The 144,179-nt window shown below is 46.3% G+C and overlaps 1 protein-coding gene across 1 annotated transcript; it reads right to left on the reverse strand.

Annotated features, from left to right (window-relative positions):
* Nucleotides 1-22,994: 22,994 nt before the first annotated feature.
* On the reverse strand, nt 22,995-100,945 carry LOC147707791 (uncharacterized). Its single transcript, XM_086925669.1, has 4 exons — nt 100,807-100,945; nt 26,196-26,294; nt 25,329-25,451; nt 22,995-23,542 (listed from the first exon to the last, which is right to left on the reverse strand). Exons 1-4 carry the CDS (start codon nt 100,943-100,945, stop codon nt 23,142-23,144), a joined length of 762 nt encoding a protein of 253 aa, XP_086781795.1. The 3' UTR covers nt 22,995-23,141.
* Nucleotides 100,946-144,179: the final 43,234 nt, after the last annotated feature.

The following is a 144,179-nucleotide window of genomic DNA, read 5'->3' on the forward strand; positions in this document are numbered from 1 at the left end:
CAAGTCCTGATGCTGCGATTGGTGCCCTTCCAGTCCTGGACCTTTGTAAGTGATACTAAAGCTGACCTGATAGCCCTAATCCAAAACTGAAGACAGACAACTTATGGCTCAAAAGTGCTCTGAGAACAAGGAGGTGACGGGGACCAGTGTGCTCGCCTGTCTGCCTGAGTTGCATCACAATTCAGGTTCGATTTGCAGTTTCTCCCACTATGTTCTTCTTTGCAGCAGCAAATCCTTTTCAGCGGTCCTACACTAAAGGGGTATTCGACCTTGTGGAACTGTCTTTGGCTATACCCGTCTGCCATGTCCCACTGGAGATTTTTTACTTCCATTTTAGAGACTAAGAGGCTGATTACGATGACGGGCGCAATCGTAGCGGGGACTGGCACTGCCCACTTTTAAGTCGGTGGTCCCGTAACCCCGATCACTATGCAACCGTGGCAGTCACATCGCATATACTTTGCATTGTGGGGGGATGCGTAAAGCAACCCCCGCCACAATGCAAATACGAGGCACTTGCGGTACCTGCCACATGGTGCATGGATATGTAGGGGGCCCCATAGGTGCCCCCAGTGCACTTATCTGAGGTCTAGGGACGAAGGTGGGCCCTCTACGGGCGCCTGAATCCGTTTTGGCCATTCTTTTCATGGCGGGTTGCCCTCTGCAAAAATAATGGCGACAACAGATATTGTAATCCGGTAAGCGGTGCCTGCAATGTTAGCCTGTAGTTTAATTCCGCAAGGCGGTTGGAAAAGGACCATCTTGCTGAACCGTGGTGGGCGGTCTTTGCGACAGCCATGCTGCTGCATCGTTTCCCCCTGCCATCGTAATGTGGCAGGGGCTAAATGGCCATTCGATGGTGGACGGACCGCCAGCGGACCCTCCATCATCCTAATGAACCCCTAAGTCCAAACGTAGAAATCTTCACCATGGCTTAGATCCAAGGCTATCCGACCACAATGCTCCCTCCTCTGACACCTCCTGCTGTTTGGCCCTGCTGAACTTTACCTTCTCTGACACCTTTTCTCAGAATTTCTTCTTAGTCAGAAGATAAGCGCTGTATGAATCCAATCAGCTTTCTGAATCCGAACTGCACTCCATCACGGTTGGCCATATTTATCAACTTTGGTCCAGTCTTGTGCGACATAGTTAGCGCTTTGATATTGCAGACTCTAGTTTTCCCTACAAACTTTTAAAATTATTAACTCCGGTTTTACTAACTGGAGTTTTGTCATTTTAGTGTCATATCATTTATTAAACTTTACAGTATTTTTCTAAGTTGGTTTTGGGATTTTTTGTGTTGTGTTTTCACTTTATTACAGTTTGTGTGCTTCATAAATAATTTACACATTGCCTCTAAGTTAAGGTATCAAGACAAGGAAGAGAACCTGCCCTGTAATTTTAAAGGTTGGCCTACGAGAGGTCCAAAGGATTACATACCACTCTGAACCCTAAAGGGATATCTCACAGATAAATCAACACGTATATATTATGAAAACTATTTATTATAGATTATTAAAGTTCATTTTTTTCTCATTTTCATTTTGTATTTCAGTGGTATAGACAAACATATTCAAAGAGGACAATTATAAATATACAATAATAAAAAATTTGATAAGATTAATTCCTATTCATAGCCCATATTCCCACGATACATACCACCAACACACATACACAGTCATTCACACTTCATACAACACTTCACACAATAGCCACAGATGTATACGATGAATATGGGACAGATGACATAGAGTCCCAGATGGTTATGTAGGTTCCAGGGGTGGAACAAACGCCGACGCGCGTTTCGGTGTATAGCCCGGCACGGACTACACCTTCATCAGGGCGGAGGTGAGGTGGAAGGAGAGAGGGCCACATATGGGGGAGGTTCTCTTGAAAATGACGAGGAGGGCAGGACGAGCTGTAATCCCCTGCTCGCTAGGTAATCAAATTCACCGGAGCATTTAGCATGACGAGCTTAGTAGGATTCAGGAAATACGGAGTCCACGAGGTGAGGGAATTCCGGTTCTGGTTCCAAGTTATGGGATGTCAAAGGATAGGTAGTGCGCGTTTTAAAAGACAACAATATGCTCTGCGCAGGCTTTCTTTTATAATAGTGTTCGGAGGGGTCGGCAACGAAGACACTGAAATATGCGGAAGCGAAGGGATAGGTGCAGGTTCCCCTAGATGCTCCCGGCGAGGGCGGCAGGTACAGAGGTTATGCCTCCTGTTCAGAATGCGAAATGCGCTTCTCCGGCTGGCCGTGCAGGGCGCACACTCGGGACTAGACTAAGTTAAGCCTGACTGCTTTTTGTGCCAAGCTACCCAAGTTTAAGGACTAATTAATTTAGTGACTTTTTCTGGTTCAAGCTGCAAGGGATTGTAGCTCTTGCTTGACCAGAGCTTACTTCCCACTCATAATCCTAGTGTGTTTATATTTTTGCTATCCTTTTCTGCCTTCTTTGCAAGCTTTAACATGAGTTGATGCTACAAAACGCAAAGAATATTTGGTGCAGTGTTAGTGTCAACTTCTGACGCGAAAACATATAAGAACAAGTAAATTGAACAATGTGACTATTTGTGTTGAGTCGTGTCAGAAAACAGCACTTAGTGTTATGTGAGTGCCTTCACAAAAGATTACCTAATATGGGCTTTGGTGAGTAGGTAAGACACTGTAGTGCTAGGTTCTCTTGACCAATTTACTTTGTATTTTAGATATCTTAGTGCATGCTAAGTCCAGCCTTGAAAAGTCTAAAAGCTGACCACTTTCAGGTTGCCTACCCTTACTATGCATGAAAAGAAACATGACTGGTCCAGTTGGTGCCACATGCCCCAATCATCAATCCACATTCAGCTAACTTAATTAGAGGAATACTAAAAGAAGTGGGCATGGGACAGAAACAAGTCATGGGCCCGCTATCAGCCAGAACCATCAGGCCAGGCCAAGCCCAGCTATGGATCAGGGCAAAACAAGGGTGTGCCATGGAGCTCCTTCCCAATTTTCCAACCACAGACTACTGCTTGGCTCGTGCTAAAGGAAAGAAAGTGTTGTAAATATTGCAAATAGGAATGACTCTTACCGAAACAGACTGAACAGCATTAAGAGAACAAAGAGACCTCTGGATAGAAGCAGACTAAAACAAGCATTTGCAATGCAATAGGTCTCGCATTATTAAAATTTGAGCTATTGGCATTGCTAATAATAATGGAACACCAATAGCTCAAACTTTAATAATGCAGGACCTATTGCATTGCAAATGCTTGTTACTTTAGAGCGTGTGCTGTTACGGCCAGAACTGCCGACTTTGGAACTAGAGTCAGAGTCCTTGTGTCGCCTCCACATCCTGTGATTTTTTGGCAAATCACTTACTCCCCTGTGCCTAAAAAAAAGAATCTAGCATTGTGTAATGTAACTCATGCTCGTGCGATGTGATCCAGTGCCCTTGAGCCGAGTGCATACTATGTAAGCATGGGCGAATTTTGCGAATCTGGCGTTCGCGAATTTAAGTATTTGCGAACTCGCAATCCGCAAAATCCGCGAATTCTCGCGAATTTGCGGATTTTTTTGTTTTTTTGTGTTCGCAAGGGTTTCTGCCAGTTTGCGAGGGTTTTTTACCAGTTCGCAATTGCGAACGTACTTGTCGGCACGCAACAGTCGCGACTATGTTGTTTCTACGTTTGGTTCATCATCACAGGTTCACAGCCCCCTCTGTTTCAACCCTGCCACCCTCTGTTTCTCACATGCCACCCTCTGGTACATCAATGCCACCCTCTGGTTCATCGGGAGAAAATTGCAAAAAACAATTTGATGGACAGAATGTAGATCAATGTCTTACATTCACCCCAGTACAAGGATCTGGGCCTAAATCCATCGATTTCTGCACTCCACACCACCCTGGGTCAGATAATGGCTTTATGCAAATCAGCTCTGACCCTGTGCCCCATGGGAACAGTCCAGTCCGAACTACAACAGCCATATCTTTCCCAGACCGGAATCAAGCATCCGAGGACCGGACCGGTTTCGAGGTAACACCTCTCATCAGCCCGGCTAGCTTGACTCCAGTGGTGTGGAGGCTCTGGGACCCACGTCTGAGCTACCCCAGTACACTCAGGGAGAAAATTACAAAAAACAATTTGATGGACAGAATGTAGATCAATGTCTTACATTCACCCCAGTACAAGGATCTGGGCCTAAATCCATCGTTTTCTGCACTCCACACCACCCTGGGTCAGATAATGGCTTTATGCAAATCAGCTCTGACCCTGTGCCTCATGGGAACAGTCCAGTCCAAACTACAACAGCCATATCTTTCCCAGACCGGAATCAAGCATCCGGGGACTGGACCGGTTTCGAGGTAACACCTCTCATCAGCCCGGCTAGCTTGACTCCAGTGGTGTGGAGGCTCTGGGACCCACGTCTGAGCTACCCCAGTACACTCAGGGAGAAAATTACAAAAAACAATTTGATGGACAGAATGTAGATCAATGTCTTACATTCACCCCAGTACAAGGATCTGGGCCCAAACCATCGTTTTCTGCACTCCACACCACCCTGGGTCAGATAATGGCTTTATGCAAATCAGCTCTGACCCTGTGCCCCATGGGAACAGTCCAGTCCGAACTACAACAGCCATATCTTTCCCAGACCGGAATCAAGCATCCGAGGACCGGACCGGTTTCGAGGTAACACCTCTCATCAGCCCGGCTAGCTTGACTCCAGTGGTGTGGAGGCTCTGGGACCCACGTCTGAGCTACCCCAGTACACTCAGGGAGAAAATTACAAAAAACAATTTGATGGACAGAATGTAGATCAATGTCTTACATTCACCCCAGTACAAGGATCTGGGCCTAAATCCATCGTTTTCTGCACTCCACACCACCCTGGGTCAGATAATGGCTTTATGCAAATCAGCTCTGACCCTGTGCCCCATGGGAACAGTCCAGTCCGAACTACAACAGCCATATCTTTCCCAGACCGGAATCAAGCATCCGAGGACCGGACCGGTTTCGAGGTAACACCTCTCATCAGCCCGGCTAGCTTGACTCCAGTGGTGTGGAGGCTCTGGGACCCACGTCTGAGCTACCCCAGTACACTCAGGGAGAAATTTACAAAAAACAATTTGGTGGACAGAATGTAGATCAATGTCTTACATTCACCCCAGTACAAGGATCTGGGCCTAAATCCATCGTTTTCTGCACTCCACACCACCCTGGGTCAGATAATGGCTTTATGCAAATCAGCTCTGACCCTGTGCCCCATGGGAACAGTCCAGTCCGAACTACAACAGCCATATCTTTCCCAGACCGGAATCAAGCATCCGAGGACCGGACCGGTTTCGAGGTAACACCTCTCATCAGCCCGGCTAGCTTGACTCCAGTGGTGTGGAGGCTCTGGGACCCACGTCTGAGCTACCCCAGTACACTCAGGGAGAAAATTACAAAAAACAATTTGATGGACAGAATGTAGATCAATGTCTTACATTCACCCCAGTACAAGGATCTGGGCCTAAATCCATTGTTTTCTGCACTCCACACCACCCTGGGTCAGATAATGGCTTTATGCAAATCAGCTCTGACCCTGTGCCCCATGGGAACAGTCCAGTCCGAACTACAACAGCCATATCTTTCCCAGACCGGAATCAAGCATCCGAGGACCGGACCGGTTTCGAGGTAACACCTCTCATAAGCCCGGCTAGCTTGACTCCAGTGGTGTGGAGGCTCTGGGACCCACGTCTGAGCTACCCCAGTACACTCAGGGAGAAAATTACAAAAAACAATTTGATGGACAGAATGTAGATCAATGTCTTACATTCACCCCAGTACAAGGATCTGGGCCTAAATCCACCGTTTTCTGCACTCCACACCACCCTGGGTCAGATAATGGCTTTATGCAAATCAGCTCTGACCCTGTGCCCCATGGGAACAGTCCAGTCCGAACTACAACAGCCATATCTTTCCCAGACCGGAATCAAGCATCCGAGGACCGGACCGGTTTCGAGGTAACACCTCTCATCAGCCCGGCTAGCTTGACTCCAGTGGTGTGGAGGCTCTGGGACCCACGTCTGAGCTACCCCAGTACACTCAGGGAGAAAATTACAAAAAACTATTTGATGGACAGAATGTAGATCAATGTCTTACATGCACCCCAGTACAAGGATCTGGGCCTAAATCCATCGTTTTCTGCACTCCACACCACCCTGGGTCAGATAATGGCTTTATGCAAATCAGCTCTGACCCTGTGCCCCATGGGAACAGTCCAGTCCGAACTACAACAGCCATATCTTTCCCAGACCGGAATCAAGCATCCGAGGACCGGACCGGTTTCGAGGTAACACCTCTCATCAGCCCGGCTAGCTTGACTCCAGTGGTGTGGAGGCTCTGGGACCCACGTCTGAGCTACCCCAGTACACTCAGGGAGAAAATTACAAAAAACAATTTGATGGACAGAATGTAGATCAATGTCTTACATTCACCCCAGTACAAGGATCTGGGCCTAAATCCATCGTTTTCTGCACTCCACACCACCCTGGGTCAGATAATGCTTTATGCAAATCAGCTCTGACCCTGTGCCCCATGGGAACAGTCCAGTCCGAACTACAACAGCCATATTTTTCCCAGACCGGAATCAAGCATCCGAGGACCGGACCGGTTTCGAGGTAACACCTCTCATCAGCCCGGCTAGCTTGACTCCAGTGGTGTGGAGGCTCTGGGACCCACGTCTGAGCTACCCCAGTACACTCAGGGAGAAAATTACAAAAAACAATTTGATGGACAGAATGTAGATCAATGTCTTACATTCACCCCAGTACAAGGATCTGGGCCTAAATCCATCGTTTTCTGCACTCCACACCACCCTGGGTCAGATAATGGCTTTATGCAAATCAGCTCTGACCCTGTGCCCCATGGGAACAGTCCAGTCCGAACTACAACAGCCATATCTTTCCCAGACCGGAATCAAGCATCCGAGGACCGGACCGGTTTCGAGGTAACACCTCTCATCAGCCCGGCTAGCTTGACTCCAGTGGTGTGGAGGCTCTGGGACCCACGTCTGAGCTACCCCAGTACACTCAGGGAGAAAATTACAAAAACAATTTGGTGGACAGAATGTAGATCAATTTCTTACATTCACCCCAGTACAAGGATCTGGGCCTAAATCCATCGTTTTCTGCACTCCACACCACCCTGGGTCAGATAATGGCTTTATGCAAATCAGCTCTGACCCTGTGCCCCATGGGAACAGTCCAGTCCGAACTACAACAGCCATATCTTTCCCAGACCGGAATCAAGCATCCGAGGACCGGACCGGTTTCGAGGTAACACCTCTCATCAGCCCGGCTAGCTTGACTCCAGTGGTGTGGAGGCTCTGGGACCCACGTCTGAGCTACCCCAGTACACTCAGGGAGAAAATTACAAAAAACAATTTGATGGACAGAATGTAGATCAATGTCTTACATTCACCCCAGTACAAGGATCTGGGCCTAAATCCATCATTTTCTGCACTCCACACCACCCTGGGTCAGATAATGGCTTTATGCAAATCAGCTCTGACCCTGTGCCCCATGGGAACAGTCCAGTCCGAACTACAACAGCCATATCTTTCCCATACCGGAATCAAGCACCCGAGGACCGGACCGGTTTCGAGGTAACACCTCTCATCAGCCCGGCTAGCTTGACTCCAGTGGTGTGGAGGCTCTGGGACCCACGTCTGAGCTACCCCAGTACACTCAGGGAGAAAATTACAAAAAACAATTTGATGGACAGAATGTAGATCAATGTCTTACATTCACCCCAGTACAAGGATCTGGGCCTAAATCCATCGTTTTCTGCACTCCACACCACCCTGGGTCAGATAATGGCTTTATGCAAATCAGCTCTGACCCTGTGCCCCATGGGAACAGTCCAGTCCGAACTACAACAGCCATATCTTTCCCAGACCGGAATCAAGCATCCGAGGACCGGACCGGTTTCGAGGTAACACCTCTCATCAGCCCGGCTAGCTTGACTCCAGTGGTGTGGAGGCTCTGGGACCCACGTCTGAGCTACCCCAGTACACTCAGGGAGAAAATTACAAAAAACAATTTGATGGACAGAATGTAGATCAATGTCTTACATTCACCCCAGTACAAGGATCTGGGCCTAAATCCATCGTTTTCTGCACTCCACACCACCCTGGGTCAGATAATGCTTTATGCAAATCAGCTCTGACCCTGTGCCCCATGGGAACAGTCCAGTCCGAACTACAACAGCCATATCTTTCCCAGACCGGAATCAAGCATCCGAGGACCGGACCGGTTTCGAGGTAACACCTCTCATCAGCCCGGATAGCTTGACTCCAGTGGTGTGGAGGCTCTGGGACCCACGTCTGAGCTACCCCAGTACACTCAGGGAGAAAATTACAAAAAACAATTTGATGGACAGAATGTAGATCAATGTCTTACATTCACCCCAGTACAAGGATCTGGGCCTAAATCCATCGTTTTCTGCACTCCACACCACCCTGGGTCAGATAATGGCTTTATGCAAATCAGCTCTGACCCTGTGCCCCATGGGAACAGTCCAGTCCGAACTACAACAGCCATATCTTTCCCAGACCGGAATCAAGCATCCGAGGACCGGACCGGTTTCGAGGTAACACCTCTCATCAGCCCGGCTAGCTTGACTCCAGTGGTGTGGAGGCTCTGGGACCCACGTCTGAGCTACCCCAATACACTCAGGGAGAAAATTACAAAAAACAATTTGATGGACAGAATGTAGATCAATGTCTTACATTCACCCCAGTACAAGGATCTGGGCCTAAATCCATCGTTTCCTGCACTCCACACCACCCTGGGTCAGATAATGGCTTTATGCAAATCAGCTCTGACCCTGTGCCCCATGGGAACAGTCCAGTCCGAACTACAACAGCCATATCTTTCCCAGACCGGAATCAAGCATCCAAGGACCGGACCGGTTTCGAGGTAACACCTCTCATCAGCCCGGCTAGCTTGACTCCAGTGGTGTGGAGGCTCTGGGACCCACGTCTGAGCTACCCCAGTACACTCAGGGAGAAAATTACAAAAAACAATTTGATGGACAGAATGTAGATCAATGTCTTACATTCACCCCAGTACAAGGATCTGGGCCTAAATCCATCGTTTTCTGCACTCCACACCACCCTGGGTCAGATAATGGCTTTATGCAAATCAGCTCTGACCCTGTGCCCCATGGGAACAGTCCAGTCCGAACTACAACAGCCATATCTTTCCCAGACCGGAATCAAGCATCCGAGGACCGGAACGGTTTCGAGGTAACACCTCTCATCAGCCCGGCTAGCTTGACTCCAGTGGTGTGGAGGCTCTGGGACCCACGTCTGAGCTACCCCAGTACACTCAGGGAGAAAATTACAAAAAACAATTTGATGGACAGAATGTAGATCAATGTCTTACATTCACCCCAGTACTAAGCATGGGCGGAAAATCCGTTACGCTCGCGGATTTTGCAGATTTTCGGGAAATCCGCAATCCGCGAGATTTGCGAATTTCCCGCAAAATCCGCAAATTCGCACGCAGCGGATTTTTTTGGCGGCGCGCGGCGTTGGTGATACAATTTTTGCGGCGCGCGGCGTTTATCATCGTTTGCCGAGTTGTTTTTTTCGATAGTTTGCGAGTGCTGCGCCATTTTGGATCTTGCTGTGTGATCCCGCGGGAATTGGCGAGCGCGATTACGTCATCGCGGCTTGCCAGCGATAGTTTGTCAACGCGAGTACGGCGAGATCACGTCTCGCGGTACTTCGCAATTGCGAGATTTGAGATGCAGCGAGCGAAAATATAAATTTGCAATTCTGCACAAGAAATCCACCAGCAAGCAGCATAAACCTTCTAGAAATGATGATTTTTATCTGAATAACTCCTTAGTTTGACATTTGCCTGCACTTTTTTAGCGAGGAGTCCATTTTGGGGAGGGGGTCAGGGGGGTGGGAGGAAGGAAGTGCCCCACAGTCTTCAACTTCCTGTTCCTGTTCAGTAGGCTCCTCCCAGTGCTTTGTCCATCTCCTGGTCACTTTTCATTTGGGTCTGGAGCTGGAAGGATTACTTTTTGTGGATGCTGCTGGATATTTGGATTTGAGGCCTTTTTGACTTTCTTTGGATCACTGTTGGATTAGAAATTTTACAAGTAAGTTTGTTTGGGGCATTACAGTTGCTGCAGTTAAAATTTTGGAATTTTCGATTTTTGGGCTGTTTTGGGGCCTTTTGCCCAGGGGTACTCAGTGGTGGGTGGACTGAGTCTTTCTGTGGGGTGTCTTGAATTTAAACATCATGGAGGGGCTGGATGGCTTGGGATTGTGCTTATTTTTCAGTGATTTTCGTTTTTTTTTGCTGTACTTGTGGCCTTTTCACCAGGGGTAGTGAGTGTTGCATGGGCCTAGTCTTTCTGTGGGGTGTCTTGAATTTAAACATCATGGAGGGCATGGATGGAATGGGATTGTGCTGATTTTTCTGTGTTTTTCGATTTTTGACCTGTTGTTGGGGCCTTGACCAGGGGTAGTGAGTGGTGCATGGGCCTAGTCTTTCTGTGGGCTGTCTTGAACTTTAACATCATGGAGGGCATGGATGGAATGGGATTGTGCTGATTTTGCAGTGTTTTTCGATTTTTGGGGGTGTTCATGGGGAGGGACATGCCATGTGGCTGGTGGCCATTTTGAGTGCAGCTACAGGCACTGGCCATGTGCTGGCAGGCAAGTGGCCATTTTGAATGCAGGCTTTGTTGTTAGGCCTCCAACCATTTTGCCTACTTTTCAACCTTTATTTATGCCCAGGGGTAGTGAGTCTTGCATGGGCCTAGTCTTTCTGTGGGTTGTCTTGAATTTAAACATCATGGAGGCCATGGATGGAATGGGATTGTGCTGATTTTGCAGTGTTTTTCGATTTTTGGGGGTGTTCATGGGGAGGGACATGCCATGTGGCTGGTGGCCATTTTGAGTGCAGCTACAGGCACTGGCCATGTGCTGGCAGGCAAGTGGCCATTTTGAATGCAGGCTTTGTTGTTAGGCCTCCAACCATTTTGCCTACTTTTCAACCTTTATTTATGCCCAGGGGTAGTGAGTCTTGCATGGGCCTAGTCTTTCTGTTGGTTGTCTTGAATTTAAACATCATGGAGGCCATGGATGGAATGGGATTGTGCTGATTTTGCAGTGTTTTTCGATTTTTGGGGGTGTTCATGGGGAGGGACATGCCATGTGGCTGGTGGCCATTTTGAGTGCAGCTACAGGCACTGGCCATGTGCTGGCAGGCAAGTGGCCATTTTGAATGCAGGCTTTGTTGTTAGGCCTCCAACCATTTTGCCTACTTTTCAACCTTTATTTATGCCCAGGGGTAGTGAGTCTTGCATGGGCCTAGTCTTTCTGTGGGTTGTCTTGAATTTAAACATCATGGAGGCCATGGATGGAATGGGATTGTGCAGATTTTTCAGTGATTTTCGTTTTTTGGGCCTGTACTTGTGGCCTTTTCACCAGGGGTATTTGAGTCTAGCATGGGCCTAGTCTTTCTGTGGGCTGTCTTGAACTTAAACATCATGGAGGGCATGGATGGAATGGGATTGTGCTGATTTTGCAGTGTTTTTCGATTTTTGGGGGTGTTCATGGGGACAGGCCATGTGGGTGGGGGCCATTTTGAGTGCTGGTACAGGCAGGCCCTGGCCATGTGCTAGGAGGCAAGTGGCCATTTTGAATGCAGGCTTTGTTGTTAGGCCTCCAACCATTTTGCCTACTTTTCAACCTTTATTTATGCCCAGGGGTAGTGAGTCTTGCATGGGCCTAGTCTTTCTGTGGGTTGTCTTGAATTTAAACATCATGGAGGGCATGGATGGAATGGGATTGTGCAGATTTTTCAGTGTTTTTCGATTTTTGGGGGTGTTCATGGGGAGGGACATGCCATGTGGCTGGTGGCCATTTTGAGTGTAGCTACAGGCACTGGCCATGTGCTGGCACTGGCAGGCAAGTGGCCATTTTGAATGCAGGCTTTGTTGTTAGGCCTCCAACCATTTTGCCTACTTTTCAACCTTTATTTATGCCCAGGGGTAGTGAGTCTTGCATGGGCCTAGTCTTTCTGTGGGTTGTCTTGAATTTAAACATCATGGAGGCCATGGATGGAATGGGATTGTGCAGATTTTTCGGTGATTTTCGTTTTTTGGGCCTGTACTTGTGGCCTTTTCACCAGGGGTATTTGAGTCTAGCATGGGCCTAGTCTTTCTGTGGGCTGTCTTGAACTTAAACATCATGGAGGCCATGGATGGAATGGGATTGTGCAGATTTTTCAGTGTTTTTCGATTTTTGGGGGTGTTCATGGGGAGGGACATGCCATGTGGCTGGTGGCCATTTTGAGTGCAGCTACAGGCACTGGCCATGTGCTGGCACTGGCAGGCAAGTGGCCATTTTGAATGCAGGCTTTGTTGTTAGGCCTCCAACCATTTTGCCTACTTTTCAACATTTATTTATGCCCAGGGGTAGTGAGTCTTGCATGGGCCTAGTCTTTCTGTGGGTTGTCTTGAATTTAAACATCATGGAGGCCATGGATGGAATGGGATTGTGCAGATTTTTCAGTGATTTTCGTTTTTTGGGCCTGTACTTGTGGCCTTTTCACCAGGGGTATTTGAGTCTAGCATGGGCCTAGTCTTTCTGTGGGCTGTCTTGAACTTAAACATCATGGAGGGCATGGATTGAATGGGATTGTGCTGATTTTTCTGTGTTTTTCGATTTTTGACCTGTTGTTGGGGCCTTGACCAGGGGTAGTGAGTGGTGCATGGGCCTAGTCTTTCTGTGGGGTGTCTTGAATTTAAACATCATGGAGGGCATGGATGGAATGGGATTGTGCTGATTTTGCAGTGTTTTTCGATTTTTGGGGGTGTTCATGGGGACAGGCCATGTGGGTGGGGGCCATTTTGAGTGCTGGTACAGGCAGGCCCTGGCCATGTGCTAGGAGGCAAGTGGCCATTTTGAATGCAGGCTTTGTTGTTAGGCCTCCAACCATTTTGCCTACTTTTCAACCTTTATTTATGCCCAGGGGTAGTGAGTCTTGCATGGGCCTAGTGTTTCTGTGGGTTGTCTTGCATTTAAACATTATGGAGGGCATGGATGGATTGGGATTGTGCTGATTTTGCAGTGTTTTTCGATTTTTTTTGTGCTCTATAACTGAACTGATGTTCCTCTGTCTTCCATTTTTTTTAGGTGCACAAGACTCAAGAGAACCACCAGTGCCAGGAAGAAGTCCTGCAGCGGTGTGTGTGTGCAGCATAACGTCACGCGACGTCACGTCTGGCCTCAGACAACTCTACAATTCGTGCAACTGCGGCCTGCTGTCTGACCTGCTCTGAAGAAGATGGCCCCGCCCCCAAAGAAAGTTCTCCGTAGCTCCTCTAGCAAGAAAGTTGCTAGTAAGGAGCAGAAGAAGCAAGTTACCAAGGAGGCTGGTGTGCCACCCGCCACGTTTTTTGGGAGCAAAAAAAAAAGTACGCCTGCAGCAGCAGGATCTGCTGGGGACCAAGCTGGGAGCAGCACCCCTGCTCCATTGGGTTCAGTGCCTCCACCACCACGCCAACTTAAGTCAAAGCCCTTGAGTGCTTCAGAGGCAGTCAGTGTACTTCTCCAATCACCATCGACCAGTGATGTTGGCTCATCGCAAGAAAGTAGCAGCAATGTCCCTGAATCAACACAGGTTGTTGTAACTCATCTGACAAGTGTTGAACAACCACAGCCGCAACAACAACACCATGTGCAAGTACACGCCCAAGTACATGTGGAAGGAGAGGCAGCAAAAGGAGATGCGCAAGCAAAGGTGCATGGAGGTTCACAAGTGCCCACAATAGTTGTTCCTCCCGAAGTAGGGGCACATCAGGAAATCGACAATGAACCCGAGGTATCATTGGAAGCCACTCCTCCTGATGATCATTCATTGTCTTCCACATCCCTAGCAAGGAAAAGATCAAGGGGGGTGTCTACATCTTCTTCAAGCCCACCTCGTTCTGATGCAAGTGATCTGTCTTGGGAACCACAACTGCGGTCTGACAGTGAGGCACACCATGATCTGACACCGGTACCTGAGCGTAAAAGGAAGGTCGTCCAAAAACTCAAACCTATGGAGTGTGATGAGGCTCAACAAGAAGTGACAGATACTGCTGGTGATGAAGCCTCTCACGATGACGACGAGCCAGTCATCACAAAGGTCACTGCAGCCCCACCGGGCATGCAGCAAAGAGACATTTTGACCCTATCCAGAGAAGCTGCTGAGCGTGATGATGATGTCGGCGAGGAGGCAATGGAAATGGAATCATTAGATTTGGAGTTAAGTAGTACACCAAAACCTACCGCTTCCATATTTCTTCCTCGCAAGAAGGTACCCACCTCGTCCTCGACCTCAATTCGTGGTGGTGAAAGTGCAAAACGTACTGAAGTTCGGCAATCCACATCCTCCACTTCATCTGACATTAGCAGCAGGACCACCACCACCACCAGTATCGCCGCCTCCTCCGGCCCCCGAAGACATTTCAAGTCTCCAGTTTGGGACTTCTTTAGTGTTTGCCCAAAAAATGAAAACGTAGCCATTTGTAGCATTTGTAAGCTTCGAGTTAGTCGTGGTAAGTTGGGTTCCAACTATGGTACCGGAGGCCAGAGAGGTCATCTTAGGAGAACGCACGATGTCCAATGGTTTGCGCACCTACACACGATCAAGGAAGCCGGAATTGCACGCAATGAAAACGTTGTTTTTTCATCTGATGATGACGAGGGGGAAGAAGGCGATTCAAACACTTCACTTACACCCAGTTCCCCTGTCAGCAGCACACCCCATGGGAGCCACGCTAAGAGTGTGGGAGAGAGTGAGACATCAATGCGGAAAAGTTCATCAGCGAGCGTAACTGGGTCGAAGAGATCATCATCATCCCGTAAATCCTTGGTCCAGGGCAACATTAAAAAGATGTTGTTTACAGAAGCGCAATATGAACGCAACCACCCAATGACCCGTCTGTATAACACTAAGCTGGCTAAAATGCTAGCTCTGGACCTTCTCCCTTTTTCTTTTGTAGAAGGGGTTGGTTTTCTAGAATTAGTGACAGCGCTCTGCCCTAAATGGAAGGTTCCTAGCCGGTTCTATTTTGCCCGAGTTGCGGTTCCAGCACTACATGAAGATGTTCTGAAGGTGATTGGGGCAGCTTTGCAGAAGAGTGCTGTTCACACTATACATCTGACAACAGACATGTGGACCAGTGGCGCAGGCGCTGATTACATGTGCATCACTGCACACTGGGTCTCTTTTTCAGGGGCTAAATCACAGCTAAACGCAGGTGTTGACACGAACATTGTTTTTAAAGGTGCTCGGAAACATGCAACACTAGCCATGTTTGGTTTGGAGAAACGTCACACAGCAGAAAACATTTTGGATGTCTTTAACACAAAGGTCCTTAACTGGCTGTCCCCACTAAAACGCAAGGTTGGTTATGTTTCCACGGACAATGGCGCCAATATAGTTAAGGCCATGAGGGACGGTTACTATTTCAGAGTGCCGTGTTTGGCGCACTGTATAAACCTGGTTGTCCAAAAATTCTTGGGTAATAAAGGCAGTGCAGCGTACAGTGTATTGGACACCTGCCGAAAAATGTGCAAGCATTTCAGCCATTCTTTTAAGGCCCGGAAGCAGCTGAGGAGCCTGCTATATCAACATCAAATGCCAGTGAAAGCACTCATCCAGGAGGTGGTAACACGTTGGAACTCAACCTTCTACATGCTTGAGCGTCTGTATGAGCAGTATACGGAACTCGATCAATATTTCCTTAAAGAGGGTGCAGAGGAGCTGAGGATGGGTGGGCCGCAATGGAACATAGTTGAAAGCCTGACACGCATGCTTCGTCCTTTTGAGTTCTTCACGCGTGCAGTCAGCAAGGAGGACTCTAATTTGGGAAAAGCTATCCCATTGTTGTACATGCTGGAGGACCAACTGAAGGAGGTGTGTTCTGTGTTTCGAAAAGATAAAAACCAAGACTCTTTGCTTCTGGCTGAGCAATTATTAGAGCTCCTACAAGGTGATGAACGTCTTAAAAAGATCCACTCAGAACAGCATTACATTTGTGCTACTATTCTGGATCCACGCTACAAAAAGGCGCTGGCAGGCCAAGCATTCTTTCCTTTTGATGATGAACATGTTCCAAAGTACAAACGTTGGCTAGCCTTGTCAGCCAAGAAGTTTGAAACAGAACGGCTGGAAATTGAAGGAAATGGCAGTACATCAGCAGGCCATCCCCAGTCAAAACAATCCACTTCTGCACCTGTGGCTGTGGCACAAGTGACCTCTCAGCCGTTAAAGACACCGGCAACCGGATCATCTGCACGAAAGACAACAGAAACATTGGAGGCTGAAGAGGATTGGCTAGCTCTGCGTGGGTTTGGTTCTCAAAAGGTCAGAGGCACAGCAAGAGCTAAGCAAAGTGGAGGAACCTTGGATGAGGACCTTGAGTCGATGGTGAAGGACTATCTGAATGACTCAACAGAGGTCTATGTTAATTCTGACCCATTGGCGTATTGGCATGGGAAAAAAGAATTGTGGCCACAGCTCACCAACCTGGCTTTAAACTACTTGTCTTGCCCACTCGCAAGTGTGTCTTCTGAACGGGTTTTCAGTGCGGCTGGTGGGATTGTAACTCCCAAACGGAGCCGCCTCTCGCCCAAAAATGTGGAGAGGTTAACAATGATCAAGATGAATCAGCACCTCATACCACCAGATTTCAGAGTACGAGAGAGCGTGCCGGATGAAGAGGAGGTGGGCAGCAACATAGATGAGGGAATTTCTACTCTGTCAGGTGACACTGAGCTCACCCTGCCTGAATTCGCAGAGTATGATGACGAAGCCTTATTCTTATTCCTGGACCGTGATACCGAGCCCTGAAAATGAGACAACGAATCAATAACTTTCTTTTTCATCCTTATTCACTTTTATTCCTTTGTGTCTGTCTTTCTTTGTTGTGCACAGTTAATATAATTCAAACTTTAATCAGATAATCACAAAAACAAGCCCATCAGCAGAACTGTCTTCACTTGTTTGCTAATTGATTTGAAGGTGCCGCAGTCTGCATTCCTCAGGTTCACAAGTTCAGAAGAACATGCTCCTCTATCCTCCTCCTCCAGACTCCTATTTCCATCAAAGCAGAGGGCTGGTTTACGCCCAATGAAGAAAGACTCAGCACTTGTGGGGGTGTTGTTCTACCTCTTTGCAGGTGAGTTGACGGGTCTGGGGCCATTGCTGGGAAGCACTAAAAGTGGTTTGGACCAAATCCGAGGCGGAAATTTTTTTGTGTTTTTGATGACTTGCTTGCCTTTGAGGTGCTCTTAGGGGGGGTTCCGTCTGTTTGTGGGTGAGTTTCGTGGTCTGGGAGCATTGCTGGGACACTCTAATCTTGATTGCATTTGCTTTTCAGGAAATCCGTCGTGGCAACCCCGACTTATGGCCTAGCTACGCAGCGCGTTTGGACCGAAGGCCCAGAAATATTGCAAGTATGAGATTTTGCTTTTGGCCTGTTTGGGGGTGTTATGCTTCTTGGCGGGTGGGTTGCCGGGTCTTGGGGCATTCCTGGGAAGGTCTAATACCGGGTAGAAGTGGTTGGGACAAAATCCAGGCCGATTTTTTTTTGGGCTATTTCTGACATTTTGCTCTATGTAGCGTTTTCGGGGGCCTGTTTGGGGGGCTTCCTGGTGTTTGTGGGTGAGTTTCGTGGTCTGGGAGCACTGCTGGGACACTCTAATCTTGATTGCATTTGCTTTTCAGGAAATCCGTCGTGCCAACCCCGACTTATGGCCTAGCTACGCAGCGCGTTTGGACCGAAGGCCCAGAAATATTGCAAGTATGAGATTTTGCTTTTGGCCTGTTTGGGGGTGTTATGCTTCTTGGCGGGTGGGTTGCCGGGTCTTGGGGCATTCCTGGGAAGGTCTAATACCGGGTAGAAGTGGTTGGGACAAAATCCAGGCCGATTTTTTTTTTGGCTATTTCTGAAATTTTGCTCTATGTAGCGTTTTCGGGGGCCTGTTTGGGGGGCTTCCTGGTGTTTGTGGGTGAGTTTCGTGGTCTGGGAGCACTGCTGGCTATATATACTTTACTTTGCAAGAGGTTTGAAGCAAATCCATGGTGGCAGAGGGGACTTAGGGCCTAGCTGCAGAGCGCGCGCGCAGTGATTTGGGAAATTTGTGAAAAATTGACTAAGTCCCCATTTTTGTACTTTTGCTCTTTGGCTGTTTGGGGGTCTTCTACTCGTTTTCTCCTGGGTTGACGGCTCTGGGGCCATTGCTGGGAAGCTCTAATACCGGATAAAAGTGTTTTGGACCAAATCCCAGGCGGAATTTTTTTTGTGTTTTTGATGACTTGCTTGCCTTTGAGGTGCTCTTAGGGGGGGTTCCGTCTGTTTGTGGGTGAGTTTCGTGGTCTGGGAGCATTGCTGGGACACTCTAATCTTGATTGCATTTGCTTTTCAGGAAATCCGTCGTGCCAACCCCGACTTATGGTCTAGCTACGCAGCGCGTTTGGACCGAAGGCCCAGAAATATTGCAAGTATGAGATTTTGCTTTTGGCCTGTTTGGGGGTGTTATGCTTCTTGGCGGGTGGGTTGCCGGGTCTTGGGGCATTCCTGGGAAGGTCTAATACCGGGTAGAAGTGGTTGGGACAAAATCCGCGCGGAAAAGCCTTTAGTTTTGGCACTTTTTGTAACTTAGGGTTCGTTAGGGTTAGCCCTAGCAGCAGGATTGCATGTGTTTCGGGGTGTTCTAGATTTTTCCAACTGAGTTCTGGGGTCTTAAAGCACTCGTGAGAATGTGTAATTTTGGTTGCAAGTCATTTGAAGAAAATCCATGGTGGGAAAGGGGGGATTTGGCATAGTTAAAGAAAGCCTTTGCCACTATTCTTAACTTAGGGTTCGTTAGGGTTAGCAGTATTTCTATTGCATGTGTTTGAGTGGGGGGGATTTCGAGTCTTGGAGCGATGCTGGCTATGGCTACTTTTGCTTGGTTGCTTGCAAGTAGTTTGAATGCAATCCACGGTGGGTAATGGGTAATTAGGAAGGGGGTACTTCGGCCTACTTTTACTTTCAAAGTAAGTTTTGTCACCAGTTTTCTGCTAGGCCTCGTTTTTTTAGATTTGATTGGGGGTCTTCTACATTTTTGCGACTGGCTTTAGTAAGGGTCTGGGTGGGAGCACTGCTAGGACGATCTAATTTTGTTCTAAAACACAGTTTACAGTACACCTAGCTTGAGGGGCAAGATCCGCTACATTAATTTGCCCATACTTATTTATCCTTCAAAAGGTGACTCAGAGTACGCACTTTCAAAAATATTGTACTGTCTACTAGGAAAATCAAATTGTGACTTTTTGCACTCCACAGCCTACATACCTTATATTTATTTATCAGTGGTGTTGTAATATTATATCACTTCCTGTTTTTCGTTGAATAATTACAGGCCGGGTTTCAGTCTCTGCAATGGGGAAAAAAGGATGGAGTCAGGCTTCACAGTAGCGAGCCACAATTCAGCATCAGGCAGGCAGTGGACAGGGTGTCTTCTGGTGACCAACATCGATGGACGAAGCGTCGGCTGCAATGGAGGAGTGCCGCTAATAGGAGGATTTTTTTTCTGCAGGCAACTTACTTACCACTTCCAACAGGACCACTACAACCACATAGATACAGTATCCCTTGCCTTTTTCTCTGACTGTGACTGCATTTCTTGGCTCTCTCTCGGCTTCTAAATTGATCCCTTAACACATCACTTAGTCCACTCCACTATCACATCTGCACCACACATAGTCATTTGTAAGTGCTCCTACGTAATTCGCAAGTCGCAGCACGCCCCAGGCCGTAGAGGACTGGGATGGCCCCAATGATGAAGCATGTCACCAAGGGGCAACCCTGGTGAGTGAGGGGACACCTAGAAAAAAAGCAATTTCTCCTTTTCTATCTACTATACCTTCCAGACCAACCCCACTGAGTGTTGTTGTGAATGGATTTATAGTGACCAGCAAGGCTCTCGGGTATCTGGCTACAGAGACCTTATGTTGAATATCGTTATCAATAATTTACACATAGGCCCTTTACTGTTGCATTCTTTCTTCCACAGTTGTCGAATGTACTACTTACTTTTCACTGACATGCATGCAGTAGTGCATGCACTTTCAAAGATTGATGGATAGGTTTGTACCCAAAGAATTGTTTATGTTCAATTGTTTGTCTATGCTGTGCTTTTTTTTACAGGGTGTCTTCTGGTGACCAACATCGATGGACGAAGCGTCGGCTGCAATGGAGGAGTGCCGCTAATAGGAGGATTTTTTTTCTGCAGGCAACTTACTTACCACTTCCAACAGGACCACTACAACCACATAGATACAGTATCCCTTGCCTTTTTCTCTGACTGTGACTGCATTTCTTGGCTCTCTCTCGGCTTCTAAATTGATCCCTTAACACATCACTTAGTCCACTCCACTATCACATCTGCACCACACATAGTCATTTGTAAGTGCTCCTACGTAATTCGCAAGTCGCAGCACGCCCCAGGCCGTAGAGGACTGGGATGGCCCCAATGATGAAGCATGTCACCAAGGGGCAACCCTGGTGAGTGAGGGGATACCTAGAAAAAAAGCAATTTCTCCTTTTCTATCTACTATACCTTCTGTCAGGTTACGCAGCCCCTAAGCGCCTACCGTACTATGAAACTACATTTCCCATGAGTAGGCGGGAGACTTGCAGGAAGTTTATCTGGGGAACAGACGCGCTTCCTGTTGCGCGTTATTCTGGTTTCTGTTCTGCACCGGCATGAGAGCGGACGCTCTGCATGCTTTTCTATTGTGTCTCCTGTGGACTATCACCTTCCCCCCCCCCCCCCCCCCCCCCCTGAGGCTCAGTGGGGAGCGCTTCCTTGTTCTGTCCTTGGCGGTAGACGGACTTCACGCGTCTTCAGGTAAAGCCGCTCTAAACTCTTCGGCCGCCCGTGCGGTCAGCTGATTACTGCCTGAACGGATTGTTAAGGGAGGTTCTGTGACTGTTTTCTAACAGAATTCTACCTTTGCTGAATTCCTGTTTGGTTGAATTGTGTGTGGCGGAGCACAGTGGCGGTCTATACCACGTGTTACCGTTCACATCGGGGATCGTTTTTGTACTATTAAAACGGAGCGCGGTAGTAAGGACAACTACGCGTCTCCGTTGTATAACTGTGTATTTCAAAGGACCTCCATAACTGGGCATGTAGTGAGGTAACTACAGGCTACCCCAGTTCTCTTTGTGTAGTGCACCGTGGGGTGTGTTGTTGGCAGAATTCAGTGGTGGTCGCAACTACGTTTTTCTGTTTGACCTTCACCAAAGATTCTCTACTGGTCATTACTTAGAGAGCGCAGTGTTGTAGTTCTTGCTTCCTACACACTACCGTTTCCCTCTTCCTTTTTGTTGGACCATACATCTTTGCTTTGACTATTTGGAACCCCCTTTGTACATTGAGTCCTCTACCATGTTTGTGGTATGTTGTGAGTAGTGGGTTTGATGTCTTAGTATAACGCGAGTGTGTTTGGTGCGACAGGAGTGTGTTCGTTAACTATATGTTTATGTGTTTCTTAGGCCTTCCTCACAGATTGTGGCAGAAGGGCTATAGTATTTTCTATCCAAGGTCATGTTTTCATGGTGCTCAGGTACTTGTCTACTTCCTTGGTTATTTAGTGAGACTATATGAGAGTAGCCTTGTATGTTAGGACAGCACTTCACTGATGCCTGTCTTGTCTTCTGTTACAGGTATCCTTTCCCTGCTGACCCTACCTTTACCCATCCCACATTTTTTATTTTAGTTTGTTATTTTTCTCCCCCGCCTAATGGCTCGAACACCCTGTGTTTACACTTCTGGGTGTTGGTGACATTTGGAGGTGGAACCATATTTGCATCGACTGGATCACGGGGAGTAAACCTGACACCTTCCAGACCAACCCCATTGAGTGTTGTTGTGAATGGATTTATAGTGACCAGCAAGGCTCTCGGGTATCTGGCTACAGAGACCTTATGTTGAATATCGTTATCAATAATTCCACACAGGCCCTGTACTGTCGCATTCTTTCTTTCCACAGTTGTCGAATGTACTACTTACTTTTCACTGACATGCATGCAGTAGTGCATGCACTTTCAAAGATTGATGGATAGGTTTGTACCCAAAGATTTGTTTATGTTCACAATTGTTTGTCTATGCTGTGCTATTTTTTCTTGTCTCCCAAAACCTTTCCCAAAAACCCCCGTACCCATCCATTTTTCAAACCCTAACCCTCTTCCCCCGGGCTGTGTGGTTTTGATTGATGTGTGACTAAATTATTATTACAGCAATAAATCCACACACTTGCTGGGGAGGATAAGGTGATAGCAACAGGCTGGTGAAGAAATCCGAGGATATATTCTTACTCTGCTTGACAAAGAACCATTGCTAATGTGAAAGAACTTCAACCGAATTAGTAGTTATACTTTACCATTTGTTAGGCTACAATGTGGCACTGTTCTACTGTACTTCTGTCACCTGCTATATTCTCAGTTGTACCGTTGAATTGCTCAGGAGGACAAACCAGATTTCATTTTCTTTTTTTTCATAGGCATGCAACTGCCACTGTGTCACACCACTAGTACCACCGCTATGAGGAAATTTTATCCGACCAAGATTGCCAACCTTATTCGGTGTTTCCCGTGGAGCCAGCCCTGGGTCTAGCCCTACTTTCAAACACAAATTACAGGTAAGATAAGCGTTTGGTGGTTTGGGGGTATAATGGAGTATTAGTACGAGAGACGAGAGACTGAAGGTAGTACTACTAAAGTCCTAGGACTCTTGGATTCACTTCACTTAGTCTGTGAGAGGCACTTAGTGTTGAAAACATTTGGGCATTTACACTTAAAGGAAGAAAATGGAACTAAACTTTCAGGAAAACAGTCAACGTTAAACCCCCACCCACCAGGCAAGCAGTAAAAAACAGGTATGCTCAGATAAAGTTTGAAAAAGTATATTTATATCCCTAACAAAATAATCTCCCGCAAGACCCTCCCTAACCCCAACGATTGTCCTTCAAAAGTCCCCAAAAACCCAACTCCCAATTCCCACCCCCCAAAAGTCTCTAAAAAAGGGGCAAGGGACACTATGGGTGGATGCTGTTAACTTTTTGGGCCAGGGCATCATGCTCCTCGCGGAGCAAGGCGAGCTCCTGCTGAAGGCGGGACACCATCAGGGTAGTGCGGCGCAGGCGTGCCTTCACTGCCTTGCAGGTGCAATGCCTGTGAGAGGCAGCTGTTGGCCTTGCTGCTCGGCGGTGGCGTTTGCCTTTGGCAGCCCGGCTCAGTCTGGGTGGACCACTGTGCTGGGTGGCAGCCCGTGGGGCCACGGAGGCCGATGCAGACGACGTTGTTGTTGTTGTCGACTGCACACTTTCCTCGTCCTCCAGGGCCACCAGCCGCCGATATTCCGCAACAGTGGCCTCGATCCTCCGTTGCCGGGCCGCTCTAGCCAGCTCCTTCCTCCTTGTTCGTTTGGAAGGAGCATCTATATGAAGAAAGAAAGACATAGTCTGTAACCAATGCTCTTTAAGATTAACTCAATCATTCAGCAGAAATGTGTGTTGCAGTACAACTAGCAACTTGCAAGCGCATTACATAACTATTGAGGCCAGTATCTATCTAACCTCACCCTTCTTCATCCTTGCTCTAACATTAGTGGGAGTTTAAGGAACAAATTCTACGAGCACTGTGGACTTCCATTGGAGTCGACTATGAAAGTACACCAGTCTTATTCTTCTTCTTATCTCTTGTTTTGGAAATTTGGTACGTTATTTTCTGCAAGCCGGCATAATGCCAGCGCAGTAAACTTGCACCCGCGAAAAAGAGACGCACGCCATGAGGAGTGACCTAGACTTGCGTTGCGTTACTGTACCCGTCCAGTACATGCAGGTGGTGAAGCTCTTACTTTTCTATTACGGGTGGCACTTAGAATACTCTGTTACAACTCAAGGGCTACTGCTTAATTAATTTAACTTTCACCCTACAGTGGAAATGAGTACTAGAAATGGAAAATTGAAGAAGATAAATAATCTGATTATCTATCACTTCACATGGGATGTTTTTGCTTATATATGGGATGACTTTAGGTGCTTTGCTTTTTATTGAGTGACCAGTGATACATCCACACATGAATGACTGAGTACTACTAAACTTATTAAGAGAGGTAGGGAGTGGCCACCGTAATAACCGGATCTATGCAGTGCTTGCAATACAAACTACTGCTACTATTTATGGTAGTATTTGGACAAAATTAAAAGTTCTTTTCCTTGCCTTTCCTACACTGGAACGGACGTGCGGGTGCAGTGTTACATGCTCTTCAAAGTTACACTTAGTTCATCCACTGACCGTCTACTCTCTCTAGATCATGGGTACTCACAAACTTTCTCTCAGGGGCTACATTTACAGTGTAGTTTGGGGCCGAGGGCCGCACTGGTGGGGGCGGAGTCAGAGGGGGCGGGGCTAAAGCAAAACGATAACTTGTGACCATGAGGTTGCACACAGGTCCCTGCAGCAGATGCCCTCATCCACTGAGCCACCAGACCCAGCATTTACATACATCTCTCTCCCTCCTGCTCTCCCTCCTGCCCTCCCTCCATCTCTCTCTCCCTCCTGCCCTCCCTCTCCCTCCCCCTCTGTCATCTCACTGTGTGTGTGTCTATCTGTGTCAGCCTTCAGCCCGGGTTGAGACCGCTTCCTCAACGCGCACACACAGACAACAACACCAAAGTACTTAACAGGTCTTTAAAAGACCATTAACATATTATTGAGGCTTTGTTTGTTGTAGCGCCCCTGCTTCTCCACCCTGACAATCACTGCTTGCCCGGCCCCACAGAGCAGAGGCTTTGTTCTATTTCACCTCTTTGTGGCCTTGCATCTCCACTCTGCTCTGTGGGGGCCGGGGGAGCAGTGATTGTCAGAGTGGAGATGCAGGGGCGCTAACAGGTGAAATACAAAAAAGCCTCTGCTCTGTGGGGGCCGGGGGAGCAGTGATTGTCTGCAAGGTCTGCGCACCGCCAAGGAAGGCTTGCCGGGCCACCACCGGCCCGCGGGCCGTACTATGAGTACCCCTGCTCTAGATACACATATGCTATCTAAGAGTCAGATAGTAGCATGATCCAGGTATATGGACACATACAGTTTCTGTGTCACCCACCCAGGCTGTTGTCCTTCCACCCATCATTGCTTCATCATTCACCCAGCCATGCATCTCATATTCTTGCCTTCCCAGCTAGTCTTCAATCTCAATAAGTAAGGAATATATAAGAGCTTACCTCTGGCCGCCACCACCACCGTCTCAACTCTCACAGCCGCCGCCTCCTCCCCTGAAGAATCGCCCTCCGCCTCCGTGTCGAGCACCACCACCTCCACACTGGCCCCGCCACCAGATGTTCCACCTACAAAGTACATTTAAGAATGTTAGAATAAAGCACTCACTAGTCTTTGGTCTAGGAATGAAGACATGTGAAAACAATGTAATTTGTGACTGTCTACGTTAAAGTTAAAAAAAATGTCCCTTTTTCCAGGGAAGGTTGTCTTGCTGCACTTTTTGGCACAACTGATGAAGGCTGTTTTTTTAACACGCACCATTTTTCTCCACACAGACAGAAGATGGACTTCTAACAACAAGATCAAGTTGAAACCAGGTGAGAGCTCGGCTCGACCACAAGAAATGTCTTCATTTAATCGTCAGCACTAACCACTTTTCCATTATCAGTTAAACGTTTAGTTTTATTATGACTTCATTTTAATAAATGTGTTTACTTTTAATAAAGCTTTTAAACTTAAATACAATCTGTGTTTTTTGGTCCAGACTAGAGTGACTGAGCGAAAGGTTTTGCAATTTTTGCAAGCATGAGTCCAGATAGAACACTTCAAAAGACATTATGGACAATCCCAGAGGACTGCACTAAGTTGATAGAGCTATTGCTGACTAGAATCATGGGAGTTTCGCCAACCGTGCAATCTTAGTTAGCTACACAGACAGACTAATAAGAATAATCTAGTAATACCACAGGGAGTCATAGTAGAGGCAGGATAAGAATTTAGATACAGTCTACAAGAAGAGCAAAGACAATTTTGAAAAAAGTCAAATGAGGAACGCTAGGAAAAATAGGTACTAGTCTAAAATGAAAACTTACTGGGGCCAGCAGAGGAGCCCTCGCCTGCCCGATCCTGGCCCTGTTGAACAGCATCCGCCGCCTGCTGCTCCTGTGTCCTCCTCTCGCCCCTGGGGGGAGCTGACGTACAACATGAAAGAAAGAACAGAAAACATGGATGATTGTTGCTTGTCAATGTCAACCAAATCAAACATTTCAAAAGAACAATAACAAAATATTTCCGCGAAATTATATTGATTATGGTTACTTTTCATTTATTTGCGGACCTGTGACTTCAAAAGTCACGTAACTCACTAAACAAAGTACTGAAACGTTCACCTAGGACTGGCAGGCAGCAGTCCGCAGGCAAGACGCAAAGTGACAGACAAACTCCATTGTGATTTCAGTCAGATCAGTGACAACACTAACAGTTGCCTGCTACATTACCAGTCATTTAAATAGTCAAACTATCAATCCACCGCCACTATTTTTCTTATTGTCAGGGGTACAAAGGAAGGGGCAGATTTAAGCCCTTGCGGCTCTTTTGCGCCGTTCTTGCGTGACTTTTGTGACGCAGCAGCTAAACAAAAAAGGGCGCCATGGTGCGGCGTATAATATTATAACAACGTGACGCATTTGGGAGATGCATCCCGTTATAAAGCCCTGCGCCATCAGGGGGCGTTCCGGCGCAAGGGAGGGCATTCCTGCGCTGGAACACATCCTAATAGTGGCTGAGGGAAATCTACAAAATATCAATCAGTCACCTTTAGGACAATGATGCGTCACACAAACCCTGCACCTGCTTGAAGCAGACGTACGGCTTGACCCAGCATTGGGGAGATAGGGTACCCCAGAGCATTGATGGAGCTGCGCCATCGTTGCGACGCAACTCCAGCAGTAAAGCTTCGGTGACGTTTTGGGCCCATGGTGCGCCGCATTGCAAATACGGCGCACCATGTTTGGTGGTGGTAGCGGGCCGCACAATTAATGGCGCATCCCTGCTACTTTGCAGGAATGCGACGGCAATTGCAATTCCGCCCCTTAGGGGCATACTTACTTACGCGTTCTGGCGCATCTCCAGAGATGCGCCAGATCAAATGCGTCACGCAAAACTACCCTTGCGACACGGCAGATGTGCCTCATTTACAATGCGGCGCGCCCTGGCGCAAGGGTAGGCACTTGCGTGACGCATCTCGTCACGTAAGAGCGGCGCATCGCTGGAGTCACGTCGCCAACGCAATGCAACTCCAGTAATGCTCAGGGCCACCCAATACTTAACATGCTGTGTCAGTCCTTTCGCCTGCTTCGAGCAGACATAAGGAATTGAATTGACGTAGCAGCGTCGCAGAAGTGCCTGCGTTAAATCTTGTAGATTTCACGCAGGCAATTTTGCGAGGCGCACAGCCGCTGGACCGCCCACCCTGCGTACTAGGAACGCACCCATTGTGGTGCAGGCCCATGGCTTTATAACGTGACGCATCTCCCTAGATGCGTCATGCTGTAAATGACTCGCAGGGATGCGGCACGTTTACGCCGCTGTTGCGTCACGCAAGGCAACGTAAACGTGGCGCAAGGGGCTTGTAAATGTAATCTGCCCCCTAGTGTCTAGCATTACGCAGTTCTGTAAAGTACACTCATACATAATAGTTACTCAGGCCAATGAGACCACGAAATAGAAAACAAATAAGCATAGTAGCAACGCCACTGAGAAGGAGAGCAGTGCACCTGAAATGCACAGAAGATTTTGAAATATAATTTAACTACAATGTAATCGTCATCAGCGGCATTATTGGCTTGCTCCATGTAAAAAACAAATATTTGCAATACAACAACACAGAGCAGGAGAAAACATCATAGTAGTGAGTGATTAAATGGCTACTACTACTCACCAAGCCCGGGGATCTCCAAGCCGAGCTGGTCCAGCAGGTCGCGCTCGCGGTCCAGGAGGTCCGTCCAGCGATGGGTGACCTGGCTGTAGGTGCGCTGGACCCCGTAGAGGTGGGATATGGCCCAGCACACCTTCTCCCACCGCTTCCGGCGCTCCCGCATGTTGTAGCCGCCGGCCGCGATCCTGCCGCCTCCCGCGATGGTCCTGGGCAGGCGGCGCTGGACGAAGTAGACCAGCGCGCCCACTTCCTCCGGGCTGAATATCTCCCGTCGCGTCACCTGCTCCCCCCTCAATCTCCCGCATGCTGTCCTGCCACTAGGTCCAGCACTACTCCCCGCCGCCGCTGCGGCCCTCAAGTGCCTGGGCAGCTTCACGGCGCCTGGCTTGACCATGGTCTGGGCAGGTAAGGTAGGAAGAAGTAGAAAATTAAGAAAGAATAGGATAGGGAAGAAGAAAAGAAAAGAGTTTAAAAAAGTAGTTTAAAAGTAAAGAAAAATAGCAGAAAAGACAAAAATATACAGCTAGGAAAAGAGAGGGACAGATAAGAAGCAAAATCGTAAAAAAAAAACTGAAAACAAGCAAAGGATGGCAAAGATACCAAGAGGATTAAACACCATGCCCAGACACAGGAAATGAATGAAAAACAAGATGGCCGGCGCCCGTTCACGAGCGCGAAAGTAAGTTCGCGCGAGATTTTCCTCGCGATCTCGTGCGAACCTCTAGATTTCCCGCGCGATCTCGTGCGAACCTCTACTCGCAATGCGCTTACTGCGCGAGATTATACATAGCGGGCGGAAACGGAAATACGTCACGCAAACAAAATGGCCGCGCCCGTACTCGACCTTGGGGTAAATTCGCGTGTTGCGCTGCAAGCGGCTCGCGAATACTGCAAAAAAACTCGCGAAACAACAAGCCGCAAAAAAATAAAATGCTCATTCGCACGAATTGGCGGCTTCCGCGGTCGGTTTCGCACGACGCCGCGCCCCGCGAATAGCGCAAAAAAAACCGAAAAACGATTTCAGCAAAAGCAAAAGCAATGAGCAGGTGCAAAAGGTCAACCTCATGATTTGTAACGATTCTTTGTAGTGCTTCCTGAGGGGGCCCTCCAGAATTCGGTTGCCTGCTTGCAACTATTGTGTGACCCTGCTCTGACCTTAACTGTATGCCACAAAGGTCCTGATTTACAGCTAAAGGAGCAGACAAGCAGGTGCCAGGCTGGAACTTTAAATTCTTTCAGTGACACATTAATTAGCCCCTAATTCATTATTGTCAGTTGGGGCAGGGCAGGTGTTGTTAATAAACTAACCCCAAATTAATTCATGTCAGTTCAAGCAGGGCAGGTGGGCTTGCTTTTCCCCCCCATCTTCTACAGTGATGATGAACCAGAGGGTGGCATTGATGTAACAGAGGGTGGCATGGGTCAAAGAGAGGGTGCCAGTGGTAAAACAGAGGGTGCTGGGAGGCTGTGATGATGAACCAGACGTAGAAACAACATAGTCGCGACCGTTGCGAGCCGACAAGTAAGTTCGCAATTGCGAACTAGTACCAAATCCTCGCGAACTGGCAGAAACAATTGCGAACACACAAAAAAAAAAAATCCGCAAATTCGCGGGAATTCGCGGATTTTGCGGATTGCGAGTTCGCAAATCCGCAAAATTCGCGAACGCGAGATCCGCAAAATTCGCCCATGCTTACCCAGTACAAGGATCTGGGCCTAAAACCGGTCCGTCCTCAGATGCTTGATTCCGTTCTGGGAAGGACATGGCTTTTGTAGTTCGGACTGGACTGTTCCCATGGGGCACAAGGTCAGAGCAGATTTGCATATCGCCATTGTCTAACCCAGGGTGGTGTGGAGTGCAAAAAAACGATGGATTTCGGCCCAGATCTTTTGACTGGGATGAATGTGTGACATCGATCCACATTCGGTCCATCACCTGTTTTGTTTGCAATACCGCCATAAGTGCGCTGGGGATGCTCAGACGTGGGTCCCAGGCACTCCACACCACTGGAGTCAAGCTAGCCGGGCTGATGAGAGGTGTTACCTCGAAACCGGTCCGGTCCTCGGATGCTTGATTCCGTTCTGGGAAGGACATGGCTTTTGTAGTTCGGACTGGACTGTTCCCATGGGGCACAGGGTCAGAGCTGATTTGCATATCGCCATTGTCTAACCCAGGGTGGTGTGGAGTGCAAAAAAACGATGGATTTGGGCCCAGATCTTTTGACTGGGATGAATGTGTGACATTGATCCACATTCGGTCCATCACCTGTTTTGTTTGCAATACCGCCATAAGTGCGCTGGGGATGCTCAGACGTGGGTCCCAGGCACTCCACACCACTGGAGTCAAGCTAGCCGGGCTGATGAGAGGTGTTACCTCGAAACCGGTCCGGTCCTCGGATGCTTGATTCCGTTCTGGGAAGGACATGGCTTTTGTAGTTCGGACTGGACTGTTCCCATGGGGCACAGGGTCAGAGCTGATTTGCATATCGCCATTGTCTAACCCAGGGTGGTGTGGAGTGCAAAAAAACGATGGATTTGGGCCCAGATCTTTTGACTGGGATGAATGTGTGACATTGATCCGCATTCGGTCCATCACATGTTTTGTTTGCAATACCGCCATAAGTGCGCTGGGGATGCTCAGACGTGGGTCCCAGGCACTCCACACCACTGGAGTCAATCTAGCCGGGCTGATGAGAGGTGTTACCTCGAAACCGGTCCGGTCCTCGGATGCTTGATTCCGTTCTGGGAAGGACATGGCTTTTGTAGTTCGGACTGGACTGTTCCCATGGGGCACAGGGTCAGAGCTGATTTGCATATCGCCATTGTCTAACCCAGGGTGGTGTGGAGTGCAAAAAAACGATGGATTTGGGCCCAGATCTTTTGACTGGGATGAATGTGTGACATTGATCCACATTCGGTCCATCACCTGTTTTGTTTGCAATACCGCCATAAGTGCGCTGGGGATGCTCAGACGTGGGTCCCAGGCACTCCACACCACTGGAGTCAAGCTAGCCGGGCTGATGAGAGGTGTTACCTCGAAACCGGTCCGGTCCTCGGATGCTTGATTCCGTTCTGGGAAGGACATGGCTTTTGTAGTTCGGACTGGACTGTTCCCATGGGGCACAGGGTCAGAGCTGATTTGCATATCGCCATTGTCTAACCCAGGGTGGTGTGGAGTGCAAAAACAACAACAAAAAAAATCCGATGGATTTGGGCCCAGATCTTTTGACTGGGATGAATGTGTGACATTGATCCACATTCGGTCCATCACCTGTTTTGTTTGCAATACCGCCATAAGTGCGCTAGGGATGCTCAGACGTGGGTCCCAGGCACTCCACACCACTGGAGTCAAGCTAGCCAGGCTGATGAGAGGTGTTACCTCGAAACCGGTCCGGTCCTCGGATGCTTGATTCCGTTCTGGGAAGGACATGGCTTTTGTAGTTCGGACTGGACTGTTCCCATGGGGCACAGGGTCAGAGCTGATTTGCATATCGCCATTGTCTAACCCAGGGTGGTGTGGAGTGCAAACAAAAAAAAAAAAAACGATGGATTTGGGCCCAGATCTTTTGACTGGGATGAATGTGTGACATTGATCCACATTCGGTCCATCACCTGTTTTGTTTGAAATACCGCCATAAGTGCGCTAGGGATGCTCAGACGTGGGTCCCAGGCACTCCACACCACTGGAGTCAAGCTAGCCGGGCTGATGAGAGGTGTTACCTCGAAACCGGTCCGGTCCTCGGATGCTTGATTCCGTTCTGGGAAGGACATGGCTTTTGTAGTTCGGACTGGACTGTTCCCATGGGGCACAGGGTCAGAGCTGATTTGCATATCGCCATTGTCTAACCCAGGGTGGTGTGGAGTGCCAAAAAACGATGGATTTGGGCCCAGATCTTTTGACTGGGATGAATGTGTGACATTGATCCACATTCGGTCCATCACCTGTTTTGTTTGCAATACCGCCATAAGTGCGCTGGGGATGCTCAGACGTGGGTCCCAGGCACTCCACACCACTGGAGTCAAGCTAGCCGGGCTGATGAGAGGTGTTACCTCGAAACCGGTCCGGTCCTCGGATGCTTGATTCCGTTTTGGGAAGGACATGGCTTTTGTAGTTCGGACTGGACTGTTCCCATGGGGCACAGGGTCAGAGCTGATTTGCATATCGCCATTGTCTAACCCAGGGTGGTGTGGAGTGCAGAAAAACGATGGATTTGGGCCCAGATCTTTTGACTGGGATGAATGTGTGACATTGATCCACATTCGGTTCATCACCTGTTTTATTTGCAATACCGCCATAAGTGCGCTGGGGATGCTCAGACGTGGGTCCCAGGCACTCCACAACACTGGAGTCAAGCTAGCCGGGCTGATGAGAGGTGTTAACTCGAAACCGGTCCGGTCCTCGGATGCTTGATTCCGTTCTGGGAAGGACATGGCTTTTGTAGTTCGGACTGGACTGTTCCCATGGGGCACAGGGTCAGAGCTGATTTGCATATCGCCATTGTCTAACCCAGGGTGGTGTGGAGTGCAAAAAAACAATGGATTTGGGCCCAGATCTTTTGACTGGGATGAATGTGTGACATTGATCCACATTCGGTCCATCAACTGTTTTGTTTGCAATACCGCCATAAGTGCGCTGGGGATGCTCAGACGTGGGTCCCAGGCACTCCACACCACTGGAGTCAAGCTAGCCGGGCTGATGAGAGGTGTTACCTCGAAACCGGTCCGGTCCTCGGATGCTTGATTCCGTTCTGGGAAGGACATGGCTTTTGTAGTTCGGACTGGACTGTTCCCATGGGGCACAGGGTCAGAGCTGATTTGCATATCGCCATTGTCTAACCCAGGGTGGTGTGGAGTGCAAAAAAACGATGGATTTGGGCCCAGATCTTTTGACTGGGATGAATGTGTGACATTGATCCACATTCGGTCCATCACCTGTTTTGTTTGCAATACCGCCATAAGTGCGCTGGGGATGCTCAGACGTGGGTCCCAGGCACTCCACACCACTGGAGTCAAGCTAGCCGGGCTGATGAGAGGTGTTACCTCGACACCGGTCCAGTCCTCGGATGCTTGATTCCGTTCTGGGAAGGACATGGCTTTTGTAGTTCGGACTGGACTGTTCCCATGGGGCACAGGGTCAGAGCTGATTTGCATATCGCCATTGTCTAACCCAGGGTGGTGTGGAGTGCAAAAAACGATGGATTTGGGCCCAGATCTTTTGACTGGGATGAATGTGTGACATTGATCCACATTCGGTCCATCACCTGTTTTGTTTGCAATACCGCCATAAGTGCGCTGGGGATGCTCAGACGTGGGTCCTAGGCACTCCACACCACTGTAGTCAAGCTAGCCGGGCTGATGAGAGGTGTTACCTCGAAACCGGTCCGGTCCTCGGATGCTTGATTCCGTTCTGGGAAGGACATGGCTTTTGTAGTTCGGACTGGACTGTTCCCATGGGGCACAGGGTCAGAGCTGATTTGCATATCGCCATTGTCTAACCCAGGGTGGTGTGGAGTGCAAAAAAACAATGGATTTGGGCCCAGATCTTTTGACTGGGATGAATGTGTGACATTGATCCACATTCAGTCCATCACCTGTTTTGTTTGCAATACCGCCATAAGTGCACTGGGGATGCTCAGACGTGGGTCCCAGGCACTCCACACCACTGGAGTCAAGCTAGCCGGGCTGATGAGAGGTGTTACCTCGAAACCGGTCCGGTCCTCGGATGCTTGATTCCGTTCTGGGAAGGACATGGCTTTTGTAGTTCGGACTGGACTGTTCCCATGGGGCACAGGGTCAGAGCTGATTTGCATATCGCCATTGTCTAACCCAGGGTGGTGTGGAGTGCAAAAAAACGATGGATTTGGGCCGAGATCTTTTGACTGGGATGAATGTGTGACATTGATCCACATTCGGTCCATCACCTGTTTTGTTTGCAATACCGCCATAAGTGCGCTGGGGATGCTCAGACGTGGGTCCCAGGCACTCCACACCACTGGAGTCAAGCTAGCCGGGCTGATGAGAGGTGTTACCTCGAAACCGGTCCGGTCCTCGGATGCTTGATTCCGTTCTGGGAAGGACATGGCTTTTGTAGTTCGGACTGGACTGTTCCCATGGGGCACAGGGTCAGAGCTGATTTGCATATCGCCATTGTCTAACCCAGGGTGGTGTGGAGTGCAGAAAAACGATGGATTTGGGCCCAGATCTTTTGACTGGGATGAATGTGTGACATTGATCCACATTCGGTCCATCACCTGTTTTGTTTGCAATACCGCCATAAGTGCGCTGGGGATGCTCAGACGTGGGTCCCAGGCACTCCACACCACTGGAGTCAAGCTAGCCGGGCTGATGAGAGGTGTTACCTCGAAACCGGTCCGGTCCTCGGATGCTTGATTCCGTTCTGGGAAGGACATGGCTTTTGTAGTTCGGACTGGACTGTTCCCATGGGGCACAGGGTCAGAGCTGATTTGCATATCGCCATTGTCTAACCCAGGGTGGTGTGGAGTGCAAAAAAACGATGGATTTGGGCCCAGATCTTTTGACTGGGATGAATGTGTGACATTGATCCACATTCGGTCCATCACCTGTTTTGTTTGCAATACCACCATAAGTGCGCTGGGGATGCTCAGACGTGGGTCCCAGGCACTCCACACCACTGGAGTCAAGCTAGCCGGGCTGATGAGAGGTGTTACCTCGAAACCGGTCCGGTCCTCGGAAGCTTGATTCCGTTCTGGGAAGGACATGGCTTTTGTAGTTGGGACTGGACTGTTCCCATGGGGCACAGGGTCAGAGCTGATTTGCATATCGCCATTGTCTAACCCAGGGTGGTGTGGAGTGCAAAAAAATGATGGATTTGGGCCCAGATCTTTTGACTGGGATGAATGTGTGACATTGATCCACATTCGGTCCATCACCTGTTTTGTTTGCAATACCGCCATAAGTGCGCTGGGGATGCTCAGACGTGGGTCCCAGGCACTCCACACCACTGGAGTCAAGCTAGCCGGGCTGATGAGAGGTGTTACCTCGAAACCGGTCGGGTCCTCGGATGCTTGATTCCGTTCTGGGAAGGACATGGCTTTTGTAGTTCGGACTGGACTGTTCCCATGGGGCACAGGGTCAGAGCTGATTTGCATATCGCCATTGTCTAACCCAGGGTGGTGTGGAGTGCAAAAAAACGATGGATTTGGGCCCAGATCTTTTGACTGGGATGAATGTGTGACATTGATCCACATTCGGTCCATCACCTGTTTTGTTTGCAACACCCTCTGGTTCATCATCATCACTGTAGATTATGGGGGGGAAAAGCAAGCACACCTGCCCTGCTTCAACTGACATGAATTAGTTTGGGGTTGATTTATTAATGGGTCACTGTTTTAAAATTCCAGTCTGGCACCTGCTTCCTTTTCTGTAATTTGCTTTCTGTTGCAGTGCAATTTTTTTTCAGGACCTTTGTGGCCTACTTGTAGCTATTCTATGAGCCTGCTGTGAGGGTCAGAGCAGGGTCATACAATTGTTGCAACTAGCAACTGAACTCTGGAGGGGTCCCAGTCAGGAAGCACTACAGGGAATGGTTACTAATGATGAGTTTGAACTTTTGCAACTGCTTTCAGTTTTGCAAAACTCGTTTTTCTGCAATTTCGTGGGATTCGCGGGGCGCGAACGTGCGCGAGATCGAATTCGGAAGCCGCAAATTCATGCGAATATGCGATTTGTTTTTTGCGGCGTGTTAGTTCGCAAGGTTTTGTGCGTTTTAGCGAGCCGCTTGTAGCGCAACGGCGCGAAGTTACCCTCACGGTTTTTCACGGGCGCGGCCATCTTGTTTGCATGACGCATTTCCGTTTCCGGGCGCGAAGTGTAATCTCGCAAAGTGTGCGGCTCGCTAGTACAATTTTGCGTGTGTTCGCGAGGAAAATATGGCACGAACTTACCCACGCGGTCGTGAACGGGCGCGGCCATCTTATTTCTCATTCATTGCTATGGTTCTGGGCCTGCTTTTTCTATCCTCTCTGAATCTCTGCCATCCTTTGCTTGTTTGAAGTTTTTTTTAATCTATTTTACTTATTCCCTCTATTTTTCTAGCTCTATATTTTTGTGTTTTCTGCTACTTTTGGTTAATTTTAAACTACTTTTTAGAACTCTTTTCTTTTCTTCTTCCCTATTCTATTTTCTTTATTATTTAGCTTTCTTTCTGCCCAGACCATGGTAAAGGGAGCCGGGAAGCATCCCGAGAAGGGGAAGGGTCCCGCACCCCGTGCCCGGCTCCCGTGCGGGCGTTTGAGGGGGGGGGGCAGGTCGCACCCCGGGAGATCTTCAGCCCGGAGGAGGTGGCCACACTAATTTTTTATGTTCAGCGCCGCCTCCCCAGGACCATCATGGCAGGCGGCAAGATCGCTCACGGGTACGGGATCCAGGAGCGCCGGAAGCAGTGGGAGAAGGTGTGCCGGGCAATGTACCAACACTCTCGGGTCCGGCGCACCTACAACCAGGCCATCCACCATTGGACGGATCTCCTGGACCGGGAACGCGATCTGCTCTACCTGCTCGACCTGCTCGGCCTTGAGATCCCCGGGCTTGGTGAGTAGTAGTAGCTATTTCTTTACTACTCTGTTTTCTCCTGCTCTGTGTGTTATTATATTGCAAATTTTTGTTTTTTACCAAGAGCATTAATGCTGCTGATTACATTGTAGGTAAATTATATTTCAAAATGTTCTGTGCATTTCAGGTGCACTGCTCTCCTTCTCAGTAGCGTTGCTACTATGCTTATTTGTTTTCGATTTTGTGTTCATTTCATTGGCCTGTGAAATTATGTATGAGTGTAGTTTAAAGAACTGCGTGATGTTAGACACTAAGGGTCAGATTTTTAATTACCGGCTCATCCCTGCAAAGTAGCAGGGATGCGCCAGTAATTGTGCGCCACGCCACAACCACCCATGGTGCGCCGTATTTACAATGCGGCCCTCCATGGGCCCAAAACATCACCAAAGCGTTACGCATCTGTGCCGTAAAGGCGGCGCATTGCTGGAGTTGCGTCGTAACGATGGCGCAGCTCCAGCAATGCTCTGGGGTGCCCTATCTCCCCAATGCTGCGTCAAGCCGTACGTCTGCTTCAAGCAGGCGCAGGGTTTGAGTCACGCACCATTGTCCTCAAAGTGACTGATTGAAATCTTGTAGATTTCCCTCAGCCACTTTTAGGATGCGTTCCTGCGCAGGAACGCCCTCCCATGCGCCGGAACGCCCCCTGATGGCGCAGGGCTTTATAACGTGATGCATCTCCCATATGCGTCACGTTGTTAATATACGCCGCACCATGGCGCCTCTTTTGTTCTGCCGCTACGTCACAAAAGTCAGGCAACAATGGAGCAAAAGAGCCACAAGGGGCTTCTAAATCAGCCCCTACAGACTCAAGTTCAGTCCTTCCTTTGTACACATGGCGATAAGAAGAAATAGTGGTGGTGGATTGATAGTTTGAGTATTTTGATGACTGGCAAATGTAGTAGGTAACTTTTTAGTGTTGTCGCTGATCTGCAATCACGATGGACTTTGTCTGTCACTTCGCGTGCAAATCAAGCAATACTAATAACGTAGTAGACCACATGAGATCGGTCAATATATCCTGTGGAATAGTTGTCTATTTGCTATTTCGCCAAAATATTTTGTTACTGTTCTTTTGAAATGTTTGATTTGGTTGACAAATATCATCCATGTTTTCTGGTCTTTCTTTCTTTCATGTTGTACATCAGCTCCCCCCAGGGGCAAGGGGACACAGGAGGAGGATGCTGCTGTTCAACAGGATGCAGGCCAGGATCGGGCAGGCGAGGGCTCCTTTGCTGGCCCCGGTAAGTTTTAATTTTAATATAGAGTACCTATTTTTTCCTAGCGTTCCTCATTCGATTTTTTCTAAATCGTCTTTGATCTTTTTGTAGACTACATCTAAATTCTTATCCTGCCTCGACTATGACTCCCTGTGGTATTACTAGATTATTCTTATTAGTCTGTCTGTGTAGCTAACTAAGATTGCACATTTGGCAATTCCATTGGACTCCCATTCTAGTCAGCAATAGCTCTATGCACTGAGTGCAGTCCTCTGGGATTGTCCATAATGTCTTTTCAAGTCTTCTAAATGTTTATGCTTTGACAATTGCCAACAATAAAAAGGTGAATGACCACCAAGAAACAATAGGATACAACTTTACTTTTGGTTTGGATAGGAGGACAATCCATTCTACTACTGTTGCAGGGACAAATCTGCACAAACAGAACTATGGACACTAAATAATGCATTGCTTAGCTTATCAATTATAATAGGCGCTGTTAGACTTTCCACATACCTCAGTGATAACAGACTTTGTAGTTGAACCCCCAATCTCCTTACTGACTAGATAGTGTGGCAGAGTCATTTAGCTCCCAAAGTCACCAATGATTGATCCCCAATGATGATCTTTTTACACAGTCTGGCTAGCTCCCCCTCTCTACATCTCTCAGTACCACCCAGCGCCAGGAAACCTATGGTGACAGAGCTCTATACAAGTTCCTCTTAAGATAAGATAAGATAAGATTATCCAACGCAGGACAAGAGTACGGAGTCAGAGTCAAGAAGTGTCAGAGGCACGGACTCATGCTTGCAAAAATTGCAAAACCTTTAGCTCAGCCACTCTAGTCTGGAGGACCAAAAACCACAGAGTCTATTTAAGTTTAAAAGCTTTATTAAAAGTAAACACATTTATTAAAATCAAGTTTGTCATAAAACTAAACGTTTAACTGAAAATGGAAAAGTGCTTAGTGCTGACGATTAATTGAACACATTTCTTGTGGTCGAGCCGAGCTCTCACCTGGTTTGAACTTGATCTTGCTCATGTTCTTAGAAGTCAAGCTTCTGTCTGTTAGGAGAAAAAGTGGTGCGTGTTAAAAATAAAAAGCAAGCATTCATCAGTTGTGCCAAAAAGTGCAGCAAGACAACAGCCTTCCCTGGAAAAAGGGACATTTTTAATTTAGAGTAGACAGTCACAAATTATTACATTGTTTTCAGTTTTTTTCACATTTCTTTATTCCTAGACCAAATATTATATAGTAGTGAGTGGTGTATTCCAACATTCTTAAATGTACTTTGTAGGTGGAACATCTGGTGGCGGGGCCAGCGTGGAGGTGGTGGTGCTGGATGAGGAGAACACTTCTGGGGAGGAGGCGGCGATGCAAGTGACGGACGACACCAATGTGCCTGTGAGGGTTCACACGGTGGTGGCGGGCGGAGGTAAGCTATATATATTCCTTACTTATTGAGATTGAAGACTGCAGAGTGTGCTTTCTGCACGGGTGTATTATAAATCAACCAGGTAGTAGCCTCCTCTAAATGTACTTCGACTTAGCTGTGAAGTTTTTGGCGAGAAGAATCCCAATCAGATCTGAGATGAACTTGATGGATGGGATGAACGAAAAGCGAAAGAAGGGTGTAAGTAAGTGTGGAAGGACGAGAAATTTATTGATGACTGGCAAAGAAGAATGATATGTGTTTGCTTGGTCCCCGAGGTGGCTGGGAAGGAAAGAATATGGTATGGTGCATGGCTGGGTGAATGATGAAGCAAGGAAGGGTGGAAGGAGAACAGCCTGGGTGGGTGAAACAGAAACTGTATGTGTGCATATACTTTGAATGGATGGATGCCTGGATCATGGTACTATCTGACTCTTAGATAGCATATGTGTATCTAGAGAGAGTAGACGGTCACTGGATGAACTAAGTGTTACTTTGAAGAGCATGTAACACCGCACCCGCATGTCCGTTCCAGTGTAGGAAAGGCAAGGAAAAGAAGTTGTAATTTTGTCCAAATACTACCATGAATAGTAGCAGTAGTTTGTATTGCAACTGCAAGCACAGCATATATCCGGTTATTACGGTGGACACTCCCTACCTCTCTTAATAAGTTTAGTTTAGTAGTAGTACGTCATTCATGTGTGGGTGTATCACTGTTCACTCAATAAAAAGCAAAGCACATAAAGTCATCCCATAAGTAATCAAAAGCATCCCATGTGAAGTGATAGATAATCAGATTATTTAGCTTCTTCATTTTCCTTTTCTAGTACTCATTTGCACTGTAGGGTGAAAGTTAAATTAATTAAGCAGTAGCCCTTTTAACAGAGTATTCTCAGTGCCACCCGTAATAGAAAAGTAAGAGCTTCACCACCTGCATGTACTGGACCGGTACAGTAACGCAAGTCTGTCTCACTCATCATGGTGTGCGTCTGTTTTTCTCTGGTGCAAGTTCACTGAGCTGGCATTATGCCGGCTTGCATAAGATAGCGTACCAATTTTCCTAAACAAGAGAGAAGAAGAAGAATAAGACTGGTGTAATGTCATAGTTGACTGTAATGGAAGTCCATAGTGCTCGTAGAATTTGTTCCTTAAACTCCCACTAATGTTAGAGCAAGGATGAAGAAGTGGGAGGTTAGATAGATACTGGCCTCAATAGTTATGTACTGTGCTTTCAAGTTGCTAGTTGTACTGTGACAACTTTCTGCTCAATCATTTTGTGTTAATCTTAAGGAGCATTGGTTACAGACTATGTCTTTCTTTCTTCATATAGTTGCTCCTTCCAAATCAACAAAACCAACAAGGAAGGAGCGGGCTCGAATGGCCCGGCAACGGAGGCTGGATGCCACTGTCGCCGAATATCGGCGGCTGGGGGCCCTGGAGGAGGAGGACACGCAGTCTACTGGTACAACATCCACTGGGACAGCTGCATCCTCCTCCGTGCCCCCACGGGCTGCCAGCCAGTGCAGTGCTCCAGCGGTACGGAGCCGGGCTACCAAAGCCAACCGCCACCGCCGAGCAGCAAAGACAGCAGCTGCCCCCCACAGGAGTTGCAAGGCACGCCAGCACCGCTTATGCCTCAGAGTGTCCTACCTGGAGCAGGAGGTCCTAACATATAAGACTTTGGTGGAGGGCCTCCCCTCCGACCATGCCACCCTCCACAAGGAGTATGATGCCCTGGCCGCTAAAGTGAACAGCATCCTGCCGTAGTGTCCCTTGCCCCTTTTTTAGAGACTTTTGGGGGTGGGAATTGGGAGTTGGGTTGTTTTTGGGACTTTTGAAGGACAATCGTTGGGGTTAGGGAGGGTCTTGCAGGAGATTATTTTGTTAGGGCTACACAAATATACTTTTTGAAACTTTATCTGAGCATACCTGTTTTTTACTGCTTTTGAGTCTGGTGGGTGGGGGTTTAACAGTAAGTATGTTTTCCTGAAACTTAAGTCTGTGTCATTTTCTTCCTTTAAGTGTAAATGGCTAAATGTTTTCAACACTAAGTGTCTCTCACAGAGTAAGTGAATTCAAGAGTCCTAGGACTTTAGTAGTACTACCGTCAATCTCTCGTCTCTCCTAATACTCCATTATACTACCTCCCACCAAACGCTTATCTTACCTGTAATTTGTGTTTGAAAGTAAGGCTAGGCCCAGGGCTGGCTCCACGGGAAATGGCGATTAAGGTTGACAATCCTGGGCGGATGAAATGTCCTCATTGCGGTGGTACTAGTGGTGTGACACAGTGGCAGTTGCATGCCTATGGAAAAAAAGAAAATTAAACCTGCTTTGTCCTTACTGGAGCATTACAATGGTTCGATAGAGAATATAGCAGGTGACAGTACACTAGAACAGTGTCACAATGTAGCCTAACAAATGGTAAAGTATTGAAAGTATAACTAGTACTTGCGTTGAATTTCTTTGAAATTGGCTACTACTACAAGAAATAGTATTGAAGCTGAGTAAGTCTAGAATATATCCTCGGATTCCTTCACCAGCCTGTTGCTATGACCTTATCCTCCCCAGCAAGTGTGTGGAATTATTGATGTCATTTAGTCACACATCAATCAAAACCACACAGCCCGGGGGGAGAGGGTTAGGGTTTGGAAAATGGATGGGAATGGGGGTTTCTTTTTGGGTAGGTTTTGTTGAAAGAAGAAAAAAAAGCACAGCATGGACAAACAATCATTGAAGATAAAGAAATCTTTGGGTACAAAGCTAACCATAAATCTTTTAAGTGACATAAAGGAAGTGCATGCACTACTGCATGCATTGTTACTGAAAAGTAAGTAGTACTTTCGACAACCGTGAATGACAGAATGCGACAGTACAGGGCTGCAGCGTTTTCACTTGCCTATCTCTGCACTCAGAGAAACACTTCTTACATTAAATTAGGTTTAAAAAAATAGCCGAAGTAAAACCTATAGAATGGCTGTAGGGATCAATTTAGAAGCAGAGAGAGATCCAAGAAATGCAGTCACACTCATAGAAGAAAACAATGGATACTGGATCTGTATGTTGTTTTAGTTGTCCTGCTGAATTTGGTAAGTAAGTTGCACGCATCAAACCATTCCTCTTATTAGCGGCACTCCTCCATTCCAGCTGACGCTTCGTCCATCAATGTTGGTGACCAGAAGACACCCTGTCCACTGCCTGCCTGGCGGATGCTGAATTGCGGCTCGCTAATGTGAAGCCTGACTTCATCCTTTTTTCCCGTTGCACAGACTGAAACCCGGCCTGTAATTATTGATGGAAAAACAGGAAGTGATATTAGAACACCACTGATAAATAAATATAAGGTATGTACACTGTGTAGTGCAAAAAGTCACACTTTGAGTTTCCTAATAGACAGTACAATATTTTTGAAAGTGCGTACTCTGTCTGAGTCTCCTTTTGAAGGATAAATAAGTATGGGCAAATTAATTTAGCGGATCTTTCCCCTCAAGCTAGGTGTACTGTAAACTGTGTTTTAGAACAAAATGAGACCTTCCCAGCAGTGCTCCCACCCAGACCCTTACTAAAGCCAGTCGCAAAAATGTAGAAGACCCCCAATCAGATCTCAAAAAACGAGGCCTAGTAGAAAACTGGTGACAAAACGTACTTTTAAAGTAAAAGTAGGCCCAAATACCCACTTACCCACTGTGGATTGTATTCAAACCACTTGGAAGCAAGCAAAAGTATCCATACCCAGCATCTCTCCAAGACTCGCAAACCCCCCCACAAACAGCTCCCCACCCAAACACATGCAATACAAATACTGCTAATCCTAACGAGCCCTAAGTTAAGAATAGTGGCAAACACTTTCTTTAACTATGCCAAATCCCCCCTTTCCCACCATGGATTTTCTTCAAATCACTTGCAACCAAAATTACACATTCCCACGAGTGCTTTAAGAACCCAGAACTCAGTTGCAAAAATCTAGAACACCCCGAAACACATGCAATCCTGCTGCTAGGACTAACCCTAACGAACCCTAAGTTACAAAAAGTGCCAAAAGGCTTTTCCTCATGGATTTTGTCCAAACCACTTCTATCCGGTATTAGAACTTCCCAGCAATGCCCCTAGACCTGCCAACCCACCCGCAAAAAAGCACAACACCCCCAAACAGCCAAAAAGGAAAATATCATACTTACAATATTTATCGGCCTTCGGTCCAAATGCGCTGTGCAGCTAGGTCATAATAACTCCCGTTTTCCACCACGGATTTCCTGAAAAGCAAATGCAATCAAAATTAGACTGTCCCAGCAGTGCTCCCAGACCCCAAAACTCACCCACAAACACCCGGAACCCCCCCAAAGAGCACCTCAAATGCAAGCAAGTCAGTAAAAACGCAAAGAAATGTTCGCCTCCGATTTGGTCCAAACCACTTTTATCCGGTATTAGAGCTTCCCAGCAATGGCCCCAGAGCCGTCAACCCAGGCAAAAACTAGTAGAAGACCCCCAAACAGCCAAAAAGAAAAAGTACAAAAATGGGGACTTAGTCATTTTCATGGTAATTTCCAAAATCACTCCGCGCGCGCTCTGCAGCTAGGCCCTAACTCCCCTCTGCCACCATGGATTTGCTTCAAACCTCTTGCAATCAAAAGTATCAATAGCCAGCAGTGCTCCCAGACCCCGAAACCCACCCACAAACACCAGGAAGCTCCCCAAACAGGCCCCCGAAAACGCTACATTGAGCGAAATGTCAGAAACAGCAAAAACTTTTCCCTCATGGATTTTGTCCAAACCACTTCTATCCAGTATTTGACCTTCCCAGCAATGCCCCTAGACCTGCCAACCCACCCGCAAAAAAGCACAACACCCCCAAACAGCCAAAAAGGAAAATATCATACTTACAATATTTATCGGCCTTCGGTCCAAATGCGCTGTGCAGCTAGGTCATAATAACTCCAGTTTTCCACCACGGATTTCCTGAAAAGCAAATGCAATCAAAAGTAGACTGTCCCAGCAGTGCTCCCAGACCCCAAAACTCACCCACAAACACCCGGAACCCCCCCAAAGAGCACCTCAAATGCAAGCAAGTCAGCAAAAACGCAAATAAATGTTCGCCTCCGATTTGGTCCAAACCACTTTTATCCGGTATTAGAGCTTCCCAGCAATGGCCCCAGAGCCGTCAACCCAGGCAAAAACTAGTAGAAGACCCCCAAACAGCCTAAAAGAAAAAGTACAAAAATGGGGACTTAGTCATTTTCATGGTAATTTCCAAAATCACTCCGCGCGCGCTCTGCAGCTAGGCCCTAACTCCCCTCTGCCACCATGGATTTGCTTCAAACCTCTTGCAATCAAAAGTATCAATAGCCAGCAGTGCTCCCAGACCACAAAACCCACCCACAAACACCAGGAAGGCCCCCAAACAGGCCCCCGAAAACGCTACATTGAGCGAAATGTCAGAAACAGCAAAAACTTTTCCCTCATGGATTTTGTCCAAACCACTTCTATCCGGTATTTGACCTTCCCAGCAATGCCTCAAGACCCGGCAACCCACCCGCAAAAAAGCACAACCCCCCCAAACAGCCAAAAAGGAAAATATCATACTTACAATATTTATCGGCCTTCGGTCCAAACGCGCTGTGCAGCTAGGTCATAATAACTCCCGCTTTCCACCACGGATTTCCTGAAAAGCAAATGCAATCAAAATTAGACTGTCCCGGCAGTGCTCCCAGACCCCAAAACTCACCCACAAATACCCGGAACCCCCCCAAAGAGCACCTCAAAGGCAAGCAAGTCAGCAAAAACGCAAAAAAATGTTCGCCTCCGATTTGGTCCAAACCACTTTTATCCGGTATTAGAGCTTCCCAGCAATGGCCCCAAAACCCGCCAACTCACCCGCAAAGAAGTAGAACACCCCCACAAGTGCAGAGTCTTTCTTCATTGGGCGTAATCCAACCCTCTGCTTTGAGGGAAATAGGAGTCTGGAGGAGGATGATAGAGGAGCATGTTCTTGTGAACTTGTGAACCTGAGGAATGTAGACTGCGGCACCTTCAATTCAATAAGCAAACAAGTGAAGACAGTTCTGCTGATGGGCTTGTTTTTGTGATTAGGTGATTCAAGTTTTAATTATATTAACTGTGCAAAACAAAGAAAGACAGTCACACAGGAATAAAAGTGAAAAAGGACGAAAAAGAAAGATATAGATTTATTAGCTTATTTTCAGGGCTCGGTGTCAGGGAATAAGAATAAGAGTTTGTCCTCATACTCTGCGAATTCAGGCAGGAGTAGGTCAGTGTCACCTAACAGAACAAATTCCCTCATCTAAGTTGCTGTCCTCCTCGTCTTCATCCGGCGTTTGTTCTCGTACGTTGTAATCTGGTGGTATGAGGTGCTGATTCATCTTGATCATTGTTAACCTCTCCAGATTTTTGGGCGAGAGGCGGGTCCGTTTGGAAGTTACAATGCCACCAGCAGCACTGAAAACACGTTGAGAAGACACGCTTGCGAGTGGGCAAGACAAGTAGTTTATAGCCAGGTTGGAGATCTGTGCCCACAATTCTTTTTTCCCATGCCAATACGCCAATGGGTCAGCATTAACATAGACCTCTGTTGAGTCATTCAGATAGTCCTGCACCATCGACTCAAGGTCCTCCAAGGTTCCTCCACTTTGCTTACTTTTTGCTGTGACCTTTTGAGAACCAAACCCAAGCCAAGTTAGCCAATCCTCTTCTGTATCCAATGTTACTGTTGTGTCTGGTGCAGATGATCCGGTTGCCGGTGTCTTTAACGGCTGAGAGGTCACTTGTGCCACAGCCACAGGTGCAGAAGTGGATTGTTTTGACTGGGGATGGCCTGCTGATGCTGATGTACTGCCTTTTCCTTCAATTTGCTGCCGTTCTCTTTCAAACCTCATGACTGATAAGGCTAGCCAATGTTTGTACTTTGTAACATCTTCATCATCAAAAGGAAAGAATGCTCTGCCTGCCAGCGCCTTTTTGTAGCGTGGATCCAGAACAGTAGCACAAATGTAATGCTGTTCTGAGTGGATCATTTTAAGACGTTCATCACCAAGTAGGGGCTCTAATAATTTCTCCTCCAAAACAAAAGCGTCTTGCTTTTTTTATCTTTTTGAAACATAGAAGACACCGCCTTCAGTTGGTGCTCCAGCATGCGCAACAATGGGATAGCTTTTCCCAAATTACAGTCCTCCTTGCTGGCTGCACGCGTGAAGACCTCAAAAGGACGAAGCATGTCTGTCAGGCTTTAAACTAGGTTCCATTGCGCCGCATCTAGCCTCAGGTCCTTCTGAGCTGTACCCAGTGTTAAGGAACAGTGATCGAGTACCGTATACTGCTCATACAGATGCTCAAGCATGTAGAAGGTTGAGTTCCAACGTGTTGGCACCTCCTGGATGAGTGCTTTCACTGGCATTTGACGTTCATGTAGCAGGCTCCTCAGATGCTTCCGGGCCTTAAAACAATGGCTGAAATGGTTGCACATTCTTCGGCAGGTGGCCACTAACTCGCACGCTGGACTGTCTTCATCACTCAAGAATTTTTAAACAACCAGGTTTATACAGTGCGCCAAACATGGCACTCTGAAATAGTGACCCAGATCCATGGCCGTAACTACATTGGCGCCATTATCCGTGGAAACATAACCAATCTGGTGTTTTTTTGGGGACAGCCAGTGAAAGACCTTTGTGTTAAACTCATTCAAAATGTTTTCTGCTGTATGACATTTCTCCAAGCCAAACATGGCTAGTGTTGCATGTTTCGGAGCAGCTTTAAAAACTTGGTTCGAATCAACACCTGCGTTTAGCTTTGCTTTAACCCCTGAAAAAGAGACCCAGTGTGCAGTGATGCACATGTAATCAGCGCCTGCGCCACTGGTCCACATGTCTGTTGTCAGATGTATAGTGTGAACAGCACTCTACTGCAAAGCTGCCCCAATCACCTCCAGCACATCATCATGTAGTGCTGGAACCGCAACTCTGGTAAAATAGAACCGGCTAGGAACCTTCCATTTAGGGCTGAGCGCTGCCACTAATTCTAGAAAACCAACCCCTTCTACAAAAGAAAAAGGGAGAAGGTCCAGAGCTAGCATTTTAGCCAGCTTAGTGTTATACAGACGCGTCAGTGGGTGGTTGCGATCGTATGGCGCTGCTGAAAACAACATGGTTCTAATGTTGCCCTGGACCATGCTTTCACGGGATGATGATGATGATGACTTCTTGGACCCAGTTACGCTCGCTGATGAACTTTTTCGCATTGGTGTCTCACTCTCTCCCACACTCTTAGTGTGGCTCACAGGGGGTGTGCTGCTGACAGGGGTACTGGGTGTAAGTGAAGTGTTTGACACTTCTTCCTCCTCGTCATCATCAGATGAAACATCAACGTTTTCTTGACTTGCAATTCGGGCTTCCTTGATCTCCTTTAGGTGCGCAAACCATTGGACAGCGTGCTGTCTCTTAAGATGACCTCTCTGGCCTCCGGTACCATAGTTGGTACCAAACTTACCACGACTAACTGCATGCTTACAAATGCTACAAATGGCGAAGTTTTCCTTTTTTGGGCAAACACTAAAGAAGTCCCAAACTGCGGACTTGAAATGTCTGTGGGGGCCGGAGGAGGCGGCGATACTGGTGGTGGTGGTCATGCTGCTAATGCCAGATGAAGTGGAGGATGTGCATTGCCGAACTTTACTACGTTGTACACTTTCACCACCACTAATTGAGGTCGAGGTGGATGGAGGTCCCTTCTGGCGAGGAAGAAATATGGAAGCGGTACGTGTTGGTGTACTAGTTAACTCCAATGATTGTGGTGCTTCCATTGCATCCTCGTCGACAACATCATCACGCTCAGCAGCTTCTCGGGCTAGGGTCAAAATGTCTGTTTGCTGCATGCCCGCTGGGGCTGCAGTGACCTTTATGATGACTGGGTCGTCGTCGTGAGAGTCTTCATCAGCAGTAGTATCCGCCACTTCTTGTTGAGCCTCATCACACTCCATAACTATGAGACTTTGGACGAGCTTCCTTTTACGCTTAACTACCTTTGTCAGATCATGGTGTGCCTCACTCTCAGACTGCAGTGGTGCTGGTTCCCAATTTTGATCCGTATCATCAGAAGGAGGTGTGCTTGAAGAAGATGTAGACACCACCCTTGATCTCTTCCTTGTTAGGTATGTGGAAGACAAAGAATGATCATCAGGAGGAGTGGCTTCCTCAAATGATACCTCGGCTTGATTGTCGATTTCCTGATGTGCCCCTACTTCGGGAGGAACAACTATTGTGGGCACTTGTGACCCTCCATGCACCTCTGCTTGCGCATCTCCTTGCGCTGCCTCTCCTTCCATTTGTACTTGGGCTTGTACTTGCACATGTGGTTGTTGTTGCGGCTGTGGTTGTTCAACACTCGTCATATGAGTTACAACAACCTGTGTTGATTGAGGGACGTTGCTGCTACTTTCTTGCGATGAGCCAACATCACTGGTCGATGGTGATTGAACAACTAGACTAAGTGCCTCTGCTAACCCTGGGCGAAGAACTACGCTCCGTTCGCGGAGTTTGCGGAGTTTCGGCAACTCTGCGCTCCGCGGAGAACGCAAAGTTGTCAAATACTCCGCAAACTGCTGCGTAGCGTAGTTCTCGCGCTCTCAATAGCATTTTCGCGTGCGCGAGGATGCTTGTCGGTAAGATCGAGTTGCCGAACACGCAGAAACTGCAATCTGGCACAGAATAACTCGCGAACATGTTACTAGTGACCGGAAATAAGGGGACGCGAGCGGGCGGGACAAACCTCATGGGTAACTTCGCGCGCTACACATCCTGAGCATGCAGGCAATCAATCAATCAATCAGGATATTTGTATAGCGCGCTACTCACCCAGAGGGTCTCAAGGCCCTTGGGGGAGGGGGGTCCTCTACTGCTCGAACAGCCATGTCTTGAGTTGCTTCCTGAAGCAGAGGTGGTCTTGGGTCAGGCGGAGGTGGCAGGGGAGGGAGTTCCAAGTCTTGGCTGCCAGGTAGGAGAAGGATCTTCCTCTCATGGTGGATCTTCGGATGCGTGGCGCGGCGGCGAGGGAGTGGCTGGTCGATCGTAGCTGGCGGGTGGGAGTGTAGAAGGTCAGGCGGTTGTTGAGGTACCTGGGGACCAGGTCGTGGAGGGCCTTGTGTGCGTGTGTAAGGAGTTGGAACGTGATTCTCTTGCTGACGGGGAGCCAGTGAAGGTCTCTCAGGTGTCTGGAGATGTGGCTGTGTAGGGGGATGTCCAAGATGAGTCGTGCGGAGGCATTCTGGATGTGTTAGAGTCTTTACTGGAGTTTGGCTGTGGTTCCGGTATAGAGGGTGTTTCCGTAGTCCAGTCGGCTGGTGACGAGTGCCTGTGTGACCGCCTTCCTGGTTTCGGTGGCGAGCCATCGGAAGATCTTTCGGAGCATGCGTAGGATGTTGAAGCATGATGATGAGACGGTGTTGACTTGTCTGGTCATCGAGAGGGAGGAGTCCAGGATGAAGCCCAGGTTGCGTGCGTGGTCCGTTGGTTTGGGTGCGCTGCCCAGGGCAGGGGGCCACCAGGAGTCGTCCCAGGCGGAGGGTGATGATCCAAGGATGAGGACTTCTGTCTTGTCTGAGTTCAGTTTCAGGCGGGTGTTCCTCATCCACTCGACTACGTCTTTCATCCCTTTGTGTAGGTTGGTTCTGGCGGTTCCTGGGTCGTTGGTGAGGGAAAGGATCAGTTGGGTGTCGTCGGCGTAGGAGATGATGTTGAGGTTGTGTTGGCGTACGATGGCAGTGAGGGGGCTCATGTAGACGTTGAAGAGGGTGGGGCTGAGTGATGATCCTTGTGGTACGCCGCATATGACTTCGGTGGCCTTTGATCTGTACGGGGGGAGGCGGACTCTCTTGGTTCTTCCGGTGAGGAACGAGATGATCCACTCCAGTGCCTTCTCTTGGATTCCGATGTTGCTGAGGCGCTGCACTAGGGTGCGGTGGCAGACCGTATCAAATGCTGCAGAGAGGTCCAGGAGGATGAGGGCCGCTGTTTCCCAGTTGTCGAGCAGGGCTCGGATGTCGTCAGTGGCTGCGATGAGGGCGGTCTCGGTGCTGTGGTTGGCGTGGAAGCCGGACTGCGAGTGGTCGAGGCTGGTTGGGTGAGCGCAATTGGTGATCCACTGTGTGAGGTTGTTGGCTGCTTGGTTGGGGTCCGTTGAGCTGGCGGGAGGGTTCTGGCTCAGTGAAGTGGTGAGCTGGTCGGTGGTGATCTTGTTCCAGTTCCTGCGGGGAACCTGTTGCGGGTGGTGGTGAGTCGTGGTCTTTCTGAACCTGAAGTGGACGCAGCTGTGGTCTGTCCAGTGGAGTCCGGTGGAGTGGCTGAAGGAGATGTACTTGCTGGAGGAGAAAACTGGGTCAAGCGTGTGTCCGGCGTAGTGGGTGGGGGTGTTCACCAGTTGCATGAGTCCGAGGTTGGCGAGGTTGTCCAGGAGGGTGGTGGTGGTGTTGTCGTTGTTGTTCTCCAGGTGGAAGTTGAGGTCCCCTAGGAGGATGTAGTCAGCGGAGGCGAGAGCGTGCGGGCTGATGAAGTCTGCGATGTCTTCGCTGAATTGTGTGCGAGGTCCTGGGGGTCTGTAGATGAGGGTGCCTCTGAGTATGGTCTTGGGGTCGGTGTGTATCTGGAAGTGAAGATGTTAAGCGGCTGTGAGGGTGTCGTCTGAGTTGGTCGTGATGCGGATGGTGTTCTTGTGGACGATGGCGATGCCTCCTCCTGTCTCGTTGACGCGGTCTCTCCGGGTGATCTTGTATCCGTCCGGGATGGCAACGGCGATGTCGGGCGCTGAGGAGGCGTTCATCCATGTTTCCGTGAGGAAGGCGACGTCTGGAGATGTGGTGTTGAGCAGGTTCCAGAGTTCCACGGCGCTCTCGAAGACGAAAAATGGATCGCGAACGGGTCAAGCAAGCTACTACGCATGCTCGCGGAGCTATGCGTAGTTCGCGGAGTGCAAGTGCATCTTCGCGTAGCTCGCGGAGTGCGGCTACGCGAACTACGCCCAGGCTTAGCCTCTGCAGCATTCAAGGGCTTGGACTTAAGTTGGCGTGGTCGTGGTGGTGGTGGCACTGAGCCCAATGGTGCGGGGGTGCTGCTCCCAGCTTGGTCCCCAGCAGATCCCGCTGCTGCTGCAGGCGTACTTTTTTTTTTACTCCCAAAAAATGTGGCGGGCGGCACACCAGTCTCCTTGGTAACTTGCTTCTTCTGCTCCTTACTGGCAACTTTCTTGCTAGAGGAGCTACGGGGAACTTTTTTTGGGGCCATCTTCTTCAGAGGTCAGAACATCAGGCCACAGTTGCACGAGTTGCAGAGTTGTCTGTGGCCAGACGTGATGTCGCGTGACGTTATGCTGCACACACACACCGCTGCAGGACTTCTTCCTGGCACTGGTGGTTCTCTTGAGTCTTGTGCACCTAAAAGCAATGGAAGACAGAGGAACATCAGTTCAGTTATACACCCCAAAAACTCGATAACCACATAAAAATCAGCACAATCCCATGCCATCCAAGCCCTCCATGATGTTTAAATTCAAGACACCCCACAGAAAGACTAGGCCCATGCACCAGTCACTACCCCTGGTCAAAAGGCCACAACAACAGCCCAAAAATCGAAAAACACAGAAAAATCAGCACAATCCCATGCCATCCATGCCCTCCATGATGTTTAAATTCAAGACACCCCACAGAAAGACTAGGCCCATGCACCACTGACTACTCCCTGGTAAAAAGGTCCCAACAACAGCCCAAAAATCGAAAAACACAGAAAAATCAGCACAATCCCATGCCATCCATGCCCTCCATGATGTTTAAATTCAAGACACCCCACAGAAAAACTAGGCCCATGCACCACTCACTACCCCTGGTCAAAAGGCCCCAACAACAGCCCAAAAATCGAAAAACACCGAAAAATCAGCACAATCCCATGCCATCCATGCCCTCCATGTTGTTTAAATTCAAGACACCCCACAGAAAGACTAGGCCCATTCACAACTCACTACCCCTGGGCATAATGGTTGAAAGCTAGGCAAAATGGTTGCAGACCTAAGAACACTGCCTGCATTCAAAATGGCCCCCTGCCTCCCAGCACATGGCCAGGCCCTGCCTGTACCAGCACTCAAAATGGCCCCCACCCACATGGCCTGTCCCCATGAACACCCCAAAAAATCAAAAAACACAGAAATCAGCACAATCCCATGCCATCCATGCCCTCCATGATGTTTAAATTCAAGACACCCCACAGAAAGACTAGGCCCATGCACCACTCACTACCCCTGGTCAAAAGGCCCCAACAACAGCCAAAAAAATCGAAAAACACAGAAAAATCAGCACAATCTCATGCCATCCATGCCCTCCATGATGTTTAAATTCAAGACACCCCACAGAAAGACTAGGCACATGCACCACTCACTACCCCTGGTCAAAAGGCCACAACAACAGCCCAAAAAATCGAAAAACATAGAAAAAGCAGCACAATCCCATGCCATCCATGCCTCCATGATGTTTAAATTCAAGACGCCCCACAGAAAGACTAGGCCCATGCACCACTCACTACCCCTGGGCATAATGGTTGAAAGCTAGGCAAAATGGTTGCAGACCTAAGAACACTGCCTGCATTCAAAATGGCCCCCTGCCTCCCAGCACATGGCCAGGGCCTGCCTGTACCAGCACTCAAAATGGCCCCAACCCACATGGCCTGTCCCCATGAACACCCCAAAAAACCGAAAAACACTGAGAAATCAGCACAATCCCATGCCATCCATGCCCTCCATGATGTTTACATTCAAGACACCTCACAAAAAGACTAGGCCAATGCACCACTCACTACCCCTGGTCAAAAGGCCCCAACAACAGCCCAAAAATCGAAAAACATAGAAAAATCAGCACAATCCCATGCCATCCATGCCCTCCATGATGTTTAAATTCAAGACACCCCACAGAAAGACTAGGCCCATGCACCACTCACTACCCCAGGGCATAATGGTTGAAAGCTAGGCAAAATGGTTGCAGACCTAAGAACACTGCCTGCATTCAAAATGGCCCCCTGCCTCCCAGCACATGGCCAGGGCCTGCCTGTACCAGCACTCAAAATGGCCCCCACCCACATGGCCTGTCCCCATGAACACCCCAAAAAATCGAAAAACACAGAGAAATCAGCACAATCCCATGCCATCAATGCCCTCCAAGATGTTTAAATTCAAGACACCCCACAGAAAGACTAGGCCCATGCACCACTCACTACCCCTTGTCAAAAGGCCCCAACAACAGCCCAAAAAATCGAAAAACACAGAAAAATCAGCACAATCCCATGCCATCCATGCCCTCCATGATGTTTAAATTCAAGACACCCCACAGAAAGACTAGGCACATGCACCACTCACTACCCCTGGTCAAAAGGCCACAACAACAGCCCAAAAAATCGAAAAACATAGAAAAAGCAGCACAATCCCATGCCATCCATGCCTCCATGATGTTTAAATTCAAGACGCCCCACAGAAAGACTAGGCCCATGCACCACTCACTACCCCTGGGCATAATGGTTGAAAGCTAGGCAAAATGGTTGCAGACCTAAGAACACTGCCTGCATTCAAAATGGCCCCCTGCCTCCCAGCACATGGCCAGGGCCTGCCTGTACCAGCACTCAAAATGGCCCCAACCCACATGGCCTGTCCCCATGAACACCCCAAAAAATCGAAAAACACTGAGAAATCAGCACAATCCCATGCCATCCATGCCCTCCATGATGTTTACATTCAAGACACCCCACAAAAAGACTAGGCCAATGCACCACTCACTACCCCTGGTCAAAAGGCCCCAACAACAGCCCAAAAATCGAAAAACATAGAAAAATCAGCACAATCCCATGCCATCCATGCCCTCCATGATGTTTAAATTCAAGACACCCCACAGAAAGACTAGGCCCATGCACCACTCACTACCCCAGGGCATAATGGTTGAAAGCTAGGCAAAATGGTTGCAGACCTAAGAACACTGCCTGCATTCAAAATGGCCCCCTGCCTCCCAGCACATGGCCAGGGCCTGCCTGTACCAGCACTCAAAATGGCCCCCACCCACATGGCCTGTCCCCATGAACACCCCAAAAAATCGAAAAACACAGAGAAATCAGCACAATCCCATGCCATCCATGCCCTCCAAGATGTTTAAATTCAAGACACCCCACAGAAAGACTAGGCCCATGCACCACTCACTACCCCTTGTCAAAAGGCCACAACAACAGCCCAAAAAATCGAAAAACACAGAAAAATCAGCACAATCCCATGCCATCCATGCCCTCCATGATGTTTAAATTCAAGACACCCCACAGAAAGACTAGGCCCATGCACCACTCACTACCCCAGGGCATAATGGTTGAAAGCTAGGCAAAATGGTTGCAGACCTAAGAACACTGCCTGCATTCAAAATGGCCCCCTGCCTCCCAGCACGTGGCCAGATCCTGCCTGTACCAGCACTCAAAAACACGGACAAATCAGCACAATCCCATGCCATCCATGCCCTCCATGATGTTTAAATTCAAGACACCCCACAGAAAGACTAGGCCCATGCACCACTCACTACCCCTGGTCAAAAGGCCACAACAACAGCCCAAAAAATCAAAAAACACAGAAAAATCAGCACAATCCCATGCCATCCATGCCCTCCATGATGTTTAAATTCAAGACATCTCACAGAAAGACTAGGCCCATGCACCACTCACTACCCCTAGTCAAAAGGCCCCAACAACTGCCCAAAAATCGAAAATTACAAAATTGTAGTTGCAGCAACTGTAATGCCCCAAACAAACTTACTTGTATAATTTCTAATCCAAAAGTGATCCAAAGAAAGTCAAAGAGGCCTCAAATCCAAATATCCAGCAGCATCCACAAAAAGTAATCCGTCCAGGTCAAGAATCCGAATGAAAGTGACCAGCACATGAAGAAAGCACTGGGAGGAGCCTGCTGGACAGGAACAGGAAGTTGGAGACTGTGGGGCACTTCCTTCCCCCCCCCCCACAAAAAATGGACTCCTTGCAAAAAATAGTGCAGGCAAATGTCAACCTGAGGAGTTATTCTGATAAAAATCATCATTTTCAGAAGGTTTATGCTGCTTGCTGGTGGATTTCTTGTGCAGAATTTCACATTTTTTAATTTCGCGCGTGCGAGATTGTTGCTGCTCGCCGCATCTACGTGTTCGCAATTGCGAACTCTCGCGATGCGTGCTGTGCAAGTTGGCAAGCCGCGCTTACTTAATCGCGGTCGCCAAACTCCCGCGGGATCCCGCAGCAAGATCCAAAATGGCGCAACACTCCCAAAATATCGAGAAAAACAACTCGGCAAACGCTGAATGACGGTAAGTGAACGTCGCACGCCGCAAAATTGTATCACCAAGAAAAAAAATCCGCTGCGTGCGAATTTTCGGATTTTCGGTAAATTCGCGAGAGTTTGCGGATTGCGAATTTACCGAAAATCCGCAAAATCCGTGAGCGGAACAGATTTTCCGCCCATGCTTAATACTATGTAAAACTGCAAAAAGAAAAAAAAATGGTATTGTTATTCATAATGCCAATTGCTTAAACTCTCGCTCATACGAGACATATTGCATTGCATTTATGATAAAAGGCATTGTTATTTACAATGCCAATAGCTGAAACTCGCGTAAATGCGAGACCTACTGCATTGCAAATTGGCTTGGCAGAGGCTTTATATAATAAACTACATCTCCTTTAGTAAGCATAATGAACACGTGAATGGCAGTTTAGTGGGAGAGTGTGGAAAGGAGATTGATATTAACAGAGAGACAGAAATGAGCAGAGATAAAGAGTGTGAAGGGAAAAAAAATGAATTGTCAGAGAGAGCTAAAGGGGGAGGAACAGATTAGAGCGAGAGATAAGAGGCAAAGGTGAAGGGATGAGAGAACAGACAGGAAAGAAAAAAGAAAGGCGGAGCGGTAGAACGGACAGCTGTGTGAAATGGGTGTGGAGGCAGAGACGGTAAATATGGGTGTAAGAGAGAGAGAAAAATAGACGTGCTGCTACTTTGCATGCTGCTACATATGCTTTCCGTGTGGCACTGTCCGAGGTAAAAGTCAGCTGCGGGCAGATTTAGTGAAATACCTTGCGACAGGGACCTTGATCCGAGGATTCCGACAGCGTGTGCACGTCCCATGGGCGCGGGTGCTCCCAGAACAGGGCGTCAGGTGGCGCGGCGGGAAGACGTGCACGGCCGCCTCTGCCCCTCCAACAATGCAACTTTTGTGGGGACCGAAGGCAACTGCTGTGTTACATCGCCTGCTGTGCTCGATTCTAGGTACAGTGTTGTGTTTGTATGGGAGCCCTGCACTCTAAGCTTCGCCTTCAAGGGAAGAAACACCATGAAGTTGTTGGTTGCTTTCGAACCACGAAAGTTGTTTTGTGTCGATGGAAAAATAAAAGTGTCACTACATATATCTTTAGGAGTAACTTGCATCAGTGAGAAGTCTTATGGGCGCCTTATGAGTAAAGGGGACGTAATTCTTACAGTAAGGTGCGAATATCAAAAAACTGAAGTCATATTTGGCCTGGCAACTTCAAGCTCATTTCACAATGAAAACTGAACACAGTCACACACGCGTTGCTCAAGCGTATTAGGCCTAAAAAGAAATAGAGGCAGCGAAAGATTAAAAAGACAACAGGTAAGTATATTTAGGAAAATATAGCATGGTCTCCATCAACTGAGAAGAGTCAGTCGTGTGCAGGGGACAATTTCAAATCCGAATATTTGTCGACTCCACAGAAATACCAGCCTTCATTTGAAGGTGAGTTAAGGACCATAGTATGAAGGTGGCTGTGGAGGGAGGGGGCACAGTGCCTATAGAGGCGCACCCGGTACAAAAGGGGGTGGTGATGGACGGAGCATGTGAATCAATCAAACATTCACACCCAGTCAAAAGATCTGGGTTTAATCCATCACCGTTCTTTAGCCCACTCTGCCACCCCAGTTAAGACATGGCTATATGCAAATCAGTCTGGCCCTGTGCCTCAAGGGAACAGTCCAGCCCGAACTGCCAAGCCATGTCTTCCCTGGACCGGAAACAAGCTTCCGAGGACCGGTTTCTAGCATTCCATCCGTCTTCAGCCCGGCTTGCTTGAATCCAGTGGCCAGAGACGTTTTAGTGCATGGGCAAAGTGGGCTTTGGCCCATGGCCCCAGCCTTTTCAGGGGGCCCCCTGACAGTCAGCTCCATTCTCCAGAATTTTGCCCTGATGACCTTGAATATTTCTTAAACAGATTGTTTTAAATACTGTTTTCCTTTAGTTTATTTTTTATGTACCTGATGTGTGAGAGTCTAGCACACCCATTTTGCAGAGAAATGTTGTGTTTATGTTTCATGCAATATACATAAAAAAGTTTCTTTTAGATCAAAACAAGGCCTAACATATAAGAAATGGGAGGGCATCACGGATATTATTTGCAGTAATATTGGTGAGCTGCTGCTGTGTTACAATATTGAAAACACACATAACTCCCTGAATATTAGATGTAAACACGTTTAGGGCCTTATTTATGAGAAGTGATACATCTCCGTGTGAAAACAGGGATGCGTCACTTTTTAGTGCGCCCTCCTTGCAACATGATAGATGCGTCATATTTACTGTATGACACATCATGTCCCAAGGAGTTACAGATACGTCAGTATTTCTGATGTATCTGTAGGCGCAAAAGTAATGCATTGCTGGGGTGTGTCTGAAAATAGACGCAACTCCAGCAATGTGTCCTTTCACATGGGACCTACATCAGTCTTACACCTGCTGTGAGGCAGGTGTAAGACATTGCTACAATGGCATCCTAGAAGTGGAGCACTGAGTTCTCATAGATATTATTGCACCACTTCTACGAGGCTTTTTGCAGGGGAACACCCACCCTGCTACATTATACCTGGAGCAGGTATAATGTGGTGCAGAGGTTTACAAAGTGACGCATCTGTCTCGTTGCGTCACTTTGTAAATAGGGTGCAACATGGTACATTTTTTACGCTGCTGGTGAGTCACAAAAAGTGACGCACCGGTAGCATAAAAGTGAAGCAAGGCCTCATAAATAAGGCCCTTAGAATTTGCACTGTCAGGGACCTAATGAAATGAAATAGTGTATTTAATAAAGTGCGCAGCTACGCAGACTACAGTATCCTGGCACATGACAGCAGGACCAAAACGTGCGTAAAACACCCATCAGTTATTAAAAATCCAAAGAGTAGGTCTGTGGTTAGTCTCAGAGACTCAGGGAGTCTATTCCACAATTTTGCACCTAGAATGCAGAGAGATCTGCCCCAGCGTGGGCACAGAATATTTTAGGCATGATGGGCAGGTTCGCATTGGAAGATCTTAGGGGTCTAGATGTTGTGTAGAGATTAATGCGCTTATTTAGGTAGCCGGCTCCTTAGGCGTGGAAAGCTTTAAAGAAGATGGTCATCGCTTTGAAGTCGATCCGTTCTTTTATGCGGAGTCAGGGTAGAGACTTAAGAATAGGGGTTATACCAGATCTGGGTTTAGGTCTCAGGATGGCTCTGGCCACCGCGTTTTGTACCACTTGTAGGCGCTGGATAAGAGATTTGATAAGACAGAGGTACAAGCTGTTGACATAGTCAAGCTTTGATGTCACCAGAGCCTGTACCATGATCTTTCTGCTCTCAAGCTGTAACAGTAGCAGGAATTTTGCATCTGGAGTATGCCAAAGCAAGCGCCAGTTAGATTTTGGATTTGAAAGCGCATGGAGAGTGTCTTGTCTACGACAATTCCTATGTTTTTGACTTTCTCCTTTTCCGTGGGCGGTGATGGCAGATCTTTTGGTCACCAAAAGCTCCAGTCAAGCGTTTCTGGATCACCAAAGAAAACAACTTCAGTTTTGTCAGGATTGCATTTCAGCTGATTGATCTTAAGCCAGTTAAAATTCTTTGTGAGGCAAGACCTAATCATTGCTTCATCAAAGTCGGTTCCTTTGTCACATGTAAAAATCAGCGGAGTGTCATCAGCATAGGAAACACTTTTGGCGCCCTTTTCCTCTATCAGAGATGCAAGGGGGGATAAATATATAATAAAAAGGGTAGGACTGAGAATGGAGCCCTGAGGGACACCTACATTCATGGCCAGAACTGGAGATGAGAAAGGGGGGAGCCAGATGTCCTGAGATCTATTTGCCAGGAAGGATCACATCCATGTTAAGGCGGTCCCCCCAGGCTGATGTTAGCAAGTCTCTCCAGGAGCCTCTCATCTGCAACTTTATTGAAGGCTTCCGACAGATCGAGCAGTATCAGAATAGCCTTGCCTCCCTAAGCCAGCTTACCCTTGAGAAATTCAGTCACTTCCAGCAGAGAGGACTCCGTACTGTAGTTAGCCCTAAAACCGTATTGAGACTCATGAAGGAGCATCCAGTCTTCAATGTGTTTTTGGTGGGCCTTGTTTACATAATACTTTAGAGAGGGCGGGAAGAAGGGAGATTGGCCTGTAGTTAGCTGGGTCCATCGGTTTGGTGTTAGCCTTTTTTATCAGTGGAAGAATCTTAGCATTCTTCCATAATTTCGGCATGTTGCCTGAGGAGAGGTAAACATTAAAGAGCTGGTTTACCGTGGGCGTTATGGTGGAAGCTAATTGTTTCAGGATATTCACTGGACATGGGTCGTAGGAGAGCCAGACTTAATGCTTTGGAGAAGGGCCAGTGACTCTCCAAGCTGAAACTCAGGGAAAGCTGGTAAAGATGGAGGATCCAAGAGGTGAAATTTGCTATTAGAACTAAGGTAGAAGGTCAGTTCTTCCTCTGAGATGTTAGTGAAGGCTTGTTGGATCACCAAGAGCTTTTCGTGGAAAAATTGAGCTATTTGCTTAGACGCTTCTTCCGTGCATGGCCCTTCCTTTATGCCGGCTTTCAGGTGGTAAAGGATATAACTATGCCAAAGATTTGGCCAATCTTACAAATACTTAGGGGTCCATTTGGACTCCAGGGGCAGTTTCACCAAACAGAACACTGTGATTGCAGCCAAGGCTACAGCGTTATTGGTATCCTTGGCTAAGCTGTCGAGGACACTCTCAGGCTACACTGTCTTGCCTTTACTGGAAGTGCTCAGAGCAAAGATCGGGCCAACACTTTCGTATGGCATAGAGATTTTTAAGGGTAAAATGAACAATACCTTAAATAAACTAACAACTAAACTCTACATGAAATTGCTTCACCTGCCGAGTTCTTCCTCGCCAGCACAGGTCAGACTAGAGTTGGGCATAATTAACTATGAAGCTTCCAACGCTGGCTCATATCTTAACCTGATCCACAAATTAAGACAGGCAGAAGCAGGTACCCTGGAATTCCTAGTTTGGACCGAAATCAGTGTGAGCAATCCGGGGGGATCATTCGGCCGCCTCCTAAATGACCACATTCAACAAATGTCTGCTGTGGATCTCTGGGCTCTTAATCCAAGCCAGACTGTTTTCAAAAACACAATTAAAAAAGGTATAAGATTGAAATCCCTGATCATGGACAAAGCTCTACTTGCGAAACGCAGTCATGCCTGGGCAGTAGCCAACTCTTATAAACGATTATCCCCGGCCAATTACCTTTCGACAACATTTTCTTATCATCTAAAGCGATGCCTGATCGCCTTTAGACTGGTAGACTGGCGTTTCCTTCAAAATCTCCCAGTATGGCGTCGAAAAAGGGACGATCTAATGTGCAGAGGGTGTGGGGCAGCAAATGAAACTTTTTTGCACGTGCTTTGTACATGCCCTTTCTTTATTCTCCAACGTAGACGCCTACTCAGGCCAGAATGGAACAGGCTGGGAGTTCGGACTTGTAGGCACGCCATTATTGCTGCTCTGTCCTTAGAGAACACTGTTTTAAATATAAAATTGGCCTATAGCCAGTGTCTAACCCAGGGTGGTGTGGAGTGCAAAAAACGATGGATTTAGGCCCAGATCCTTGTACTGGGGTGAATGTATGACATTGTTCTACATTCTGTCCATCAACTGTGTTTTTTGCAATTTTCACCCCGAGTGTGCTGGGTATACTCAGACGTGAGTCCCAGGCTCTCCACACCACTGGAGTCAAGCTATCCAGGCTGATGAAGGCTGATAGCCAGAAACCGGTCCTTGGATGCTTGATTCCGGTCTGGGAAAGACATGGCTTGGTAGTTCGGACTGGACTGTTCCCATGAGGCACAGGGTCAGAGCTGATTTGCATATAGCCAGTGTCTAACCCAGGGTGGTGTGGAGTGCAAAAAAACGATGGATTTAGGCCCAAATCCTTGTACTGGGGTGAATGTATGACATTGTTCTACATTCTGTCCATCAACTGTGTTTTTTGCCACAAATTAAGACAGGCAGAAGCATGTACCCTGGAATTCCTAGTTTGGACCGAAATCAGTGTGAGCAATCCGGGGGGATCATTCGGCCGCCTCCTAAATGACCACATTCAACAAATGTCTGCTGTGGATCTCTGGGCTCTTAATCCAAGCCAGACTGTTTTCAAAAACACAATTAAAAAAGGTATAAGATTGAAATCCCTGATCATGGACAAAGCTCTTCTTGCGAAACACAGTCATGCCTGGGCAGTAGCCAACTCTTATAAACGAATATCCCCGGCCAATTACCTTTCGACAACATTTTCTTATCATCTAAAGCGATGCCTGATCGCCCTTAGACTGGTAGACTGGCGTTTCCTTCAAAATCTCCCAGTATGGCGCCGAAAAAGGGACGATCTAATGTGCAGAGGGTGTGGGGCAGCAAATGAAACTTTTTTGCACGTGCCTTGTACATGCCCTTTCTTTATTCTCCAACGTAGACGCCTACTCAGGCCAGAATGGAACAGGCTGGGAGTTCGGACTTGTAGGCACGCCATTATTGCTGCTCTGTCCTTACTGAACACTGTTTTAAATATAAAATTGGCCAAATTTGTTCAGCAAGTTTACAGTACTTCAGAAAAATTGGAAACGACTAATGCCTTGCTGATAACTGTGTAGAATGATATGTACTTTAACTTCATCTGCATTGTCCGGGAGTGCTAATTTTTAAATTGACACGCTGCAGTAAGCACTGATAAGAAGGCCACATTATTTTTTTTTTAATTCTTTTAATCTGCAAAATTGTACTTAATGTGTTGGTAAAATCTTTTAAAGATATGTTTTTATATATCTAAATAAAGGAATTATTATATATATGCCAAAGATTTCCTTACACTTATTTTGGGCATTTTCTATCTTGGTTTGAAAGAAGTTTTTTCTTGGCTGCTTCACGAGAATGTAATGAACTTTTAAGATGTCTCTATACACCTTCCTGTCCTCAGATAGAAAGGATTTATGCCATTCCCATTTCATTTTTGTACAATTTCTTTTGCTAGTTCTGAGGGAATCGTTAAACCATGGAGCTGGTGGGGCCGATCTCTTTGAGGAGCAGGAAACAACCGGTACTGCTGCACCAATGTTGTTTCGGAGCCATGAATCAATTGAGAGGGCACCCGAGTTAGGGCAGCCAGACAGCTCCAGTGAGGAACGACCGAGGGCGTCTGCTAACATCGGGATGGATTGTTTTATTTCTATCTAGGACCCTAATTCAATATTGCCGATTCATGCCCTTATAACAAATATTATCCTTATAAAGGGAAGCGAGATGCAAGACCTCCTTCATTCTATAACCAAGGTACGGAGCTGATTAAAACCTTAGAGAGAATTCTTGATTCAGATTCTTGGCAAAAACCTAACTTAACTTAAAACTGCAACTTACTTACTCCTTCCCACGTATTAGGCTTAGGTCAGGTACACCGGGGTAGGCGTATCTTAGAAGCACCAGTTGAGTTCGTTAGTCAATGTTTTTATGTATGTATATATTTTATCCATTTTAAAGTATCATATGGCTAAGAAACCATATCATTGCTTTTACAGTATTATTTCATAATACTACTTTTACTGTACACACTTTACTTTATAATAAGTATTGCAATTGTGGCAATTCATTTCTCTTGCATGAGAAAGAAGACTGCTCAATAAAATAACACCTTTTTATTGAAAACGCCCGTCTCTCTATTTCTCTGCACTCTGGTGAAACTAAGCATGCACGATTGACTGAGTGAAATAGCTGTCTATTGTTTTCACACGACTCTAGAGATATACGCTTTATTGTGAGGGAGCAAAGTTGTCATGTTTATGCGGTTGTCAGAAACTAATCCCTTCTTGTCTAAATCAGGACGGTTAACCCTTTCCTGAACATTCAAGAACGTTTCTATTGACCTCTGAGCTAGCTGGCAAAAAACTAATTAAGTCTAACATAGTCAGTAGAGACCTAGATGACCTCAGTCCTACGTCTACACTGCTGTTTATGTTATTCCAATGCGCAGAGCCTATTGGGAATATAGTAACTACACTACAGGATATTTTATGGAACGTTCTGTATTTAGGGTCCCTCTGCCCTGCATTAGCCCGAGGGGCTGTGGCAGAGTCGGGAATGATGAATTTTATTAGGATGTGGTCAGACCAGGTAATGGGAAGAGGTAGGCTTACTGTTATGTCAAAATTGTGAAAGATTTGGTCTAGGGTATGGCCCTTCTCATGGGTGGCCGAATAAATAGATGGAAACATGTTGCAGGCCTGCAGCGTCTCCAACAAGGAAATTGTTTGAGGGTCTTTTCCATTGTCCATATGTATATTGAAATCTCCCAGAAAAAGGCAGTTGTTGTATTTTAAGGCCAGGGAGATGGTGGCTGTAATAAGCATAGTAAAAAATGTCCAATTGCACCGAGAGGTCTGTAAATCAGCGCGGGGACACGCGTCTGCGTAACCAAGCGCTTTATAAGCTACCCTTATTATTATTATTATTAAGGCATCAGAATCATATCCATATTTAGTAATAGCCCATGCAGTCCAAAACATGGCAAGGATACTCCCATAGACTCCTAGAAAGCACAACACATTCTTTAAACAAACCAAGCCTCCAGCAGCCCGGGAATTTCCCCTGCTTTTGTTTTGATTTGAACAAGAATTCCTGGAGTCCAGAAAGAACTGTTAGTTCTTAGTGACGTCTTATGTCCAACCTTACGTCAAACCCGGCACCTTTCAGGTATAAATATACCAACGATGCCTTAAGCAAACACACAGTGGTGGGGAGCAGAGCGACGTTCTACTTGCCCGGGAGCCCAGCTGTTGCTAGAGCCGAAGGAAAACGCCCCTCCCTTTGACGCACTGAGAGAGAGACGCTGTCTTTTTCTCCAGCCAAGAAAATCCAGCTCCGGTGTTCCCAAGTCACCCTCGCGGGTTGCTGGGAGATCGAGTCCTGAGAAGCGAGATGCAAGACCTCCTTCATTCTATAACCAAGGTACGGAGCTGATTAAAACCTTAGAGAGAATTCTTGATTCAGATTCTTGGCAAAAACCTAACTTAACTTAAAACTGCAACTTACTTACTCCTTCCCACGTATTAGGCTTAGGTCAGGTACACCAGGGTAGGCGTATCTTAGAAGCACCAGTTGAGTTCGTTAGTCAATGTTTTTATGTATGTATATATTTTATCCATTTTAAAGTATCATATGGCTAAGAAACCATATCATTGCTTTTACAGTATTATTTCATAATACTACTTTTACTGTACACACTTTACTTTATAATAAGTATTGCAATTGTGGCAATTCATTTCTCTTGCATGAGAAAGAAGACTGCTCAATAAAATAACACCTTTTTATTGAAAACGCCCGTCTCTCTATTTCTCTGCACTCTGGTGAAACTAAGCATGCACGATTGACTGAGTGAAATAGCTGTCTATTGTTTTCACACAACTCTAGAGATATACGCTTTATTCTGAGGGAGCAAAGTTGTCATGCATATGCGGTTGTCAGAAACTAATCCCTTCTTGTCTAAATCAGGACGGTTAACCCTTTCCTGAACATTCAAGAACGTTTCTATTGACCTCTGAGCTAGCTGGCAAAAAACTAATTAAGTCTAACATAGTCAGTAGAGACCTAGATGACCTCAGTCCTACGTCTACACTGCTGTTTATGTTATTCCAATGCGCAGAGCCTATTGGGAATATAGTAACTACACTACAGGATATTTTATGGAACGTTCTGTATTTAGGGTCCCTCTGCCCTGCATTAGCCCGAGGGGCTGTGGCAGAGTCGGGAATGATGAATTTTATTAGGGTGTGGTCAGACCAGGTAATGGGAAGAGGTAGGCTTACTGTTATGTCAAAGTTGTGAAAGATTTGGTCTAGGGTATGGCCCTTCTCATGGGTGGCCGAATAAATAGATGGAAACATGTTCCAGGCCTGCAGCGTCTCCAACAAGGAAATTATTTGAGGGTCTTTTCCATTGTCCATATGTATATTGAAATCTCCCAGAAAAAGGCAGTTGTTGTATTTTAAGGCCAGGGAGATGGTGGCTGTAATAAGCATAGTAAAAAAATGTCCAATTGCACAGAGAGGTCTGTAAATCAGAAAACCAGCTTTGCTATAATGGGGATAAGGTACAGCGGAAGCCTAAGGACTCTGCGCCCTCAATGTTTTCTATCAGGATGGGAGAGCAGTCTAGTTTTTGATTGTAAATTATGGTGACACCACCCCCTTCCCACTCAGTCAGTCCCTCCTAAGGATTTTATAACGCGTAGAGATGGCCGAGGTCATTGTAGGGTTGGAGGCTTCAGACAGCCAGGTCTCAGTGGGAAATAAAAGATCAGGCTGTTAATCTAAAAGTAGGTCATAAATGTGTGGTTAATGCTTTTGCATAGAGTGACAATTTAAAAGGGTGGCCTTTAAGTTCTCTGTTTTCTTATTGTTTTTACACTTATTGTTGCGTGGGAGGACCTTGGGTGCGAGTTTCCTGGGCTGGAGGAGAGACCATTTGCACTAATTGCATTGAAAGTCTACATCCAAGCTCGGATCAGCCACTGTACACTGACAGAATGGTAGCTGCCTAAGGCTAAACATTTTTTCCCTATTGTAATATAGTGGATGAAACTCACCAGAGGGGAACTGGGCAGCATGGCTTCCCTTTGATGCGCCAGTTGTGTGCCCATGGCGCACGTCCATTTGCATCGGGAATTTATAGGCTAATGCCTATGATGCAAACTGGATCGCTAATGCAGCTGAGAAGCGGAAACTGCTTGGGCAGAAGTGAGGAGCCTAATAGTAGCCCCAGCCCTCTGCACAATCAGTGTATCAGTTGCGACAGACCAGGACTAAAGGAAAAGCGAGATGCTCATTGGAGCAGCTAAGGAGGTCTGGGCAAGCAGAATAAAGTAAAGTCAAGTGTGCCTTGGTAGGTGAAATTGTTAAAAAGCACAGTGTAATTCAGCCACACATATACAATTTAAAAAGTATTAAAAATTTAGTAGTAGGGCAGGAAACACTAAATCCTAGCGCTGTCAGCTGCGCGAGCACATTTACATCAGGAATTTATATGCTAATGCCTATGATGCAAACTGAATCACTAATGCAGCTGAGGAAGCGGAAACTTCGTTGGAAACAGGGGCTCAAATTGGATCATTAATTCAAAGCTGTTCTGAAAAGGGGCCCCCAAAATATGTTCGGCCCAGGGCCCCCAAAATCCTTAAGATGTCCCTGCCAGTGGCAAAGTGAGCAAGGGACTCACGTCTGAGCATACTCTGCCACACTTATGGCGGCCAAAAGCGGTACAAAAGGGGGTGGTGATGGACGGAGCATCTGAATCAATCAAACACTCACACCCAGTCAAAAGATCTGGGTTTAATCCATCACCGTCCTTTAGCCCACTCTGCCACCCCAGTTCAGACATGGCTATATGCAAATCAGTCTAACCCTGTCCCTCATGGGAACAGTCCAGCCCGAACCGCCAAGCCATGTCTTCCCTGGACCGGAAACAAGCTTCCGAGGACCGGTTTCTGGCATTCCAGCCGTCTTCAGCCCGGCTTGCTTGAATCCAGTGGCAAAGTGAGCAAGGGACTCACGTCTGAGCATACCCTGCCACACTTATGGAGGCCAAAAGCGGTACAAAAGGGGGTGGTGATGGACGGATCATCTGAATCAATCAAACACTCACACCCAGTCAAAAGATCTGGGTTTAATCCATCACCGTTCTTTAGCCCACTCTGTCACCCCAGTTCAAACATGGCCATTTGCAAATCAGTCTGGTAGAGGCGCACCCGAGCAACGGCTGAAGCCACCCCACGAGTGATCTCCGACAGCACGGGCAGAGCACGTGCTCCTCTACCAGGCTTGCCGGGCCCGAGAGGTGCTGCCGGCAGTGGCAGAGAAAGCTTGCTGTCGCGGAATGTAGGCCAGAGGGGCTGGAGTGAAGAAAAAGAAGTTCAATAGTTCAATTCAAGGTCTCTGCAATAAAAGAGGGCAGGCTCAACGTAAAATGATGTCCCCACCCCAGCAGACTGTGGTGAGGACCCCTTGAGTCTCCCAGATCTTACAGATATTCATTGGCACTGGGGTGAATGGGGGGGAGGGTGCTGTAAGGAGGAATGGGACCTGAGGTGTGCTGCAGGGGCCTGTGTTACGCCTTTGGTTGTGCCCTACCAAAACTCTTCCGAGGTGGCACCTTGGCAGCATAGAGGCGTCAGGAAGGAAAGTGCACTTTTACATTTACAGATTACAGTAGCGCCTCCTACATTTACTATGGCACTGTAGCGCTTTCCTGGATCTGGGAATTGTTTGGTTATATCATTTGAAGAGTCCAGTTTAGTGATCGATTTTATAGCGCTTCACGGCACCTTAAAGGTACTTCAAGGAGCTGTGCTTGTTTGGGTGGAGTGAAGCACTGGGAAGAGTCTTTAGGGGGCGGGGCATGAAGTGCAGCCGGATGCAAAGTGTGGACCATACCCAGCACACCACACACACTACTCCCTGCTCCCGGTTTCAATCAGAAGCCAGTCTGTACAAGTGAGTTCACAAGAGTTTCACACGAGGTTGCGTGTATCCAACCCTCCGGACCCCTTCTTTTTGCATAAGGTGCAATGAGAAACAAAGCAATAGCTACTGCCTGGGCACGTTGCCATAAAAGCAACTACTCGTAAAAGAATATACAAAAACTGTATAATGCTCTATAATCCGGGGCATTTGTAAAGCCGAACTGGAAACCGAAACCAGTGCAGGCAAAAATGTTCAACCCAGCCCCACACTGTAAAGGTCCAGAGCTACACCAGGGCCATGGAGAGGGGTTTAGTAGTGTGATGGCCTTGAAACCAGCCTCTTAACCCGGAGGCCACCGGGGACAATGCCAGAGTGGCCGGTCCGGCCCGACCCTTTATATACCACAAACTTCTCGAAGTGCATACATGCTCTCAATAATAGGCCTGTTGTGTATACTCTGACGTCACCAGGAGACCCCTCTGACATCACAGGGCCTCTGGCAGATGCAGTGCCTTAAGCATCTGCCGGAGTACAATGGCGACACTTGACTCCTCTATACGTCAAGGGCACGTGGGCTCTGCTTACTGCTATGAAGCCTCTCGTGTTTCCGGCAGGACACTTCACAGCCTTTAGCTGATAAGGAACTGTTTAATGAGACATCTGTTTTGTTTTTCTAGAGCTCTGCGCCTGGGATCCAGGGAAGAGGCCCTCCTCCAGCCCCACCATCAGTCACTCCTGGCAGCTGTGTTTTAAGGTTCGAGTACATGCTTTGTGATGACGTTACTGCTTCGTTTTGTTGTTCATTGTCAGTTTTGCTGCCCAAGCACCCTGAGAATCTCTTGGTGTGAGCGGCGCAGGTCTGTCCTTCAGACACTTAACAGCTCGTTGTTTCCTGCGATTTCTGAAACAAGAAAAAAGGGTCTCTGCGAGATGCACACGCAGATAGATCACCTTAGGTCCCCCTCCCCCTGTCCGGCTGCCTGTGCGTGGGGTTCATCGCTGCAGGGGCTGCAGAGCCACAGCCTGTGAGAAACAGGAACTTCTCTGCACTTTGCAGCCGACAGAGAATCGCCCATACCCTTTTGTTGCTTCCCCGTGAAATGGATCCAAACACAGAAGAAGCCCGCGAGTGCGCGCGCCACTGCGAGCCATGGCCTATTGGTGTCTATTACGCACTTGGTGCACATAATAGACACGATAGGCCGTGGGCGGAGCAATGCGCCCGCCTTTGGCCAATAGCGTGCAGTCTTTCATTAAAAGACGCACACTAGGGCCAATGGGGTAGCTGAAAATGAAATGCAGACGCGTGTGCGATTCCTGGGGCAGCTTCCAAACCCCGTTTTTCACCTACTAAAGGACTCGCTCTGCGCGTGCACTGCTGCGCAGTGCAACGCATTGCGCGAGCCCTAAAAAGAGGATTGAGTTTTTATTTCATAACCGAAGGAAACAGAATCAAGAAACAAAGAAACTGCTTTATAGTAGTTCAAACAGAAGTCATTTTGTTTGGGGACGAGAGGGGGTTGGGAAGGGTTGGCATCTACAAGGTGAGGATTCACGTCATAAAGGACAGTGATGATGAAGACCGACGAAAGAGTAATGCATTCTTCCTTCAAAATGCGTTTATTCAGCAAAATATCCTTTCTTGGTGAATGATACAATATTTGATTTCCATAAGCTGATGTCAGGTAACAAAGTAAATTGATTAAGTTCAATAAAGTGTCAGACTTATTTGAAAAGAAAACATAACCTGTGAAATTGTACCTCTGATATGGGAGAGTGTGGTTAAATCCAAGCAAACTTGTTTATCTGTGAATTATTCGCAGCCTGGTTCACAATGAAACCCCTTGAGCTTTCTTTTCATCGTAGAGACACTTCTGAACAGCAGAAAGTATTATTATGCATCAAAAAAAACACAGAATACATCCTTGGCAACTAAAGTAGTTTTGATCAAAGCGTTGAAAATTTTCGTAGAGCAAACAGATAGGATGAACTTGGTGAACTTTGGCTTAAAGACTGCAATATCCATAGGAAATTGTTTCAGCCTAAGCATGTTCAGATAGCTATCAATTTTAAAAGGTTAATTCAACCTTCTGGGGCGGAAGTCAATTAGCAAATATCATATATATATATGAAAACAACATGTTTATCCAGCGCTGAAGTGCTACCCAATCAAACCAATTTACAACATGCCTTAAAGGAAGCACATCGGCTCTAATTATAAATCTCTGGTGAGTATCTTTCAGAGTACATCATTATAAACAGCTCTAAGGGGTACTTCGGAGGCAGGCATAGAGAACAGAGATTTTCACATTCAAATCATGGGTCGATGCTCTCTGAATTTACTTTACTCATTAAAAGTGCCAAGTTTTTGGGGGATCTTTTTTTTAAACCGTTTTTGCAATTAGAAATCATATCCACAAACTTAGTTTGAAAAGTCGACATTTTTTAACATAACTTTTGAAGCACAGACTTCTCCAATGGCTGTTTAGTAGTTTTTGATCAAGTGCGAAAACGTAATACATACATACATATCAAACCACAGATGAAAACATACATACATTCATTTCACTCAAATATACTTTTGATGAAAAAAAACAAAGGTTACAGGGAAGTTATTGTTCAGCTCAGGTTTGGTGCACACAAATCCAGAGAAATTCAGCAGTCATAGTTACCTGAGCTAACTATAACTTGCGACCCCGCAATGCACTGCTTTTGACCTCACATATTACATCACGTGTGCCATGGTCAGTGACATCACTGATGACATCTCAAATGACATCACTGATAACATCACCGATGCCTTCATCCAATGTGTGCAAGTGTTTTGTAAAAGTTTCTGAGGGTTAAAAATATGTATACTAAGCTACTACATAAGTTAAATTACTATTCTTTCTGTACTACTAATGAGTGATACTATTTCTAACATATATCATCTGATCTATAATCCTGTTTTTAAAGCCAGTGTACTATTTATCTTAACAAGCATCTACACTAACACATGCCCCCTGCTGATATATGTATATGGTAGTGTTTTGTAACAGTCTAAGCTGTTCATTGAGACTTCACTCCACAGTGATTACTGAGTATAGTTACATTTTATGACATCCTGGCCAATTTCCTTAGACCTTTGTGACGAATGACTGTATTAATAGGTTGCAATAAATTCATCTATTCACTAAGACATTTCTGTAGGGTGATGGCATAGTGTAGTAGACATTTACAACAGACTCAGTCATCATTTGTTGCGGCAGTGTCACCCCAGGGAGTTTCTGAAAGCTTGGTGGCGAGGTCTCAGTTGAAAGGTTAAGTCTTGAGGAAATGGTGGGATAAGGGAAGGAATGAGCAGAAAAAGGCAAAACAGTGGTCAGAAAAAAGAGTGACTAGAAAAGGCAAAACAGAGGGCAGAACATGAGCAAAAAAGGCAAAACAGAGCAGAAGAGGGAAAAACAGAGGTCAGAAAAACGAGCAAAAAAGACTAAACAGGGCGCAAAGAAATGAGCAGAAAATGGCACAAGAGAGTGCAGAAAAACAAGCAGAAAAGGCAAAAGAGTGCAAAACAGAGGGCAAACAAACAAGCAGATAAAGGCAAAACAGAGGGCAGAAAAACAAACAGAAACAGGCAAGACAGAAGGCAGAAAAACTAGCAAAAAGGCAAAACAGAAAACAAATGAGCAGAGGAGGTACCAACAGAGGGCAGTCGGTAAACAAGCAGCAGAGGATAACAGCTGGACAGAACTGTCGCAGGGGGAGCAGGCAGGAGACTGACCTCTCTGCTCACACCTTTCTCCAGGATGAAGAATATTTTTACTAGTCATTTGTGACACAGTGGCCTGTCCACTAAGACCTCTCTATTGATTGTATGTCATAGTGGTATGTGTAACTCTGAAATTTGCACTAAAACCTCTTTGCAGGTTCACCAATGGTGTTGTTGTGGTTTGCAATAGGATAGCCTATTGAGTCAGACGCATTACTTTGGCCATTAGTGTTTAGTGTGCCAGCAGGCTGCATCCTCAGCTAGCGTTGCGTTAGTGAAACTGCTTTTTAAATACTGTTTGCTGTGCTTTTTAATACTGTTTATGCTGTGTAACTTTTGCTTTTAAAGAAAGCCTTGCCCTGTATACTTATCGGTGCCCGTCTGTCAGAGCGGACCCGAAACTGAGGTTAGCGTTCTAGCTGACTCATTGCTCTCATTGACCACTTCCCTTCCCGGCATATAATCAATCAATCAATCAATCAAGATATTTATAGAGCGCGCTACTCACCCGTCAGGGTTACAAGGCGCTGGGGGGTGGGGTGCTGCTACTGCTCGAAGAGCCAGGTCTTGAGGTGCTTCCTGAAGCTGAGGTGGTCCTGGGTCAGTCGTAGGTGAGTGGGGAGGGAGTTCCAGGTCTTTGCTGCCAGGTAGGAGAATGATCTTCCTCTGGTGGTGGCTCTGCGGATCCGTGGGATGATGGCGAGGGCGAGGTTGGTGGAGCGGAGCTGAGGGGTGGAGGTGTAGAACGGGAGTCGGCTGTTGAGGTATTTCGGGCCCATGTTGTGGAGTGCTTTGTGTGTGTGGGTGAGCAGTCTGAACGTGATTCTTTTGCTGACGGGGATCCAGTGGGGGTTTCTCAGGTGGGTTGAGATGTGGCTGCGGCGGGGAATGTTGAGGATGAGTCGTGCGGAGGCGTTTTGCATGTGCTGGACACGGTTCTGGAGTTTGGTGGTTGTTCCCGTGTAGTGGGCGTTCCCGTAGTCCAGTCGGCTGGTGACGAGGGCCTGGGTGATTGTTCTTCTGGTGTCGGCGGGGATCCATCGGAAGATCTTCCAGAGCATGAGCAGGGTGTTGAAGCATGAGGATGAGACAGCGTTGACTTGTTTGGTCATTGTGAACGAGGAGTCCAGGATGAAGCCCAGGTTGCGTGCGTGGTCTGTGGGTTTCGGTGCGGTGCCCAGCTCCGAGGGCCACCAGGAGTTGTCCCATGCAGAGGGGGATTGTCCGAGGATGAGGACTTCCGTCTTGTCCGAGTTGAGTTTGAGCCGGCTGTGCTTTATCCTGTCTGCGACATCTTTCATTCCTTCCTGGAAGTTTGATTTGGCGGTGGCTGGGTCCTTGGTGAGGTAGAGTATCAGCTGGGTGTCATCGGCGTAAGAGATGATGTTGATGTAGTGCTTTCGTGCGATGGTGGCGAGGGAGCTCATGTAGATATTGAAGATTGTAGGGCTGAGTGAGGATCCTTGGGGTACGCCGCAGATGATTTCAGTTGCCGGGGAGCGGAAAGGGGGGAGGTGGACTTTCTAGGTTCTGCCGGTGAGGAACGAGGTGATCCATTCCAGGGCCTTCCCCTGGATACCCGTGTTGTTGAGGCGGTGTACTAGGGTGCAGTGGCATACGGTGCCAAAGGCTGCTGAGAGATCCAGGAGGATGAGGGCAGCTGTTTCTCTGTTGTCCATCAAGGTTGTGATGTCGTCTGTGGCTGCGATGAGGGCGGTCTCGGTGCTGTGATTTGCTCGAAATCTGGACTGGGAAGGGTCGAGCGAGTTGTTGTCCTCGAGGAAGGCGGTCAGCTGTTTGTTGACGGTCTTCTCGATGACTTTGGCCGGGAAGGGGAGAAGTGAGATCGGTCGGAAGTTATTGAGGTCCCTGGGGTCTGCGTTGTTTTTTTTCAGGAGGGCGTTGATTTCAGCATGCTTCCAGCTCTACGGGAAGGTAGCTGACATGAAGGAGCTGTTTATGATGTTCCGGAGGTGGGGTGCCATGATGGTGTCGGCCTTGTTGAAGACGTGATGAGGGCAAGGGTTGGAGGGGGAGCCGGAGTGAATGGTGTTCATGACGTGGATGGTGTCTTCACTGCTGATGGGGATCCAGGAGTTGATGGTGGTAGAGGGGGTCGTTGGGCTGGCGTCCAGAGGTAGGGGTTGAGGGCCAAAGCTGTCGTGTATGTCTGCAATCTTGCGGTGAAAGAACGTGGCGAGGGAGTTGCAGAGGTCTTGCGTAGAGGTGATGTTGTTGTTGCTGGCGTCAGGGTTTGAGAACTCTTTGACAATGCTGAAGAGTTTCTTGCTGTTGTGGGTGTTGTTGTCTAGTCGTTCCTTGAGCGATGTCCTCTTGGTGTTCCGGATCTGCTGATGGTATTCGCGGGTGGCAGTTTTGAGGGCTGTCAGGTTTTCCATTGTACGTTCTTTGCACCAGGTCTTTTCGCGAGTTCGGCAGGATTTGTTTGTGGCTTTGAAGGCGTCTGTGAACCATGAGGGTTTTCTGGTGGTGGCCTTGTTGTGGGTGTTCTTTAGGGGAGCGAGGACGTCGGCGCAGTTGGTGATCCAGTGTGCGAGGTTGAGCGCTGCGGTGTTGGCGTTGGGTAAGTTGGTGTCGGCAGGTGGGTTCTGGCTCAGTGATGTGGTGAGCTGGTCCGTGGTGATTTTGCTCTAGCATCTGTGGGGGATCCGAAGCGTGTGCTGGTGAGATGCGTTCCTCTTGAATTTGAAGTGTATGCAGCTGTGGTCGGTCCAATGTAGTCCTGTGGCGTGGTTGAAGGCGATGTGGTTGCTGGCTGAGAAGATGGCGTCGAGGGTGTGGCCGGCGAGGTGAGTGGGGGAGTTCACTAGTTGCTTGAGTCCGGGGCTGGCGAGTTTGTCGAGCAGTGTTGCGGTGGCGCTGTTGTTGTTGTTTTCTAGGTGAAAGTTCAGGTCTCCTAGGAGGATGTAGTCTGTTGAGGCTAGGGCGTGCGGGCTGATGAGGTTGGCGATAGTTTCGCTGAATTGTGCGCATGCGCCGGGGGTCTGTAGATGAGTGTTCCTCTGAGGCTGAGACCGCGCATCCGATTTAGTGTGCTAGCTGGCGGCGTCCTCAGCTAGCGTTGCGTTAGTGAAACTGCTTTTTAAATACTGTTTACCGTGCTTTTTTAATACAGTTTATGCTGTGTAACGTTTGCTTTTAAAGAAAGCCTTGCCCTGTATACTTATCGGTGCCCGTCTGTCAGAGCGGACCCGAAACTGAGGTTAGCGTTCTGGCTGAATCATTGCTCTCATTGACCACTTTCCTTCCCTGCATATAACACCGGATGCTGAGAACGCGCAGCGGGCGCGCCGACAGAGCGCCGAAGGCATGCCAAAGGCAAGCCCGTCTGCGCCCGTCGTCGCCCGGAGCGCAACCAGCACCAGTACCCCTGCCCGTTTCATCCCCCACCGCTATTCACGAAGCAAACTCACCAGCCTAAACATGGGTGGGTGCACTACCTACAATTGGAAGTTGGACATGCCTAATGGTAGTCCCTTACGGTGCAACATATGTGGTTTAAGGGCTCTAGAGGGTTGTACTAAGCTGGTAAATAGGGATAGGGAAGGTATTTTGCAGAACAACACTCATCCCTTATCTGCAAACTCCTCTGAAACCATTATCAACAACAACCAAAAAGTATTAAGTTGTATCCTTCTTAATACCCGATCGATGGTCAAACACAAATATGAGCTAGAGTGTTTGATCTAATCAAGACATCCTGACTTGGTCTTCCTTACAGAAAACTGGGCCACTGAAACGAGTGAGCCTGACTGGAATGCGCCAATCCCCGCAGGATATCTTGTTTCAAACTGTGATGGGGTGGGATCAATGGGGGGGGGGGGGGAATAGCATTGATTTATAGATCCTGTTATATGGTAAGGATCACATCTGAATCAATCCTGGATGCTGAAGCGTTTTCCTTCAGTGTCAAAGAGAACAATTTAGAACTTTTCTGGGATTACTCATTTACCGCCCATCAGGTCCCTGCTCAGCTTTTATTAAAGCCCTGCAGACTCACCTGGAATATTGTCTGGACTCCGCTTCCGTGACAATATTAGGTGACCTGAATTTTCATCTAGAGGCAAATAATAATCATGACACGTCATCTCTGATAGATACTCTAGCCAGTTTTGGGCTGAACCAAATAGTTTCAGAGCCCACTCATTTAGCTGGACGTACCCTAGATGCCATCTTTACTAATAACAAAGATATCGAAGTACAGACCATCCTGCCTTTATCTTGGTCCAACCACTTCTTAGTTAATTTTGATGTTAGGATCCCACTTACTAAATCTGGTTGCAGGAATAGACCTACAATGGTCAAATCTCGTGTCTGGAGGTCGGTCCAGCAAACCGAACTGATTAAAATACTGAAAGAGGAGCCTCCAATCCTGAACCATCACAGTACAGCAGCGGTTAATTTCGATAATTGGCTCACTCAGGCGGCAAATAGATTAGCACCAGAAACCGTTAAGTATTCTAGAGGGAGGCAAGTATCACCCCCTTGGTACTTGACCGACCTAAAGATGTTTAAAATCTAATGCAGGAGCAAAGAACGCATCTGGAGATCTGACTATAGTGCAACCTACAGGAAGGACTATTGTCAAGTTCTTGACGAATATAAGACTGCCATAAAGCAGGCCAAAGCAGCGTATTTTACTTTAAAAATCCAGGAGTCCTCCAATATCTCAAAGGAGTTATACAAAGCAGTTAGTGGCCTGTCTAGATGTCCAAAAGATGCTGTATTTGCACCGAATCAAAACTTTGTTAACAATCTGGCTGTGTTTTTCCAAAGCAAGGTTCAGAACGTCTACAATGACTTTGCAAAAACAGTAGAAGTAGACAGGATTGCTTATCAAGGGGAAAATTTAGAGCAGGCCCCATCAGGAAAACTTTCTCAATTGTCTGTTTTCGGGATAGCAAAGGTACAGGACCTACTGCTCCAAACCAAATCCAGGTCTCCAATTGACCCTTGTCCCCCTCATATTTTATACTTGGCCGCAGAGGAGATCACTGCATCTATGGCGCCGTTGCTAAATCATATTACAAGTTCCGGGATCTTTCCCTCTGACTGGAAAAGGGCTTGTGTAAGACCTATATTGAAAAAGCCCACACTTGATCCTTCAGAGGCAGCAAACTAGCGCCCCATCTTCTGCCTTCCTCTACCATCCAAGGTGTTGGAGAAAGCCATTAACACAGAACTAACATCATATCTAGAGGGTAACAACATCCTAGACTCTGCGCAACATGGCTTTAGATCTCGGTATTCTACTGAGTCTGCCCTGATTATGACAACAGAGGAAGTTTGTAAATCTATGGATGGGGATGGGTGGGTGACCCTTATCCTGCTGGACCCCACTGCAGATTTCGACACTGTTAATCACAAAGTGTTGATACGAAGTGGAAAGGGACTGACTCTACTTTCATCATTTCTGGCAGACAGAGAGCAGCTAATCCACTGGAATGGCCTAAAGTCACACTTGTTTACTCTTCCTGGTCTTTACTCTTCCTGGTGGAGTTTCCCAGGGCTCAGCATTGTCCCTCACCTTGTTCAACATCTATGTTGCCTCCCTAGCCAGATTGATAAAGAACCATGGCTTCTCGCTTGTGCCCTATGCTGATGACACACAGTTAGTGGTATCGGTGACTCGCACTATAGACTCAATGACGGAACTCTTTCGTAACTGCATATCTCAGACTTGATGATCGGGATGAACCGCAATTTTTTAAAATTAAATGCGGGGAAAACCGAGGTCATCGAGTTTGGTAAAAAAGCATCCATTTGGAGCCAACTATGGTGACCCCCGGAAGCTGTAAACTGCCTGGTGCCGTCACCTAAAGCCAGAAACCTGGGTGTACTGATGGACAAAGACCTCACTCTTGCCCCTCAGATAAACCAGGTGTCTTCAGCCTGTTTTTTTTTCATTTTGAAGGTCCTCCAGAAGATCCTACCCTGTATACCTTTCTCATTGAGGAAAACGGTGGTCGGTGCTTTAGTGCTGTTTAAGTTGGATATTTGCAATGCTCTATACCTGGGAGCCAGTGTAGCCCAGCATTCCGAGCTCCAATCCATACAAAATGCGGTCGTAAGAGTATTGCTGAATCTTCCAAAGCACCAGTCTACTTGGGCAGGTGTAAAACAATTACACTGGCTTCCAGTTAAACGACGGGTGGACTTTAAGGCCTTGTGTATTGTTCACAAGGCCATTTATGGAGAAGGGGCCCACGATCTACAAGCCTTCTTCCCTTGCTATGTACCACCACGCTGTCTTAGATCTTCTAATACGGGATTGGTGATCTGCCCTAAGATAAGTAGAGTAAGGTGGGGAGGAAAGCGCTTCGCACATCTAGCAGCTAAATTGTGAAATTCACTTCCGATTCCACTACGACTTCAACCAAACAAGACACTTATCAGGAAACAATTAAAAACGTATTCTCTCAATGCTAACAAGATACCCTGCATTTGCCTGCACTTTATCTCAGCGCCAAGACGCCTCAGCAGAAGTGCACTTTAGAAATATTCAAGTCAGTCAGGGTAGTGGTTCAGAAGCAGTGGCGGCTCACCAAGGGAGTGCTGGGGGTCGGTCTCAGCAGAAGTGCACTTTAGAAATATTCAAGTCAGTCAGGGTAGTGGTTCAGAAGCAGTGGCGGCTCACCAAGGGAGTGCTGGGGGTCGGTGGGAGAGGGGCAGGGTGGGGTAGTGGAGTCTGACATACGACAGACAGGAGTAAGTTAGGTAATTAAATAAATACAACTATTTACCTTGCTCGCTGCTTACCTTACTCCTGTCCGTCGTATGTGGGACTTCTCTACCCCCGACCCTGGCCCGCCCTGTTCCACCCCACCACCCCGTAGCACTCCCTGGACGAGCCGCCACTGTTCAGAAGAGACAGGACTATCCACTGAGAACTGTCTCTTAGGTGATAAGTGAGTGTAGTAGTTGAAAAGATTACAGTGAGCTCCATGCTATGTGTCTCTCACCTGTGTCGTCTTCTTATTAACAAAAAATTTAAATGGTATTTGTTAGATCTGGGAGTCTCTAGTTGACAATGGTATTCACCTGTGTCCAAATAGGGACCCCCACTTCTAAGTCAGGATAAGGGGATTACACTCCTTAATAACCCCTGCTCACCCCCTTGGTAGCTTGGCACGAGCAGACAGGCTTATCTAAGAGGGAGTGTGTTAAGCAGTTGTGAATATACATAGTAATACAGTGAAACATTACAGATGGACACAACTCAGGTTTCATAAAAATAAGTATTCTTTATATAGACTTAAACACAAGACGACCACAAACAACAAAAATCCACAATACTACACTTCAGATTACATAAAAGATGATTAAAGTCTCTTAGTTCATGTTGTTGGTAAATGCGACAAAGTTCTCAGCAAAGTACCTGGATGCGTAACACAAAGCGAACAAAAGGCTCGCAAAAGGGGAGATGGGTCGGTTCCGTGATCCGAGTGAACGGTTGCGTCCTTCCTCAATGCTTGCACAGTGTAAGGTCGTGAGCCTTACTCATGCGGAGGTGATGCGTAGATTCTCGGATTGCGGGCCAGTTGCGGTGTGCAAAATGGGGCCTTGAAGCGATACGATGATCCGGTTGCGATGCGAGAAGATGGCGCCCTTGTTGCGGCGATGCGATGACGGTGCAATGACGCCTTGGCAGCCTTGCGACAACTCTGCACGTTGGAGCAGCGACAGGCCCTGCGACACGCTTCTCCGGTGATGCGATGGTGACTCTCTCGATGGTGTCACGCTTCTCCGGTGAAGCGACATCAGGCAGCTTCGATGAAGACACGCTTCCAGGGAGATGCGGCGAAGGCTCGCTTCTCCGGCAATGCGATGATTTCAGCTGCGGCGGCGACACGCTTCTTCTCGATGCGTCGCTATTCTTGCTCCCAGTGGCGCGCAAGTGTCTTGAGTCAGTATTCCCAGTAAGAAAATTCAGGAGGGAGCTGGAGGTGAAGTCTGCAGCAGGAGGCAAGCACAATTCAAGCCCTTGGAGAATATTCTGTAGATGAAAGTCCTTACAAAGTTCCTTCTCCTTTCCTTTGGTAATGAAGCAACCACTGCAGGCCAACCCAGCAAACAGCACACTGGCAGAGGGGCAGTCCAAACTCCTGCTGCTTCCTTGGTTCTTCTCCTTGGCAGAAAGGTTTCTTGTTCCAGAAGTGATCTAATTTCTTGGGACCAGGGGCCCAATATTTATACCCCAAAATCCTTAGTTCTCTGAAGGCAGAGGGGCCTCTACCTAGTCCAAACCAGTCCATGAGCACTTTGTTTACATGACGCTCTTCTTCCTTTCACTGTGCAGGGCAGAGACATCAGCCGCCCCACAGGAGGTGGAGCCAGCACAGGGAAGGAAGATACAGCTCTGGAGCACTCTGTTGATATGATTCCTCTTCTTCTTTCACAGTGCAGCGCAGAGGCATCAGACAAGCCACAGGGGGTGGAGCCAGCATTGTAGAGGGAGACCCAGCCCTATTCAGGTCCCAGGTGCAACTCCTCCCTTCCATCTAGATGCAGATCTCAATATTCACCACCGGGCTGCCCCAGCCTATCTCCTGGAATCCCCCAGCCCTGTCACTCACAAACCCAGACAAGGAATACACAACCCAGCAGAAGCAGGCCTGGATAGTTAGGCAAGAAAATACCTACTTTCTAAAAGGGGTATTTTCAAACACAGAATATTAACAACAACTTTACTAAAAAAGGTATTTTATTATTCTGAGTTCAGGCATACTAAGGGGTCGATTAGGATCGCGGACGGACTTGCGTCCGTCCGCAACCCCAGAGCAGGAGGGAACCTCCGCATGGCATGCGGAGTTCCCTCCTGTGCAATTAGGATGTGACCGCCACCCTGGCGGTCACATCCTCTATTTTTAACATTGCAGCGGGTGCAGCTTCAAGCTGCACCCGCGGCAATGTTAAAAATGCACGCATTGCATTTGCATGCAGAAAGAGGCAGGCACCGCGCGGTGCCTGCCGCTTTCTGCATGCAAATGCAGGGGGGTACCATAGGTACCCCCCATGTGCACCCCCCACCCCCCCTTCACCTAGGGGGCCCGCAACGGGCCCCCGCAGTGAAGATCCGTATGCTTTTCCACGGCGGAAAACCCGCAGCGGAAAAGCACTTTTTAAAGCCCATCCTGATATGGCGGACGGTGTCTGAGAGACACCGTCACCATATCAGAGCTTTTCTGCCGCGGTTGTAAGCCGACCGCGGCGGAAAAGCTGCGGACGGAAACCAGGACCCACCAGCCATCCTAATGTGGCGGTGGGTCCTTGGTCAGTCCGCTGCGGTTTTTCCGCATCCTCTGGGCCGGCGGTGGCTTCCGCCGGCCCCGAGGATGCGGAAAAACCGCAATCATAATCGGCCCCTATATTTGAATGTCTACCATGTTCCCTGAGTCAGTTAAGATTATAAAAATGTAATAATCTAACTGCCCATTCTGGCCTATGAGAACAGGTAGCCTTCAATAGTGAAAAACAAAAATGGCTGTAACTCACTTTTAGAACATGCTACACATATCAGAGCATGTCCTACCTTATACTTACAATGCACCCTGCCCTTGGGCCTACCATAGGGGTGTCTAATAAGTTCAAGTTCCAAAATTTGTATAGCGCACTAATCACCCAGAGGGTCTCAAGGCGCTTGAGGGAGGTGCTTTACTTATCAAATATCCAAGTTTTTAGTTGCTTTCTGAAGGAGAGCTGGTTCTGGGTAAGGCGGAGGTGGGTGGGGAGAGAGTTCCAGGTCTTGGCCGCCAAGTAGGAGAAGGATCTACCTCCCATGGTGGATCTGTGAATTCTCAGAATTGCGGCGAGGGCTTGATTGGACGATCGTAGCTGGCGGGAGGGGGTGTAGAAGGATAGTCGCGTGTTGAGGCATTCGGGACCTAGGTCGTAGAGGGCTTTGTGTGCGTGGGTGAGGAGACGGAACGTTATTCTCTTGTTGACAGGGAGCCAATGGAGATCCTTAAGGTGGCCGGAAATGTGAGCTTGTCGAGGGATGTCCAGTATGAGTCTGGCTGAGGCGTTTTGGATGCGTTGGAGTTTTTTCTGTAGTTTGGCTGTGGTACCTGCGTAAAGGATGTTTCCGTAGTCCAATCGGCTAGTTAACCAGTGCGTGAGTGACCGACCGTCTTTCTTGTTTCGGTAGGGATCCATCGGAAGATTTTTTTAAGCATGCGTAGGATGTTGAAGCATGATGATGAGACGGCATTGACTTGTCTGGTCATCGAGAGGGAGGAGTCCAGGATGAAGCCCAGGTTACGTGCGTGGTCCGTAGGTGTGGGTGCGGTTCCCAGGGCCGGTGGCCACCATGAGTTGTCCCAGGCAGAGGGGGATGATCCTAAGATGAGGACTTCCGTTTTGTCCGAGTTGAGTTTTAAACGACTATTCTTCATCCACTCGGCTACTTCTTTCATTCCTTGGTGTAAGTTGGTTTTGGCGGTGTTTGGGTCTTTGGTGAGGGAGAGGATCAGCTGAGTGTCGTCTGCGTAGGAGATGATGTTGAGGTTGTGTTGGCGTGCGATAGATGCGAGGGGACTCATGTATACGTTGAAGAGGGTGGGACTGAGTGAAGATCCTTGTGGTACGCCCCAGATGACTTCGTTGGCCTCTGATTTGAAGGGGGGGAGGCGGACTCTCTGGGTTCTTCCGGATAGGAACGAGATGATACAGTCCAATGCTTTTCCTTGTATTCCGACGTTGCTGAGGCGTTGTATGAGGGTGCTATGACAGACTGTGTCGAAGGCTGCGGAGAGGTCAAGTAAGATGAGGGCAACTGTTTCTCTGTTGTCCAGTAGTGTTCGGATGTCGTCTGTTGATGAGGGCGGTTTCGGCGCTGTGTTTGGCTCGGAAGCCGGATTGTGAGGGGTCGAGGGATTTGTTGGATTCGAGGAAGGCGGCGAGTTGACTGTTGACGGCTTTCTCCATGACTTTGGTGGGGAATGGGAGGAGCGAGATGGGGCGGTAGTTCTTAAGTTCAGTGGGGTCTGCTTTGGGTTTCTTTAGAAGGGCGCTGAGTTCGGCATGTTTCCAGATTTCCAGGAAGGTTGCGGAGTTGAAGGAGCAGTTGATGACATTGCGGAGATGGGGTGCGATGATGGAGCTTGCTTTGTTGAAAATGTGGTGTGGACATGGGTCGGTTGGCGATCCTGAGTGGATGGAGTTCATCAGGTGGATGGTGTCTTCGGTGGTGATGGGGTTCCAGGCGCAAAGGTTGTTAGAGGGTGGTGTTGGCTCGGAAGTGGGTGGAGTGGACATATCTTCGGACTGGTTTTCAAAGCTATTATGTATATCAGCGATTTTGTTATGGAAGAATGAGGATAGAGAATCGCAGAGGTCTTGGGAGGGAGAGATGTCGTTGGTGCCGGCGGTGGGGTTGGTAAATTCTTTGACGATGTTGAATAGTTCCTTGCTGTTTTGGGCATTATTGTCAAGTCGATCCTTGAATGCTGATGTCTTGGTGGATCGGATTATGAAGCAAAGGGAAGGTTTAGGGCCTGACAAGTGGGTGCACTTGGCCAAGTCGACATGGCAGTGCTAGACTGCACACAGGCCTTGCAATGGCAGGCCTGAGAGACACTTTACAAGCTGCTTGTGCGGGTGGCACAACCAGTGCTGCAAGCCCACCAGCAGCGTTTGATTTTCAAGCCCTGGGCACACATGGTGCACTGTACTAGGGGCTGACAAATAAATCAAATAACCCAATCATGGAATAACAAATGAGTATATCAATTTAACATAGAGAGCACTTGCACTGTGGCACTGATTAGCAGTGGCACAGTGCCCAAAACATACACCAGCAAAAACATATCAAAACAGAGGAGGCAATCCTTCAAAAATGGAAGGGAGACTGACGCCAATGATGTCAGGTCTAACAGTATTTTACGAAGTACATTGAAGTTTAATTTGGTGAATGATGTCACCAGAGATGTAATTTGACTATGTCATGAGTAATGTAATATGTGAGGTCATGAGCATTGCATTGCAGGGGGTATATTATAATAGTTAGCTCAGGAAACTATAACCGCTCATTTCTATGGTTTTGTGTGTCTAAAATCTGGCTATGTGAGTGACGGGTACACAAGTGATGTTGTAGGAGTGTAACTGGGTGTATAAGTGCCATCCTGACTGTATAAGTCGGTGCAAATTGCATAGTATTAAATTATGTACGGTAAGCAAGCTCCGACATCTAATTCCAAAAACATTCATTCATACTGGTTTAATTATATAACTTTATTTTCAGTATAGCAATTCCTCTTCCTCATTTGCTGCTCACTATAGTTTTAGTTAGTGTTCTCATCTAAACTCCCTTCCATTTTGCCTTTTACTGTAGTGTCTAAAGGCTACACATTTCTTTCAGCCTATATACAATCCTAGTTTTTTTAAATATATGTTTTTATAGTGCAAACTAATAAACATACCTGAAAAATTCTTTGCAGTTGTCCAACTTTTATTTTAATATCTGTTAACATCTGTTTTCCACTGCAAATCTCAAGTCAGAAATGTGGCAATCCCCCTCAAGTCTCAGTAGAAAAGTACCCAAAATGGCTGCCCTTCCCACTGTGCTCTCACTCATACTCATACTCATGTACTTTACACATCACAGACTTCCTTTAATCTTTTATTTGTGTTATACCACTTCAAAATGTTCCCAATAACAAAAATAATAATAATAATAATAATAATAATAATAATAATAATAATAATAATAATAATAATAATAATAATAATAATAATAATAATAATAATAATAATAATAATCTTTATTTGGTTAAAAAGGGAACCATAAACTATGCAAACCCATACAATTTATACATGTCAAATGTCAATCAATTATACTAACAATCTCAAGCCCACATGAATCAAGAGTTTATGTGCCAATCCAGTCAATAACATTTACCATAAAAAAATCTATAATAAAATCACTTAAAACTATAAAACACCTTGGTTTCATCTGATGACATGATAAAACAATGTTCTAGCATTTCTATATATGTAAATACAATACGTGGTTTAATAAGTGGTTTAATAAAGTGCATGTGCAATAATACTACCTTGTGGGCTTACCAGTGTTGATAGGGTTAAAAAGTAAAGCAAGTACCATTCATATAAAAATATAAGGCCCGAATATGATGTTGTTCAGAGTTGCCTCTGACCGACATTATTGCAGAATCAGGACCAACTGAATTCCGGTCCCGACTGCAGAACTACGATGCAACCGCACATGGTGCGGTCACATACACCCATTTTCCTATAGGAGCTTGTGCTGCAGTCATAGCACAAGTTTCCATAGAGAAATGGGAGATTGTGTTCATCCCTGGAACCCTTGGCAGGCACCTCATGGTGCCCTTCACACAGGGATCAACAGGGGGGCACCTCAGCTTGGAGGCTTTCTGACCGAGTTCGTAATAGGCCCCATAGTGTATTGAAAGATCACATCCTTGAGCCTGATCTCTAGCAATCCCTCCATTCCTAAATTGTAGGACTACATAAAACCTGTATGACTACTGTTTGCGGAAAAGTATGTGCAAATCATACTGTGCGCTACTTAAATAGTGGGCAAATGTATAATCATGAGTATAATTATTTGCCCACAATCTTCCGTAACTTGGCAAAGGATGCTATATACTTGTAAACTATGTGGCAGACCATGCCTGTTGTAAACATTGTAAAAATAACAGTGCAGGTCTACATTGTTTAATGTTTAGGCTCCTAAGCAGGGGGGCAAGTAAATCCTTCCTGTTCTTGTTATACAAGCCACAAAAAAAGACAAAAAATGTAACTGCGATTGAGTGGAAGCCGAGTCACATGGACACACTGTAAGGTCATGTTCACAGCTAGCTATCGATGGATAAGCAACCAATAGGTGTGATATACTTAGGTGAGATCTAACTAGGTAATAGCGATATGAAGTAGGGATGGTGAGCAAATACGGTTCCATATGCCTAGTTGTTACTAGCATATCGTATAATTTATTTGACTGATCGTTTACTACACCTACTACTCCTCTCTTTTTCTCATAGTGCGATCCATCCATTCCTTCCCGACCTTGGCTTTCATGTGCCCTGTGATGCTCATGGGGTTATTAAAAAGATCTTGTCTCCCTATCAGTTTGAGTTGTGATATACCACTATTTAGGATATTGACCAGTATGGGTGCCCACAACTCCATATTATTCTTAAAGATATCTATTGGTACCCCAAATGTTTTTTGAATCTTTCTCCACACAAGCCATCTCCAACCTTAAGCTCGCATTCCTGTTTCTGAATGTTGCCTTCTAAATGCGTTTAAAAGAATATATGGTCTCTGTGTTCCTTGTAGAGACTTTCAGGGCTTCCTTCAGTTGTTTATGTACTCTAGAACAGTGGCCATCAAAACATTTCATAACCTTGTTTGTGTGATTAGGTATAGTGATTGATTGTAGCTCAGATAGTCACCTACATATATCTGAGTACACCTCCAAAACACTTGGGGGAGAGGTATCGTGGTCCAAACAGGTTTCTTCTTCACTCTCACAACTTCCCAACAAGTGTCCCAATAAATCCCCTGTGTCTACCTCTGCCGTACTGCGCCTAAGATCCTGGTTTTTGGAGTAGACTACACTGGGTGCAAACTGTGTGGTTACACTGTGTTTCAATCCCAGTTTTAGGAACAGAATTTGTGGATTGTGATCACTCATTTTACTGGGTAAAATGGCATATTCTAGAATGTTCGCTCTTATCTACATTGAAACAGCTATATAATCAATTAAACTTCCAGGGCCTCTCCCTGAAAATGAGACATGCCTATCGGTAGCTTGACTTGACAAATTAACGGTAAGCAAGAAATTGTGTTTTAACAAGAGAGTATTTAAAGCAGTGCCACACAGGCTATGAATGATGTGCGAGAGGTCTGAAAACTCGTCTCCCACAGTCCACAGACAAGATTGCTAGTGAATCGACAAAGCCTCAAGTTAAAATCACCCCCCCAAAGTATGTGAAAGTTCCCTAGAGTACTTCCTATAACATTCTTAAGAGCTTATCCAAAAGAGTCTATAATTGTACAGGCATTTACATCAAAATTGTTGTGATAAAAATTCATCAGAATCACTAGGGACATAGTTTCCAGTGTGATACACATAATCTGGAAGAACGGTGAATCGGTAATCCTTTCCATTTTATTTACAGGGAAAGGTCATACTTATCAGAGTTAGTAATCCCCACTGTTGTGACCATGTGGGGCTGGTACTGCTGGAGTTGACGTGGCTTGAAATCCATTCAAGAATATATGCTTGCATGACCAAGTAGGCAAATAATCTGGTGTTCTCCAATCCTTTCTAGCCATTCTGGATCTTGTAGAATATTTGCGATCCCAGCAATGTTCCAAAATAAAACCTTTGAGTCTCATTCTTTATGTACGGCTATTAATGTAGGATCAGCTGTGAACAGGGGCTCTAGGGCAGTGGTATTAAGCAAAACATTGTTATTCTTCCTGCAATCAAAATGTGAATTAGGAACTTCATTATCCAGTCAGTCAACATTTGCCAGTACTGAAAAGCGGTTATGTGTTGGTAATGGGTATGTAGTAATTTGATGATTAAAAGACGAAGGCCTCCCAGTATCAGGGTGTAAATGAGTCAAAGTATTGAGTCTGTAAAAAAAGCTGTGTGGAACTGCATTTGCACGTTGGTTGTAATTGTTGCAAGAAAGTCTAAGCAGAATGGAGCTAACTATCTTAGCATTAATAAAGTTGACAATAATACAATCGCCTTGCTCCCCTTTTGGCATATCACCTATTCATTGAACTCTTTAGACCTTAATAATGTTGTTTGAGGCAAAAGTGCTACTCATGTATCCTAATGATTAACATAGCAAGTGAATAACCATATCCTTGAGCTGTACCGCAGTCTCAGATTGACCACATAACAAGGGGGGGGGGGTATATTTTTCAAAATAATAACCAGCGGGGAGGCCTCTGGCGGCAACTGTATGATAGAAAGTACAGAAGTGTAAGGGACTCTCATAGTGTCAGATTGATGTCCTTCGTGTGGTGCGGATTTTGGATTTGTTTCTGTCAGCATGGCTGGTATTAATTGTTTAATGTGCCATGCGAAAGGTGCTTGGAAACAATCTTGCTTGCTACCCCCTTATTAATGCCAGCTTGAATTCCGGATCGTGCCCCTTGGGTTCCACCGGGGTTAGTTTGTACAACTCACTGGTTCTCGTAGCTGTTATGATAGGGTGCCCCCCCCCCCTGCTGTGTTGCCGATGATCTGGCAGTAAGATTAGTAAATTGTTCTTTGATGCCCTTCAGAACTAGTTCGATCCCTTTTAGGACAGAGAGTACTGGGGTGAAAAATTTAACACAAAACCACTCCATTAAGTCAATCTGCCCTTCCGGTACAGCAGCCAGGGTCGGTAATGTGGTAGCTACATTGTGTTTGTCAGCCTGCTGGGAGTCCTTGCCCATAGCTTCTTCTCTGCCACTAAATTTTACTTGGGTTACTTGGGTTGTGGCTTCCAGGACTTTTTTAAAGCCCTGTTTGATATGCTTTTTTGGGATGTCTTTTATTTATTTATTTATTTGATTTTACAGAGTTTTAAATAGCACAAACTTGACCCGGATCCTTTTGACGATTGCAGGGCGGTTAGGTGCTGGCTCAGAGGGTGCCACCCTCTCAAGTCCCTGTATGACCCCAGCGTACCTTTGAATACACATGGATTGGTTACCCTATTGCCCTCCCGAAGGGGGATTAAATCCTGCTCTTTGCTTAGAGTCAACTCACATAAGGGGCCTTGTGTGTCATATAGCTCAGTGCTGGTACCCCAAGGTGTGTATGGCGCAGGAGGATTACCTATAGCAGCCATGGCTAAGTTTTTAATGCAGCATCAAGCCTCTCTTCCACAATACCAATTTCATTATTAATAGACCCCATAGCATCAGTCAGAAAGCATGCAATAATATTAGCTGTGTCGCTTCGTACTTGCTGCACCAGGTGCAGTAGATACATCAGATTTCCTCTTGCCCATTGCAGCAACGTGAATATTCCTTCTTTTCCATGGGTCCACAGTTGTCAGAGTTCAAACTTAAGAGGGGTGGCCCAGCCTCAGTCAGCCGCTGATGGACGCAGAAAGGCTCGCCCTTGACCGGAGCTTTGCCTGGGCACACCTGTGCTGCAGGACTGTAGTGTTACCTTTACGGCATCGGGAGGGCTGACCTCACCTCCTGCGCTACACGGAATGCTGAGGGACTGAGCCCCATCCCAGCCAGCTGCCCAAGAGGGTTGCAATGTGTGGGGCCAGTCCAGCGCTGATGTCACTATATTTTAACCCATTCCATATTTCCTGTAAAGAAGCCCAATCAGTAGGTTTTTTGGTGGATCTGTGGATCCACAGTGGAGCTCAGCGAGGTCCCAAGTGTGAATCCACGGTGGATCCACATGGATGCCCTTCAAAGTATTCAACAATCTGCTGTTAATACTTTTCATTTATATTTCATTTTGTAAAATATTGTCAATTACAAGACATACACTCCCTACTGAGCAATTTTTGTACACCAGTCTGCTTTTCAGTTTGACACTGCAGTCTATTTGTACCCTTCCCCATGCTCTTTTAGCTTCTTTTCCATAGTATCCATGTTTCCAATAGTCCCGGCTTACCAGTAGGTCGGAAGTTCGCAAGACTTTTTATAAATAACATACTACCTTCAAAGTAACTGTAGCAGGTATGGTTGACTGTTAGCAATTCCAAGCATATTCAAAGTATAACTTGTTTCCTTAAAGCCAATCACAGAGTTATTTACTTATTTCCTAAAATCACTACCTACTTTTAATTCCATGCACAACTCCACCATCCAATCAAATATGTTGCTTTGGGGAACATGCATCATTGTAGGGATTTGCATTTCCTAAATTGCGAAAATTAAGGAATCGCAATTTAGGAATTGCAAAATCCTATGCATCAAGAAATCCAATTTTTTTTTAGGATTTCTTAATTTTCGGAATTTGCGATTTCTTAATTGCGAATCGCAATTAAGGAATGGCATTACATTGATTTCTATGGGCCTAGAGGCCCATAGGAATCAATGCCGTTTTGCATTTCTTTTTTTTGGAATTCACAATTTGTTGATGCATTGCAAGGGTGCAGAGGGGGGTCCAAAGGACCCCCCCCTGCACCCCTGAAATGTATTTTAAAGTGCATGTTTCACACACACATGTCCTAAGGACATGCGTGTGTGTAACATGACACTTTCCAAAATGCATTTTTGTGCTTTTTTAAAGAATTTCGCAAATTAACACGAGGGTCAACCTCGTGTTAATTTGCACTTCCTATTTCAAAATTCGCATTTTTAAAAAAATTGATGCATTGCATTTAAGGAATCGCACAAATGCGATTCCTTAAATGCATTCGCATTTTTAGGAAATGCAAAAAAAAGCGAATTTTGGAAAATTGTTTCATGCATCCCAAAAACATATTTAGGAAGCGCAAACGGCCAAATTTACCGATTCGCACCCTTTGCACTTCCTAAATAGGTTGATGCATGTGCCCCTTTATGTTTTACTTGCTGTCCTTCATTGTAGCTGCCTTTCATCTTCAAAATTGCCTCATTCTTCTGCAGCCTTTGGCTGTTTGCTATTCCTATTCCTGCTTGTCTCCAAAATGGTCAGAGTCTGAATTGTGGGCCATAGTTTTGTGTTTTGGGCCAAACATAGTGCTTTAAAGAGTGGCATTGGCAGGGACCTAGGTTTACCTAAAGTACACATTGCTTGGCTTGGCCAGTGGGGATTAAAGTGGCATAAATTGCTGTCTTTGGTTGAAAGCATTGCTGATTGGCGTCGTGTTTGTGCACTTTGGTGGCAATGATGTAGGCACAATTACTGGGGTAGGACTTTGAAATCCGAATGAAGGATACCTTTGGTAAATTCATGTCACTTTTCTTAAATACGGCCATTGTGTGCCAAAGACAAAAGTGGCAGTGGTCAAACCAATTTTGTCCGCAGAGAGAGAAAACCAGGAAACATGTCAATAAAGTTGTTTCTGCACTTTTCCGAGACCACAACATGGGCTCTATGTATGATAACAACTTACTCTACGACATGGACGGATCATATCTAAAAATAAAGCCTATTTCACAGACACAGGCAAAAGGATGTTCCTAAACAATTTAAAAGACTACATCCTGTTCTATGTGTCGTATCATCAACTCACCATAAACACAAGGGCTCTTTTCGGAGCCAATCCTTTTCCCAAACACTAGTTCTTTTTGTTTTCAAATCCTTGTTTCTAATTTTCATTCGGATCCGTGGATCCGCCACAGATCCCCAGCAAAATAAAGGATATGTTGGCTATGTTGCAGGCGGATCCGTGGATCTACCTACAAGCCAAAAGCACACATTCAGTACAAAACAACAACACATTTAGTACAAACATATCCTATTACAATTTATATAACTTTATCGCAACCTTTGTATGGGTGTGTGATAGCTGTGTAAGAAACTGTGTGGGTGTGTGGGGGGCTATATGTGTGTATGAGTGGGTGTGTTAGTAGATGTGTGGGTGTGTAACTCGGTGTGAATGTGGCTATGTGGGTATGTCAGTAGCTGTCTAGTGCCTGTGTGGGTGTGTGAGTGTGTTTCTGGATCTGGAGTGGGTGTGTAAGAGACTCTATGGGTGTGTGAGTAGGTCTGTGAGACATTGTGTGGATGTGTAAGTGTTTCTATGAGTGGGTGTGTGACTGACTGTGTGGGTTCATAAGGGGCTGTATCAGTGTGTACTGTGTGAGTGGGTGTGTGAATGGTTTTCTGGATCTGTAAGTGGGTGTATAAGTTGCTGCATGGGTATGGTAGTAAGTGTGGGAGTGGTTGTGCAAGTGGTTCTGTGAGACTGTGAGTGGGTGCGTGGCTGGCTGTGTGGGTGTGCAAGTGAATGTAGGGGTATGTATGTGGCTGTGTGAGCAGGTATGTGAGTCTCCTTGTGGGTCTGTGAGTGGGTGTGCAAGTGGTTCTCTGGATCTCTGAGTGGATATATCATTTATGGTATCGGTGTGTGAGTGGATGTTTGAAAGTGTGAGTGAGTGTGTGAGAGATTGTATGGGTGTGTGAGTGGGTGTATGGATGTGTTAGGGGTTGTGTGGGGGTGTGAAAGAGTATCTGAGTGAGTCTGTGAGTGAGGGTATTTTTTTTTTTATAAATTTGGGTCTGGATTCACAGACCTGCTGCAGATTCACACTAGGGCTGTGTTCTGTAAATGTAAATGTAAATGTATTGGCATTTATATAGCGCACTACTTACCCGTAGGGTCCCAAGGCGCTTCGACCGCTGCGAAACCCTTCCTGGCTTCCCTGAGAGATGGTCCCTTAATGGGTATCTCCAGGGTGAGACCAGGCATCCCCGGCGGTCTGGTGGGGCCGTTAGTGAAGATGAGGCAAGCTAATGCCCAGAGTTGCCGAGTGTGATCGCTGATCAGAGTGGGCACCGAGGCGAGAGAATTATCGAGTCCGCTGACCCTGGTCCAGAAACCTGCCGCGCCGGGAATCGAACCCTGGTCCCGGGCCGTCCTCTGCTCTCGGGTCTGCCGCCTCTAACCAGTGAGCCACACTACTTCACTGGGTGCCACTATGGATCTGCAGATCCTTACAAAATGTTTTGTGGCAATTTTATGCCCCCTCAGACTCCTCCGTCAGTCCCATGGGCTCAGGACACCTCTATTCTGCACCCTTATATCCTATTTCTACTTTTTTTCATCTCCCCAGAACCATATCCTGATTCAGACAGTGGTGGCAGCATCTCTCTGGTTGCAGCCAGTCAATCACAGCATTGCTGTTGGCACATGAATCTGCTTATCCATCAATGTGGATAAGCTGTGGGTCAGAGTGTCCAGATATATATAAATATTTTTTTGTTTACAACCTCCAAAACTATTGAACAGATTTACACCAAATTACAAAAAGCTCTCTTTCTGGACCAAGATCTAGCTCTCTGGTAAATTTGGAGTAATTCCGTTCAGTGGTTCAGGCGATATGGAAAATTGCATGGTGAAACACATTTTGGGACCCCACCTTTTTTGTCGGACCCCACTTGATGAATCACCCAGAAACTTTTCAGACAGCAGCTGAAGTGAGTGGCAAACTAGTTTTGTAAAATTTGGTGAAGATTTGTCAAATGGCACCAAAGTTAATGGCAAAACCAAAAACGCTTTACCAATGGAAAATAGGTCCTAACTATAAAAATGTAGGTAGTTATAGTTAGGACCTAGTTTCCTTAGGAAGAGCATTTGTTGTTTTGCCAATACATCTTTGTGAAATTTTTAATACTATATTGGTGCTTGTTAGAAATTGGGTCTCTAGTTGGCAGAGGTAGGTACCTTTGTCAAAGCAGGGACAGTTCATCCTAGTCAGGGTAAGGTGGATACACTCCTAAAATAATCCCTACTCACCTCCTTGGTAGCTTGGCATGAGCAGACAGGCTTATCTTAGAGGCAGTGTGTAAAGCATTGTGCATGCATACAGTAACCACACCAGTTTAGAAAAATAAGCAAAACTTTATCTAAATCAACAAGACCAGATGTTAGGACTCATGCGTCATGTGCTACTAAGGGACTACAACTCCCAGAAGGATTAGAGGCAGAAGGGCATTGTGCACTCTCCCATGAAGCTCTAGGAATGGTCAGCTGATAAAGCAGGCTGATACAGGCCGCCAGTGCTTGGCTTTTTTTGTTTTGTCTTGGCCCTCCTCTCCTGTTAATTTTGGATTCCTGTCCTGGTTCCACCTTGCAAGCTTTTGGACCTTCGTCACTGGATTCCTGATTCTGTGGCTCGGTATCGTAGTGTGGATGCACTGCCCCCGGTCTCCATTGAGTTCCTAGGATGCGCTGGATTTGCTTGCGTTCTTTTGTTTTTTCTCCTCGTTCCCTGTATTCAAATCCTTGAAGCTCTTGCCGCCGTGGTGTCTCATTCAATATGCGGCCGCCGCAGAGCTTCCTTTTGTGTTTACTCGGGGGCAGGCTTACTATCGCTGGGCTGATTTTTTGGGACTTCTTGGATGGTTCTTCTTGGTCCCTCCTTTTTTGGACATATTGGCTTCCTTTGGTGTGCTACATCAAGCAAGGAGCAGCGATATTTCTAAGAAAGTAAAGGACACTCTCTTCGCTCCTGGGGTAAAACAGGGGTTTTAGGCTAAGGACCGTAAAAACACAATACCAAAAATTACAAAAATCCAACCTACAATACTGTAAATATAGTTACTGTGCAAAATAACCTTTGCATTGCGGAAATAACATGAAAACACAGTGCCTCCAACTTGTTAGCTCCATTCAGGGCTACTGCGATACTAAACACAACAGAGTCTGACAATACCAGCCAACCGAGTCGGTACGGGTCCACTAGCGGGTCGACAGACTCAGAGACAGCACCTTTCTCAGTCGAGGAAACCATCGCAGTAGCAATGTGAGATGGAGGCGTTAAAGTGTGCGGTGTCCTCATGGCTTGGTGCAGTCAGAACTCGTTGACAGAGTTGGTGAGACCAAGGCTTTCACTGCAGGGTGAGACAGGTGCTGGCAGGTAATGGTGCAGTGACTGAGCCGGTTGTTGTCTGACTCGGGCTGCGGCAGAGTCCCTGACATGTGTGCAGCATGTAGCGAATTGGTGCCGGGTGCCACAATGACAAGACACGGTGCAAGCAGCATCTCGTTGGTGGAGTCGGTGACACCAGGGTTGCGATGTGGAGCAAGGCGGTGCTCTCTGCGGTGCCTTCAGGACATGGACTCTGTAACGGAGTAGGTGATAGAGACAGCTGCTCTTTTCTTCTGCAGCAACTGGAACCAGCGGAACCAGAGACGGTGCCCAGAAGGATGGTGAGGTCTTTGCTGTTCCTGAGACCTCTTGAACAAAGGCTTGAATGCACCATATATATTAATAAGTATGGCATATTCCTGCACTTTCCCTGTAACACAGCAAAGCAAGGTGACTTGTTGCACTGCGCAGCTTTACTTTTTGATAAATATGTCCATAGGTGGGACTCTTCTTGAGCTCTTCAATTCAAGATGTTGGACTTTCAGTGACCGTGAATGGATCAGTTTGCATCGGAACCTTGCAGCTCACACTGAAAATCAGGCAAGCTGCCACAAGCCTGTCTCTTCTCACAGCAGCATCGTCAGCTCACAAGAGTCTACTAATGCAAAGCTTCAGCCCGCCCATTCATGATGCCCGGCCTGTTCTTCACACCATGCTGACTGCTGTACTCGATGTTCTCCTTGTTCCTTGCAGCTTCCTTCACCATGAATGGGACTCTTGGAGCGGCCCTGCCACCTCATGCATCGCAAGACATCTCTGGCGTGTTTGGAGTCTAGTGTTCTCTATGGGACTTGAAGTCCCAGACTCCTGTATTTGAAGGAGGAGGGGCTGCTGACACCTCAAAATGCCTAGCGCTACAAGAGCTCCTTCCCACCTCCCGTGGTGCGGGATGCAAGCGGGCCATGCTCGGATAAAGCACAGGCCAAGGGTGGGCCCGTCCACAAACTTTGGAGCCTGCTGGAGTCTAATTTAGCCCATCGTTTCGCTTGTCTCCTGCTCTTCGTTGATCCATTCCTGACAACTTCCTAGCACCTGCAAGCATGCCAGAGACTGGGAAACAAGGAATGCAATCCCTCTGTATTCGTGCTATTTGCCATTTTGAGGGGACCGCATGGTTTATGCTGGATCATTAAGTAACGATTCGCCATTCGCTGTGCTTGTTTTCACGAGATGCACAGTGATTTCTTGTATGAAAAAAATCCTGTTTGGATGCCCCTGACGAAGGGTCAATGACCCAAAATGGATTGGTAAAGACTTGGGGTCAAGTCTTCTGAACAGAAGAACTTTTAGTCACGGATTAGGAACATTTTTAATTTGTCGGAAATTGAAACTCTTCTAAATGAAAAAACCACGTCAGCCAATGATGAAAATTGGTAAGAATAAATTCTGATGATTTAAACTGCAGTATACTAGGAGTTTATTTGGGTAAAAAAAATGGTGCGTTTTTATGTTGTGTGACTGGAGTCAGCAGTTGGGGCCTCTGACACATTGCTTTAAGGATCATTAAGTAATTTTGACTATATGCACTGCCCACAATTGAGTTTCAGTTACATATTTGTGCCTGCCCACATAATCCAAAGCTGGAAGCTATGAGAAGTGGCAAAATACACTTTGCTTGCCCAAATATTCTGTGCTCCCTGATTGATCCTCTGATATTCCGGTTTTGATGTACTGAGGTACTGTTATACTATCATGGTCCCACTGAGGCCACACGTACCCAGTATGAGGAGTGGCGGATAAGATTGTGTAACTACTAACTGTTAAATGTCGCAGAGATGCTTCCGACTGTGAACTCAAATGTTTGGGAACAACGCAGGGAGAGAACGGGAGTGAACCGGGAGCTGGGGGAACCCCTAAGGGATCGTACATGAGAGCGCTCATTTTATACCCAGAGAACAGGCCCCATAGGCTCTGATGGGTTTATTCTAATTTGCTTAAGTTTTGAACATCTCCTAGGGGACTGCCGCATTGTTCTACAGTACTGCTGCACTAATGTACTGTTGTACTAGTGGGTGATCGCAGTGGTAGGACACTGCTGCTGCTCCCTGTCACCAAGCAATGTAAATATTCCATCTTTGCCATTGAAAATACTAGGGTGCAGGAACTTGCCTGGTACCCATATTGTAGAGCCTCTAATTAATCAATCAATCAATCAATCAATCACTCAATCAAGTGACTTGTATAGCACAACTACAAACCTGTAATGGTCTCAAGGCACTGGTAGGAGCTGCTGATCTGTCAAGGGTACTGTAGTTCAGTTGAAGAGCCAGGTCTTGAGGACTTTCCTGAATTGAGCAGTGATGATGATTGCCTGAGGTGAAGAGGGAGAGTGTTCTAGGTCTTTGCTGTGAGTCAGGAGACAGATCTCCCCCCAGCCGTGGGCCTTGTGGATACGTGGGACAGCGGCCAGGGACAGTTTGGCAGAGTGGAGGTCTCTGTTGGGTGCGTGGAATGCGAGGCAGTGGTTAAAGTATGCCGATCCTACATCATGTAGGGCTTTGTAGGTGTGTGTGAGGAGCTTGAAGGTGATTCTTTTGTTAACTGGGAGTCAGTGGAGGTCTCTCAGGTGACTGGTGATGTGGCTGCGGCAGGGGATATTAAAGATGAGTCTGGCACAGACGTTCTGAATATTCTGCAATTTCTTGAGGAGTTTCTGGGTGATGGCGGCATAAAGTGTGCTGCTGTAGATGAGTCTGCTGCTGATGAGTTCGTGGGTGACCATATTTCTGGACTCAGTGGGGATGCACTTGAAGATCTTTCAGAGCAGGTTTAGAATGTGGAAGCAGGATGATGAGATGGCATTTGCAATTCATGGTGAGTGAGGAGTCCAAGATGATGCCAAGATTTCGTGTGGAGTCAGAGGGGGGATCTAAGATCTGCAGGCCAGCAGGAGTCATCTCAGGCAGAGGAGGTGGAACCCAGGATAAGGACTTCGGTCTGAGTTTAGCTTAAAGAAGCTGTCCTTCGTCCAGGTGGTGACAACCTTCATCCCATCCTGGAACTTGTTCTTGGTGACTGTGGGATCGCTGGTGAGGGAGAGGGTCAGCTGGGTGTTGCCAGCATAGGAGACAATGTTAAGTCTGTGGTTTTTGATGATTGCTGCGAGCAGGGCTGTGTAGGTGTTGAAGAGTGTGGGGCTCAGGGAGGAGCCCTGATACACTCCACAGCTGATCTCTGTGGGTCCAGAGTGGAGCGTTGGTAGTCTGACTCTCTCTGTTTGGCTGGTGAGGAAGGAGCAGATCCATTCCAGGCCGTTATCGCAGATGCCGTCGTCGGGGAGTCTTGTGCATAGGGTGCGGTGGGAGACGTTATCAAAGGTGGCCGAGAGGTCCAGGAGGAGGAAGGCTGCTGTTTTGCCTATGTTGAGGAGTGCGCGTGGATAATCCGTGGGGGCGAAGAGGACAGTCTCTAGACTGTGCTTGCTTTGGAAGCAGGATTGGGAGAGATACAGGATGTGGTTTGATTCGAAGAACTCAGATAGTTGGGCATTGATGGCCATTTCAATGACCTTGGCTGGGAATGGGAGCAGAGAGATGGGTATAAAGTTATTGAGGTCCTCCTGGTTGGCAACTGTTTTTTTCAGCAAGGGGTTGATCTCTTTGGTGACCATGTTTCAACTTCATCTAGGGTAGCAGTGGGTGTAATGAAAATTAAATGAAATGAAAAATTGCATTTATAGAGCGCGTAGACTACCCGTAGGCCTCGCAGCGCTTTTAACAGAAATCCAAGGCAGCTGACCAGGGTGAATTAACAGGCACTGCTGAACAAGTGAGTCTTTAGAAGCTTCCTAAATGCCATCCGATTGCTGTTTTCTCTGAGGTTAAGCGAAAGAGAATTCCAAATTCTCGCAGCATTGTGAGAAAATGAGCGACCGCCCCAACGAGCTTTATTTATCTTGGTTGTGGTGGCCAGTTGCAACAAACTGGAACGTAGAGCTCTGAGAGGAAGGTAAGGAGTGGCCAAAGGATACATTATGGCTGGGCCAGTTCTGCGGATAGCTTTTTGGACAAGGCACATGGCCTTAAATTGTATCCTGGCTGCCACAGGAAGCCAGTGTAACTTTTTTAAGGCATGTTTTGCCGACTGCCAGCGTGGAATTTAAAAAAGCAGCCGGGCCGCACAATTTTGGGTGACCTGGGGATTATTGATCACCGCCACCGGGGCTCCTAGATAAAGAGCATTACCATAATCCAGGCGGGAGAGTATCAAGGCCTGGACCATGATTCTCCTCGCCTGGAATGGGAGCAGGGGGAGCACCTTCCGGAGCATTTTCATCAGTCCAAAACAGATGGATGCGGTTTTAGTGGCCTGAAAAGTAAAGTCCAGTGATTTGTCGAGCTAAACTCCCAGGCTCTTTATCTCAGATTTAGGAAGGGGAGGAGGGCCTAGACACATGGGCCAGATGGAGGCCAGACTGGTAGGTGAAGGGTTGCCCAGTAACATGACCTCTGTCTTCTCTCCATTCAATATGAGGCAGGAGGATTTCATCCATTTAGCCACTGCTTCTAAACAGGAGCTCATCGTGCTAGACGGCCCTTCAGAGTGGTCTAATGAGACCACCAACTGAGTGTCGTCTGCGTAGGTGACAATACGGATGCCAAATGGATGGACTATCTCTGCTAAGGGCCTCATGTAGATGTTAAAAAGTGTGGGGCTCAGGGCAGAGCCCGGAGGAACCCCACAACTGAGTGGCTGTTTGGTGGATACATCCTCGCCCTCAAACACCTGGAAAAAGCGTTCATCCAAGAAGGATGTAAGCCATGCTAGGGCCGCGCCTGACACTCCCATGCTCTTCATGCGATGTAATAGGGTAGCAAGGTTAACCGCGTCGAACGCGGCGCTGAGGTCTAGTAATATGATGGCTGCTTTTCCTCCTCGGTCTAACACAGTTCGTGTTTCTTCGGTTACTGCCAGCAAAGCTGTCTCAGTCCCTTGTTGGGGACGGAATCCCGTCTGAGAGACACATAGCAAACTATTAGATTCCAGGCAGTCTACTAGGATGTTGTTAATGTGCTTTTCTAGCAGTTTACTTGTCCAGGGTAACAGGGAGATGGGGCAGAAGTTGGCTAGACTGTTTTGATCTAGGGTGGGCTTTTTTAGAAGAGCCCTTACCATTGCACATTTCCACCCATTTGGGACTGTGCTAGTAGCGATTGAGGTGTTGAGGACATCGAGAAGAACTGGTCTGATAACATCCAAGACCAAAGTAAGGAACTGGGGGGGTGCTGGGTCACTGGGGAACCTGATGTAACTTTAGAGATTATTTCATTTAGGGAGATAGAGTGCAGAAAAGTAAAGCTTTCCAACACACTGGAAGCCGGGGTGATGGGGCAGGCTGTAGTAGCAACCTCTGAATCGATTCCACGATTCCATCCGTGCAGAAGGAAGAGTAGATGGACTGAATCTTCTGGAAGAAGAAAGTTGCTAAGTTGTTACATCGAGCTAATGCCCCGTCTGATGACATTCGCTCAGGAGGAGGAGAAATCAGAGATTTGGCTATTTTGAATATTTCTCTGGGAGCATTTGCTGCCTGATTAATTTTTAAGTATTAAAACTGGGCTTGGGCAGTTTTAATTTCCTTTTTATATAGCCTAATTGCGGCTCTGTAGTCTGATTTTTTGATCTGAGAGCGATCTTGTCTCCATGCTCTTTCAAGTCTACGACATGATAGTTTCATTTCTCTTAATCTCGGAGTGTACCAGGGAGCTACTTTTTGCCTCTTTATAAAGTGTAGAGGTTCCTTCGGGAGTACTGAATTAAGGGAGTTAGTGATCCAGTTATTAAAAATAGTATTAGCTAAGTTAGGATTTGTAGCCTCCGAAGGTTTAGATTCAGCAAGTGCTGATTCCCATTTGGAGGGGGTAAGTGTAGCCCACTTCCTACCCCAGTGTTTTTTTGGGTCTTGTATAGGAAGCTGATTTGAGGTAGTCCATAGAAATGGTATTAAATAGTGGTCGGTCCAAGGCAGTGGTACAGGCGACTCAGTGTTCAAATTGTCAAGGGTACTATAAATGTGATCTAAGAGATGACCTTTAGTGTGGGTGGGGAGAACTCCTTTTTGTGTCATGCCAATTGCATGAAAATTCAGTTGCAGACTATTAGCTGCCGAGTCAAGCGGGTCATCTAAATGAAGATTTAGGTCACCCAGCACAGTCACATTGGCTGAGGTGATCACTAGATTGGCAGCTAAATCGGCCATGTTCGAAACAAACTGGCCGAGCGTTCCAGGTGGTCGATAAACCAAGAGGCCTGAGAAGGTATTAGTAGGAGATAGTTCTAAGGTGAACATTAGGCTCTCACAGGCTGACGTTGTAGAGGGGTAGGTGCGACACCTATATTCTTCTTTATAAATGATGGCTAACCCACCTCCTCTGCCCGTGTTGCGATCAGATCTCTCCATTGTATAGCCTTGTGGGGTAGCCCACACTGTGGTAGGATCGGCTTCCAACTGGAGCCAAGTCTCAGTTAAGAAGAGGGCATCAGGCTTGAGCTCTTCAATTAGCATGGCCAGCTCTGTATAATGTTTGGGCATTGATCTGCAGTTAAGAAATAGCTTCCAACTGCGGTGAGTGGCATAGTTCCCTGTGGTTTTAAAGGATGCTTTCCAATCGCAATAATTACAGCGAATCTTACTGCCTACAGGGCGTACCGAATGCAGACAATTGGAGTTGGTGGCTAATCTTAAGGCATGTAAAGATAGGGAATCGTAGGTGATCAGATTACCCACCATGGATCCGGGAGCGGCTGGACGTGGACTGGCGAAGACTGGCTTCTCTTAGGCGCCTCTTCGGCGCGTCTATGGCGCTCCCGCTGCGCGTAACCGCTGCGCGGTAGGGACAGAGGGTTTAAGTAGATTGGGCTCGAGGGAAGACTAGAGCGTCACCCTACTAAGATGGCCGCCCTTAAATGGCCCTCCCAGGAAGTGAGAGCGCTCTGTTCTCCCTCCACGACAAACAGCATGAATTGCTGCGGTGGACCGGGGAGTCAGCGCACAGTTTGCCAATAACAACGAACAGTTTTAAAAAACAGCATGAGTTTAAAAAGCACTTGCAGCAATTACAGTATTTCACCCAAAGCGCTAGCGCAGCGATGTTCAGGATTCGATTGTGATCATGCGCGTCAGCACTGGGGTCTTATGTAGTCAGGGCTCGAGGGAAGACTAGAGCGTCACCCTACTAAGATGGCCGCCCGCAAATGGCCCTACCAGGAAGTGAGAGCGCTCTGTTCTCCCTCCACGACAAACAGCATGAATTGCTGCGGTGGACCGGGGAGTCAGCGCACAGTTTGCCAATAACAACGAACAGTTTTAAAAAACAGCGTGAGTTTAAAAAGCACTTGCAGCAATTACAGCATTTCACCCAACGCTCTAGCGCAGTGATGTTCAGGATTCGATTGTGATCATGCGCATCGGCGCTGGGGTCTTAAGTAGTCAGGGCTCGAGGGAAGACTAGAGCATCACCCTAATAAGATGGCCGCCCGCAAATGGCCCTACCAGGAAGTGAGAGCGCTCTATTCTCCCTCCACGACAAACAGCATGAATTGCTGCGGTGGACCAGGGAGTCAGCGCACAATTTGCCAATAACAACAAACAGTTTTAAAAAACAGCGTGAGTTTAAAAAAGCACTTGCAGCAATTACAGTATTTCACCCAAAGCGCTAGCGCAGTGATGTTCAGGATTCGATTGTGATCATGCGCGTCGGCGCTTGGGTCTTAAGTAGTCAGGGCTCGAGGGAAGACAAGAGCGTCACCCTACTAAGATGGCCGCCCGCAAATGGCCCTACCAGGAAGTGAGAGCGCTCTGTTCTCCCTCCACGACAAACAGCATGAATTGCTGCGGTGGACCGGGGAGTCAGCGCACAGTTTGCCAATAACAACGAACAGTTTTAAAAAACAGTGTGAGTTTAAAAAGCACTTGCAGCAATTACAGTATTTCACCCAAAGCGCTAGCGCAGTGATGTTCAGGATTCGATTGTAGTGGTGTATGGTGGGTTTGATGAAGGAGAAGTGGATGGAGCAGTGGTCGTTCCAAAGCAGCTCGGAGGTGTGGCTGAAGGTGATTTAGTTGCTGAGTTCGGGGGGGTGAGTCATTGTTTGAGTCCGACAGCGGTGAGGTTTTCCAGCAGGGACGATGTGTTCTTGTTGTTGTACAGGTGAAAGTTGAGGTTGCAGAGGAGGATGTAGTCTGAGGAGGGGTTGGTCTGAACCTGAAAGTGGAGGTGCTCCATGTTGGTCGCGTGGTAGTCGGAGTGGGTGGTGAGGTGGAGGGTGCTTTTGTGTACGATGTTGATGCCTCCACCCATTTTGTTGATGTGGTCCTTGTGGATGATCTTGTAGCTGTCCGGAATGGTAGCGGTGATGTCCCGGGCGGAGGTGGAGTTCATCCAGGTTTCCGTGAGAAAGGTGTTGTCGGGGTAGACGGAGTTAAGTAGGTCCCAGATTTCCACTGTGTGTTTATGGAGCGAGCGTGTGTTCAGCAGGATACATCTGAGGAATTCGGGTCCTATGTTTGTCTCTCAGGCAGTGGGTGGGGCTGGTGTGCGGTGGCAGTAAAATTCGCAGCTGCAGTTTTTGCAGGAATATGTCGCTGGGTGTCATTCGGCAAATCCCGGTGGCAGGCGGTGTGGTGTCGAGAGTTGAGGGCTTGGAGACTGTTGGCTTCGTAGCGATGGATGGTCTGGGGACCAGGGTCCATAGCTTTTGGTGTGGTCCAGGTGCCTCCACAACCCCAGCGGAGCGCCCACTATGCATGCCCGCTGCAGCCACTATTGAGTACCATGAGGGTGAGTGCTGGACTGCTGGTAGGCAGGAAAGCAGCACAGGAGGGGGGCGGGCAGCAGAGGGGGAGCAGCAGCAGGGACATGGCGAGGAACATGAGAAAAGAGGGAAGAGTGGAAAAAATTGCAGAAAGTAACAGAAAAGCTGAAAAATAAAGACAGTGACAGAAAAGCCGAAAATACGAAAGGAGAAAAAAAGAAAGAGGAGAGAAGGCAGAAAGCATGGAGGCAGAGGGCTGATGACAGAGCAGTTAATGGCAGCAGTCTCAGTCAGCGCGCCCCAGCTGTGTGTTTCAGCAGTCACTCGCCGGCAGTCTCTGGGCGTATATTCGGCCCTGCAGGGGGCAGAAGGAGGGGGTCACAGAAGCCTACCAGGGATTCAATAAGTCAGCCATGCGATATCGGTCTTGGACAAGGAATGGGGAAACGAAAGACAATCGAATCACTCTCAGGTAAAACAGTGAAAATAATGAGGAACGCAGGGGAACATTGTACGATAGCAGAAATAGATGACCTAATAGAGGAGGTCAAGTGCATGTTGGTGGAGAAGGCAAAACATCCCAAAGCACTGAAGGCAAAAATAACCTCCTATTATTCAAAGAAAGGAGGGGCACAACAGAAGGAAAAACCAGGACATAAACATATAGTAGCCAAAACATAGGAGAACCAAGGACCCCAACCCGAGATAGTAATACCCATTGACACTAATATTGTAGTTCTAAAATGTAACAGCTAAGAAACAGGAGACAATGGTGTGGGGTTCAGGAATCACCTGCAAAAACAGATTTGCACCTCTAACAGATGAAGAGGCAGTCGTTATATCCTCTGAACAGAACTCAAAAAACCCTAGTTGCTCAAGCCCAGGCACTACAACAATGAAAGAAACTCACATAGAGGTAGAGCCGATGCAATCCCCGAGAATAGATAGATATAATAACAATGAAGTAAAGGAAATTTCAGCAAAGATATACTTTAACTAGTGACGTGTTGGGCCTAAAAAACGAATAAATTCCTAGGTGATGCAATTAAAGGGACATGAAAGCAGGGTATATGAAGGTAGTAAGAAGATAGCTAAACGACCAGATCAGCTAAATTTTAAATCTTCGCACATGCAAGATAGACCGCTGGCGAGTACAGCTCAACCATACCTCAACTCAACCAGCCAGTGTGATGATGGCTATGCTAGACAAAAAAGAGTGCTGAGTATAGGGGGCTCTAACACGCTACCAGCAAGCCAACCTTACCTACCCCCAATGGCCCCACGTTACCAAACATTCCCTGATTATCAGACACGGAGCATACACACACCACTCCGCAAGACCCAGTGGAGGGGAGATCTCAGTACCAGAATGTACTATCATACTAAAGAAGCCCTAAATACACTTAGAGAACATAAAGTATATTTAATTAATGTCCCAAAGTTAAATTAACAGAGCCGAGAGGACGGGGAAGTACTTAAAAACAAGACTACTGATTGGATCAGACACAACCGACAATGTCAGTAGTGCATTCAGATCTAGTGAGGGTAGAAGCTTGCAGGATAATAATAGGGATGATCATGCCATCTCCATCACAGTTGTAGATAAAACGATTGTGAATGGCCTATTCGTCATGGACCTGAGAGCAGGCCCAATATCAAAAACGGCAATGAGATTTAAGCTCTACAAGCCAAACCCTGACACAGATTTCCCAGTGAGGAAAACTCACCGCATAAATATGGAGACAACTGGGACCCAAAATACACAGAATCTTGAGGCAGTATATTGACTAAGGAACTATAGACAAGCTGGTCGTAATGCTATAAATCTGCTTTTAGATCAGGGCCAGGGTCCAGAGATAACGCAAGTTCTAAACTTAGATAGGGCAGAACAGCAAGAGATACATGCAAATAAAAGTGGAGAGAAAAATGATTTCCCAAACATTGAGGCAAGGTGAGATAAACATCCAAGTAACTCTAGAATGATTGGTAAAGAATTCATTTCCATGATCTCATGTTATGTGGCAGGATTAACAAATACATTTGTGGACCCTGACTGACATGAATATGTAGAGCAATTCCATCTCTGCCTCTTCCAAGAGACTTGGTTTTTAGACCCGCCATACAAACTGGGGTACAATCCCTTCCACTTTAATGCAATCTCCTCACGGATTGGCAGACTGTCAGGGGGGTCTGGGTATATGGGTTAAATTTCACTAGACTCTGATATCGGTGTCCACCATATTAATTCACCAGATACCCTTGGAGTGAACATAAGTATGAGGGATACGAAACTATTACACCTGTTTAAAGTTTACATAAGACCAAAGAGAAGTAATACCGAATCGTAGGTCATAGAAACCTTAGATAGTACTCTCAAATGTATAGGTTCCAGTGTTATGATAATTATAGGAGGCAATCTTAATTGCACGTACGAGCTGTTGAATGGCCTGGAACAAGTAGCTGAGGAATAGGATACAGCCAGAGTAATCCCCCTATTGGAAACAGGCCCGAGGTATATGCATGGTAGCAGAAGTTCAATTGGCATATTTCACGCTAGAGCACGGCTTAAGAGCATGTAATGGTAGAGTCAACGCTGGGAAAAATGGTAATTTTACTTTATGTACATTTAAAAAGGAGCACCGTTCGATCAAGAATAGATGATGTGTTACATAGCACGGCAGAATGGAATAGGATGACCAACTTTAGAATAGATAGTGAAAGAGAAGATAGTGATAATTTCCCCTATCCCTAGAATGGACAGGGAGCATTACTGAAGTGCGAACGTCTAACAGAGATTCCTTGCTGATTCAACCCACGATAGGGAACAATCGTAGAATGGCTAAATTATGAATAAAGTAGAGACCATGACAAATATTTACAGTTGTTTTTCTGAGGTGGTTGGTCCCTATGTTGAGAGTGACCTGTCAGGAACTCTAGCCATATCTAATCATTAGACTCTAGGCGCGCCAAAGGCAAGCCCGTCTGCGCCAGTCCGTGGCCGGACTGCGCCATGCGCTACTCCCCATGTCAAATTTTGTAATTTCTTATTCCCAATCAACCTTGTTGAGCCTTCTGCACAAAGGTAAAGGCAATTCATGCCAGCCCCAATACTGCCGACACTGCTCGGTCTGACACACGTTTTGGTAATAAGTGTACCTTAACTTGTGTCTTACTGAACACTAGATCCCTTCTCAAGCACAGACACAAATTTCTAAAGCTCACGGTCACCAGGAGGTTTCATGACGCTGATCTTGGGCAGTGTCCAGGCGGAGCCGGATTACGCGTGGGCTTGCTCAAACAACCAGGTCTTAAGCGCCTTTCTGAACCCCAACAGATTGTCACACATCCGGATCGCTAGTGGCAGGGAGTTCCAGAATTAGGGGTAAGATAGGAGATCCTACACCCTCCCTGGCGTTTAAGCTTAAAGGCAGGGCTAGTCAGTAGCTGAAAATTGGCTGACTGCAAATTGCGGGGCGGGGCATGCCTTACAATCATGCAGCTGTTGAATTTGGGTCTCCTGCCATGCAGGGCCTTAAAAACTTAAGCACCCTGTCTTGAAAGCTGCGTGTTGGGCAATAGGTAGCCAGTGAAGTTTGGATTGGAAGGGCCTGACAGATTGCCATCTAGGTTGTTTATGGATTAGTCTTGCAGCTTGGTTCTGTACCATTTGGAGGTTTTTAAGTAAGAACAGTGGAAGGCCGAGGTAGATAGAATTGGAGAAATCGAGACGAGAAAGTACCAGAGCTATCACAACCTGTATGAGGGCTGAGTGGGTCAGCAGGTGGGCAATCTTCCTGGTTTTGCTCAGTTCGAAAAAACAGGTAGAGACCACTGCCCCTACTTGTTCTCTAAGTGAGAGATCTGCATTTATGATGACCCCAAAACTTCTCACGGAGGGGGAGGGAGTGGGGGTATCCTAATTCCGCCGGCCAGTAGTGTGGGCCCCAGGAAATCTCCTCTTCCCTAGCAAGACTAATTCAGTCTTGCCAGGGTCAAGTTTAAGATGGTTAAGGTCCATCCAGAGCTTGATGTGGAGGATAGTGGCTTGGAATTCATGGACAGAGTCTGGAGAGCTGTCCAAGGTGAAGACAAGCTGAAGATCATCAGCATAGTTGAAAGTAGTTACCGTCGTGTCTTTTAAGGAGTGGATCAGGGGCAGGAGGTAGAGATTAAACAAGTGTGGAGATAGGGGGAGCCCTGTGGGACCCCGCACGTGGTGGCGATTCCAGGGGCAGTAAAAGGGGCGAGTCGTACTGCTTGGGTTCAGACTGCAACAAAGGACTTGATCCAATTGTAGGCGGAACCCCGTATGCCGGCCTGTTAGATGCGGTCCATCATAATTTTATGGTCGACTGTGTCAATCCCGGCCGACAGATCCAAGAGAACAAGGCCTGAGGGACGCCCTTGTCTGCATTTGCTCTCAAGGTGTCCAGTACTGTGAGGATTACTGACTCAGTAGAGTGAGTGGGCCGAAAGCCAGCTTGGTGCGGCTCTAGGTGTTCTGACAGTTCAATGAAATTGGATAGACACCTAGCAACATGAGCCTCTAGGATCTTGGCCAGGAAGGAGAGGAGAGAAATAGACCAGTAATTAGAAGGATTCAGGAGGTCAGCCCCCGGTTTCTTTAATAAAGGGACCACTATTGCGTTCTTAAAGGCTCTGGGGACCTTACCCTGAGAGATAGACTCATTTAGGAAGGGTAGCACGCAATGTGGTAGGACAGAAAAGGCACCCCTCAGAATGTGAGGGGGGCAAAAATCGTTAGGGGAGCCGAATTTTACGCGGGTCAGTAAGTCTGATAGAGTCTGAGGGCAGATGACAGGGAAGTGATCCATAGTAGCTGTATTAGTTGTCAGGTTGTCTGGGCGCTCCATGCTAAAGGTTGTGGAAATACTAGCTTTAATACTGGAGATTTTATCCAAGAAAAAATCATTCAAGGAGTTACATAAATCTTGGGTAGGTGTCTGTTTGGGGAGTATTCTCTCAGCGTTGCTGATACAAAGGAGTTAATAGATCGACTACATAGCCTAGGATTAAAGCAAATTGTTACTATGCACACACACACTGGTAAACATACTTTGGACGGCATCTTTACCAATCATCCACAAATAAAATTTGCTAAAACATTACCCCTGCCTTGGACAGACCACATTGCTGTCTTCTTTGAAGTTCACACCAATGGATCCTTAATTAGAACCTTGGGTACAAACAGAACAGGGGTATCACGCCCTTGGAAACAAATAAGCAGTCTTGATCTTGAAACTGCTTTGTGATCACAGAGCCCCTCTATGGACACTGATCCTGATCAAGCAGTAGTACATTTCAACCGCTGGATCAAACAGGCAGTCTCAAGGCTAGCCCCTGACACTTGTACACAAACAAATAATAGAATGACTTCAGCCCCATGGTACAACACTAAATTAAAAAACCTAAAGAAAATTTGCAGAGCCAAAGAACGACTTTGGAGGAAGGAATACTCAAAGTCTAGCAAAAAACAGTATGGAGAGGCGTTAGCAATATACAAAGAAGCCATAACTGCGGAAAAATCCACTTTCTTTATGGAGAAAATCATGGCCTCTAAAAATACACCCAGAGAACTGTTTAAGACAGTCTCCAAATTAGCCACCTTTGGTAACATCAAACCGTTTAACTCAACAAAACAGTTTTGCGACAAACTTGCTACATTTTTTCAGGACAAGGTGGTCAAAATATACGAGGAATTCTCTACTGCTACTAATGGAACTAGACAAGACGAACATGAGATGGACAAATCAAACACCCAAGCTTCCCTACAAGAGTTCAGTCCCCTCACAAAGGATAGAGTTGAAAAAATTATCTTGGCGATTAAGTTAGGATCTCCTTTGGATCCCTGCCAGGCCATGGTGCTCCATATGGTCCCCAATACTGTTGCTAATAACCTGACACCTCTTCTGAATAACATCCTTAACCTAGGACAGTTCCCGGTTGACTGGAAAAATTCCCTGATAAAACCTATCTTAAGAAAGCTGACCCTTGACCCCTCGGAAGTTGCTGATTGCCGTCCCATTACCTGCTTACAATTTCCGTCAAAAGTTCTAGAAAAAGCATTAAATGAGGAATTGCTGTCTTTTATAAAATCAAACGACAAACATGATCCAGCACAACATGGATTCAGGCCACGGCACAGCACCGAATCTGCATTGATCACAGCCACTGAAATTTACGTGCCCAATTAGATCAGGGAGGGAAGGCCATACTAATATTGCTTGATTTATCCCCGTGTTGGATATGGTGGACCACCGTATACTTCTTCAGCGGTTGGCCGAAATAGGTATCGCTGATAAGGCCACAGACATCCTTCGGTCATACTTGGCTAACAGACAACAATCTGTGATGCTAGATGTGCACAAATCACCCCCTTTGGTCATGCCGTGTGGGGTACCCCAGGGGTCAGCACTTTCACCTACCCTGTTTAACATATATGTTACCCCACTGGCTAAACTTATCAGCTCCCTTGGCTTCTCAGCCATCTGCTACACTGATAACATGCAAATTGTTGTCTCACTAGCGGCTAAACCAGAGATTGTGGCAGCACGTTTCAACCTTTGCATGATCCATATCATCAGCTGGATGCAGAATATTTGTTTAAAATTGAACACCAGGAAGATGGAAGTGGTCATGCTTGGAAGGGACATTTCACTCTGGAACTCTGCCTGGTGGCCTGGGACAGCAGGGCCTTGGCCCTACCCCGTAAAGAAGGTAAAACACCTTGGAGTTCTGATCGACGACCATCTTTCCCTATCAGACCAGGTCAACAGCATCACCTCTTCCTGCTTTTAAACCTTGAAAATCCCTCGGAAGATCCTCCCTTTTAACCCTATTCCCCTTAGGAAATGGTTGTTACAGCCCTGATCCATTCAAAAATTGACTATTGCAACTCACTCTACCTTGGAGCCAAAAAGAGTGTGATATATAAGCTACAGACTTTGCAAAGTGCTGCTGCCCGGCTACTCTTAAAACTCCCTAAATTCAGTCCCATAAGTCAAGCTATTCAGAAACAACTGCACTGGTTGCCCATCTCGGCTAGGATCCAGTGTAAATCCATGTGTATTGTACAAAAGTATTTGCACGGGGCGGGACCTGTGCAGATCAGCCAATACATTAAGCTCTACACCCCACAGAGATGCCTCAGCTCCGCTTCGGCGTCTCTGCTTGTAGTCCCAAGAGAAAAGACGTTGAAATGGGGCGGCAGAAGTTTCCATACCCCTGTACCTTAGAACTCAAAACAACCTACGCTTGGCTGATTTTTCCGATTGCACTTTACGACAGCAAGTGCTAAGATGCCACAGCAAACTTGCGCTCTATAAAAACCTATATTTCATTTCATTTCATTTCATAGTTTAAAAAAAACTAAGATCGTTTTTACAAAAAACCCTATTAGCAAAACAAGACAAGACATAAAGAGAGAAGCCCCACGTAATCCATGTTATATCACCAATTACAAAGACACTAAGAAGGCTCTACTTCGAATTCTTATGATTGGGAATGTATCATTGGTAAGGGAGGCTAGGGCCAATTACAGGAAGATGTTGCTAAGTGCATGTAGAGGCTGAAAAGAACGGAACTTGTGGTGTGACCTGCTCCAGGCGTCTTAGTCCAAAGGCACTGTTGCATTTTGAAAAATAATTGTCCATGGAAGCAAAGATGCAGTTTCTTGTACAGATCATCATTTAGACCCTGGCACTGGACCCAGTATTTTTCTGATCTTTACTCTGCTCCAAAGGAACTCTCATATGAAGAACAATGTATTCTGCTTAATTGTAAAAATGGAGGAGCGGAACACACACTCCATTTTAGCTTAAATGAAACCGAGGAGGCAATTGATGCTATCAAGTTGGGAAAAGCTTTAGGACTGCACAAGAAGTGTGCGCATGACAAAGAAATGTGGGTTCGCTATTCAAACCAAATAGGTAATGCAGTTCCTTGGTAGCACAAGTCCTTCCAACTTGGGATGGGGTTGGGAAAAGCCAGAAAGTGTGGACCAGGGCATTACAGACCAATCAGCCCAATAGACGTAATGCAAATAATATCCACAAACGGCACATTTTGAATAAACCGAACAATTGGATTTATGATAATTATATGCACCTTATCCGGTAGGGTTCAGGAGCCGCATAAGTACAATAGATTAGGTGTTCAGGCTGATATGCATTTTAAGGAAGTACATCAAAATAAAGGGTGGTCATGTTTATATAGCCGCATAAGTACAATAGATCAGGTCTTCAGGCTGATATGCATTTTAAGGAAGTACATCAAAATAAAGGGTAGTCATGCTTATATAGCAGTCATAAATCTAAAGGTGCCATTTGACCTAGTCCCAAGAGAATCACAATGTGCTTCATTGAAGAACCAAGGTGTTCCAGATGTCATTCTAACTCAGATAAATCAGGTTACATCAAGACATAATGCCAAAATCTGATGGGACGAGCATTGCAATCTTACCCAACCAATAACCATAATAGGGGAGTCCGGAGGGGGTGCATGCTCCTGCCCACCCTGTTCTCTCTCTCTATATTAATGATGTTGTTGACCATCTCAAACAATGTAGTCACAATTCCCCGAAGCTCTGTGGGACTTCGGTTCCCGCATTGCTTTTTCGGATGATACCCTTTTGAGACCAAGGGGTTTTAAAATGTACTTCATAGTTTCCACCCTTACTGCATTAAAAAAATTGGAAATAAACATTAGTAAGAAAAAATACATGGCAGTAAAACCCCGTAGGACTTTTAGGAAAAACATCACAGTGGGGCAAAAAACATTGAAGCATGTATCTAATTTAAAGTATCTAGGTGTGACATTAGGTTCTAGATCAGCATGGAAGCCTCAAATAAATCATGCAAAGATGGTTCTCATGCAGAGTTCAAGTCCAATTTCCCAAACGTATAACATGTCCTTCACTAAGGCAATCACTCTGGCCTTGGCGATCTACAAACACAAGGCCCAGGCAGCAGTGCTATATGGGGCTGAACTGTGATGCTCAGGTTATGTAAGACAGCTTGCCACTGGAGAAAAGATATTTATGAGCAGGCTATTAGGCCTACCAGTAGCGGCACCATTAATTCCCATGTACAATGACTTAAACATCAAACAGATAGCGCCTACAGCAGTCCTGAGACCTATTATCCATTGGATAAGAAGGTGGACGATTCAGTAACTGGCCCATCATAGAAAAGGCCTTAGGAAACTCCTGGAATTAGAGCAAACTCTAAATCCCCTGGTTACAACATGTTAAGACAGGGCCTGTTAGACTTGGTCTATTCTCATATTGGAGCAAGCCACAAACACTATCATATAGCTCCAAGATATATTTAAAGCTAATATACTGGGAACACGTTGCAAATATCCATCACAGCAACCCAAGTTTAGGCAGCCTGACAACAACATTTCTTGCTATCAAGTCAAGTCCCACCTTAGACGAATTCTTGGATAGAATTCAACCCCATTTGCCAAAAATACTATATAGGAAATTATGTTAGGAAATTCCCCAAATGAGGGCCTACATCTCCACGTGGAAGTCAGGTAGCAAGTCTGATGAAGAAATGTGCACTCTATACACCTTTGGCCAAAAAGAAAATGTTGCACTAATCTTATTTTTGCATTGCTTACAAGAAGAATAGAAAGAAGTGGTTTTACCCACTCTGCAAAAACTTGGGATTTCAAAAATATGAGGAAGCCTTAAGAGTGTTTCCAATGTGATACATCACCTCACTTTGGGGCATATGTATGAACAAGCCCTTTTGCGATTCCTTAATAGCGATTTTTAGGCGTAGAGGCTCATATGAATGAATGGGAAGACATTATCAAAATGCGATTACCAATTAGAGAATCGCAAATTGAGAATGCAATTTCAAGGTTGAAAGGGTGTCATAAGGACACCCAGATGCACCCTTGAAATGAGCATGTGTGTACCAATCTATGACAAAATATCGACTACAAAAATATCTACCCACAAAAATATCGCAACCAAAATATCGATTACATTAATATCGAGATCCTATCTCTAACAAGGTAAGTACAAAAATATCGAGAAAAAAAATATCGATGTCAAAAATATTGCTTTAAAAAAATATTGTTTTGTTTTTAATTTAAAAAAATTGAATATTAACAAAATGATACTTATAAATGTAATAAACATAGTTAAAATGTATTATAATATTTAAAATTAATAAATAATGTAATAAAAACGAATAATAATAAAGATATAATACATAGCATATACTTCATTAACTACATTATTTTAATAACTTATAAATGAATGAAAATATATTAAATTACAAATACATTTATATACATCATATATTAATATAAAGACCAATTAATAATAATGTAAAACAAATAAAAAATATTAAATACATTTTGGATAGTGTAGGGGTAACCATTACTATTCCCACTCCAGAGAGTGCAACAGTAGGGAAAGTGTTGGATAGCTTAGGGGTAACATTTACTATTCCAACTCCAGAGAGTGCAACAGTAGGGAAAGTGTTAGATAGCGTAGGGGTAACAATTACTATTCCAACTCCAAAGATTGCAACAGTAGGGAAAGTGTTGGCTAGCGTAGGGGTAACAATTACTATTCCAACTCCAGAGAGTGCAACAGTAGGGAAAGTGTTGGATAACGTAGGGGTAACAATTACTATTCCAACTCCAGAGAGTGCAACAGTAGGGAAAGTGTTGGCTAGCGTAGGGGTAAAAATAACATACTTATAAATAAATGTATTTTTTTTAAATAATAAAAAACGTAACTATTAAATAAATATAAACCATTTACAAATACCAATACATAATTATTAAAAACATGATTAGCAAAATATATTTAACTAAATAAATTAATAAAAAATACCATTTAATAATATTTAATTACCAATTAATAATTAATTAACAATTATATAATTAACAAAACAATTAATTATTTTTTTTTAACTTAATTACATTTAAATTACTTCCCACCCTATTCCCCTATAAACCCACAACCCGCTAAAGAACATAATTATCAATTAATCAATTAATTAAAATATTTTACCAATTAATTAAAAATAATTATCAATTAATTAAAATTAATTTATAGTTCCTACTAATTAATCATTAATTTAACATAATTAAATTACTTCCCATCCTATTCCCCTATAAATCCACAACCCGCTACAGAACATAATTATCAATTAATCAATTAATACAAATTAATTACCAATTAATTAAAAATAATTACCAATTAATTACAATTAATTGATAATTCCTACTTATTAATAATTAATTTAAAATAATTAAATTACTTCCCACCCTATTTCCCTATAAACCCACAACCCGCTACAGTACTAAAATACATAATTACATAAAAATAAATTAAAAACATAATAAATACATAATAATATACACAAAAATAATTAAAAAATCGATATTAGTAACATCGAAATTATTAATATCGATATCACTAACATCGATATTTAAAACTTCGATATTACTAATATCGATATTAAATCTATCGATATTACTTACCTTCTATATTACGTCCCTTCGATATTTAAACTTCAATATTATTGTATATCGATATTTAAATATCCATATTTTGTCTGCATACCGTGTGTACATGTGGCGCACATACATGCCCTAAGGGCATGTATGTGTGCCACATGGCACTTTGAAAAAAGCAAAAAAGTGTTTTTTCCAAAGAATTCGCACAACTGAGGTGCTTTCTACATCGCATTTAAGGAATCGCAATTTGCGGACCATGTCCTCCGAGGCAAGATGGCGGCGGTGTGCTAGACCGCTGTGAGACACCTCCCAGGCCAGTACCTGGACCGCGACGAGAAATGGAGGTGTTTTGCTCGTTTAAGCAACTAACGGGTGCAAAAGCGACTCTAAAAGTGGAAGGACTTACCCATCTTTTTTTTTTTTTTTTTGCTGCTTCCTCTCGATGACAACGATGAAATGGCTGGGAATCAAGTAGAGAACTGGTTTTTAATGGATACGCTGGACCCGACTGCCTTACAGCTGCGCTTTTCATTTTGCACCTCGTTGATCGGAATCTTCGTGCTGAGGCTGATCGCTCGCATGCAGTCCGGTGAGGCAGGCCCACAAAAGAAGCAAATTAGCCCCCTAGGATCAGCCCAAACAACTCTTCTTCTTAACCTGACTCCGCCTCCACAAAGTAACTCTAACGGAAGGGCGCCGAAGAACTCTGCGATGGTAGCTGCCGCTGCAGCTAAGACCAGAGCGGCAAAGCAAGCTCTCCGTGACAGAGAGCTGATGACAGAGCGTGGAGGCGCTCTGGAATTTGAGGGGAGCGGTGATTTTACTGACTCTGATATTACTGTCAGTAAATCTGTAAAAGGGTCTAAACAGTTGCCTGTAACACCCGTTTCTGGCCCCTCTGTTATCGAGCTGCTCCGGAAGACTCCTGCTCCGGTTCTCTCAGCTCAGGTGTCGGCAGTTACTCCGCTTCAACCAGCAGCTCAAGCAACAGCTCCGAATGCTCAGAATGTTCTCCTTGGCTCGACAGTGACAACCTAGGAATGGAAAGGCTGGAAAAGAGGGAAATGCTGACACTCTTAAAATCACTTCAGCGGCTGCAGAGAATACTTCTGTGAGGCTCCAGGAATCTATGGTGGCAGGAATAGCAGACTCTAACGCTGGCATGCAAGGTATGGAAGGTCATCCCTCTTGCGATGCTTTACCCCTCTCTACTGCTTTGATAGCCCTGACAACACCGATAACTTTGACAGCCTTGATAGCTCTACCAGTAACAGTTCTTGATTCTACCTCGACAGTCCTTAATATCTCTGGGACTGTGGGTGTGCAGGGTGGACAAACGCCGCAGGCTGGGCAGACTCAGGCTGTATTTAGCGCTCCAATGAGCGATACGCTAGTATTAGAGGCTAGAGACATTTCAAAGAATTTGGAGAATTTGCTGGGACATCCAGATGGCAGTGAGAAAGCTGGCAGAGATGAGATAATCCCTGACCCTACTGACACTGATAGGGATCCCTCAGATTTTTATTCAATTTCCGAAGGGATCGAAGATGCAAGGTGGTCAGATGACTCTGAGCTAGACATCGTAACTAATACCGAGTCTGGGACGGAAAGTGATCATGAGGCGAGAACTGGCGAATCCAGGGAAAATAAGAGAACTGCCTTGCGGAAGAAAAGGGCCCTGGGGTGAACATGGGACTACTCTCCCTCTATGGCACTTGGCTCTCAAGAACATGCCTCTAGCTCACGCTCTACACAACGGGGGTCTGTACATCAACAAGATGCTACACTCTCCACTGTGATGGATACAGTCCTCCAGGCTATTGCCTCCCATCGTGAGGAAACATCAAGGGATGTATGCAAAGCGCAACTAGCTCTTCATAAGGTACAGGGCGTAGTACGTAAACTGTCAAAATCTGTTGGCACCTTTAACACTCGAATGACAGAAATGGAAGATCGCATAGTCATCAATGAGGCTGAAGCCACAGCCACTCAGGAACAGGTTGAATCACATGAAGCAGAGTTAAACGATGTTAGGTGGAAGCTCGATGACATGGAAAATCGTCTTCGCCGTAATAACCTACGTGTCCTCGGAATACCTGAAAACATCGAAGGTACTGACATGCGAGCCTTCATCATTCAGCTCTTTAAAGACACACTCCCTGAGCTCTCTTCATGGAATTGGGAGTTAGAAGTGCAACGTGCACATAGAACACCATTTACTTTAAAACCCACCCAGAAACAGGGAAGCTATCCACGAGCAGTCCTGGTATTTTTTGGTAACTTTCTTCTCCGACAAGCCATTTCAGATAAAGTCAGGCCTGAAGCTCGACGTACCAGAGACTCCATCTCCTATTTTGTTAGACCGGACTTTTGCCACACTACGGTGGAAAGGAGGTGGCGCCTTCGACAGCTTATCAAACCCTTTATGGAGAAGAAAGTACAAGTATATCTTAATAACCCAGCTAAATTGAAAGTACTGTACAATGGTCAGACCAAATTTTTCACCTCTGAGATAAAGGCCAAGGAATTTCTAGATAGTATGACTTAGGGGCTGATTACGATCCTGGAAAAACGCTGCACAAACCGTGGTATGGAGCGTTTTCTCAATACAACTCGTACTTGTAAGGAGGCCCCTACAACCTAGGAAGTACGATCCGTACAAATAGACGCACTCCATACAAATTGTAAAAAAGACCATACAACTCATATATACAAGCGATTCCGATTCGGATTGCTCTGTACGCGATGTTCCCATGTATTCCCGGCAGCAGTTTACAACCCGGCAAGTACGATTCGTACAAACGGCATGCGGTACGGCTCTTTTTTTACAAGAGCCAAAAAGTGCGGGAAAAGCCTTATACGCCCCTAAAACAGTACGAGACAGACCCCCCCATGTACGCATCGTACACCCCATGAATACAGGGGTACGGTGCGTATGCACAGTGCGTAGGGATGACACGGAAAGTGGGGAACAGTGTGTACATACGTGATTTTGGGGTACAGTGCGTACACGGGCGATTTTGGGGTACGGTGCGCACATAAGCGATTTTGGTGTACGCACCATACGCATGCCTCGCATGTGGGGGGACCCCTGTATGCCTCATACCTCTATACGACCCGTACCCCGGTATGAGTCGTACCCCCAGAACGAGTCATACCAGGGTATGAGGCGTATAGGGGTTCGCTTTGTTGCCCGGTACGAGTCATTCCCCGTATATAGGCCATTTTCCATACAAATCGTATGCTGACAAACTGGTACGAATCATACTTGACGGGTTGGACAGCCTTTTTTACAATTTGTATGGTCTTTTTTACAAGTCAGTGTCGTACAGCTTTTCCCGATCTGATTTGTAAGGATTGGGCTGATCTGTATGTATTTTTCCCGTACGAATCGTACTACACGGTTTGGAAGGGACTTGTACAATTTGTATGGAAAAAAACTACAAATCCTATTTGTATGGAAAAAAAAATCCAGGATTGGAATCAGGCCCTCAATGTTGACAAGTACGGTGTATAAAAGATCTTTTTGCTGGCTGGGAAGCTGAGGATGGATTGAGGGTTGAGGGTTGAGGGGACTGGAATAATAAACAAGGGAGGTGAGAGGAGGTGAGAGGGTGGAGAGTGGGGAGTGGAGAATGGAGAGAGGAGATAGCATCTAGATATTTATCTAGATGTGTTAGGAGAATTGGTTAGGCATTTAGTTATTATATTCATATTCATATAGGGCTAGCTGCCCTTATAGTTCTTTCTTTTGCTATTTTCTATTATCTCTCTATCTTTTTCTCTCCTATCCTCCTCTCATTTTTTTTATGCCTCTAATAAATCTTTCTCTTTTGGGAAAAGTTCGCTTTTGTTTTTTCTGGGGATCACTGGCCTGGCCTGGGAGTGTCTCTCCATCACTAAAGACTCTTATGGAGTCTAATTGCCTCACTGTGCGGGTTGTGGAGGGTGGGGGGTTGTGGAGGGAGGGGCAGGGGGAGGGGGAGGGTGAGAGGGGAAGAAAAACGTCAAAAATGAGCTTGATCAGTAGTACAAGAAATGTTCAAAACCTGCGATTCTTCTTACTTATTAGGAACTATATGTTATCTATGTTGATTAATTGGAATTTTGATTGGAATATTAATATTGAGTCTGAAATATGTTGTTGTATGTTATACTGTTTAGAAGGCGCTGGTATGTTTGGGGATAACTTTAAATGGGGAGATTAAAATTGCGTTGCTGGAATGTTGCCGGCCTTAATGATGGGAAAAAAAGGGCTCAACTTTTTCAGTCACTACATCAGGACCCTGTCGATATCCTATGTATCCAGGAGACCCATATAGCTGAAAGTGATAAAAATGTATTAAAAATTCCTGGGTATAAAGTGATTGCATCAGCATCTCAAACATCTAAAACACGGGGGGTTGCTATTTTGGTAAAACCCGGCTTGGGGGACCCCAGACGTTGACTGGTTGATAAACACGGCAGGTGGGCTGTAGTCCAACTGGAGTTAGGCATCACCATCTGCTCACTCTATGGCTCCAATTTGGACGATCCACAATTGTTTGGTGATCTTGAATTAGAATTGGCCTCCTGGCCTGGCCCCCTTATCCTGTGTGGGGATTTTAATGTGAATCTAGGGAATTTGGTAAATAATCAATTGCCCCAGAATTATAACGGACGTAAACCTAAGGTTTATAGGGCAGTACGCCATCTGATGGACAGTCATGATTTACTTGACGTCTGGGATATGCTGAGACAGAACGATAATGGCTTTACCTATTATTCCTATCCCCATAACAAGTATGCCCGATTAGATTACATCATGACATCGTTGCAGAAACTGGCCATAATAGATATAGTTAAATCCCCCAAAACCATCTCTGACCATAATGCGCTCACTCTTGTCTTTGATATGGATAGTTTTAAAAGACCTAATATCCAATGGTTATTTGATCGCAAGCTCCTTGTTAACCCAGAATATATAGATCATATAACATCATGGGCCCAAGCCTTTTTTGATTGCAATCAATTTAGCGCACCTAGGTTCATTGTCTGGGACTGTTTTAAGGCAGCAATGAGGGGACTATATCATTTGTAGCTAAACGTAAAAAGACTCAGGATAGTATCAATACCCAGCTTAATTTGGAACTCTCTAATCTTGAAACGCTACATGCTAGTCAGATTCAGCAAGGAATTTCAACTTCTGAGACACTGCAAAAGTTATTGATTCTAAAAAAAGGAAATTAATAGCTCGTTAATTCAAAAAGCGGCGGAAATATATCAAGCTAATAAAAATAAAATCTATGAATAAGGAGAAAATGTAGGGAGACAATTAGCCCTTAGAACCCGACAAAAGCAAACATACAATAAAATAAAGTATATTGAATATGAGGGACAACAATACTTTTCCACCCAGGACATCGTAGGTGTGTTTCAAAAATACTATCAAAAGCATTATCAAAGAGAAGGTCATCATCAGCCTACCAGAGATACGAAAACCTTTCTCAATGACTGGCTGCTTGAACCAGAATTAACTAGGAAAATCGATCAAGCAGTTAAGGAAGATCTTGAAAGAGAAATTACAATTACGGAGCTAGAAATAGCACTTTCGGACCTCGCTAATGGGAAGGCTGCTGGTCCCGACAAGATTCCTTTAGACTTATATAAGGCGCTGGGCAAGCAGATATTACCCTATTTATTAGATCTGTTTTTGGGGGTACAATATCACTCAACATCACCAGACTCTTGGAAAAATACCAACATAGCGATATTCCCTAAAAAGGGGAAACCCCCTCAGTTTCCATCCTAATACAGGCCTATTTCCCTCATAAACTCTGACTCAAAGCTATATGCTAAGATTCTTGCAAATCGGCTGAGTAGGGTCATCGAACATCTTGTATCCCCGTGGCAGCATGGCTTTATTCCCGGGCGGGGTACGACTGATCATACCCGTAGAGCCATTTCCCTATTTGACATCATGGGCGCCACGGGGGTGGAAATGTCGATGATCCTACTCGATGCCGAGAGGGCATTTGACCGTGTATCTTGGCAGTTCTTATGGGACATTATGGAAATCAATAATTTTGGACCTGGCTTTATTAAAGCCATAAAAGCTTTGTACATCGATCCAAGGGCCAAACTTTCCATTGGTGGCTCTGAGTCGGAGTTTGTAGAGATACAAAGAGGCACTAGGCAGGGTTGCCCATGCTCCCCGATATTATTTGCTCTAGTTATTAATCCTTTAATTTTAAAGCTACTTATTTCCCCTCTAATTCAGCCAGTTAAGGTGGGCCCCTACTCAACTAAAATTCTGGCATATGCCGACGATATCGCCGTGCTTACAACCAATCCGGCTGACGCAGTTGTAGAAATAGAGCAAATTACTCAGCAGTTTGGATCCTACTCCGGCTATTCCCTAAACAGGGATAAAACTATGGTTCTCTGTACAAATAATATCTCATATGACAGCCCTTATAAGGTTAAAAATGCAACTTATCTCGGTGTAAATATATCTCCTGAGGTGAAGGATATCAATCGGCTTAACTTTGATCCTTTGATCAATTTAGTAAAAACTGACCTCAGGAGGGTAGACAACCTACACCTCTCTATAATAGGGAGGGCGAATTATATTAAAATGAACATTTTCCCGAGAATACTTTATTTGTTTCGGGCCATTCCACTGATGGCTGATGGTAGCACTATTAAAATACTAGACTCCACTATATCCAAATTCTTATGGAACTATGGGAAAATTAGGAGAGCTTTACCATTACTGACTCTTCCTCAACATAGAGGTGGCCTTGGTATTCCGAACTTGACACTATATTTGGTCAACATTACTTCAGCAAATGGGCCCGCTTTTTAATATTAAACCTTTCACTCCGTCTAATATAGATTCACATATCCCTTCTATATTTGAACTTGGATTAGATGATAGGTGCCAAGGGTTATTCTTGAGACAAGTTGAGGCATCATATTACAAAAAGATCAAATTCAAGGTGATTAGCGATTCATGGAAAATATGGAAACTTGCCTCTAAACATCTAGGTATTCCTAAAATCACTAAATACACCTCTTTATGGCATAGTACGATCCTACCAGCTTGTTTAAAGATAACATTTCTAGGAAATGGGAGAATCTTGGCATTCATACACTAGGTGACTTTTTTGGACAAGATGTCTCCCCATCCTTTGAAGGGCTTCAGCAGAGATTCGCTATTCCATCTACAGACTATTAAAAATACTTTCAAGTGTTTACTAGTATTCGTAATTCTAAACTCAACATTAATCTAGATGGTTTTCATTTTTTTTCTATTATTGGGAGACGGTCTACTAGGATAGGAACTCTATATGACACACTTTCTGAATTTTCTGTTGACGATTTAGATCATGTTGAGCGATCTTGGGCACTAAAACTCGGAAATCCAGATGTGGACATTGATTATTCTCTAACACTCTCAGCAACATTATTTTTAGCCCCCAATCTTAAAGCTCAATATTATAAAACTATCTACAATCTTTATTATACCCCGTTTAAGCTTTTCACGTGGGGCTTGCGGACAGATGATTGTTGCCCAAGATGTGGACAGGCTCAAGCAAATCTAATCCACATGTTTGCTGATTGTCCCAAGCTCGATATTTTACAAACTATGATTAGAGGATTTTGGGCTCAAGTTTTTGGTCGGAGTCTCAGATCCTCTGCTACTTTATATCTTCTGGGTCATGATGAATCCTTAGGTTATAGTACGGAGGAACGGGGGATTGTCTTTTTAGGCACCGCCGTCCTTCGTATTATACTGGCTGCCCGATGGAAAGATCCAGTTTACCTACTTTTCAGATGTGGCTTTGTCGTTTCCTTGCCACATACAAGCAGGAGGTAGCTATATATAGTACAAGAGGTAGAAAATCCAGAGTTCTTGGTGCCCAGATTTGGGCCCCAATTTCCGATTGGTACTCCAATGCAAGACTTTCCTCCTGATTTGATTTGAATTGATTTGACTTTATTAATTTATGTAGCTTTTTTCTTTTGAATTTTTGTTTCTTGATGTCTACATGTATTGGCTAATAATGATTTTCTATTTGCTTTTGGCATATTTTCTGTATTGAATTATTTGATGTATTATTGTTATATCATGCTGTCACTCTTTTGTAATGAAAATTCTTAATCTCTACTGATCATGCTCAATAAAAAAAATTAAAAAAAGGAATCGCAATTTGCTGTTCCTTAAATGCAATTGCAAAATATAGAATTGCAAATTTTACGATTCTCAAATTTGCGATGCCCTTTTGGGATGATACATCCCAAAGGGCCTTTTCCTGTTTGTGAATGAGAAAAGGGCTTGATACATATGCCCCATAGTCTTTAGCAGATATTTACTCGCAGTTGGGTTTGTTCATAAGAAGATGGGCTTGACATTTTTTAACATGCTGAGAACTGATTATTTATTGCTTTTAACTAGAACATGTATGCTTGACATTTGGGTGGTTGTCAAGAAAATACCAGCAACTGTATGCCCCTTATGTTCATTGTGCGTAATGCATGTTTTAATGCACCATTTAATTGTTTTTTAATCGAAATAAAAGTATAAAAATGAAGTTCAATTGTCTTTTTGTAGTTCACCCTGCAAGAGATTGTGGCTGTTTCCTGACCAGGTCTGCCACCCCAGTCAACCAGCAATCCAATTTCTTACAATGACAATATGGTTTGCCTCTCACCAAACTATTGCTTCTCTGGTGATTAAGTGCTATTCTAATGTTCTTAAGTCCCACAGAATGCAAGAAAATAGTCATCTCATATGATGCTAACTGCATTTCAGTATTGGTTAAAAGTATATCTGCATAACCCTTCATCAAGAACACTTTCTGCATAAAATCAATCAATATACACATGCACAACGTTTCTAAAAATGTTATTTCTGGCCATTTGGAAATATAGTTGACAATAACCAATGCAGAACTCCTCCCCAAATACTGAATAGTCCTTAAATACCCATCGCCACCTTGCTCCAAGGTGGTAATAATTCTTCCACCTTCCCTACCGGAGAAGAAGCAGTGATCTGGGTTTTGTCACTTACAATGCATGGACCACATGCACGTACACACCCTTCAATAGCTTTAACCTCACCAGGTCACCAGAAATCCTTCCTCATTCTATACTTCATAGCCCTTTTCCTGTAGATAGATGCCCTTGGTTCACTAAGGCCAGCACCTTGCTCCATTCCCCTTCTGGAACCACCAGCATTCCACTTCTCCTAACCAGTTCATGATTACAAGACAATTCATCACTAATATTCCCAATCAGTGCAAGTTCTGGTGGAAATCCCTTCATATTTGTTCAATCCTGATGACATGTTCCCTAACCAATTCCAACATCTTCTCCTCCATGAGGCCCTGTTTCCATTCATGTTCAGACAAGGCCCCACTGAATATACTTCTAATCTGGCTAATCATGCAAACCTCTTCAATATAGTTCTCCTAAACACCAGAACATACCCCTTCCTGAAGCAGCAATCTGGCCAAGCAATCTTCTGCAAATATGTGCAACTAGGTAATAGCCCAGCTTATAAAAAATTTCTTGCAAATGAAATTTAGGATTTAATAAATACATCCAAAAGATATGACCGGCTAGTTTGACAAGGCAGCAGCAACTGAGAACAGATGGAATTGCTCATGTCCTAAGAATAAAAAAAAATAACACATCATTTTCCAATGTTCTAAACATCCCTCCTAACGCAAACCCAGCTTTAAGATTTCTGAGTAACATATGCTGATCTGAATTACTTGGGAAGGTGTATGTTTCACGACCACAGGAAGCTATTCCAAACCCTAGCCTGCTTCATATACACATGGATACAGGAGCTATTTTGACCAATTTATGCATAGGCCTCATAGCAGTCCACTTCTAATCCTTATTTTTTTCCAGCATCTCAGTTTAGAGATGTACAATAGAATATCATTGTCCTAGAAAACAAAATGGGTAAGATTGATGAGTCACATGCACATATTTTCACCTCAAATTACTTTTTTTTTTTATTGGTTCAGTTCAAAGTCATATAAACAAAAATACATATAAAACCATTGTATCATAGCAAAATCGGCATACCAACACACACAAAGTTTGTGGTGCATATATATAACATAGATGGTCCCTCAAATTACTTTTAAAGAGATAAACCGGACACATAGGAGCCAAGGAAAATATAAGGGGAGGTAAGGTACATCAATGTCTGGTGGCGCTACCTATCAACCATTACGCAGATTTTAACTCATAGAAAGAATTATTTCTATAGGGTGGCACCCAATTCATTGATATATCTCTCTCCTTATCCGAACCAAGTCAATGTCTCAAACCTGTAAGGAAATCGAGTGTATCAAAGGCCTTTAGTCCATATAAACTAACTTTTACTTGTTAGATACATTTCTAGTTCAGTCTGCTAATAGTACAAACCTTGGCAGGTTGTGATTCAAAACCAATTTGATCCATGTGTATCGCCGTTCATAAGCGCGGATGAAAAGGGTGTCATTTTCTTTTTTAAGGAGTTAAGCGAATTGCCAAAACAATTACGCAAAATGACATGCTATTCTGTAGAAATGCAAGGCCAACACCTCGCATCCAAAATGGTCTTAAAAGGAAGCATTCCATGCTAAAAAAAATGCACTGTCATTGATGATGTAAATACCAGTCGCCCTTGTTCAGTTTGTTTGCCTTGTTCTCGTTCTCTCGCGATAGGATTTTTATTTTACAGAAATTTTGTTAATGTGACATGGAAGTGCCATAATCTGGCAGTATGGGTTACATTCGTAATCTGGAATGCCAAAAATTGCATGAAATTTTGCCCGAGCTTACTTTTCTGTTATCATCATAGCTACCCTGCTTGCTTGGATTTTTGATATGATTTTATTATGTATAGTTCTCAGCAAGAAGGGCCATTTTAATCCACATTCCAATGGGTGATATTGGGTAAGAGCACACTAATTTCTTTCAGCATTACTCAGGGAAGTTCTGTCTTCATCAAACCTGGTATGATAGGTCATTGGACTAATTCATCCATTGCAGAGATCTCTGTGCAAACCTGCTCTGCTTTCATACTTCTCAGGGTGGGAGAATGAGTACTAATGGGTTGAATAATAATTAAGACCTGTAATCAATGCATAGAAACCTGAAAAATAATGAGTGTAATAATTATTATCAAATCCTCATTGAAAGACCTCATCTTTTAAACTATTGTAAAATTCTACTCGTAGACAATTTCCATTGATACTTTGCCTACACCCTGATTGTCTATGAACAACTTTTACTCAGTTCAGTTAAGAATGTATGGCCAGATTCACAGCATGTGCCTTGTAGATGGTTGGACTGTTAGATTCTTCCTGAATATCCCATACCTGATCTGTATCTAAACATATTTGAGGACTACAAGGTTCCCTGAAATAAACTTCAAATACCCATTTATATTTTAGTTGGTTATGCAAATGTTCGAAGGGCTTATTGCCCTATTGCTAACTCCCAGAATTATCCTAGATGCCTTGTCACTGTCATCATGTTTGGAGACATATGCATGGTAATGATTTCTCCTGGAGGCATCGTGGGGCCCAAACCATTTCAGCTTTTTCTCTTTCCACCTTTGGAGTGCATTCACCATCATTACATTTCCGGTAAAGAAGGTGCATGATTGAATAAGGAGTGCATGTAATGTGCTATCAATGCTGCACAGAGATACAATTAGCTAAGTAGCTAATATAACTGTGGGCATTAAAATATGGGGGGTGGTGAAGGGGCCCTATGGACCTTTGGCATGCATCCACTTAAGGATTTACAGGCACATGCATCAACAATGTTTGCGAGCGCAAACGTTGCGATTCACAAAAATCGGCCGTTTGGGCTCGCAAATTGGCCTTTAGGGATACATGAAAGTGTTTGGCAAGCGCAATTTTAGAATTCGCAATTTTTTGGTAGTTCCTAAATTGCGATTGCATTTAAGGAATCGCAATTTGCGATTCCTGAAAGGAAATCCAAGAAATACTTTGAAATAGCGTTTTCGCTATTTTGGACCGCAAATTACAGTGAAATCAAACTGGCCTGTAATTTGCAGAAACTTTGAAAAATGCAATAAAATGCATTTTGCAACGTGGGTGCACATCACAATTTCAGAGGTGCAACAGGGTGTCCTTTTGACACCTTTGCACCCTTGAAATTGCATGCACAATTTGCGAGTACATATTGGTACTCGCAAATTGCGCATGCAATTTCCCATTCATTCCTATGGGCCTGTAGGCCCATAGGAATGAACGGGAAGATATTCATTAATCGCAACTCGGAATTTGAGACTTGCAATTAAGGAATGTTTAGAAATCGCTATTATAATAGCGTTTTCTACATGTAGAGGCTTTTGAGAGTCCCTAATTGCGATTCCTTAATAATCACAATTAAGGACTCCCAAAAGCATTTCTTGATGCTTGTACCCCTTATGGTCTCATTAAGAGCTGAATATTGTTTTAGGAGGTAATACTGCACCGAGTACAAACGGATATCAATGGGTTAACTATTATTAGGCATTATATCCTCATTGCAATTTCTATACCTCAAAGTAGGGCCTAAAATATACCATGGGCTTTCATGTTTACCTAGGTGCAAAACACGAATGGTGCTGTGTTTTTAATGCTCACATTACACCAAAAAACGAGCAGTGTCTAAGGTCTGCTCAAACTATTATTTGCACAAAGACTGATGGCTACGATTGGAATGTAAGTTCTTGAAGCATATCTTAGTGCTTCTTCTTTCACGCTCGAGCTGTAAAGTGTGCTCTCTAGGATGTAATTAATACCTGTAGTGTAAACAGGATATTCTTTGCCCACTTAGGATGTCGCACCAAACATACAAAAGGTGATGGAAGAAATTCTAACAATAAGTCTAACCACTGGCAATCACCTGGTGTAGTATTCCAACCCAATGTTGTTTTGCCCATCATGCCACCTCAGTTTGGGTGTGCCAATAAGTGGCTTTTTGTGGTATGGATAAAAAGATATCTGGGTTGCTATCAGGATATAATGATTCTACACCCTCATTAGTGTCGACATGTTTTATTCTTTTTACAGAGTCCATAAGGGTTTTGGGCTTTCATCAGGATTATGGGATTGTTGATGGTCGGTTGCCTATTCTTTTTATTCAGTCATTGAAAGTGACACCTAGGGGTTTTGAGATATTTTTATAATTTAAAAGACCCCGGTAGGCAACTATCTCGAAGTGCTCCCTTGAAAATTGTTGAGCACATCTTGGTGTAGGGACCAGGATGCGGTCCCATGGTGAAGAATGCCACTATTACAGTGGGTGAGGGTCTTTAAAAAAACAGTGTTTTTTTATCCATGTGGGTCAACCACCATAGCCTTCGCCATTACTTGTATCTCCAGTCCACGGGCAGTACGGTCATCAGATACCTTTGATGTTTTGAATATTATGTTAGAGAGATAGTATCCTATATGCCTTAATTTCTCTCTCCTCTTCCTGTCTAACAATCATCTGGTTGTATTCAGGTTTGGTAATTTGATAAGTTACTTGTATGTTAAATATGAGCACATTCATCATTAATCATATGGCGTGTGCATGCGTAACATTGAGAAAATACAAAACTAATATTTAGAACTGTTATAATAGGTAACAAAGTGTGCAAGATCGCCATACTATTATATAAACAAGCAGCCATTAGTCACATGAATAACAAAAATGCAGAAAAGAGAAAATCTTACATTCTGCAGTTTAGAAGACCGTGTGTACTAGACAACTTAGTAAGGTTGTCTGGCTTTCTGCCTTTTTAGATATGTCTCTGGCTGAAACATTGTTCAGCAGCACTATAGCTTCATGAAAGGGTTTCAATGCTTTTGAGGATACCTAGTAACGACTAGTGGAACTGTAGCTTGATGTAATAATAATTTCCATGCTTTTGTATTTGACTCATGAGGGACACCTAGTAACTGCCAGTTGAACTGCAACTCTTTGTTGAATTATTTTAATATTGGATACTGTTAGAGCCGGCTGTCTCTAGTTGGCAGAGGTATACACTTCTGACAAATAGGGACACTCCTTTTCTAGTCAGGGCAAGGGGATCACACCCTTTGATAACCCCTGCTCACCCCCTCGGTAGCTTGGCAGAGCAGAACAGGCTTATCTCAGAGGCTGTGCGTTAAGCAATTATGACCACATACAGTAACACCGTGAATGCAATACAAATGGACACGACACAGTAGTATTATAAAAATAAGTATTTTTATATAAGGCTTAGCACAAGACCAAAATAACGACAAACTGTACACAATCGGAATAAATACGTTGGGAAGGGAAAAAGGATAGTTCAAAGGTAGTTTCTTCTTTAGCACAAAGTTTTTAGTATCAAAGCAAATCTTCTTCTTGGCAATGCAGTTCTTAGCAACAGGGTAACCCACACGGTGGCAACACGACGTCAGGGCAAAGTTAATCCAAAGGTTCGGCGTTGACCGCGAGGAGCGCTACGTCAAGCCTGGAGTCACACGGACCCCCAACAACACAGTACCTTAGGAAAATGAAGCACACGATGATCGGCGGCGTCGAGCAATCCGGCGTCGCGTCTTCGGTGTCGATCCGGCCTCAGCAGGCGTCGTTGTTGATGATGCGGTTGCACAGAGTGAGCAGCGCTCACGGCGTCGAAGGGCACACAGGTGATGCCATCAGCAGCGGTGCAGACACGAGGTCCTCTGGAGCTAGAGCCGTACTCCCACTCACTGGCGTTGCTGCTGGCGTCGGTTGGGCCTAGCGTTCGGTTGTCGTGATTGCTGACTCTTTCAGAGGTGCTGGATTCACGGTTCCAGCAAAATAGCACTTTAAGCAGATGAAGTCCTTTAGCCCTGTGACTTCAGCAGGAGACTGGCACTTCTTCCAGTCCTTGGAGATTTTCTTAGCAAGCGTGAGAGTACACACACAGTTCCTCTCTCCTGGTTCCTTGGCAAAAATAAAGAAGCACTGCAGGATTCCCCCAACAACAGCACACTGGCAGAAGGGGTAGGCAGTCCTTAGATCAGCAGGCCTCTTGTCCTTGGTTACAGGGTTCCTTGTCAGAAGTGATCTAAATTCTTGGTTCAGGGGTCCTACTTTTATACCCCTTTTCGTCTTTGATCCCTTTGTCCATGCCGGGGGTTTCCCAACATCCTGGGTCCGTTGTGGGTGGAGCCAGGCAGAAGCACCTGGCCTATTCACTGAGCAGGGCTGGGTCCTCAGATGCCCAGCAGGAGGTGGAGCCAGCATTGACACTGGCAGGAGCAGAGCTATCGGCCACCTGGCAGGAGGTGGGGCTAGGATCGTCCATGGCAGGCACAGAGCCATCAGCCGCTTGGCAGGAGGTGGAGCCGGCATTGTATCAGGCAAGGCAGGCTATCAACAACTACTCTCCCCCTACTCTCAACGTAACTGTCCCACTCATCCCACACTGACTCATCCAGACCTGGGGAGCCACCCAGCTCCTGTCACACACACACAAAACCAGCAGAAACCAGATATGGTTAGACAAGAAAATAGACACCTTCTAAAAGTGCTATTTTCGAACCCAGAGTCCAAAAACCATCCACACCAACGGATGCGTAATTAAACCCCGAGTTCAGGGATACCAAACTCGACATTGCACCATGCTCTCCGAGCCAGCGAGGATCATAGTACTAATAATCCCGGCGGCCCATTCTAATCAATGGAGAGCAGGCTACCTCGCAATAGTGAAGGACCAAGATGGCGGTAATTCACTATCAGGACATGCCAACTTGGTCAGGCGTGTCCTACCTCAGACTTACAATGCACCCTGCCCGAAGGCCTACCATAGGGGCGACTAACATGAAGCCAAGGGAAGGTTTGGAGGGCTGGCAAGTAGGTATACTTGCGCAGCCTGCGTGACAGCACTAGGCTGCACGTGGGTCTCGCAATGACCGACCCGCAGACATTCTTTTACGAGGCCGCTCCTGTGGGTGGCACAACACGTGCTGCAAGCCCACAAGCGGCATTTGCGTTTACAAGCCCCGGCACTCTGGGTGCACTAGACGAGGGACTGATAGTAAACCAAATAAGCCAAACATGGATACAATAGATACATCAATTTAACATAGGGAGCACTTGCGCTATGGCACTGATCAGCAGTGACACGGCGCCCAAAGCATATACCAGCAAAACATCGTAAAACAGTAGAGGCAAAACAGAAAAAATGGAGGAGAGACTCAAGCCAATGATGTCAGGTCTAACACGTGTCCCCTCCAGCTGAAATGTGGGGAGAACTACCCTTGACCTAGGGAGTTCTCTTCACTAAGGCGGAAAAATCTGGACAGACCATCAGCATTGGCGTGATCTGTACCAGGGCGGTGTTCCACCGTAAAGTCCATCCCCTGGAGAGAAATGGACCACCTCAACAGTTTCGGATTCTCACCCCTCATCTGCATCAACCATCCGAGGGGCCTGTGGTCTGTCTGAACCCGGAAGTGAGTCCCAAACAGGTAGGGTCTTAGCTTCTTCAGCGCCCAGACCACAGCAAATGCTTCTCTCTCTATCGCACTCCACCTCGTTTCCCTGGGAAGTAACCTCCTACTGATGAAGGCTACAGGCAAGTCTCGGCCCTCTTCATTCACCTGAGCTAGAACAGCCCCCACGCCATGCTCTGAAGCGTCCGTCTGAACAATGAATTCTTTCGAAAAGTCGGGTGCCTGGAGTATAGGTGCTGTGCACATTGCAGTTTTCAGGGTGTCAAAGGCCGTTTGACAGGCATCAGTCCAGATCACGTTTCGTGGCTGCTTCCTGGAAGTCAGCGACGTCAAGGGGTGCACTATGTTACCGTAATCCTTGACAAACCTCCTGTAGTAACCCGTGAGTCCTAGGAAGGCTCTCACCTGGGTTTGGGTTTTGGGCGGCGCCCAAGCCAGGATGGTATCAATCTTGGGTTGCAGGGGGGCAACCTTACCGCTCCCTACTTGGTGCCCCAAGTACACCACCGAACCCTGCCCAATCTGGCACTTACTGGCTTTGATTGTGAGGCCTGCTCCGCGCAGGGCCAACAAAACTTCCTGGAGGTGGCGCAAGTGTTCCTCCCAGCTGGCGCTGAACACTGCGATGTCGTCCAGGTAGGCGGCACTGAAATCCTCCAGTCCAGCCAAGACCTGGTTGACCAACCTCTGGAAGGTGGCAGGGGCATTCTTCATCCCAAAGGGCATCACCCGGAACTGGTATAGCCCATCTGGTGTGGAGAATGCTGACCTCTCCTTTGCCCCATCAGTCAAGGCGATCTGCCAGTACCCAGACGTTAAATCAAACGTACTAAGGTATCGGGCAGCCCCCAACCGATCGATGAGCTCATCAGCTCTGGGGATGGGGTGCGCGTCAGTCTTCGTGACCGAATTGAGTCCTCGGTAATCCACACAGAACCGGAGTTCCGGTGAAGCACCAGGCGCGGCAGCCTTCGGGACCAAGACCACTGGGCTGGCCCAAGGACTGCTAGAGGACTCAATCACCCCTAATGCGAACATCTTGGAGACCTCCTCCTTAATGTACGCTCTGACCTTGTCAGTCACCCTGTAAGCCTTGTGCTTCACAGGAGGGCTGTCTCCGGTGTCAACGTCATGGACACACCAATGCGTGACACCCGGAACCAAGGAAAACAGATCCGGGAATTGTCCCAACAGTTGGCGACAATCCTGTTTCTGCTCAAGGGTCAGTGTGTCAGAGAGGACCACACCATCCACCGACCCATCTTGCTCTTTAGCACACAGGAGGTCAGGAAGAGGCTCACTCTCCTCCTCCGTTCCATCATCTGTAGCTAGGAGCATGCCCACTTCGGACCTTTCTAAGTGGGGCTTCAAGCGGTTGATATGCAGGACCCGCAAGGGGTTCCTGGGAGATTTCAAGTCCACCAGGTAGGTGACATCGCTCTTCTTCTCCACAACCTTAAACGGTCCAGTCCACCTGTCCTTGAGCGCACAAGGTTCCACAGGGGACATGACCCACACTTCCTGACCAGGCTGAAGCTCTACCAGAGTGGCATTCCGGTCGTACCAACGCTTCATCTCCTCCTGGCTGGCCTCCAGATTTGCCTGAGCAAGTTCTCTGAAGCGCCGAGTCTGGTTCCGAAAGGCCAGCATGTAGCTGTATACATCCTGGGGAGGTTTCCTGGGAGATTGCTCCCAGCCTTCCTTGACCAGACTCAAAGGCCCTCTTACCGGGTGACCGTATAAGAGCTCAAAGGGGCTGAACCCTAGAGACTTCTGCGGTACCTCACGGTAAGCAAACAACAGGCATGGCAAGAGGACGTCCCATTTCCGCCTCATTGGTTCTTCAAGACCCATAATCATGCCTTTCAGGGTCCGGTTGAATCTCTCAACCAGCCCATTTCCTTGAGGATGGTAAGGAGTGGTGAACTTGTAGGTTACCCCACACTCCTTCCATAGAGACTTCATATAGTTCGAAATGAAGTTGGTGCCTTGGTCCGACACCACCTCTCTGGGGAACCCCATCCGGGAGAAAACACCCAACAGTGCCCTTCCCACCACGGGGGCCGTCACGTTCTGAGAGGGATGGCTTCCGGGTACCTCGTGGCATGGTCCACCAAGACCAGGATGAACCTGTTGCCCAGGGCTGTCTTGGGGTCCAGGGGCCCAACAATGTCAATACCCACCCGGTCAAAGGGGGTACTGACCACTGGAAAAGGTTGGAGGGGAGCCTTCCGCTTCCTTCCGCTCTTCCCACTTGCCTGGCAAGTGTGACAAGTCTTGCAGTGGATGTCTACATCCCTTCGCATCTGAGGCCAATAAAAATGGGTGACAAGCCTGTCATAGGTCTTGTCCTGCCCCAGATGTCCAGCTAACGGAACGTCATGAGCCAAACCCAGTAGGAAGGCTCTGAAGCGCTGGGGTACCACCAGCACACGGGCTGACCCAGGCTCAGCAGCCTTAGGCTCACTATACAGGAGGTCGTTCTCCCAGTACACAAAATGTGACCCTGACTGATCACCTGAGGATTGGGCTGAGGCCTGCTGCCTCATGCCCACAAGAGAAGGGCACACTTTCTGTTCCGCACAGAATTCCTCCCTGGAGGGACCACCATCCTGCTGCCAATGGGTCAGCTCGGGCAGATCTCCCAGCTCGGCAATTTGTTCCCCTGTGGGCTCCAGGGCATCCCCCTCGGGGTCTACCTCCTTCTGGACCACGGGAACTACGGGGGCCGGTTTCCCGCGCCTCCTGCCTCTTCTCTTCACAGCTGGGTCCTGGGCCGTACTTTCAGGCTCCGGGACCCCATCAACACCCTTACTCGCTGTCATGGATTGAGTGGTTGCACACACCCACTCTGGCACGCCCAACATTTTCAAGTGCGCCTCCCTCTCCACCTTAGCCCAAGGGGAGTCTTCCAAATCATTGCCCAGGAGACAATCGACAGGCATGGCGGGCCTCACAGCAACCTGAAGAGTACCTGAAACTCCCCCCCATTCAAAGGAAACCTGAGCCACCTCGCACTCTTTCTCGGAGTTGTCGGCAGCTATCACGGGGTAGAATGCGTGGGGAACCACCTGCTCTCTGGACACCAAGTGACACCTGACAGCTGTCACACTCGCTCCGGTGTCTCTGAGAGCTTCCACTCTATGGCCATTAATGGTCACCCACTGCCTATATTTACTAGTGTTACTAGGCAGAGGGGGTGGAGGGACCATTTGCATGTCTCCTAGCGAGACCAGGGACATTTCTGCGGGACCCCTCCCACCATGGACAACCATCTTCTCCCCTCCCAGGGCTACACTCGCCAACTGACGGGGGGTGCACGCGGCGGTGCATTCGAATCCTTTTTGGGACACTGGGGGTCATAAAACCGGTGTCCCACCTGCCCACAACCGTAGCAGGTTAGGGGGCCCCTATGAACAGGTTTACCCGTCGGGGCCCCTGGCTTCTTCTCAGGGGGAGGCTGGGAACCTTTCCCTTGGTTCCCTTGGGGATTACTTTGGGGCCCTTTCTGAGACTCCTTCTGTTTTCCCTTGTCCCCCCCACTCTTTTGCTGGGGACCCTGCCCACCTTTGGCTGAGTCTCCCACTGGACCCTTGTGGACCCTGGTACTGACCCAGCGGTCCGCCTCCTCAGCAAGTTTTCTAGGGTTAGATATCTTGCTATCAATCAGGTGCTGGCGCAGCTCTGGAAAACAGTTATTAGACAAGTGCTCCCAAGCAAACAAATCATAAAGAGCTTCATAATTTTCCACTTTGCTGCCCTTTACCCAACCATCCATGGCTCTGCAAAAATAAGACACATATTCAACCCACGTCGTACCAGGCAACTTCTTACATTCTCTAAAAGCTTGTCTGTACTTCTCGGGGGTTAAGCCATACCGCAACATTAAAGCATCTTTCATATGAGCATACGACATCCTATCCGCAACAGGTATGTCTAACAGGGTATCTCTTCCCTCCTTCACAAAGCGACCCCACAACCCCGCTCCCCAATCCTTCTCAGGGACCCGGTGGGCCAACAATGCTAACTCATATGCTTTAAACCATTGACCAATATCTTCATTCCTATGGTAATCTTTGATCACATCTTTCGGGAAGTAAAACTTACTTTCTGCAGGCTCGGATGAAATGCTGCCACCAGAGGGATTCAATTCTAACTTTTTAGCTTGGATATCCAGCTCCCTCAACCTGGCTTAACGCTCCAAAGCTAACTTCTCTCGTTCAAACTCTAGCTTTTTGATCTCCAAATCAGCTTCCCTTCTACCTCTTGCATTTTCTAACTCCAACTGCCCATTTATCTTTAGCCTTGCCATCTCCATGTTGTAAGCTCGCTCTTTCGCCCTTTCTTCTCTTTCTTCAGGGGAAAGACCTGTGGAGGAAACACTGCTTCCGGGAGAGGGCACAGGTCCATTCACTGGCACCTCCTCATCCCCTTCCTCTGTGGGTACCACCACCACATCAGAGGGATTTCTGGACTCCCACCAGGCCTGCAATGCTTTATAAAAATCATCTTTTCTTGAGAGGCCTGTGGTAGGAACTTTAAACTGGTCGCAAAAGTGTTTCAGCTCATCTTTCTTGTATTTCTTAAGCTTGCTCCTCTCGAACTCTTCAACAACAACGATAGCAGGGGCAGTGACTCCGTTGTCACTCATGGTTAAAACTGGCAGTGTTCAAAAAATCAAGTTTCAAGAAAGCGGAGAACAAACATAGGATCCTCCCCAATTAGATTGTGACTGCGTTATGGTCTGCTTTCACTATGTAGCGCACACGAATCACTGTACATGGGTCATAAGTGCAAAGTCCAAAATCCTCACCGCTGACCCACCAATGTTAGAGCCGGCTCTCTCTAGTTGGCAGAGGTATACACTTCTGACAAATAGGGACACTCCTTTTCTAGTCAGGGCAAGGGGATCACACCCTTTGATAACCCCTGCTCACCCCCTCGGTAGCTTGGCAGAGCAGAACAGGCTTATCTCAGAGGCTGTGCGTTAAGCAATTATGACCACATACAGTAACACCGTGAATGCAATACAAATGGACACGACACAGTAGTATTATAAAAATAAGTATTTTTATATAAGGCTTAGCACAAGACCAAAATAACGACAAACTGTACACAATCGGAATAAATACGTTGGGAAGGGAAAAAGGATAGTTCAAAGGTAGTTTCTTCTTTAGCACAAAGTTTTTAGTATCAAAGCAAATCTTCTTCTTGGCAATGCAGTTCTTAGCAACAGGGTAACCCACACGGGGGCTACACGACGTCAGGGCAAAGTTAATCCAAAGGTTCGGCGTTGACCGCGAGGAGCGCTACGTCAAGCCTGGAGTCACACGGACCCCCAACAACACAGTACCTTAGGAAAATGAAGCACACGATGATCGGCGGCGTCGAGCAATCTGGCGTCGCGTCTTCGGTGTCGATCCGGCCTCAGCAGGCGTCGTTGTTGATGATGCGGTTGCACAGAGTGAGCAGCGCTCACGGCGTCGAAGGGCACACAGGTGATGCGATCAGCAGCGGTGCAGACACAAGGTCCTCTGGAGCTAGAGCCGTACTCCCACTCACTGGCGTTGCTGCTGGCGTCGGTTGGGCCTAGCGTTCGGTTGTCGTGATTGCTGACTCTTTCAGAGGTGCTGGATTCACGGTTCCAGCAAAATAGCACTTTAAGCAGATGAAGTCCTTTAGCCCTGTGACTTCAGCAGGAGACTGGCACTTCTTCCAGTCCTTGGAGATTTTCTTAGCAAGCGTGAGAGTACACACACAGTTCCTCTCTCCTGGTTCCTTGGCAAAAATAAAGAAGCACTGCAGGATTCCCCCAACAACAGCACACTGGCAGAAGGGGTAGGCAGTCCTTAGATCAGCAGGCCTCTTGTCCTTGGTTACAGGGTTCCTTGTCAGAAGTGATCTAAATTCTTGGTTCAGGGGTCCTACTTTTATACCCCTTTTCGTCTTTGATCCCTTTGTCCATGCCGGGGGTTTCCCAACATCCTGGGTCTGTTGTGGGTGGAGCCAGGCAGAAGCACCTGGCCTATTCACTGAGCAGGGCTGGGTCCTCAGACGCCCAGCAGGAGGTGGAGCCAGCATTGACACTGGCAGGAGCAGAGCTATCGGCCACCTGGCAGGAGGTGGGGCTAGGATCGTCCATGGCAGGCACAGAGCCATCAGCCGCTTGGCAGGAGGTGGAGCCGGCATTGTATCAGGCAAGGCAGGCTATCAACAACTACTCTCCCCCTACTCTCAACGTAACTGTCCCACTCATCCCACACTGACTCATCCAGACCTGGGGAGCCACCCAGCTCCTGTCACACACACACAAAACCAGCAGAAACCAGATATGGTTAGAGAAGAAAATAGACACCTTCTAAAAGTGCTATTTTCGAACCCAGAGTCCAAAAACCATCCACACCAACGGATGCGTAATTAAACCCCGAGTTCAGGGATACCAAACTCGACATTGCACCATGCTCTCCGAGCCAGCGAGGATCATAGTACTAATAATCCCGGCGGCCCATTCTAATCAATGGAGAGCAGGCTACCTCGCAATAGTGAAGGACCAAGATGGCGGTAATTCACTATCAGGACATGCCAACTTGGTCAGGCGTGTCCTACCTCAGACTTACAATACACCCTGCCCGAAGGCCTACCATAGGGGCGACTAACATGAAGCCAAGGGAAGGTTTGGAGGGCTGGCAAGTAGGTATACTTGCGCAGCCTGCGTGACAGCACTAGGCTGCACGTGGGTCTCGCAATGACCGACCCGTAGACATTCTTTTACGAGGCCGCTCCTGTGGGTGGCACAACACGTGCTGCAAGCCCACAAGCGGCATTTGCGTTTACAAGCCCCGGCACTCTGGGTGCACTAGACGAGGGACTGATAGTAAACCAAATAAGCCAAACATGGATACAATAGATACATCAATTTAACATAGGGAGCACTTGCGCTATGGCACTGATCAGCAGTGACACGGCGCCCAAAGCATATACCAGCAAAACATCGTAAAACAGTAGAGGCAAAACAGAAAAAATGGAGGAGAGACTCAAGCCAATGATGTCAGGTCTAACAGATACTATATTATTCACTGCCCACTGCTAATCTTGTCCCATAATGTTTTGCAGGGCCTTTGGTTGGGATTGTATTTTTGCCCATAACTGTGCTTTGGGGTGGTCCTAAGAGGATGGGACCACCACCGAATCATGCAGCAAGATGTGCTCTTTGTTTTCAAGGCATCTGCTTGGTTCTCTCCCTAGGTTAGGGAGGATCCCAAAATCATCACCTTTATCACTGCTTGCTAAATTTTCATTTTCACTTTTGTGAAATGACTATATGCATTTTAGCATGTAAAAACAGAAATACTTGTTGTTTAATCAAAGGTATATGAGGTTTATGTTTTATTAATTGGGAGTTTACAGAGCAAAGTTGCGGAATCGGAATTCACTGAGTTTCTGTTCAAAGTCCACGCAGTAGTACTCCGCCAACTACGCCCACCCCTAGTCCTCTCTGGCAGAGCCCTGCCAACAGTATGTACAAGTTCAACAAAATCACTGGTTACCTTTGTTCTCAGCATGATGTTGCCACTGAGCTCAGTGCATAGTAAAATCAAGTCTGTTAATGTGTCTTCCTTTTTCTTCTTCTTCTCTTTTCCATCCAGGTGCAAGACTAATGCAGAATGTTCTTTGTGGTGAAATTTAAGTTGATGGGATCAAGGGAGCTGGCAAGACAGAGTCCTCGGAGCTGGAAAACAGGTTGCAGTCAAAGAGGCTAAGCAAAGGGGAGGCGTGTGGACGGTCTTTTAGAACGTTCATAAAGGTCACATTCTAATTGATTGTAACAAGGAACAAGTGCAGATAATTAACTTAAAGAGGCTACCTTCTACAAGGTGTGAGGTTCTTTAATTTTGACTCCCTTTTACATTCAGACTCCATTTTGTGTTTCCTTTACACAGGCTGCATGATTCACGAAGTGCCTCTGCCCTTTTGACTGAAATGTGTTGAAAACCCCCTCTGTCCTGTCCTGAAACTCATCTCAGACGCCAGCTGGCCTAAACTAATTCTTGTCTGGACCACCTAATCCCTGTATCAACTATCTGTTAGCCTTTAGTATTCTTTTCGTGCTGTATCTTATCTTTTGGCCTTCGCTATTCTCTCCCTGTGTTTTCCTATTCCACAAACCTTCCCTTTGAAGCACGCAAACATGTTCTGCCATTACTGATTGACCTATAGGTGCTGTCATTGATTGACTTATGGGATCGGGCAAAGACACGACTCAAGGGGGATGTTCTGGTTACATGATGCTTTGTTTGAATGTTTTTCTATTGGCTAATGTTTGCCAGATCTTGCATGTCCATGCTAGGCATTTTGCATGCTTGCAAAAGCTAGGATTGCACCTTACTTTTATGCTGAGTTTTGTAATCCTAAGCATATATATAAGGCCTCTGTTTTCTGTATTCCTCAGACTGCCTCATTCAGTTGCTAATGCTTCTGTGTGATGTAGCCTCACATAATAAAGATTTCTTTTTTTCCAGCTTCTGTGCTAAGTTCTTTATTCTATTAGTGAGATCCCTGAGAATGAAGATTTCGTTTCTTCAAATTGCGCTGCCAACGTGGGCTTCATCAGAGAGGTGACTATCTGTGGGAGTGATCTTGTCAGAAGACTGAAATCTACTGAGGAGGACAGAACAGCATTCTACTAAGAAGGTACTCTGTGCACAGGGATTCTGGAGATTCTTTGTTTCTGCAGCCCAGTATATTTCTGATCTTCCTGATTTTGATCCTCCACATGATGTCACTCCTGACTGAGAACCTTTTTGGCATGAGTATTCTAAAAAATACCGTTAGGTCATGTAGAACTTGACAGTTAGAATTTGGATAACCTTTTGATTAGTAAGAGTAAGAAGTACAAGTGGGTCCCTCCTACGATTTTGTTTGGTTTCTTGGTTTTGATTTGGTTATTGCAATTACCAAAGCCAAGGGGTTGGTTTCTTCGTTCAGATTTGGTTATTGCAATTACCAAAGCCGAGGGTCTTGTATATTTGCAAGTATATCGTTTTTGATAACCCCTTGAAGTTTGAAGCTAGATTAGTGAGCTATAAAATGCCTGGTCTTAGCAAATTTAGGACTTTAGCTTTGGAATTGAGGAATTTGTGTTGGCCAACTTTAGATATGTTTTGTATTTTAGATATGCAAATTGCAATTTGTGTAGGCAGGTAATGAGGATTTTTTTGGCATGCCTGTTTTCAAGCTCATATTAAAGAATGTGTTGCTTTTTTGAAAGGTACCATAGTGTGATGTGAAGTAAATTAGCCGGCTCCCCTAGAAGGAAAATCTAAATAGGTTTAGATTTAAAAACATATTTCTTCCTTGGTGATTTTGTATCCCCAGGGAATTAAAATATGACATAATACAAAACAAGGATCCTTTGTTCTGCGCAATTTTATGAATGAAGATATGCAGAGCGATTTTTTTTTGTTCTGCCAGCCAAAGCTAGGGAATTGAGTGGGTTTTGGCAGTCTTTTGGAACACTATTGAGAAGCGTTTCTTGTAAATATGACTTACAACTAGTATTTGCAAATGGTTTGGTTTAAGTACAGTCTGTGGACTGTCCTTTGTTTCTGTCCTGAGTATTGATTTGTGGGTTAAATGTGTGTTTAAATGTCTATGTGGTTTTCACATTAGTGCAAACTTCTGTAAGTCAATAGCGATGGCGCAATGCCCTCAGACCCACATGAGTGCTCAGCCTCAAAAGAATTTACAGATTATCTTTCATCCCTCAACTTCGTGTCACACGTATTCGTCCCCACTCATTCCCATGGGCACACACTGGACCAGGTCTGGTCGCTTAACCTCCCTGTGGCCTCGGCTGCCGTCTCGCCGTGCCCATGGTCCGACCATACCCTCATCTCCTTCTCCATTCTCCGAAACCTGATGTCCAAAACTCCGCACACCAAAAACACCTGGGTGCGGAATTGGAATAGACTGGATTATCCCTCCTTAACCTCCTCACTCCGCAACTCCACTCCCACTCTCGCTGGCTTATCATCTGCCTCTCAAGCCAAGGCCATTAGCACCTGGCTGGCTGGAAGCTGCGACTCAGTGGCGCCCTTACGTCGCATTTCCATCCGCCGACCAAAGGACTCCAATAGATGGTTCAATGACCACCTAAAAGATCTCAAACTGAGCGCCCGACGGGCGGAGAGGCAATGGAGGAAAAATTACAGTCCCTTATCAAAAACCCACTTCTTATCAGAACTGGCTAAATATAAAACAGCAATCCTGGCTGCAAAAACCTCCTACTTTTCTTTAAAAATAACTTCCGCAGAAAACAAACCTAGGGAGATCTTCGGCATAGTGAATGACCTGGCATTCTCAGACCGAACCTCGTCCCAAATTCCTCCTTCCCAGCCTCTCTGCGACCAACTTAATATCTACTTCTTAGAGAAAATTGCTACCATCAAGTCCAACATCCCACCACCCTCGTCTGCCTTCGTCGATCCCTCCCCCCCTTCCGTCCAATGCCCTTTTACCTCCATTCCCCCCTTCACTCAAGACTCTTTTTTGGAGATACTCCCTAAAGTGAAGTCGGGGTCTCCCGCGGACGTCCGCCCGGCACGAGTTCTGCAGCATATTTACTCCGGCTGCCCTGACCCCCCCATCGCCTTTCTCAACAGTTCTCTGGCACAGGGCGTAGTGCCCTCTGTGCTAAAGGCAGCTACAATAGTGCCCATCCTGAAAAAACCTGGCGCGGACCCTTCCATCTTGGCCAACTACCTCCCCATTTCCCTGTTACCCTTTTTGGGCAAGGTGATGGAACGCCACGTCACCGCGGCACTTAGCGCCCATGTTGAGGCAAATGGAGGACTGGCATCCCGCCAAGCCGGGTTCCGTCCCAGGCATACGACCGAATTAGTCGTGGTCGCAGTCTTGGACAAACTCAGAAAGGGCATGGATGAGAACAAACACCAGGCACTGGTCCTCCTTGATCTCTCCGCCGCCTTTGACACGGTGGACCATACCATCTTACTTACCCGTGTCAAGGCGGCCGGTATCGGGGGATCAGCTCTGGTCTGGCTCTCCTCCTTTCTGAGGGACCGCACTCAGGCGGTTCGGCTAGGCGACTTCACGGCCACTCCTCTCCCTGTCACTTGCGGTGTTCCCCAGGGATCCTCTCTCTCCCCTTTGCTTATCAATCTCTATATCTTTCCTCTCATTTTCGCACTCCAGCAGCTGGAGGTCACCGTTTATAATTACGCGGACGACCTCCAGCTCATCTTTGATCTGTCCCCCTCTCCTCTCTCTGTCTCTAACTTCCAGTCAACTATGACATTCATCAGGGACTGGATGAACCACAACCACCTTAAGCTGAACCCGGACAAAACCGAGCTGGTTCTCACTGGTGGTTCATCCAGCCCCTGGAACTCCTTCTTTTGGCCCCCCTCTCTTGGTCCCGCACCTACCCCTTCCACCATGGTCAAAACACTCAGTGTTAAAATAAATAACCAGCTCACTCTCCATTCACAAATTGGTTCCGTGGTATCCTCCTGTTTCCTCACTCTCCGCACTATCCGCACTGTTTCCCGTTTCTTTTCCCCCCAGGCACTTAAGATCATCATGGCCGCACTAGTGATATCGCGACTGGACTACGCAAACGCTCTCTTTTCCATGGTATCCCCGCGTACAGCCTGCGTAGACTCCAGATTATCCAGAACCAGGCAGCCCGGCTGGTGTACGGCCTTCCTCGCTATCACCATTCCACCCCCCTTCTCAAGGAGCTTCACTGGCTCCCTGTAAAAGAACGTTCCCTTTTTAAGATCGGATGCATGGCCTTCCAGGCCCGCCAGGGCACTGCCCCCGCTTTCATCTCTTCATTAATTAATCCTTATGTACCTGCAAGAGAACTTCGGTCTTCCTACAAGTCCCTTCTTCAGATCTCTCGCTTCACACGCAAAAAGTGGGGCGGGGCCAACTTTTCTACCCTGGCTCCAACATTCTGGAACTCTCTCCCTGACCATCTCCGCTCTGCCACCCAGTACCTCCCCTTTCGTAGAGATCTGAAAACGTTCCTCTTCAGCCAGGCCTTCCCCTCTTAAAACTCTCTTATGTCTCCTCTTATCTTTTCTTCCGGTCTCTCTCCCTCAGTTGCTGATCCCCCTAGCGCCAAGAAACCGCAAGGTGTACGCTGCGCTTTAGAAATATTTTAAATTAAATTAAATTAAATTGTATTGTGTGTCCTGAGTGTTTTAACCCCTTTCTGTTTATGTCTGAAATGAGCTCAAATGTGTGTTTGTGGTTTTTTATGTTTTCAGTCTATTAAACAAAATGTCCAAATGCTTAAAAAAATAAAATTAAAATTCACATTCACTAGGAATAAAAAAGCCCCAAAAATGAATAGTGTTTTTTTTTTAGAAGAACACAATTATAGCATTTTTACTTACATACATTGTATTAGAAATTTCCAGGCAAAACACTTCAGCTGAAGTAAAAAAAATTCTGAACTCAGACGCATAATTTAGAACATGCATTGAAGTGTTTTCGTTCGTAAAAGACTGCCATTGTGCTCGTGTTACAAACCATGAGAGACAAGCTAAATAAATAGGAGTATTTACTTAGCCAGGACTTTGTCCTCAGTTAAACACGGGTGAATCCTTGCATTTCAAAATGTTGTTTTCAAAAGGTTCCAAAACTAAGGTTCGTTATTTTGTATTACAGGAAGACATTTCAATTAAGGGTTTCATCTCTTTAAGCATTTTTGTAAGCATATTCTTGGATCTGTTGCTAAATAAAATTGTCCTTTTTAGAAAGAAAAAATGTGGCGCAAAACTTTGTCATGTTTTAAGTTAGGCTTCTGTGTTTAGGCTTATAAATGAATGCATCTTAAAATGATAGGCAAGTGATGCAGCTTGCTTTTATATGTGGAAAGCATAAAAAATGATTGGGTTTATTAAAAATAATTATTAATTATGAAAAATAATTATTAAAAATAAGTGCTACAAAATTCATTTTTTACTAATCATAAAGCTTGAT

The sequence above is a fragment of the Lissotriton vulgaris genome, chromosome 6 (assembly GCF_964263255.1).
Source record: "Lissotriton vulgaris chromosome 6, aLisVul1.2, whole genome shotgun sequence".
In the NCBI taxonomy this organism is placed as follows: domain Eukaryota; kingdom Metazoa; phylum Chordata; class Amphibia; order Caudata; family Salamandridae; genus Lissotriton; species Lissotriton vulgaris.

What these genes read in the sequence shown, in the direction of transcription:
- LOC147707791 (XM_086925669.1), bottom strand. Translation starts at nt 100,945, where the DNA reads ATGCTAATTGAAGAGCTCAAGCCTGATGCCCTCTTCTTAACTGAGACT. An exon ending in TCGCAACACGGGCAGAGGAG is followed by an intron (nt 26,295 to 100,806) that starts GTGGGTTAGCCA and finishes GTTGTACGTCAG; the next exon opens with CTCCCCCCAGGGGCGAGAGG. An exon ending in GGTGGTGGTGGCGGCCAGAG is followed by an intron (nt 23,543 to 25,328) that starts GTAAGCTCTTAT and finishes TTCTTCATATAG; the next exon opens with ATGCTCCTTCCAAACGAACA.